Source organism: Nannobrachium achirus (genome assembly GCF_963921795.1).
Source record: "Nannobrachium achirus genome assembly, chromosome: 18".
In the NCBI taxonomy this organism is placed as follows: domain Eukaryota; kingdom Metazoa; phylum Chordata; class Actinopteri; order Myctophiformes; family Myctophidae; genus Nannobrachium; species Nannobrachium achirus.
In genome coordinates, this window is record NC_137825.1 from 16,112,126 (window position 1) to 16,256,304 (window position 144,179).

The following is a 144,179-nucleotide window of genomic DNA, read 5'->3' on the forward strand; positions in this document are numbered from 1 at the left end:
TTCCCTATTGATTCCCACTCCCATTGATTCCCTATGATTCCCATTCCCATTGATTCCCTATTGATTCTCTATCATTTCTAGCTTTGTCTTGCCTTGCTTACGTAATCCTTTCGTCATTTCCCAACAATTCTAATCTTTATAAGCTATTGCTCGGCATAACGGTCACACTTGTAATATTGTGTTGCTTAAGTATAACTATTTTGATTCTATTCTTAAGTATTTTCAAATACAGGAGAGGAGCGGGAGAGACAAGGAGAAGGCAGGGGCGGTATGCTACTGTTCAAGTTGAACCAGAATCATCTGTGGCTAGCTTGTTTGATAGCCATTGCATTAGCACACCAATGTTATGGACCATCTCAAGACTCACTCAGCCAAGACGGTGGAGAGGACTCAGAGGAGGGCATCTTTGACGAGAAAAACAAGACAGACATGCTGTATCAAGTGGAGGGCAGTTCCAATAGCTCCTTCATCTTTGACAAGAGAAACAATACAGGCAAGCTGTTTCCAGAGGAGGGAAGTTCCAACAGCACAAGAGCAAACAAGGCAGGCATGCTTTTTACAGGCCCCCTGAAAGGTGAATTGTTTCCGTCCGGTGTTAAGCTTGAGTGGGTTCCTTTCAAAGGTTCACTTCCCAGAGGTGCAGTGTCCTTTAAAGGGACCAGTGGAACTGAATTTGTCTGTAAAAGTTATTGCGAGTCGGGGAAGTACGTCCAACGGTGGGGTGATTTTTGCACCATTGCTTGGAAAGGATGGGGGATGAAGGCCCACCAGTTTGAGGTTTTGGTCAATAAAGACCAGTACGAGACCCTGGAGTGGACTTGGGGTTCATATGGGTGGGTGCCTCCCCACTCTGTGAAGACCTGTGCTCACAGAGAGGACATGTATGTGGGAAGTTATCATGTCTGGTCAGCCTCAGGCCTTGATCTTTGGCTTGGTAAGGTTGTTACTTGGGCCAAGAGCATTTATTTCACCGACTTAGAAAATAAAGAGAGGTATTATAATGAATATCATGTTCTTACGATTAAGTTGGATGTTGTTAGTGAACATATATCTCATGTGAAGTATCGAATTGATGCGGCAAAGATCGTCGAAACCCCACCAGAGCACATGCGAATTTCTAGGGTGACGAATAATGGATGCCGCAATGTGTTAAAGACTGTCACCCTCTCGAAGACCGAGACGGTGGAAAACACCTGGGACACAGGCTTCTCTGTCGAGTCCAAGGTATTCACCAGCATTACTGCCAAAATTCCCTACATTAAGCAAGGGACATTTGAGTTCACACTGCAGTCGAAATATGAGTTAAACGAAGGTAGTACCACCGTGGATACCCTGAGCCACTCTGCAGCTGTGCAAATCACGGTCCCACCAAAACACACCTGTGTTGTGCTCCTACAGGAGCGTAAGCTAAAATCGTCCGTACCGTTCACTGCGCATCTCGTTCGGACCTACAGCAATGGGCAAACCAGGGAGACCACCATTGAAGGTATTTTCCATGGACTGCAAATTGGGGAGGTTGAATCAGTGGTCGAACGCTGTGAACCTGTCTTCGACTCGAAGCCCTGCCCGATGATGTCTGGCACCATGACAAACTATGGCCAATGAATGTTTTTCAATGGATTCAGAATCATGAATAGCCCCTAGTTTGACCCCTCACATGCTAATTAAAGAAGATATTTTTTTCTTTTTTTTAGGCCAATAAAAAAAACTATACCAAATATGCCATGACTACCATGATTCATTGTTACGTTTAACTTGCCAATCATAAAGTGACATGTCTATTTTCCTATGTCTATAGGCCTACCGTACTATATTTGTTAAATTAATATACATTGTATTCAGAGAAGAAAATGAGAAGGGAAGGAAACAAAGAGAAACCTGATTATTGTACCACTGTACTGTATTATTATTTTGTATGCTGATTGACTTAATATACAGTAAGAGAAAACGGACATTACACTGGTGTGGACTCTTTTCTTGTGTGGGAGTGATCTTTTTGGGAAACTGTATTTATTATTGTCTTAATTACATGGGGAAAAATACCCATCAAATGGCCCTTCTATGCAGAAAAATACCATGGGAGAATTGTGTAAAAATCACACAGTGCAAGTTTTGATTTTATTCATGCCCTTTTTGACCATAAATCACAGATGTGTCCAGTGGTTATACCGATTTGTACCTGCTGTGTTAGAGCTAGCTAACACATACATCGAATGCATAAAAGCAGTCACCTAGGATCACAGGTAAACCAAGAACCAATCATCAGTCTAACAGTATTAACTAACTAACAATACAGAACTAATCTAAACTATAATGGTGCAATTGGAAATTGCAAGTGTGGTTGCCTATTTATTCTGGATAGCCAAATTGTCATGTGAAGCTTGATTAATCCTCAAGCTAGCACCACACCCCCATTACACTCAATGGACTTACTCTATAATGGTGATGTCGCCGAGAATGCTGCTTCCTGATTGGCTAAAAGTTTATCCAGGAAATGAAGAGGTAAGCTGGGCTAGAACTATAATGTATTGCATACAGTCAGCAACCACATTAATAAGGAAAATCATAGTTTCAGCCCTAATATGGTCAACTCATAGTGATGTTATGATGACAAGACACACTCTTCAAGAAAGATTATAAAAGAGTCTCACTGAATATCTACAGTGATATTAATCATTACCTATTGTGGAGAGCTCTTACTAATCCAGATAGATTTCATACAGCCCATTGAAATTAAGCGACTCCTTTGATTAGACGTAGAATCCAGTCGCCGTGCCCGCTCGCAATGCGTTGGGGAAGACCACACCATCGCATGCTCTGCGTTTCACTCGCCAGTCTCCTTTTGCGCCTGATGATGTTTGGCCTTGTGGCCTCGGGAGTAGAACGTCCCATGGACCGCCCCGTGGACCGCCCCGTGGACCACGATGGAGATAATGGGTTGGAGACGCCCCACTGGACGATGAAGAACTGGTTGGCAGAAGCTAATGCCAGCCAAGGTGGAGAGGAGAGCGGCTCCACGCTGTCTCCTGGGCCGTTCCCTTACATCATTGACGAGGCAAACAAATGCCCGACGGGCAGAGCGGCGCCGTTCTTGGTGTTGCTGGTAACCGTCGAGGCTCATAATGTGCACCGTCGAGACGCCATACGACGGACGTGGGCAAACGAGAACCAGGAGGGAGTCCTGAGGTTGTTCCTGCTGGGGGTGAAGCCGGGCGAGCAAGGGCGCCTGGAGCAGAACATCCTGGAGTCGGAGAGCCTGGAGCACCAAGACATTATTCAGCAGGACTTTGTCGACAGCTACTACAACCTCACCCTGAAAACCATGATGGGTCTTAACTGGGTGGCCACACGTTGCCCGCGGGCCAGCTTCGCTATGAAGGTCGACAGCGACGTCTTCGTCAACACGAAGTACCTCGTCCACAAGCTGCTCAGACTGAAGCCCGGGGTGAAGGACTACTTCACAGGCTTAATCAAAAGGGGCGAGGGGCCGATCCGGAACAAAAACAACAAGTGGTACATGTCCGAAGAGGAGTACCCGGGTCACATGTACCCCACCTACGCCGGAGGGCCCGGTTACGTGTTCTCCGGAGACCTGGCTGCAAAGATCTACGGCACCTCTCTGAGCACTCCACGCTTACACCTCGAGGACGTGTACGTGGCCGTGTGCCTGGACAAACTGCGGGTGGAGCTCACAACACCCCTGCCAAACGAGTTCAACCCGGACCCAGTTCCCTGGTCACGACACAGCTACAGCCGCCTGGTCACCAGCCACCAGGTTTCCCCTGTTGACATGCTGGAGTTCTGGAGCCGTCTGCAGCACTAAGGTAGACCTGGCTGGGAGGAAGACAGCCCTGAGGCCGAAGGGGCTGAGATCATTCTCATAGGACTTACAGTCCCATTAAGAGTGTTGTGAACAGGCGTTTGACAGAAAGAGCCCCAAGTAACAGGATATTTTGCATGACTGCGGAGGGAAAGGCATGGCAGGCATGGCTGTTTCCAGTCAAGGTCGGCTGTAGAGGATTCCCTGCCCAATCAGTGTGGAGGATGCTCACAGCCATTGGGATGACCAGGAGGGAGAGAAGGACAGAAGCTTGAAGGAGAGGCGTAGCGGCAGAAAGAGCCTCTTGTTGGTTATGGAGCAGGAGAGAACTTGAGAGGGGAGTTAAGGAAGCCAGGAGGAGGACTTAGACACCACTGCCGAGTCGTGCCGACCCATCATCGGGAGGGTGTTGCGCTTTGTGTAGGGCTTGTGGTGTGTGCCCTGTCCGTCCATGACGGGACCCGTCTGTGGAGGGGCTGTGAAGGCGCCAGTGGGTAGAAGGCCCGAGGAGAACGACAGAAAACATCATGCCATGCCATGCCATCGGGGAAACGAGCCAAAACCACACAGAAACACTGAAGGAAACGTCATGAAATGTCCAGCACTACAGAGGTGCACCAGAGAGGGGGTCAGCAGCCGCGCTGGACCGACGGCGGCGGTGGTGCAGTTTCTTCATGAGGCCCGACCAGTGTGAAAGAGGGGAAGCCACTCAACGTAGCAGAGGGGCCAAGTCACGACTTGTCCCTCTCCAAGCCTTAAGTACCCCTCTTGTCACTTGATGTGGTATTGGATGTTTTTAGCCTTTTTATTTCGTTTTTGTCTAGCTGCACAGCCCCACTTACCTGCAAACTGACATTTTACACATTGGCATTTTATGCCTTGAGCAAAGTGGGGTTGCAGGAAGGTGCCGTTAGGGGCTGGGTTCTCCAAATAATCTTCCCTCATAATATGAGGTTGTGGTATAAAAGAGTTTGAGAACCCCTGCAGTAAAGTATCAATAATGCCACCTCCCCTCCTGGCCAGGGCATGTTGCAGTGGGATTGTGTTGGATGGCATGCAGGCAGGACCAGACTGAGCTCTCTGGGCCCTGCTGAGCCCTGTCATCTCCTGTCCGACTGCAGCTGCAGCTCATGGACACACATCACAGGATTTACTGGGGATCCAACAGAAAGCCACGTCTTCACTTGACAACAAAAGATTGGGGAGAGGATACATGGCAAAAGTACAAAGTGTATTTATTAAAGATAGGCCTAGGACATTAACTAAATAATGTTTCGAAACAACTGAACTCAACATAATGCCAAAAGGATCCTATGAAGTGTGGAGTCAGTGATCAGTGGTGTAAAGGTGGATGTGTGGAACATGGTGTAGTGCAAGGTGTTGGATGGAAAGTAAAGCTAGAACTAACTAAACATAACAGAACAGAACATCAGGCAACAGGGCTGTTGGAGACAGGTCAGCCTCCTCTGGAATCTGGATCTCTCCCTCAGAATTACATGGGCTGGCTTCTTATAGACTCCTGGAGACGCCGGTCCCAGGTGCTCTCCAATGAGCCATTAGACCAATGAGCCAATAAGGCCCCACCCTGCTCACCTATAGGAAGACAGTTAGCAAGGCAACGAGCCCTAATGACCCAGACTTAATGTGTGGGGCATCACACCAGCTGTCATCTCAACAATGCTCTCCCTCTCTCTCTCTCTCCTTTCTGTGGCAGAATAAGCAAACCGGGTCCATGAAAACAAGACAAAAAGAAGTGCCACAGCACTTGAGCACTATAAACGTACAACAGGGTTCCCACACATTTTTACCAATTAATTTCCAAAACTTTTCCAGAATATTTAACCAAATTTCAAGGACTATATAACAATAATTCAGCTCAATAACAGGTTGCTTACTCCTATGCGCAACAGGTAGTGTATGCCAGTGGTTCTATGCGCAACAGGTAGTGTATGCCAGTGGTTCTATGCGCAACAGGTAGTGTATGCCAGTGGTTCTATGCACAACAGGTAGTGTATGCCAGTGGTTCTATGCACAACAGGTAGTGTATGCCAGTGGTTCTCAACCTTTTCAGGCCGTGGCCCCCGAAAGAATCATATTTTAACTGGGGACCCCACCACCCTGGCGAGGCGTCGTGAGCATGTAGATCTGCTATTTTCACAATTTCTGACTAATATTTGACAATTTGGCCCATGTTTAATTTGTCATTTCAGAGGTATTAACAAAATCAATACCCAAAGACAATGCATAGCTATTTTTCCAGGACCTTCCAGGACCCTTGATAAATTCCAAAACTTTTCCAGTAGGCCTACTGGAAAAATATTTTTCTAATTTCAAAATATTTCCAGGAATTTCATGACCGTGGGAACCCTGGTACAAGCATTGGATATTTGCGTTGCGATGTGACAAGTCACACGTGAGCTTGTAGATCTAAAAAAAGAAGAAAAAAAATACATTTTTAATTGTATAATTTTATTTTAACAACAGAAATCTGGTACGGGCACATATTTTCAGAAGCGTGCTCCCACTGGTTTAAACAACATATGAAACAAGCCCAAATAAGCAACTATTACTTTGGAATCAAGCCCAATTGAAGACCACAACTAGAAAAATATTGTTCCTTCGAAACAATTGTGGGCTCGCTTCAAGCCAGAAAACAATGGCTATAAAAGTACAAAATGTCAAGATCGCAGGCAGTGCTCTCTTTGACGTTACTGACGTCAAAGATTGGTCCATTTTGTTCCAAAAATGTGTTGTGCAAAAGTTGACCCGCTGGTGGCGCTATAACAGGCCAATGTAAGAAGGGTGGTATCTGTTCCTTGACCTATTGGGAATGTGCTTGTAAGATTTCACGCACATTGCAGGCTGTGTTCATGATTTGAGGTGTTTTTGGCTTTGGCCACTTTATCGCTGCTTGCAGCTATATTCATTATTATTATTATTGTTTTGTGTGTGTGCACTTCATAGGCATATTAGATAAAGGTCCTTAGATTGTGTGTAGAATGTTTCATGCAAATTGCAAAAAAAAATCCTAACGGGTTTAAGCGTTTCACAAACTGCTCAAAATGATATAGCGCCCCCCTTTGACCAATTGGGGTAAGATTGGTTTTAGTGATATTTGGACTAACACTCTACATCTTTGCCAAATGCCATGAACATGTTACTTTGCATGTATGATTTAGAGGCAGAAGAATAATTTGCATAAAACTGCAATATTCATTGAATTTATTTAAAAAAGCATGTTTCAATTTTAAAGAAATCCGATCTGACAGATCTTTAGATATCGGTCCAAAGTTCACGTAAAAAAAGTTTTGTGCACGTGGAGCGAAAATTCCAGAATAAAAGCGGGTTTACGCGTTTTACAAACTGCTCAAAATGGCGGAAAATTGAAGGGCGGAGCTTACTTAACAACGACACAGATGTCTTCCGCTTGAGTCAAAGCACGCGTGTAACAAGTTGCATGTCTTCAAACGAAACGAGTCATGACTTATGCCCATTTGAAGTTTGAATTTTCAAACGCTTCGTATAGCGCCCCCCTTTGGCCGATTGGAATAAAATTGGTTTCAGTGATACTTTGACTAACCCTCCACATCTTTGCCAAATGCCATGAACGTGTAACTTTGCATGTATGATTTAGAGGCCGAAGAATAATTTGCATAAAACCGCAATATTGATTGAATTATTAAAAAATTATATTTCACTTTAAAAGAAATCCGCCGAGACTAGTTTGACCGTATTGGTCCAAAGTTCATGTGAAAAAAGTTTTGTGCGCGTAACGCAAAAATCCCAGGAGGAGATAGATTTTTACTGTTTTTTATATAATTCAAAATTATGGGGGATCTAAAGGTCAGAGGTCAAAAGTCAGAGTGTAAAAGTTGTTCGGCATGAGGAGACGCATACGTGTATACAGGTTTCATGACTGTACGTATAACAGAGCATGAGCTCTATCTGTTCAAAGTTCGCACTTTCGAAGGCTTCCTACAGCGCCACCATTTGGCCGATTGCTGTAAAAAATAATAGCACACTTCGCCACTGTAAGCTGAACACATTGATGTTTTTATTTTCATTTTCTGTCTAAGTATGTAGGAGTAGAAAGGAACCGAAGTTTTGAGGAGAACTTGATATGACGGTTAGATATTGTCACTAGAAAAATATTGTTCCTTCGAAACAATTGTGGGCTCGCTTCAAGCCAGAAAACAATGGCTATAAAAGCACAAAATGTCAAGATCGCAGGCAGTGCTCTCTTTGACGTTACTGACGTCAAAGATTGGTCCATTTTGTTCCAAAAATGTGTTGTGCAAAAGTTGACCCGCTGGTGGCGCTATAACAGGCCAATGTAAGAAGGGTGGTATCTGCTCCTTAACCTATTGGGAATGTGCTTGCAAGATTTCACGCACATTGCAGGCTGTGTTCATGATTTGAGGTGTTTTTGGCTTTGGCCACTTTATCGCTGCTTGCAGCTATATTCATTATTATTATTATTTTTTTGTGTGTGCACTTTAGATAAAGGTCCTTAGATTGTGTGTAGAATGTTTCATGCAAATTGCAAAAATAAATCCTAACGGGTTTAAGCGTTTCACAAACTGCTCAAAATGATATAGCGCCCCCCTTTGGCCAATTGGGGTAAGATTGGTTTTAGTGATATTTGGACTAACACTCTACATCTTTGCCAAATGCCATGAACATGTTACTTTGCATGTATGATTTAGAGGCAGAAGAATAATTTGCATAAAACTGCAATATTCATTGAATTTATTTTAAAAAGCATGTTTCAATTTTAAAGAAATCCGATCTGACAGATCTTTAGATATCGGTCCAAAGTTCACGTAAAAAAAGTTTTGTGCACGTGGAGTGAAAATTCCAGAATAAAAGCGAGTTTACGCGTTTTACAAACTGCTCAATATGGCGGAAAATCGGGGGGCGGAGCTTACTTAACAACGACACAGATGTATTCCGCTCGAGTCAAAGCACGCGTGTAACAAGTTGCATGTCTTCAAACGAAACGAGTCATGACTTATGCCCGTTTGAAGTTTGAATTTTCAAACGCTTCGCATAGCGCCCCCCTTTGGCCGATTGGAATAAAATTGGTTTCAGTGATACTTTGACTAACCCTCCACATCTTTGCCAAATGCCATGAACGTGTAACTTTGCATGTATGATTTAGAGGCCGAAGAATAATTTGCATAAAACCGCAACATTGATTGAATTATTAATAAAATATATTTCACTTTAAAAGAAATCCGCCGAGACTAGTTTGACCGTATTGGTCCAAAGTTCATGTGAAAAAAGTTTCATGCGCGTATCGCAAAGATCCCAGGAGGAGATAGATTTTTACTGTTTTTCATATAATTCCAAATTCTGAGGGATCTAAAGGTCAGAGGTCAAAAGTCAGAGCATAAAAATTGTTCGGCATGAGGAGACGCATACGTGTATACAGGTTTCATGGCTGTACGTATAACAGAGCATGAGCTATACCTGTTCAAAGTTCGCACTTTCGAAAGCTTCCTACAGCGCCACCATTTGGCCGATTGCTGTAAAAAGTAATAGCACACGTCGCCACAGTAAGCTGAACACATTGATGTTTTTATTTTCATTTTCTCACTAAGTATGTAGGAGTAGAAAGGAACCGAAGTTTTGAGGAGAACTTGATATGACGGTTAGATATTGTCACTAGAAAAATATTGTTCCTTCGAAACAATTGTGGGCTCGCTTCAAGCCGGAAAACAATGGCTATAAAAGTACAAAATGTCAAGATCGCAGGCAGTGCTCTCTTTGACGTTACTCACGTCAAAGATTGGTCCATTTTGTTCCAAAAATGTGTTGTGCAAAAGTTGACCCGCTGGTGGCGCTATAACAGGCCAATGTGAGAAGGGTGGTATCTGCTCCTTGACCTATTGGGAATGTGCTTGCAAGATTTCACGCACATTGCAGGCTGTGTTCATGATTTGAGGTGTTTTTGGCTTTGGCCACTTTATCGCTGCTTGCAGCTATATTATTTATTATTTTTTTTTTTGTGTGTGTGCACTTCATAGGCATATTAGATAAAGGTCCTTAGATTGTGTGTAGAATGTTTCATGCAAATTGCAAAAATAAATCCTAACGGGTTTAAGCGTTTCACAAACTGCTCAAAATGATATAGCGCCCCCCTTTGGCCAATTGGGGTAAGATTGGTTTTAGTGATATTTGGACTAACACTCTACATCTTTGCCAAATGCCATGAACATGTTACTTTGCAGGTATGATTTAGAGGCAGAAGAATAATTTGCATAAAACTGCAATATACATTGAATTTATTTTAAAAAGCATGTTTCAATTTTAAAGAAAAACGATCTGACAGATCTTTAGATATCGGTCCAAAGTTCACGTAAAAAAAGTTTTGTGCACGTGGAGTGAAAATTCCAGAATAAAAGCGGGTTTACGCGTTTTACAAACTGCTCAATATGGCGGAAAATCGGGGGGCGGAGCTTACTTAACAACGACACAGATGTCTTCCGCTCGAGTCAAAGCACGCGTGTAACAAGTTGCATGTCTTCAAACGAAACGAGTCATGACTTATGCCCGTTTGAAGTTTGAATTTTCAAACGCTTCGTATAGCGCCCCCCTTTGGCCGATTGGAATAAAATTGGTTTCAGTGATACTTTGACTAACCCTCCACATCTTTGCCAAATGCCATGAACGTGTAACTTTGCATGTATGATTTAGAGGCCGAAGAATAATTTGCATAAAACCGCAACATTGATTGAATTATTAATACAATATATTTCACTTTAAAAGAAATACGCAGAGACTAGTTTGACCGTATTGGTCCAAAGTTCATGTGAAAAAAGTTTCATGCGCGTATCGCAAAGATCCCAGGAGGAGATAGATTTTTACTGTTTTTCATATAATTCCAAATTCTGAGGGATCTAAAGATCAGATGTCAAAAGTCAGAGCGTAAAAATTGTTCGGCATGAGGAGACGCATACGTGTATACAGGTTTCATGGCTGTACGTATAACAGAGCATGAGCTATACCTGTTCAAAGTTCGCACTTTCGAAGGCTTCCTACAGCGCCACCATTTGGCCGATTGCTGTAAAAAGTAATAGCACACGTCGCCACAGTAAGCTGAACACATTGATGTTTTTATTTTCATTTTCTCACTAAGTATGTAGGAGTAGAAAGGAACCGAAGTTTTGAGGAGAACTTGATATGACGGTTAGATATTGTCACTAGAAAAATATTGTTCCTTCGAAACAATTGTGGGCTCGCTTCAAGCCAGAAAACAATGGCTATAAAAGCACAAAATGTCAAGATCGCAGGCAGTGCTCTCTTTGACGTTACTGACGTCAAAGATTGGTCCATTTTGTTCCAAAAATGTGTTGTGCAAAAGTTGACCCGCTGGTGGCGCTATAACAGGCCAATGTGAGAAGGTTGGTATCTGTTCCTTGACCTATTGGGAATGTGCTTGCAAGATTTCACGCACATCCCAGGCCGTGTTCATGATTTGAGGTGTTTTTGGCTTTGGACACTTTATCGCTGCTTGCAGCTATATTTATTATTATTATTTTATAATTTTTTTGTGTGCACTTCATAGGCATGTTAGATAAAGGTCCTTAGATTGCGTGTAGAATGTTTCATGCAAATTGCAAAAAAAATCCTAGAATAAAAACGGGTTTAAGCGTTTTACAAACTGCTCAAAATTATATAGCGCCCCCCTTTGGCCATTTGGGGTAAGATTGGTTTCAGTGATATTTGAACTAACCCTCTACACTATTTTGTCATGAAAATGTGACTTTGCTTGTATGTTTTAGAGGCAGAAGAATAATTTGCATAAAAATGCAATATTGTTTGAATTATTTAAAAAAGCATGTTTCAATGTTAAAGAAATCCGATCTGACAGATCTTTAGATATCGGTCCAAAGTTCACGTAAAAAAAGTTTTGTGCACGTGACGCGAAAATTCCAGAATAAAAGCGGGTTTACGCGTTTTACAAACTGCTCAAAGTGGCGGAAAATCGAAGGGCGGAGCTTACTTAACAACGACACAGATGTCTTCCGCTTGAGTCAAAGCACGCGTGTAACAAGTTGCATGTCTTCAAACGAAACGAGTCATGACTTATGCCCGTTTGAAGTTTGAATTTTCAAACGCTTCGTATAGCGCCCCCCTTTGGCCGATTGGAATAAAATTGGTTTCAGTGATACTTTGACTAACCCTCCACATCTTTGCCAAATGCCATGAACGTGTAACTTTGCATGTATGATTTAGAGGCAGAAGAATAATTTGCATAAAACCGCAATATTGATAGAATTTTTAAAAAATTATATTTCACTTTAAAAGAAATCCGCCGAGATTAGTTTGACCGTATTGGTCCAAAGTTCATGTGAAAAAAGTTTTGTGCACTTGACGCGAAAATCCCAGGAGGAGATAGATTTTTACTGTTTTTCATATAATTCCGAATTGTGGGAGACCTAAAGGTCAGAGGTCAAAAGTTAGAGGGTAAAAGTTGTTCGGCATGAGGAGACGCATAAGTGTATACAGGTTTCATGGCTGTATGTATAACACAGCATGAGCTATACCTGTTCAAAGATCGCACTTTCGAAGGCTTCCTACAGCGCCACCATTTGGCCGATTGCTATAAAAAATAATAGCGCACTTCGCCACTGTAAACTGAACACATTGATGTTTTTATTTTCATTTTCTCACTAAGTATGTAGGAGTAGAAAGGAACCGAAGTTCCCGTCTACTGTCTGACTGACTGATAGATAAATAATGACAATATCTAAAGTGTGCTCGCCTTATAGGCGAGCCCACAACTAGAAAAATATTGTTCCTTCGAAACAATTGTGGGCTCGCTTCAAGCCGGAAAACAATGGCTATAAAAGTACAAAATGTCAAGATCGCAGACAGTGCTCTCTTTGACATTACTGACGTCAATGATTGGTCCATTTTGTTCCAAAAATGTGTTGTGCAAAAGTTGACCCGCTGGTGGCGCTATAACAGGCCAATGTAAGAAGGGTGGTATCTGTTCCTTGACCTATTGGGAATGTGCTTGCAAGATTTCACGCACATTGCAGGCTGTGTTCATGATTTGAGGTGTTTTTGGCTTTGGCCACTTTATCGCTGCTTGCAGCTATATTCATTATTATAATTTTTTTGTGTGTGTGCACTTCATAGGCATATTAGATAAAGGTCCTTAGATTGTGTGTAGAATGTTTCATGCAAATTGCAAAAAAAAAAATCCTAACGGGTTTAAGCGTTTCACAAACTGCTCAAAATGATATAGCGCCCCCCTTTGGCCAATTGGGGTAAGATTGGTTTTAGTGATATTTGGACTAACACTCTACATCTTTGCCAAATGCCATGAACATGTTACTTTGCATGTATGATTTAGAGGCAGAAGAATAATTTGCATAAAACTGCAATATTCATTGAATTTATTTAAAAAAGCATGTTTCAATTTTAAAGAAATCCGATCTGACAGATCTTTAGATATCGGTCCAAAGTTCACGTAAAAAAAGTTTTGTGCACGTGGAGCGAAAATTCCAGAATAAAAGCGGGTTTACGCGTTTTACAAACTGCTCAATATGGCGGAAAATCGAAGGGCGGAGCTTACTTAACAACGACACAGATGTCTTCCGCTCGAGTCAAAGCACGCGTGTAACAAGTTGCATGTCTTCAAACAAAACGAGTCATGACTTATGCCCGTTTGAAGTTTGAATTTTCAAACGCTTCGTATAGCGCCCCCCTTTGGCCGATTGGAATAAAATTGGTTTCAGTGATACTTTGACTAACCCTCCACATCTTTGCCAAATGCCATGAACGTGTAACTTTGCATGTATGATTTAGAGGCCGAAGAATAATTTGCATAAAACCGCAATATTGATTGAATCATTAAAAAATTATATTTCACTTTAAAAGAAATCCGCCGAGACTAGTTTGACCGTATTGGTCCAAAGTTCATGTGAAAAAAGTTTTGTGCGCGTAACGCAAAAATCCCAGGAGGAGATAGATTTTTACTGTTTTTTATATAATTCAAAATTCTGGGGGATCTAAAGGTCAGAGGTCAAAAGTCAGAGCGTAAAAGTTGTTCGGCATGAGGAGACGCATACGTGTATACAGGTTTCATGACTGTACGTATAACAGAGCATGAGCTCTATCTGTTCAAAGTTCGCACTTTCGAAGGCTTCCTACAGCGCCACCATTTGGCCGATTGCTGTAAAAAATAATAGCACACTTCGCCACTGTAAGCTGAACACATTGATGTTTTTATTTTCATTTTCTGTCTAAGTATGTAGGAGTAGAAAGGAACCGAAGTTTTGAGGAGAACTTGATATGACGGTTAGATATTGTCACTAGAAAAATATTGTTCCTTCGAAACAATTGTGGGCTCGCTTCAAGCCAGAAAACAATGGCTATAAAAGCACAAAATGTCAAGATCGCAGGCAGTGCTCTCTTTGACGTTACTGACGTCAAAGATTGGTCCATTTTGTTCCAAAAATGTGTTGTGCAAAAGTTGACCCGCTGGTGGCGCTATAACAGGCCAATGTGAGAAGGTTGGTATCTGTTCCTTGACCTATTGGGAATGTGCTTGCAAGATTTCACGCACATCCCAGGCTGTGTTCATGATTTGAGGTGTTTTTGGCTTTGGACACTTTATCGCTGCTTGCAGCTATATTTATTATTATTATTTTATAATTTTTTTGTGTGCACTTCATAGGCATGTTAGATAAAGGTCCTTAGATTGCGTGTAGAATGTTTCATGCAAATTGCAAAAAAAATCCTAGAATAAAAACGGGTTTAAGCGTTTTACAAACTGCTCAAAATTATATAGCGCCCCCCTTTGGCCATTTGGGGTAAGATTGGTTTCAGTGATATTTGAACTAACCCTCTACACTATTTTGTCATGAAAATGTGACTTTGCTTGTATGTTTTAGAGGCAGAAGAATAATTTGCATAAAAATGCAATATTGTTTGAATTATTTAAAAAAGCATGTTTCAATGTTAAAGAAATCCGATCTGACAGATCTTTAGATATCGGTCCAAAGTTCACGTAAAAAAAGTTTTGTGCACGTGACGCGAAAATTCCAGAATAAAAGCGGGTTTACGCGTTTTACAAACTGCTCAAAGTGGCGGAAAATCGAAGGGCGGAGCTTACTTAACAACGACACAGATGTCTTCCGCTTGAGTCAAAGCACGCGTGTAACAAGTTGCATGTCTTCAAACGAAACGAGTCATGACTTATGCCCGTTTGAAGTTTGAATTTTCAGACGCTTCGTATAGCGCCCCCCTTTGGCCGATTGGAATAAAATTGGTTTCAGTGATACCTTGACTAACCCTCCACATCTTTGCCAAATGCCATGAACGTGTAACTTTGCATGTATGATTTAGAGGCCGAAGAATAATTTGCATAAAACTGCAATATTTATTGAATTATTAAAAAATTATATTTCACTTTAAAAGAAATCCGCCGAGATTAGTTTGACCGTATTGGTCCAAAGTTCATGTGAAAAAAGTTTTGTGCGCGTATCGAAAAAAACCCAGGAGGAGATAGATTTTTACTGTTTTTCATATAATTCCGAATTGTGGGAGACCTAAAGGTCAGAGGTCAAAAGTTAGAGGGTAAAAGTTGTTCGGCATGAGGAGAGGCATAAGTGTATACAGGTTTCATGGCTGTAACTCAAACACAGCATGAGCTATACCTGTTCAAAGTTCGCACTTTCGAAGGCTTCCTGCAGCGCCACCATTTGGCCGATTGCTGTAAAAAGTAATAGCACACGTCGCCACAGTAAGCTGAACACATTGATGTTTTTATTTTCATTTTCTCACTAAGTATGTAGGAGTAGAAAGGAACCGAAGTTTTTTGATACTTGCACTGACTGCCTGCCTAGTATAGAAATAATGACAATATCTAAAGTGTGCTCGCCTTATAGGCGAGCCCACAAAGATTGGTCCATTTTGTTCCAAAAATGTGTTGTGCAAAAGTTGACCCGCTGGTGGCGCTATAACAGGCCAATTTGAGAAGGTTGGTATCTGTTCCTTGACCTATTGGGAATGTGCTTGCAAGATTTCACGCACATCCCAGGCTGTGTTCATGATTTGAGGTGTTTTTGGCTTTGGACACTTTATCGCTGCTTGCAGCTATATTTATTATTATTATTTTATATTTTTTTTGTGTGCACTTCATAGGCATTTTAGATAAAGGTCCTTAGATTGCGTGTAGAATGTTTCATGCAAATTGCAAAAAAAAATCCTAGAATAAAAACGGGTTTAAGCGTTTTACAAACTGCTCAAAATTATATAGCGCCCCCCTTTGGCCATTTGGGGTAAGATTGGTTTCAGTGATATTTGAACTAACCCTCTACACTATTTTGTCATGAAAATGTGACTTTGCATGTAAGTTTTAGAGGCAGAAGAATAATTTGCATAAAAATGCAATATTGTTTGAATTATTTAAAAAAGCATGTTTCAATGTTAAAGAAATCCGATCTGACAGATCTTTAGATATCGGTCCAAAGTTCACGTAAAAAAAGTTTTGTGCACGTGACGCGAAATTCCAGAATAAAAGCGGGTTTACGCGTTTTGCAAACTGCTCAAAATGGCGGAAAATCAAAGGGCGGAGCTTACTTAACAACGACACAGATGTCTTCCGCTTGAGTCAAAGCAAGCGTGTAACAAGTTGCATGTCTTCAAACGAAACGAGGCATGACTTATGCCCGTTTAAAGTTTGAATTTTCAAACGCTTTGTGTAGCGCCCCCCTTTGGCCGATTGGAATAAAATTGGTTTCAGTGATACTTTGACTAACCCTCTACATCTTTGCCAAATGCCATGAATGTGTAACTTTGCATGTATGATTTAGAGGCCGAAGAATAATTTGCATAAAACCGCAATATGGATTGAATTATTAAAAAAATATATTTCACTTTAAAAGAAATCCGCCGAGACTAGTTTGACCGTATTGGTCCAAAGTTCATGTGAAAAAAGTTTTGTGAGCGTAACGCGAAAATCCCAGGAGGAGATAGATTTTTACTGTTTTTCATATAATTCCAAATTGTGGGAGATCTAAAGGTCAAAGGTCAAAAGTCAGAGCGTAAAAGTTGTTCGGTATGAGCAGACGCATACGTGTATACAGGTTTCATGGCTGTACGTATATCAGAGCATGAGCTATACCTGTTCAAAGTTCGCACTTTCGAAGGCTTCCTACAGCGCCACCATTTGGCCGATTGCTGTAAAAAATAATAGCACACTTCGCCACTGTAAGCTGAACACATTGATGTTTTTATTTTCATTTTCTGTCTAAGTATGTAGGAGTAGAAAGGAACCGAAGTTTTGAGGAGAACTTGATATGACGGTTAGATATTGTCACTAGAAAAATATTGTTCCTTCGAAACAATTGTGGGCTCGCTTCAAGCCAGAAAACAATGGCTATAAAAGCACAAAATGTCAAGATCGCAGGCAGTGCTCTCTTTGACGTTACTGACGTCAAAGATTGGTCCATTTTGTTCCAAAAATGTGTTGTGCAAAAGTTGACCCGCTGGTGGCGCTATAACAGGCCAATGTGAGAAGGTTGGTATCTGTTCCTTGACCTATTGGGAATGTGCTTGCAAGATTTCACGCACATCCCAGGCTGTGTTCATGATTTGAGGTGTTTTTGGCTTTGGACACTTTATCGCTGCTTGCAGCTATATTTATTATTATTATTTTATAATTTTTTTGTGTGCACTTCATAGGCATGTTAGATAAAGGTCCTTAGATTGCGTGTAGAATGTTTCATGCAAATTGCAAAAAAAATCCTAGAATAAAAACGGGTTTAAGCGTTTTACAAACTGCTCAAAATTATATAGCGCCCCCCTTTGGCCATTTGGGGTAAGATTGGTTTCAGTGATATTTGAACTAACCCTCTACACTATTTTGTCTTGAAAATGTGACCTTGCTTGTATGTTTTAGAGGCAGAAGAATAATTTGCATAAAACTGCAATATTGTTTGAATTATTTAAAAAAGCATGTTTCAATGTTAAAGAAATCCGATCTGACAGATCTTTAGATATCGGTCCAAAGTTCACGTAAAAAAAGTTTTGTGCACGTGACGCGAAAATTCCAGAATAAAAGCGGGTTTACGCGTTTTACAAACTGCTCAAAGTGGCGGAAAATCGAAGGGCGGAGCTTACTTAACAACGACACAGATGTCTTCCGCTCGAGTCAAAGCACGCGTGTAACAAGTTGCGTGTCTTCAAACGAAACGAGTCATGACTTATGCCCGTTTGAAGTTTGAATTTTCAAACGCTTCGTATAGCGCCCCCCTTTGGCCGATTGGAATAAAATCGGTTTCAGTGATACTTTGACTAACCCTCCACATCTTTGCCAAATGCCATGAACGTGTAACTTTGCATGTATGATTTAGAGGGCGAAGAATAATTTGCATAAAACCGCAATATTGATTGAATTATTAAAAAATGATATTTCACTTTAAAAGAAATCCACCGAGATAAATCTGACCGTATTGGTCCAAAGTTCATGTGAAAAAAGTTTTGTGCGCGTAACAAAAAAAACCCAGGAGGAGATAGATTTTTACTGTTTTTCATATAATTCCGAATTGTGGGAGACCTAAAGGTCAGAGGTCAAAAGTTAGAGGGTAAAAGTTGTTCGGCATGAGGAGACGCATAAGTGTATACAGGTTTCATGGCTGTATGTATAACACAGCATGAGCTATACCTGTTCAAAGTTCGCACTTTCGAAGGCTTCCTACAGCGCCACCATTTGGCCGATTGCTGTAAAAAGTAATAGCACACTTCGCCACTGTAAACTGAACACATTGATGTTTTTATTTTCATTTTCTCACTAAGTATGTAGGAGTAGAAAGGAACCGAAGTTTTTTGATACTTGATATGCCTGCCTGATAGATAAATAAATAAATAAATAATGACAATATCTAAAGTGTGCTCGCCTTATAGGCGAGCCCACAACTAGAAAAATATTGTTCCTTCGAAACAATTGTGGGCTCGCTTCAAGCCGGAAAACAATGGCTATAAAAGCACAAAATGTCAAGATCGCAGGCAGTGCTCTCTTTGACGTTACTGACGTCAAAGATTGGTCCATTTTGTTCCAAAAATTTGTTGTGCAAAAGTTGACCCGCTGGTGGCGCTATAACAGGCCAATGTGAGAAGGTTGGTATCTGTTCCTTGACCTATTGGGAATGTGCTTGCAAGATTTCACGCACATCCCAGGCTGTGTTCATGATTTGAGGTGTTTTTGGCTTTGGACACTTTATCGCTGCTTGCAGCTATATTTATTATTATTATTTTATAATTTTTTGTGTGCACTTCATAGGCATGTTAGATAAAGGTCCTTAGATTGCGTGTAGAATGTTTCATGCAAATTGCAAAAAAAATCCTAGAATAAAAACGGGTTTAAGCGTTTTACAAACTGCTCAAAATTATATAGCGCCCCCCTTTGGCCATTTGGGGTAAGATTGGTTTCAGTGATATTTGAACTAACCCTCTACACTATTTTGTCATGAAAATGTGACTTTGCTTGTATGTTTTAGAGGCAGAAGAATAATTTGCATAAAAATGCAATATTGTTTGAATTATTTAAAAAAGCATGTTTCAATGTTAAAGAAATCCGATCTGACAGATCTTTAGATATCGGTCCAAAGTTCACGTAAAAAAATGTTTTGTGCACGTGACGCGAAAATTCCAGAATAAAAGCGGGTTTACGCGTTTTACAAACTGCTCAAAGTGGCGGAAAATCGAAGGGCGGAGCTTACTTAACAACGACACAGATGTCTTCCGCTTGAGTCAAAGCACGCGTGTAACAAGTTGCATGTCTTCAAACGAAACGAGTCATGACTTATGCCCGTTTGAAGTTTGAATTTTCAAACGCTTCGTATAGCGCCCCCCTTTGGCCGATTGGAATAAAATTGGTTTCAGTGATACTTTGACTAACCCTCCACATCTTTGCCAAATGCCATGAACGTGTAACTTTGCATGCATGATTTAGAGGCAGAAGAATAATTTGCATAAAACCGCAATATTTATTGAATTATTAAAAAATGATATTTCACTTTAAAAGAAATCCGCCGAGATAAATCTGACCGTATTGGTCCAAAGTTCATGTGAAAAAAGTTTCGTGCGCGTATCGAAAAAAACCCAGGAGGAGATAGATTTTTACTGTTTTTCATATAATTCCGAATTGTGGGAGACCTAAAGGTCAGAGGTCAAAAGTTAGAGGGTAAAAGTTGTTCGGCATGAGGAGACGCATAAGTGTATACAGGTTTCATGGCTGTACCTCAAACACAGCATGAGCTATACCTGTTCAAAGATCGCACTTTCGAAGGCTTCCTACAGCGCCACCATTTGGCCGATTGCTATATAAAATAATAGCACACTTCGCCACTGTAAACTGAACACATTGATGTTTTTATTTTCATTTTCTCACTAAGTATGTAGGAGTAGAAAGGAACCGAAGTTTTTTGATACTTGATATGACTGCCTGCCTGATAGATAAATAAATAAATAATGACAATATCTAAAGTGTGCTCGCCTTATAGGCGAGCCCACAACTAGAAAAATATTGTTCCTTCGAAACAATTGTGGGCTCGCTTCAAGCCAGAAAACAATGGCTATAAAAGCACAAAATGTCAAGATCGCAGGCAGTGCTCTCTTTGACGTTACTGACGTCAAAGATTGGTCCATTTTGTTCCAAATATGTGTTATGCAAAAGTTGACCCGCTGGTGGCGCTATAACAGGCCAATGTGAGAAGGTTGGTATCTGTTCTTTGACCTATTGGGAATGTGCTTGCAAGATTTCACGCACATCCCAGGCTGTGTTCATGATTTGAGGTGTTTTTGGCTTTGGACACTTTATCGCTGCTTGCAGCTATATTTATTATTATTATTTTATAATTTTTTTGTGTGCACTTCATAGGCATGTTAGATAAAGGTCCTTAGATTGCGTGTAGAATGTTTCATGCAAATTGCAAAAAAAATCCTAGAATAAAAACGGGTTTAAGCGTTTTACAAACTGCTCAAAATTATATAGCGCCTCCCTTTGGCCATTTGGGGTAAGATTGGTTTCAGTGATATTTGAACTAACCCTCTACACTATTTTGTCATGAAAATGTGACTTTGCATGTATGTTTTAGAGGCAGAAGAATAATTTGCATAAAAATGCAATATTGTTTGAATTATTTAAAAAAGCATGTTTCAATGTTAAAGAAATCCGATCTGACAGATCTTTAGATATTGGTCCAAAGTTCACGTAAAAAAAGTTTTGTGCACGTGACGCGAAAATTCCAGAATAAAAGCGGGTTTACGCGTTTTACAAACTGCTCAATATGGCGGAAAATCGAAGGGCGGAGCTTACTTAACAACGACACAGATGTCTTCCGCTCGAGTCAAAGCACGCGTGTAACAAGTTGCATGTCTTCAAACAAAACGAGTCATGACTTATGCCCGTTTGAAGTTTGAATTTTCAAACGCTTCGTATAGCGCCCCCCTTTGGCCGATTGGAATAAAATTGGTTTCAGTGATACTTTGACTAACCCTCCACATCTTTGCCAAATGCCATGAACGTGTAACTTTGCATGTATGATTTAGAGGCCGAAGAATAATTTGCATAAAACCGCAATATTGATAGAATTATTAAAAAATTATATTTCACTTTAAAAGAAATCCGCCGAGATTAGTTTGACCGTATTGGTCCAAAGTTCATGTGAAAAAGGTTTTGTGCGCGTATCGAAAAAAACCCAGGAGGAGATAGATTTTTACTGTTTTTCATATAATTCCGAATTGTGGGAGACCTAAAGGTCAGAGGTCAAAAGTTAGAGGGTAAAAGTTGTTCGCCATGAGGAGACGCATAAGTGTATACAGGTTTCATGGCTGTACGTATAACACAGCATGAGCTATACCTGTTCAAAGATCGCACTTTCGAAGGCTTCCTACAGCGCCACCATTTGGCCGATTGCTGTATAAAGTAATAGCACACGTCGCCACAGTAAGCTGAACACATTGATGTTTTTATTTTCATTTTCTCATTAAGTATGTAGGAGTTGAAAGGTGCCAAAGTTTTGAGGAAAACTTGATATAGTATATAAATAAATAAATAAATAAATAATGACAATATCTAAAGTGTGCTCGCCTTTAGGCGAGCCCACAACTAGAAAAATATTGTTCCTTCGAAACAATTGTGGGCTCGCTTCAAGCCGGAAAACAATGGCTATAAAAGCACAAAATGTCAAGATCGCAGGCAGTGCTCTCTTTGACGTTACTGACGTCAAAGATTGGTCCATTTTGTTCCAAAAATGTGTTGTGCAAAAGTTGACCCGCTGGTGGCGCTATAACAGGCCAATGTGAGAAGGTTGGTATCTGTTCCTTGACCTATTGGGAATGTGCTTGCAAGATTTCACGCACATCCCAGGCTGTGTTCATGATTTGAGGTGTTTTTGGCTTTGGACACTTTATCGCTGCTTGCAGCTATATTTATTATTATTATTTTATAATTTTTTGTGTGCACTTCATAGGCATGTTAGATAAAGGTCCTTAGATTGCGTGTAGAATGTTTCATGCAAATTGCAAAAAAAATCCTAGAATAAAAACGGGTTTAAGCGTTTTACAAACTGCTCAAAATTATATAGCGCCCCCCTTTGGCCATTTGGGGTAAGATTGGTTTCAGTGATATTTGAACTAACCCTCTACACTATTTTGTCATGAAAATGTGACTTTGCTTGTATGTTTTAGAGGCAGAAGAATAATTTGCATAAAAATGCAATATTGTTTGAATTATTTAAAAAAGCATGTTTCAATGTTAAAGAAATCCGATCTGACAGATCTTTAGATATCGGTCCAAAGTTCATGTAAAAAAATGTTTTGTGCACGTGACGCGAAAATTCCAGAATAAAAGCGGGTTTACGCGTTTTACAAACTGCTCAAAGTGGCGGAAAATCGAAGGGCGGAGCTTACTTAACAACGACACAGATGTCTTCCGCTTGAGTCAAAGCACGCGTGTAACAAGTTGCATGTCTTCAAACGAAACGAGTCATGACTTATGCCCGTTTGAAGTTTGAATTTTCAAACGCTTCGTATAGCGCCCCCCTTTGGCCGATTGGAATAAAATTGGTTTCAGTGATACTTTGACTAACCCTCCACATCTTTGCCAAATGCCATGAACGTGTAACTTTGCATGCATGATTTAGAGGCAGAAGAATAATTTGCATAAAACCGCAATATTTATTGAATTATTAAAAAATTATATTTCACTTTAAAAGAAATCCGCCGAGATAAATCTGACCGTATTGGTCCAAAGTTCATGTGAAAAAAGTTTCGTGCGCGTATCGAAAAAAACCCAGGAGGAGATAGATTTTTACTGTTTTTCATATAATTCCGAATTGTGGGAGACCTAAAGGTCAGAGGTCAAAAGTTAGAGGGTAAAAGTTGTTCGGCATGAGGAGACGCATAAGTGTATACAGGTTTCATGGCTGTATGTATAACACAGCATGAGCTATACCTGTTCAAAGATCGCACTTTCGAAGGCTTCCTACAGCGCCACCATTTGGCCGATTGCTATAAAAAATAATAGCACACTTCGCCACTGTAAACTGAACACATTGATGTTTTTATTTTCATTTTCTCACTAAGTATGTAGGAGTAGAAAGGAACCGAAGTTTTGAGGAGAACTTGATATAGTATATAAATAAATAAATAAATAAATAATGACAATATCTAAAGTGTGCTCGCCTTATAGGCGAGCCCACAACTACCAACATTTACAAGCAACTTTGACCCAAGAAAATGAGAAGGGAAGGAAACAAAGAGAAACCTGATTATTGTACCACCACTGTATATTATTATTATTTTGTGTGCTGATTGACTTAATATACAGTAAGAGAAAACGGACATTACACTGGTGTGGACTCTTTTCTTGTGTGGGAGTGATCTTTTTGGGAAACTGTATTTATTATTGTCTTAATTACATGGGAAAAATACCCATCAAATGGCCCTTCTACGCAGAGAAATACCATGGGAGAATTGTGTAAAAATCACACAGTGCAAGTTTTGATTTTATTCATGCCCTTTTTGACCATAAATCACAGATGTGTCCAGTGGTTATACCGATTTGTACCTGCTGTGTTAGAGCTAGCTAACACATACATCGAATGCATAAAAGCAGTCATCTAGGATCACAGGTAAACCAAGAACCAATCATCAATCTAACAGTATTAACTAACCAACAATACAGAACTAATCTAAACTATAATGGTGCAATTGGAAATTGCAAGTGTGGTTGCCTATTTATTCTGGATAGCCAAATTGTCATGTGAAGCTTGATTAATCCTCAAGCTAGCACCACACCCCCATTACACTCAATGGACTTACTCTATAATGGTGATGTCGCCGAGAATGCTGCTTCCTGATTGGCTAAAAGTTTATCCAGGAAATGAAGAGGTAAGCTGGGCTAGAACTATAATGTATTGCATACAGTCAGCAACCACATTAATAAGGAAAATCATAGTTTCAGCCCTAATATGGTCAACTCATAGTGATGTTATGATGACAAGACACACTCTTCAAGAAAGATTATAAAAGAGTCTCACTGAATATCTACAGTGATATTAATCATTACCTATTGTGGAGAGCTCTTACTAATCCAGATAGATTTCATACAGCCCATTGAAATTAAGCGACTCCTTTGATTAGACGTAGAATCCAGTCGCCGTGCCCGCTCGCAATGCGTTGGGGAAGACCACACCATCATGCTCGCCAGTCTCCTCTTGCGCCTGATGATGTTCGGCCTTGTGGCCTCAGGAGTAGAACGTCCGATGAAGAACTGGTTGGCAGAAGCTAATGCCAGCCAAGGTGGAGAGGAGAGCGGCTCCACGCTGTCTCCTGGGCCGTTCCCTTACATCATTGACGAGGCAAACAAATGCCCGGCGGGGAGAGCGGCACCGTTCTTGGTGTTGCTGGTAACCGTCGAGGCTCATAATGTGGACCGTCGAGATGCCATACGACGGACGTGGGCAAACGAGAACCAGGAGGGAGTCCTGAGGTTGTTCCTGCTGGGGGTGAAGCCGGGCGAGCAAGGACGCCTGGAGCAGAACATCCTGGAGTCAGAGAGCCTCGAGCACCAAGACATTATTCAGCAGGACTTTGTCGACAGCTACAACAACCTCACCCTGAAAACCATGATGGGTCTTAACTGGGTGGCCACACGTTGCCCGCGGGCCAGCTTCGCTATGAAGGTCGACAGCGACGTCTTCGTCAACACCAAATACCTCGTCCACAAGCTGCTCAGACTGAAGCCCGGGGTGAAGGACTACTTCACAGGCTTCATCAAAAGGGGCGAGGGGCCGATCCGGTACAAAAACTACAAGTGGTACGTGTCCGAAGAGGAGTACCCGGGTCACACGTACCCCACCTACGCCGGAGGAGGCGGTTACGTGTTCTCCGGAGATCTGGCTGCGAAGATCTACGGCACCTCTCTGAGCACTCCACGCTTCCGCTTCGAGGACGTGTACGTGGGCATGTGCCTGGACAAGCTGGGGATAGAGCCCACACCGCCCCTGCCAAACGAGTTCAACGCGTACCCAGTTCCCTGGTCACGACACAGGTACAGCCGCCTGGTCACCAGCCACTTGGTTTCCCCTGACGACATGCTGGAGTTCTGGAGCCGTCTGCAGCACTAAGGTAGAACTGGCTGGGAGGAAGACAGCCCTGAGGCCATGTTTGTTTACAACAAGCTCAACTCTGAACTCTCAGCCCAGGAGAGAACACTGGGAAATCCCGTTTTGTATCGCGTGACTCCCCGACGAACAATAAAACACAAAAATGCTCTTAGCCAAAGAAAATAGATGTAACTATGTCGACAAAGTCTGCAGAGTGATGTATGGTGTAGCCTCTTGTCTGCCTCAACAGGTAACAGGCTGTGGGGGGAGGGAGGTGGAGCTGTGAGAGCAGCAGGCGGCCAGCAGCAGCAGCTCGTGAACGCGCGTTTCCCAACGGGAACGGGATTTCCCAGTGTTTCTCTCCTGGGCTGAGAGTTCAGAGTTGAGCTTGTTGTAAACAAACATGGCGGCGACCAGGAGCTGATGTAGCTCGGATATGCTAACTACAGTATGAGGGACTGAGACCAAGCGAGAAAAGTGAATTTTGAGCGAGAATAATAACCGGATTACGGGTTGACCCAAAAGGTGCCGTTTTGGAGCCGTGGGGTGCAGGGGAGAAAATCGAAAAATGAACAAAATGCTGCTTTGGGTAAAACAACACCTGGATCAGCCCAGAGCCTTCCTGGATCATCATTTCAAAGGTAGGAAAGTCGTTTTTGACCGAAACTCCCCTTTAACACACAAGTGACTAACAGGTCATTTTGACCGATTTTGAGATCGCAAAGTGCAATAACTCTCCCCGTGAAGGTCTCAGAAATGTCCCCTTCCATGACTTTTCCTAAATACTCAAGACATTCACACCTTTTGCGCTCCATTTGAGAGGTCAATTGAAATGCTAATTCTCATTTGGAAGACAATAGAACACCCGCTGGCAGCAGGGGAGGAGGTGTTGCTCTCCTGGGCCAAAAGGGAGAGAATTTACCTGTCAATTTGACTGATAAATGCAGTCAAGAGTGGAAGTGATTTTTTTTTCAGTCACCCGAGTGTTAAGAACCCCTCTTGTCACTTGATGTGGTATTGGATGTTTTTAGCCTTTTTATTTCGTTTTTGTCTAGCTGCACAGCCCCACTTACCTGCAAACTGACATTTTACACATTGGCATTTTATGCCTTGAGTTAAGCCAGTAGTTTTAATTGACCACCAACTCTCACCTGGCCTTTATTTGTAACAAATAATGCATGATATGTATTTTAAATGTTTTTGTATTTTAAACGTTAATACCTTGTGTGCAGTGGATTTTATATGCTGTGTTCAGTTAGTAGGCCATTTGTGGATGGTGAATTGATTATTATTGTTTCTGGCCCTAAGGAGACCCTTGACTGGCTTGTGAAATAAAGTATACTCTGTCTGACTGGAATTATTCCATAGTAGGCTATAGCAACTTAGCAAGTTAGCCCCAACAGAGGCTAAAAATCGCCTAATTCTCCCGTCATTGTTCATTCTCTCTCCTGTTCAAACAGGGCTTATTGAAGATGAAAGAAAGTCTACATATTACATAACAAACACCAGTAGGCCTACCTGTTCTGTTTAACTTTATCTGCGGTTTCAGCATGGCTTCCATTATTCTGTGTCCATCCTCCTTTGACAAAGATGAACTGCTTTTAGAAACCATCTTCTCTCTTGCTTGAAAAAGCCTAAACAGCTCAAGTTCTGTCCATGTGGACAATCCACATTTGAGGACCTGAGTTACCAGCTGGGATCTGAATCTCCTCAACATTTTATCCAGTGAAGCAGTAAAGTAATGACTTGACAAATGATCTGCAAACTATTGCACCTTGTCCTTGAGTTGACTTGACCAACACCTCCGACCTTGTCCTTGAGTTGACTTGACCAACACCTCCGACTGAGACCCACACACTGTTGGAAATAAACCAAAAATAAACTAGGCGGCTTCTTTGTCAGCAGCAGGCAGTCCAGGCCTTTGACTTGGTTAATTAGAGCTAATAAGACACACCTGTGGCTGCAGTGGTGCAAAAAGTACTAAATGTCTTTACTTGAGTAAAGGTATCAGTATCACTACTGCAATGTAGGCCTGCAGTGCTGTCTGTTGAACAAATGTTACTTGAGTAATCAAGGCATCAAGCACCAGTACTCATTATGCAGAATGAGTACCTAAAGTACATTTATATTTAAATACAGTACTTGAGTAAATGTAATGCGTTTCCACCAGATGCAGCTGTGTTATCCAGTTAGTCTCCCTGGACCCCTAATAACTCCCTGTAACTTCCCTTGTGGTTAGACTGCCCTCGTGTGGAACAAAATGACACTACAGTAATATGACAAGTGAACCCAACTAAAGAGCACTTGTCTGTAATAATTATTTTCTTATTTTCTCCTTTATCAACTATTATATATGCAAGCCTTTTAATATTGGACGTGTATATGGCACGCTCTAAATAAAAATAACTAGAAAGATGCAATTGGAAATTCCTGGGGACCTTGGGGAAACGAGACCTTCTTTTAGTCAGGTTCACTATGTTTAATAAAGGTTTATTCGTTGGATTTTTTTGGAGATTTGTAAAACTATACATTTTTGGAATCTTCAGAGCATGGGGAATCCAAAAATCTTTGTTTGCATTTGCACAGACACCTGCAAAGCCGCCATTTTGGACGTTCAAAATGGCTGACATAAAATACATAATTTGTGCTATCTTGGCTTCTAGACAACCTAGAAACATAACTAAACATGCCAATCCTATGTTTTCTGGGTCAAGGAATTGAATGAATGAATGAATGATGGATGTAAAATGTTCTGGACCCCCACCCCCTTTATGGGGGTTATCTATTTTGGGACCTCCCAGAACAGTACGCCAGCCAGTTAATGTCCGATTTTCATAATATTGGAGTTGTTTTGTAGGTTTTAAAACATCCTGAGTTCATTTATTAGACTTTTAAAGCATCCAGAATAACCTTTATGACTTTTGGTTGGGGTCTTTCCTCACCTGGGACCCCATAGACAGTCCCCTGAGCCTATGTCAGTAATGGCTCTGCTCCTGCTCCAGAACAATGTTAAATTAGATCATAATTGAAGCATAAAAGTTGTTGTAGCTGGGCTCTGAAAACAAAAATGAGTAGTAGCAAATACCAGGGGTCTTCCACAGGGGATCCGGGACCCCTGCTGGGTCCTCAGAGTTACTACAGGGGGCCCGCCAAATCTTGATGGGATCTTTTTTCTTTTCACATTTGAAACTGAAATTTTGAATGTTTTTATGTATCCTGGGATTATTGCGACCATAGGTCGCAGTTTGCGATCATAGGTTGCAGTTTACTATCAGAACCGTCACATCTTGACCGTATCTGTCTATCTGTCTGTCTGGACGGGTAGCGCTTTTTTGTTGATTGACTCTCACACTTTGACATCCCGCTCACTGTGATGTCAGGGGAACCAAATCCCCTTTATGCCCATATATGGAGATCCCTGTGATGCCAGGGGATCCAATTCCCTTTTATGGACAACTAGGTAGTCATCCGGCAACAGCTCACAGCTGTGAACCCAGGAGGAGTTCAGATTGACAATCAGGTTCACAGGAGGGGAGGGCGTGAGCAAAGTGTGGTAGAACAGGGGAAGGGCAAGGGCCAGACCCAGAATTTGACATAATGAAGGTATTGCAACTTCTCACTTTGAGAGTGCAGAACAACGTATCCATTTATTGCACTGCACTCACACTGACAACACACACACACACACACACACACACACACACACACACACACACACACACACACACACACACACACACACACACACCTCTGTTATTGTCACCCCAAAACCCTCACCCTATCCTCTTAAAGAGCCCATGGTCAATTATGCCCAAAGAGATTCACTACAATACTGTACATGTCCTCCCTAATTGTGTTGACAGTCTCCACCTTAGCATTTGCAGGGAGGAGTGCAACCTGCTTTGCAGCCAAATTTGATGGGCTCAAGTACTGCCTTTGGAGCAGGGAGGGCAAGACACCTGACTAGAACATACCCTCCACTCTCTAAATGCCATCTATTTTCTTCGATTGATCGAAGCTTGGGGCAATTTGTCAGGTATGACAAAGTAGGCATCATAATACGATACCTTCATCAAGGGACATGATTTTGTGGAAGTGCACACACATGAAGAGGCTGATATCCTGATTCCTCATCAAGTCCTTGCCCCTGCAGCTTATGGTGCTTTGCAAGACATATGTGTTTGGTCACCCGACACCGATGTCCTCCTCCGATGGAAATAGATATATTCAAGCAAGCTCAAGTTATTGGATGTCACAAATGACAAGGGTTCCTTGGCCTACACAATTTTTCTCATGCTGGCAGTTGGAATCTCCAAAAAGACATGGGTCAATGCCTACTTGAAGCCAGATGATGATGACCAAGTCATTAACCACTTCATTGACCCTTCATTGAATAAAGCTCCTTTGAATTGAATTGAATTGTGTGTGTTGGAGTTGTTGTTGTGTGTGTGTGTGTGTGTGTGTGTGTGTGTGTGTGTGTGTGTGTGTGTGTGTGTGTGTGTGTGTGTGTGTGTGTGTGTGTGTTGTGTTGTGTTGTGTTGTGTTGTCAGTGTGAGTGCAGTGCAATAAATTGACACGTTAGTCTGCACACCCAAAGTGAGAAGTTGCAATACCTTAATCCCTGCAGTAACACCTGTCAACCATAACTGTCTAACACAACATTTTTATAAATAATACTGAGAATACTAATAAATCATCGAAGTACAATACATATACTCAGGATATATAAAAACATAAAGTTTCAAATGTAAAAAAGAAGATCCTTTCCCATCAAGATTTGGTGGGCCCCCTGTAGTAACTCTGAGGACCCCTCAGGGGTCCCGGACCCCCTGAGGAAGACCCCTGGTATTTTGCTTAATCATTTTTGTTTTCAGAGCCCAGCTACAACAACTTTTATGCTTCAATTATGATCTAATTTAACATTGTTCTGGAGCAGGAGCAGAGCCTGCAGATAGGCTCAGGGGTCTGTCTAGGGGGTCCCAGGTGAGGAAAGACAACCAAAAGTCAGAACAGTTATTCTGGCTGCTTTAACAGTCTAATGAATGAACTCAGGATGTTTTAAAACCTACAAAACTCTAATTTTATGAAAATCAGACATTAATTGGTTGGCGTACTGTTCTGGGAGGTCCCAAAATAGATAACCCCCAGAAAGGGGATGGGGGTCCGGAACATTTTACAGCCATCATTTACTCAGTCGATTCCTTGACCCAGAAAACATAGGATTGGCATGTTTAATTAGGTTTCTAGGTTGTCTAGAAGCCAAGATAGCGCAAATTATGTATTTTATGTCGGACATTTTGAACGTCCAAAATGGCGGCTTTGCATGTGTCTGTGCAAATGCAAACAAAGATTTTTGGATTCCCCATAATCTGAAGATTCCAAAAATGTATAGTTTTACTAATCTCCCAAAAAATCCAACAAAAATACATAGTGGACCTGACTATTTGGGGAAAACCAGGAAACACAATGGAAAGCAGATATCTGTCGTATAAAAATGCTTTTTTTTATCAAACAATCCGGGAGCGGCATGTAATTCTGGTTGAACGGCATTATTTCTGACCGAAATGAGACATGGGTAAGCACTTTATTTTTGAAATCTGACGTTTGTAGCTCAAACTGTTGCTCTTTGTCCACCTTGCTAGAAGCCAGGTTGAGGTGGAAACATGACGGTCATGTTTTATCAACAAACGTCTCTTCCGGTGTCCCAGCTCCGTCGCTAATGTGTTTCCGTCGCTCGCGATGCTCAGAATGAGAAACGTTCCGGGTTTTCGTCACCGAGGAGTTGAAAGCAAAAAGCAAGGAAGTGTCCAGGTTGGTTTATTTAAAGTGACAGCTAGTGGATTGATCAATGAATCTGAACTCCTAGTCGTGCCAGTTAGCTTGTATTTAACCCGCAAGATGTACTATACGTTACTCTCACGTTTTCTATGGAGCGGTTTGGCAGAAACGTTAAACTGGCGACAAGCAATGCTAGCCAGGATTCGCTAACTAGCTTAGCTGCTTTGGTTGTTGCTTGCTGGTGCTGATGATGATGATGATGGGTGGTGGTGAGTCAGTCAGTCAACAAGAGAGTCGTTCTCAAAATGGGGTCCGGGGACCCCCAGGTGTCCTTAATTGAGGGAGTTCCTGGGGGTCCACAGCTAAATCATAGACAGGAAGCAAATGAAACCTTATGGGTCTGTAACTCAGAGAGTGTACAAATGGACCCTATTTGTGCACTCTGAGTTTAATTATCATTGCTTTTACAATATAAATTGGGATCCCAGAGATAGAAATGCCATTTAATGGGGGTCAATGCATGTCAAACTGGGGGTTGAGAATCACTTCTAGAGCTGTACAAATCTTCTCTTATGGGGGTCCCTGGTATATCTTTTCAAAAGAGGGTCCGCAGGCTAATAATTGTCAATTTGGGGGTCTGTGACATGAAAAAGTTTGAGAACCAATGGACTAAGTAAATACTCTGATCTGGGTTTGATTTTCCAAGCTTCATCTGTGTTATGTGTATGGGTAGATACTGATTGCTACCTTCCTCACATGACTCTGGTCTGGGCTGATGATTTGATCTGAATGGACGTGAGGATTCATTAGCTGGAAGGAATCTATTCTCAGCACAGCAAGTGCTCCAGACAGTTGCCTCACAAAGTTAGTAACACAGTCACATGTAAATGTAATCCACATTGACGTCACTGTTAGAGCTGTCAGCCTAATTTATTCATTTAATCTTAATACATTTCTAGGATTGGTGTTAGCAGCCAGCAGTGGCCAATGTACAGAGAAGTGAAGGCAGGATGAGTCTAGTTTACTAGGCTACCAGAGAAGAGCTATTGGTTGGATTCCTTTCATTCAAGGTTAATGTTTATTATGACAGAAGATAGGGTGGCTATATTTAAGCAAAATAAACTCATTGTATAGTATAAATACAATTGCTGTTGTTATACTGTAACTGTGATGTTATGTGCAGAAGACGCAGATTTAAATAATAAACTGCTTGTGACCTGATTTTATTTAGGCCTCTGAACACTTAACATGAAATATTGTGAATAATTTTCATCTGCCTAATACAGATGATTTGGAAACCTTAATATTTAAAAAATAGCTGATCTACAAGCTCGCAATGCGAGTCATGAGCTTGTATATCGTCTTTGGGAAGTGTAGGAGCCAGAATGACTTAAATGTAAGGTCTGGTGTTTTATTATTGACATGAATAGATGCACCTTTGATCGTCAGCTTGGGCACTGCGATGGTGGTGGGCGTGGGCACCGGAGCTGGGGCACTGCCACGTTAATTACCTGGGCACCAGTAGTTTGGGAATTTGGACGGAGAGGGGGTGAGCGTGGGAGCGATAATTTCTGTTGACCGCATCAAACGCAAACAAATAACATCAATGGTAGTATAATAGTGTGCTGGGAACTGTTATATTTTCTGTTTTGTGGAGAATTAAATGGTCAAAGGCTGTGACTGCTGTGGACCTGGATTATTCATACAAGTGTCTACACCCATGTTTAGCTCCTCGCGGCTCTTTTTGAATAGCCTACAGCCGCAAAATAGGAAGTACGACTAAGTATATTGGGACTTCTGGATACGTATGAATCGCCCAATACTGATATCATATGGCTGATATATTCATTGTGCATCCTATATCAAAGTCTGTTCTCCTTTGTTTGTTGGTCTCATAGATGGGGATGGTGCACCGGTCACAGGGATAGTGCACCCCCAGGATCACCCAGAGAGAATGCTACTTTCCACCACCGCAAGGAACAGCCGGACACAGAGCGCCTCTATGACTCGCAGCCCAGCCAGCCGCCGGGTGTCCAGAAGACCAGAGAGAAGATGTGCGACGCCTACGTTGACTGTGCGAGCAGATAGCAGTCGAAGAAAGTAGCAAACAGCCACGACAGTGTCATTTACATTTCAGGAACTCGCCCAATTATTACTATATATCCTTGTGGGGGGGAAAAGGAAAAATAAATGAATTTCCTGTCAGCCATTGTGACTTTTGAGAACCTCCATGAGGTGCGGAGGTTGTGCCACTGGGGTCCGGTGATAGCTCTGTCTGTCATCGCTGTGTGTTCCACCATGGCCATCCTGGACTCCATCATATGGTACTGGCCCCTGGACACCACGGGAGGAAGCATTAACTTCATCATGCTCATCAACTGGTCCGTCCTCATCCTCTATAACTACTTCAATGCCATGTTCGTCGGACCCGGGTACATCCCTCTAGGATGGACACCAGTAAGTACCGAGGCAGAAAGAGATAACCTTTTGTTAGCATTTTTTTTTTTTTATTATAACAGGGGTTTTCAAAGTGGGTGACGGGACAGCAGTCCAGGGGTGCCGCGAGATCATTCGATAATATTTGGAATTTATATGGACACTTGAAACAAATATTTAGTATCATTTTAAACTTGAAGTACAAAGTTATTTTCAGTCAGTTCTAACCAAAATGGCTATTATCTCAACGTTTTCCTCACAACATAATCACTAAAATATCGTCATTGTGGGGCAGAAACCTTGTATCTCCAACTACTCCAAATTTCAAATGTGAACGTCTTTTGGTAAATCATACAAGACTGTCGCACAAAACTAGTGAAAACAGCCAATCTACAAGCACATCGCAAGGCGTTGTGTGCTTGTAGATCGGCTGTTTTCACTAGTTTAGTACATTTTATAGATGATAAAACAAAACGAACAGTTTTGGACATACAAGGTTTCCACCCGACAACGGTGCTGAAAAAAAAAATATATATATTTATGGGGTGCCCTGAGACAAAAAAGTTTGGGAACCCCTGATTATACCACTGTTTCCCAAATAGCGGGTTGGGACACATTTGTGGGTAACGGACACATTTTTATTGGTCATGACTTTGGGAACCGCTGAGTTATACTACAACCGAAAATAGCTGACAAAACATTGTGAGCATGTACATCTGCTGGAGAAAAACACATCTTTGAATCTTGAATCATAGGATGCTTGTCAAAAAGGACCTTTTGTTTTTCAAGGCATTTGACTTTCTTTTCTTTGGCTCAACAGAAGAACCAAACAAGAATTACAGGCATTTGACTTTCTTTTCTTTGGCTCAACAGGAGAACCAACAAGAATTACAATACCTCCAGTTCTGCAGAGTGTGCCAAGGCTACAAGGCTCCCAGGTCCCACCACTGTCGCAAGTGTAACAGGTAGCCTAACACTGTTGGGGCCAGGTTCATTTTGACGAAATTCAACACCATTCACCACTTTCCTACCACTGCCTCACGTTGTCAACGAATGCTAATTAGTTGGTGTATGAGAAGAATGAAGAAAATAAGCACTTATCAGTATGGAAACGACGTTTCTCTTTTTAATTTAACTGCCGTACAGAGCAAATAGAAGCAGAAAATCATGGGCCGGTGGGGGAAAAACATAGATATCCAAGAGTAGTCAGAGCGTTTCAGGCAAAAATCGTGCACTTTATGATAGAAGCATGACATTTGGCACACAGTTAAATCCTAACTTTACAGATACATGTTATAAGTGTAGTGAACATAAAGGTACCCTATTCCATTGCTTGTGGGAATGTGGGAAAGTTAAATCATTCTGGAGATCGGTGGTGCGGTATATATCTCAAATCACGTCAGTGATAGTTCCTCTCTGTCCTAAATTATGTATACTCAGTATTTACCCACTAACCTGTGCACTAAAAAATAAAGAAAAGATAATGATTGATATCTGCCTACTTGAGGCCAGACGCTCAATCGCATAATGTTGGAAGAATGTCAATGCCCCCACGATTGGATTTTGGTTGAGGAATTTATCTTCCAGTCTAGCATACGAGAAACTAACATATGTAATTAAGAAACCTGCTGCATTCTATAAGATCTGGGAGAGGTTTTTAGATTTCATGCATAATGGAAACATTGAAGAAGCTGTGGAATAATAGTTCAAAAGAGCAGTTGTAGGGTAGGGAAGTTGGAACTGTAGTAGAGATATTGTACATTGTATTTCATTTTATTTAATTTGTATTTGCCTTTTTATTTTAGTTGGTATTTATTTCTATTGTTTTTATTGTATGTTTCTGTAATTTGTTATTCCTTTAAATCATGTTGATTTTGTACTGCCATGAGTGTGTTTGGGATGGGGGGGGGGGGGGGGGAAGACATCTATATTTGTACAATTTATTTCTCAATGTGAAAATCAAAAGAAAAAAAGAACATGCCATATGGAATATGTTTGGCTATAGGGCCATCGCAGATTTGTCTTGGGAAACTTGTGGGAGCCAATCAAAGTTGGGCTCTCATAGACTACTATACAGTACAATACTACAAAAAAATATATATGCTTTAAGTAGCATATAAGGGGTCAAACTAGGTGTTTTTCGGGATTCTGAATCCAATGCAAGCATTAGTTTTGCATGAAAAAACATTCCTTTCCGAGAAACAGCCGCCAAAAACTGTGAAAAGTGATGACTCATCACTAAACCATAGTTTTATGGGGTCCGTTTTTAGCCCAAGGAATGTTTTTCCTGCAAAACAAATGCTTGCATTGGAATCAAAATCCCGAAAAACACCTAGTTTGACCCCTCAAATGCTACTTAAAGGTGATACACCATGAAATGTCACTTTTCCTATTTTAAAACCTTTTTTTGGGGTCCCACTAGCACCTTCTATCCTCACAAAGTCCCATTTCTGACCGTTGTGTCTTTCTCTGGTTTTGGGAAGGCGGAGGTTAAAAGCATCCCACGGGTTCTCAAAACAGGCTGTCCAGATTTGCTGCCGTCGCTGATGTCAGCGACGGCCGTTTTTGAAGAAAAACATTTTTTTTTTTTTTTTTTTTTTCAAACATTTTTTTTGATTGGCTCCCACAAGTTTCCCAAAACAAATCTGCGATGGCCCTATAGCCAAAATGTTCCTTATGGCATGTTCTGTGTGCCAGATTTCATGCTTCTATCATAAAGTGCACGATTCCACCCTATTCCTGCCCGAAACGCCTGGACTAGAGCAGATTTTAACTGCATTAACCCTGGTGTCCCTATTTTGGGTACGTTAAAGAAAACATAAATCGTCTCTAGTTGGAGTGTCAGTCTCACAGTTAGTGGTTAATGCTTATAATAAACAGCGCATTCCTTCCCTTTCTCCTGTCCTCCAGGTGTGTGATGAAGATGGACCATCACTGTCCCTGGATCAACAACTGCTGCGGTCACCAGAACCACGCCTACTTCACCAGCTTCCTGCTGCTGGCTCCGCTGGGCTGCTCCCACGCTGCTTTCATCTTCATCATGACCATGTACACTCAGCTCTATGAGAGGGTCAGTACATCATCTTCATCATGACCATGTACACTCAGCTCTATGAGAGGGTCAGTACATCATCTTCATCATGACCATGTACACTCAGCTCTATGAGAGGGTCAGTACATCATCTTCATCATGACCATGTACACTCAGCTCTATGAGAGGGTCAGTATGGAGTAGGGCATTCACGAATAGTGATTTTTAGTATTCGAATTATTCGACCTCAATGTATTCGAATAGTCGAATATTCGACAGGACTGTCCAAACTGTCAAATATTAAGTAAGCAAGAGGCGAACATTGTGAAAATAGCCGATCTACATGCTCACAACGGGCGTTGTGAGCATGTAGATCTGCTATTTTCACAACATTTATCTGCGGAACCGAGTCACATTACATGTAATAACTACAATTCCAAGTGCTTGTCAGGGTGGGGGTCCCCAGTTCAAATATGTTTATTTTGGGGGTCACAGCCTAAAAAGGTTTGAGAACCCCTGGTATAGAGCATTAACAAATTCATCCACCAGGGGCATTAACAACTCATTCTTATGACTTCCTATCTCGCCAAGCTTTATACTATATATATTTTTAAGAGAAAAAATAAAAAAATAAATAAATAAGCGAATAGTCGACTTCGGTGAAAAACTTTGAATAGTGACTTTGATATTAGAATATTTGGTGAATGCCCTAGTATGGCATTTCCCAAGTTTCCCAAGCACTGGGTCGGGATCCATCTGTGGGTTGCCGACACATTTTCAAAAAACATTCCCCAAAAAGCTAAGATTTTCATTAACAAATGAAATTTAAATCGAAGAAATTTCATAAATTAGACAACAAATGTAATAAATTTACTCTTTTGATGCCTTTCCCGAACTACTTTGGGAGTTAATAGCACATTGTATGGTACCTTTTCACTAGTTCGGATAAAGGTCTAATCTCTCTTTTGGGTCACGGGCTAAAAAGGTTTGGGAACCACTGGTATAGATGCCACGCTGACAAACACACATGCACACATATCACACATGAATTGAAATCTGTATATATTGATATTCTATACTGTTATTGTTTTTGTGACACTGTTGCTTTGTCCAGTTGTTTAATGAACCACAATGAATGGAAGCAAGCCACTGGCTTTTTGTGTCATCCATTAGGCACGCTTTTAACTCAATGTACTGCCTATACCTTTCAGGAATCGTCAAAGTATTCAATCAATCACAGAATATAGGGCATAGCGGTGGCGGCGCGGCGCAGCCATTTTCTGCTTCCATCGATCCAGATCCCGTTCATTTTTCCCATGGAGATTTAAAAAAAATATTTATATCATCAATTGTTTTAAACCTAGACTCAAGCCATCCTGGATCCTGGTGATTCATCATGACCATAAAACATTGTATTCTGTGGAAAGAAAAATAAAATAGAACTGCATAACAAAGGGTATTTATTAAATATAGCATACAGTATCATATAAATAATATTTATTTCACCTTTTCTCATAGAATCAAGAGTTTTATGGTCATGAATCAAAAATGAATGGGGTCTGGAAAGAAGGAACCAGAAAATGTCCGCTACTGCTGTGCCTTTGAGAGACAGAGCCTGTGTTCACCTGGCTCCTTTCAGGACGGTGTCTTGATGTGCAACAGTTGTGACTTTGGAGAGTTCAAAGTCAAAGGGCTAAATGATTTTGCACTTGTCACTCTGGATAAGCCTCCATGAAAATGAATGGTTATGTGCCCTGGCTGTCATTTGAATCTGTACTTGTGAACGGAGTGGACTAATTTACAGCTAGTGGTATGCTAGCCGTAAGCTAGGCCATGCAGTCACCCGTTGCCATTGTTGTTAAAGAGAAATACTTATAATGGTACTCTATCTAATCCTTTCAGACTTTTGAAGAAGGTTTTTCAGAATATAAAGGTTTTGTGTCCATTTCCTTAAATGACCTATTTAAATACCGTAATAACTTGTGATTTCTTTATGTTTGGTCATTGTGGATAATGCTCTTCTAGGTGGCTTGCAAGCTTTTGTCGAGGTACAGTTTATTGCCCCACTGGAGTTGTTGTGACGGTTGTTTGAAATTTAATGTTGGATGTGCAAAGCCATTTGTGTGATGATGTGTGAAATACTGCATGGATGCTTGACCAGACACTAATAATAACAACATTGTGCATATGTTAAGTATGAGCAAAGTCTGAAATTAGATGAATTGTCTGTGTCGGCCCTGATAAACCGATCATACTGTTAGTCTTAACATTAAATCTAGTGTGGTTTTCTGAGATTGGATGTTTTGAAGTGTTCTGAGATTTGTATAATGTGTACAACTTTGTAGAGTCGTACCTATGTATTAATATTTTGCTACAAAATGCTTCATCTTAAATCAACAGTGTTTTTATTGTACCAAATCTAATCATGGCTTAGTCCTGATTGTAAACCGACTGTACAAACGGCTTGATTTGCTTCCACCCAGATCTCCTTTGGCTGGAGCACTGTGAAGATAGACATGAGTGCTGTGCGACGCTTCCAGCCCCTCATGCCATTCAGTGTACCCGCCTTCGCTGCCACGCTCTTTGCCTTAGGCTTGGCACTGGGTACCACCATCGCCGTTGGCATGCTGTTCTTCATACAGGTAAGCCTCTTAAGCTGTGGGCACTGTGGAGCCTGTGATATTAATAAAATATGTTTACTCCATAGCCAAATGACGTCATGATGACATTATGATAACGTCCTCCGGTGACTCCAGTGACGTTCAGAACTAGGCCAGATCACAGCCCATATGGGGATGATCATTACCAACACGTCATTTGGACTTTTTTGTTTGACAGGATTATTGTTATTTTTTGTAATGTTAGTTGAAATATGTAAGGTTATATTCTGGGACATATCTGACTAGTTATATTTATCTGGCCTCGATCGGACCCTCTCTGATTAATCCAGGATGTCCGTTTTCGTGGGCATGATTTATGTTGGTTGAAATCAGGTGATATTCTAGGCCAGATCTGACTAGTGATGGTTTGACCTGATCTGGCCCCAATCGAGACGTCACTGATTGGTCCCGGTCTTGACCGTGCTTGCTGGGTATACTTTGCAGAGGAAAAGCAATTCATTGGTAAAATAGAATGGATTCAAAAACGTGTTTTTGTATTTATTTATTTTTTAGGAGAAATTATTTTAAGGTTTTTAATCGGACTCTCCTCCACAGATGAAAGTCATAATTCGTAACAAGACCTCGATCGAAGCCTGGATTGAGGAAAAGGTGAGCATAAATTATGTCTGTGTTGAGTTTGTTCCCTATGAGAACCTGCTGAACCACACAGACACATAGCCGCTTAATCCCTGTATTCATAGTTGACTGGAGTCCCCCAGGGTCTCTATATTAAGCCTCCTGCTTTTACACCAAATCTCTTTGGCCAAAGCTCACAATGTTGTGAGCTTTTAGATCAGTGGTTCTCAACCTTTTCGGGACGCGATCCCCAAAATATTTTAACTGGGGACCCCCAGTCTGCCTCCAGTATTTGACAATTTGGCCAATGTTTAATTTGTCATTTTAGAGGTATATTAAAAAGTCCTTAAATTATCACTTTAGAAATGTACATATACCCTTTGTTGTTTTTTTTTTTTTTTTTTTTTTTTTTTTTTACTGTTGAGTGAGAAAACAATGTTACAAATTAAGCTAATCATCTGGGGACCCCCCCAAAAAATAATTTCAAATATAATATAGTTCAAATATAATTATATCAGGGGGGTTGTGGCCTTGAAGAGGTTGAGAACCACTGTGTTATGTAATAATAGTGTATCAGCTCTATAACAGCACGCATGACATTTCACACTGGATCACACCCTTTTGCTTTCCTCCTTTTTCATAAATCCTCTTTCTTTGCCCTCCTCCCCCTCTTTGTTCCTCCCTCCTCTCATCATGCCCCCTCCGTCTGTCCCTTCTGTCCACTCATCACCTGGTCCCTTTGTCCCCGGCAGGCCAAAGATAGAATCCAGTACTACCAAACAGGGGAGGAGTTTATGTTCCCCTACGACCTGGGCGGCCGCTGGGAGAACATCAAGCAGGTCTTCACCTGGTCGGGGACGCCCCGAGGGGACGGCACCACGTGGCCCGTCCATCCCAAGTGTCACCAGCACACCTTAACCGTAGGTGGACTCAGGGGCGTCACAAGGGCTAGGAAAGTGGGACTGAGTTACCAGGGCCCAAGGTGGTGGAGGGGCCCTAGTAACTTTAACTATTGAAAAATAGCAGATATACAAGCTCACAGCGCGGCACCGAGTGCCGCGCTGCGAGCTTGTAGATCTGCTATTTTTGTAAAAGTCGTGAAAATGTGCGCAAATCTTTGAATATATATGTAATTTTTAAGTGAACATTTGTAACTCAAATTTTGCTTCTGGGGGGTCCCTGGAACTAAATATTTTGAGATCGGGGTCCGTGGCCAAATACATATCATCTTGGGGGTCCTTGACATAGGGTTCTTGCACAAATTTTCACGATTTTTCAAAAATAGCAGATATACAAGCTCGCAGCTGTGAGCTTGTTTATCTGCTATTTTTCAATAGTTAACATTCACGGGGGGCCCGCAGTGAATCCTTGTACCCAGGGCCCAGAATTTGGTGTGACGCCCCTGGGTGGACTTCTGTCTGTGTGGCCCGGGTTAGGATCTGGAGCAGGGATGGGACGATATGAACGCTTCATGTCATTATTATTGTGACCAAAGAAATTGTGATTTGATGTTATGATATTGTGAGCTTTTAGACCGGCTATTTTTTGGCAAAGAGATTTGGTAGAGATTGAAAAAAAAGACTGTATTAAATACATTATTTCCAGGTCAGTTTTACCAATTATAAAGGGTTTAAATGGCACCGGATATGCAGCTCGACAAATAAAAGGTAAATTGATCCCTATTTTTCAATAGTTACATCACAAAGTAATGTGTAATAAATAATGCCCAGTCTAAATGGGTTAAATCCCTATGAAAAACATTCATGGGGGGCCCGCAGTGAATCCTTGTACCCAGGGCCCAGAATTTGGTGCTACACCCCTGATTAATAGCACCCGTCCCCGTCCTGCTTTATGAATGCACACTGTGCTGTTTCTTTCCATGGGTGTGTCTCAAACCAGGCCATAGTTCAGTAGATAGTGAACTGCCACAGGAGGCAGGCCTGTCCACCAGTAAAGTCTGCCTAATTATCTTGACACGCTCTGTAATGTATACAACAACTGCAAGTATTGCTTCTGCTCCAAGGTAATGCTGACCAGTCTTTAAAACTCTGTTCACTGTTCATGTTGTTTCTCTGCTCCCAACAGATTGAGCAGCTGAAGCAGAAAGCTGACAAGCGAGTTAGAAGTGTAAGTACCTGCTGTGTTTGGACTGTACCACACGAGGGCAGTGCTGAGCCACAAGACATCAGCCAAGCACATTGGGGCTGTTAAGTATGACATCATTTTGTAGGCAGAGGAGAATTTCTGCCCCCAGTTTCCGTGAATCTTTTTACTATTTTTACTATTTACACATTTTTCTTCTCTTTGTTGTTGAAAGGAAAGTGTTAGAATTATACTTTAGTCGTTATTTTTGTCTCGGATCTGTTGAAAATAGCGAGGGACAGAAAATGCTCTGGGGGCAGATTCTCCTCTGCCTACAAAATGATGTCACGGCTTAAAGAGTTGAGTTCAGTGGAAGTGTGGGACTCTTATAGAGTTAATTGTGTATTTTGATAATACTTTTATATAGACCCCGTTTAATTCAGCAGCCTAAGAACATGTACTGTGTATTATAGTTCCTTATAACTAACTGCATTTTAATATAATTTCACTGCTTCACATTTGTAAGGAACGGTCATAAAATGTCAGCTTTTTTTTTCTCCTTTTCTTTAACCCATTTAGAACGGGCACACGTTTTGTGTATCATTATTTTATGCTTTAACAATTGAAAAATAGCAGATAAGCTCACAGCGCGGCACCGAGTGCCGCGCTGCGAGCTTGTAGATCTGCTATTTTTGAAAAATCGTGGAAATTTGAATTTTGACACGATTCTATAAGTGTCTTTTGAATCCTTCTAAGGTTTTTTGAAAAACCTATGTTTCTATGTCAGCAATCTGGCCAGCCATCGTCAAAGAAAAGGTCCTTTTCACTTCAATGGATCTCAGTTAATCTGTTCTCGAGAGACTACTATGTCAGTGGTTCTCAAACCTTTTCATGTGAAGGACCCCCAAAATGACATTTATTTGGCCACGGACCCCCATCTCAAAATATTTAGTTCCAGGGACCCCCCCAGAAGCAAAATTTGAGTTACAAACGTTTGCTTTGAAAATACATTATATTCAAAGATTTGCACACATTTTCACGACTTTTTCAAAAATAGCAGATCTACAAGCAGTCAATAATTCTAGGCCTAAATGGGTTAAATCATGCAATCCTAGAGCAGTAGAATAAGCAGGCGTTTGTTGTTTGGACTCCACCATACAGCAGGTCCAGTACCGGGCGGTGGAGGACTACAACGGAGCCTGCTGTCCCATCAGTAAGGGTCTCCACACGTTCTTCAGGACCCCCTGCACCGAGGAGCCCAGGATCCCACTCAACAAGGGGGACACCATCCTGGCCACACGAGGAACCAAGTAAGTCCACCGGAGAACGAATGCAGGCGGTGTGTCGTTATACTCTCTATTGCAAGGGGTCTTCAGCGTTCCTCAGGCCAAGGACCCCCTAGCTGAGAGAGAAATGAAGCAGGGAGGGACCCCCACTCAACCTTTTTTTAGATTACATGGATAGCTTTGTAGACTTGTCATCAGAATCATTTGACATTTACAGTGGATTTTCGCTAAAAACTCCAGGGCAAAAATCCACTCGTCCGAGACAGTTTGCCCTCCTGGCCCCCAAGTTGTGGAATAAACTCCCTGTCGCACTTAGAACAACGGACTCACTCGCTAGCTTTCGCCGTGGACTGAAGACTCACCTCTTCAGACTCCACCTAAACCCTTAGCACTACAGAAAATCAATGACCATACATGAAGATAGTTAGCATTTGTTTTTAGTTTTTTTTAGAACTTTGATTATATTGTGTTTTTTTCTAGATAGATATCCATTTGCACTTGTTATATTGCTGTTGATGTACTGACATATTATCTTGTGATGTTTTGTATCTGCTTATTGTAAGTCGCTTTGGATTAAAAGCGTCTGCTAAATGCCTAAACTGTAAACTGTAAACTGTAATCATTTGACATTTAACCATACAATCCAATCACTCAAAGATTTGGCGGCCCCCCTGTAGTAACTTTGAGGACCCCCTAGGTTTCCCGGACCCCCTGTTGAAGAAATTATGAATTAAAAACGTTTTGGAGGAATGAAGACATGCATGTACGGGATGATTGTAAAAAATGTATTGAGAGTTAAAGGTCTAGAATATTTATTCCCCCTCCCAGTGTTGTAACTGTAAAGTAACTAAGTACTAAGTTTACTCAAGTATTGTACCATTATGAGGTGGTTTTACTTTACTGGAGTATTTCCTGTTTTTAGTACTTCTACTTCACTACATCTCAGAGGCAAATATTATACTTTTACTCCTCGACAATTATTTGAGAACTTGATTTACTAGTTACTTTGTAAGTTTTGATTATAATTACAAACATTACCCACTTCAAGCCGATCTACAAGCTAACAATATGTCGCCATGTGACGCATTGAGCTTGTAGATCTGTTATTTTCAAAAGATTTGTATACATTATGTTTTATAATGAGTTCTTTCTACTTTTTGTACTTTGGTACACATTTTGATACCAATTACTTTTACTCAAGTAAATTCTGAATTCCATTCTTCTACATTGCAGTATTGATACTTTACTTTAGTAAAAAATGTGAGCACTTTTTCCACCACTGCCCCCTCCTCTCCTGGAGTGATGCTAATTGCTGCTTCTCTCCTCTGCAGATGGTGGATGTATGGAGATAAGGTTTTGGCTGATGATCAAACTACAGGTACAAACTGAATGATAGGACTATCAAATGAGAACATAATTCAGATATCCAGGGGGAAAACTAATATTAATATTTGAATTCCTGATTATATTGTGCAGATTTTAAACAATTGATAACTGGTGGTAATATCCGTTTATAGCGGAGCCAAAAGAGCAAAACAAAACCTTGAATTTGAAAAAAAACGTTTTCATGAAAGATCATGAATGTTTGGATTGGAGTTGCTTGCAGGAATTTGTGTTTGTGTAACTATTAAAATCTTAAACGTATCCCAAACTCTATATCGTCGTTGTCGGGTGGAAACCTTGTACCTCCCAAGTTTCAAATGTGTACGTTCTTTTGCAAAGTAAAGCCCTGCTTCATCATACAAGGCTGTCGCACAAAAGTAGTGAAAACAGCGGATCGGCTGTTTTCACTAGTTTAAATCATTTTTAAAATGATAAATGCAAAACGAACGGTTTTGGACATACAAGGTTTCCACCCGACAACGACGATATGTGGAGTGTGTGGCTATTGAATTGAATTTGACCTGAAACTGCAAGGTACTGAACATGCTTGAGACATGGCTGGACGTGACTTGTCTTCTCTCTGTTCTGGCCCTCAGCTGGGGAGCGGATCAGGGGATGGTTCCCAAGGAGATGTGTGGAGAAGTGCCATTACGACACAGCTGCCAATGAACTAACCGTTACCACCAGCGACAAGAAAATAAATTAATAGATTTCAGACAGGCTTCACGTGGGGACCCAGGGGAGTTAAACCAAACAAAACCATTACCTTATAGAGTGACGTCTGCACCAGAAGTTGACCTCTCCAAAAGCTGTCCTGCATTCAACCTCACTCCTTCTGCGTTTACCTTCAATGTGTGACTATTCACTGCAGAAGTCCTCATGCAACGCAACTTGACATTTCAACTCGCGTGATGCTGGTTATCATAACATTAACCATCTCGATCGAGTGGCTTATTGTCCGTATCGGCTTAGCAACGAGGGTGTCTATCCCCTTTACAATCTCACCTGGGAGATGGATAGCTGAGGCGGAGCGCCCATACCTGCTGTACCATCCGCTCTCAGCACTCAACCAACATTAGTTAACCCATAAAGGGCTTTGCACACAGACACGTTTTTTTTAGAGATGTGACCGAATATTCGGCACCGAATATTTTCGGCCGAATAGTGCCAAAAAAACGCATATTCGGTTTCGGTTCGGTTTGATTTTACAGCCGAATAATTATTACCGAATAGTACCGAATACCAAATACCGAATACTGAATACCGAATACTACCGAATACTACCGAATAATGTATAGGATATTCAAATATATATAGCCTAAATATATATATATATATATATATATATTTTTTTTTTTTATAACAATAATTACATTGATATTTCTTTATGATGCAATAATTCAACTATATGGAATGTTAATATTTTGAGACATAATTTGTCTTTTATTACAAATTTACTACACAATAGTAAATACATAATTCTACACAAAAATAAATATGTTATGTGTGCATTCAAAAGTGAGAAATAAATGTTTTATGGAACCATATGGTGATTATTATTAAGTTAGGTTTTGCCATAATCATGTCTTTTGCCATAATCAGGTAGGTTTTGCCATAATCATGTCTTTTGCCATAATCAGGTAGCTTTACAACAAAGGTACAGCAATGGTGCAAAAATTTGTAATACAAAATAAATTATATACATGTATTATTCGGCTATTCGGTTTTCGGCCAAATGTTTCCAATATTCGGTATTCGGTTTCGGCCAAGAATTTTGCTTTCGGCACATCCCTAGTTTTTTTCTCTATGACCTCATGTACACCGGCTCCGAATTTGCCATGCAGCAGATGGCTGCGGCAGTGCGTTTTTTTCCCCCCGATCGAACCCAGTTCGATTTGTGCGTCTTGTCGCATGCGGTAAAAACTCATCACTCATTTTATGACTCCTTTTTGGATCCGCAGCGCGGATTCCGCACAGCATTGCACACCAAATCCAATGCGTTTCAATCATGCAGCAAACGGAAGAAAAACGCAATTGTTGAAAATCGCGCCTGTGTGCAAAGCCCTTAAGCCGTGCCGGTCAAATGCAGAGTTGGCGGGGCCCAGGATTGAGCCCAGAACCTTACGATTCCAAAGGTGAGCGCTCTCATGGATTAAAGTCCTCAGTCGCCACGACTGATTTCAGTCATTTGGATTCCCTATTCTGTAGACGGCAGCATGTCTTCGATGAAAGCATGTTGCACAGTGAAAATAGAATAGATCTACAAGCTCTCGATGCGTGGGACTCATTGAGAGCTTTTAGACGGGCTGTTTTCTTTCACGCAGTTCCACAAATCTCACATTAGGAAAGGTTTATCAGTCGTAGGGCTGTCACAATTATTACATGATCGTCTAATGACAATTATTTGAGGTAATCGCAATTATTTTGCCTAATCATCATAATCGTTTCCATGTTGAGAAATGTTAATATGGTTTCAAACACTTTAAAGAAGTAATGGATATCGCGACGCATTGTGAGCTTGTAGATCGGCTATTTCCACCATCAATCAAAGTATAAAATTCAGTCAGTCATTTCTTTGTATATTTAAGTTATGTGTCATATCTGCCATGTGCAACTTCAAAGCCTAATAGCCAAGCAGAAACGTGATTGTCAACGACAACAAAACAATTAAATCGTTAATCGCAATTATTTGAGTGACAATTAATAGTCATGTAAAATGTCATAATCGTGACAGCCCTAATCAGTCGTGAGATTTTGTTTTGCTTTAATCCATGCGCTCTACCGACCTACCTACCTTCCCGAACACATGTTAACCAGCTCACTGCTTTATAAGACAGAATAAGTGTACTGTATGGCACAACCTGTGATCTGGTTCCACCAGGCAAAGCCTTGTCTAGCACTACTGATGCCTATAATAACCCTACTGATGTCTTGGTTTGGTTTTCACTCCCCTGATGACAAGTGAAACCCCAGCAAAGAGTCTTAATTCCTATAGGAGCTTTTTATGTGACTTAATTTTTATTGGATGACTTTTTACTTGAATGCGTTGTTTTTACTTGTGTTGATGTCCATTTTGCTGATTATTATGCAATGCCTCTGCCCAACGATCGCCATGGGGCTTCGTCATGCAAACTCTTTGTACAGCACAAAGACAATAACACTTGGTTTTTCTTTTTTGTTATTTTTGTAAAAACAGAATGTCGCCCTCAAATGATAAAGATTAAAAAAACTATCCTATCATAAGCACTGTTTGATTGATTTAACAATCGGGATGGACAATTAAGGTTTTTAGAATTAACCCATTCAGGCCTAGAATTATTGAATGCTTTAACATAGTGAAAAATAGCAGATATACAAGCTCACAGCCGCGCTGCAAGCTTGTAGATCTACTATTTTTGAAAAAGTTGTGAAAATGTGTGCAAATCTTTGAATATATGCATTTTCAAAGCGAACGTTTGTAACTCAAACTTTGCTTCTGTGTTAGCCTTACATTAAGCCTCTCCTGTAGTAGCTTCCGCTTTGATGACATAGACGTCATCAAAGCGGAAGCTACTACAGGTGAGGCTTAATGTAAGGCTATTTCTGGGTGGTCCCTGGAACTAGATATTTTGAGATGTGGGTCCGTGGCCAAATAAATATCATTTTGGGGGCCCTTCACATGAAAAGGTTTGAGAACCACTGACATAGTAGTCTCTCAAGAACAGACTAACTGAGCTCCAGTTAAGTGAAAATGACCTTTTCTTTGACGATGGCTGGCCAGATTGCTGACATAGGGTTTTTTCCAAAAATCTTAGGATTCAAAAGACACTTATAGAATTGGGTCAAAATTCAAATTTTCACGATTTTTCAAAAATAGCAGATCTACAAGCTCGCAGCGCACTGTGAGCTTGTATATCTGCTATTTTTTTTATATTTAAAGCATAAAATATTAAGTCATAATGTGTTCAGGCCTAAATGGGTTAATGATTTTAGTGCCTTGTACCTTCCATTCATTAGTGTGGTTGCCCAACAGGGCAACACATTAGTCCTGGGGAAACTTTATTTATTCTTCTAGATAAACTTTATTTGTGAATGGGTTTTTACCTTGATTGGGAATCAATGGGAGTGGTGCTAGCTGGAGTATTGGTCGAGCTTCACATGACCGTTAGCTTGCTGCAGAATATAGTCATGTCAGCAACCACACTTGCAATTTCCAATTGCACCTTTTAAGTTAAACATTCAAGTTATTACCAGAATATATTTGCACTACATCATATCAAAGTAATTTTACCTGTAATTTGATCCCGCAATGTCCAGTCATAGCACTTGAGCTGAAAGCAGCGATGGGCTTGGAGAAGGTTGAAGAAAGTGAGTGCCAGCTCAATGAAGCCGTTCTTGAAGGGTCCATTTTTACACTCTGATGTAACCACTTGAATAAACCCCGGCATTCCTATTTTGAGCCATTATAGACAGAAGAAAAAATTATAAAATATTGACAATATACAATCTCACATAGCGTATGTGTTATTATGAGCTTGTAGATTGGCTACCCTATATCTGAAATGGAAATGAGGAAAAAGTGGCTTAAGTGGATACATTAATGGCTAAGCTGCATTTCTCTACATAACAATAACACCTTCTATTGACCATTGTTGGTATATAGGCTAGCATGTGAATAAAGCCTGAAAACTAGTAACATGGAGTTTGGGGTTAACATCTACCTTATGAAAAACAGTCTGCTGAAAAACAGAAAACATAACTGTTACATACAAAATGTAATGATAATTTAGGCCATACTTAACTATAGTCCTGCATTATGACTCTTGGCTAGTGCTATACATCAGGAATTACACATTTTAGACCTTAGAAGCTTTTCAGTCTTACTAGAACGTGGCCATACTAAGACAAAGAATTCGATTATCCACTGGCATGGCACAAGAACCCTCACTCATTCACGCAAATTTTCAAAGAAACCACTCCATTGAAAGTACAATATTTATTTCATTGGCCTGCTTGCAGTGAGTGTGCACAATAGATTTGGTGTTGAAATAGCCCCAGGGACACACACATACACACACAATGCTGGCCAGGCTTGGAATTGAAACCTGGGACAACTGGGGACTGATTCTCCATTCAGATATGCTGCCCGAAACTGCCCAAGAAACCAGAAGATCAGATGTCAGTGTATGAAAGTAATGCAAACTATAAAGGTGCAATTCTGGGAAATTGCAAGTGTGGTTGCACCTACGCGAGTCGCGAGGAATCCACTGAGAACTAGCATAGCTCACAAGTACTATCAGCGCTGTCTGTATCGAGTCGACAGTACAAAGGCAAGGCCATTTGCCAATTCTTGGTGACATCACAACCAACAAGTGCGACCTTGTATAAATTACAAGGCGTACGTTTAAACTATAGTACAGGTGTACAGGTCTCAGTACTCAACAAGTTTGAACTCATCTGCATTTGGCACCAATGAGCCAATGAGGAATCAGCCTTTTTCGGTGGCATCTGTTTGCCCATTCACTTACATACAGAGAGCACCGAACAGCACCGATCACAGTACTTGCGCGCTACAGTATGTTGGGGCACAAGTAGTGAAGTAGGCCACAAGGCGCAAGTTGGCACTTCGACAGAGTGCAGTCTAGTTATTATATAGCCTATATACTAGTAAGACACCTGAGGGTGGAATGCGATCTCATGGTGATGACAATTCTTGACCATCTGGCCAACCACAGCGTTTCTCTGACGATTCTAGTTGTTGTCATTCTGGGGGGAGTTTGTTCATGTTTTTGTGAGGGTATCAACCCTAGGAGACACGGGGAGAACATGCAAACTCCACACAGAAAGGCCCTATCGCTCACACCCTAGGTTGGGTTGGCGATAGGGCCTTTCTGTGTGGAGTTTGCCTAAACATGGAGATGTGGTACAGAAGGACTCATATATGGGCATAAAAAGTATGTCATGTGACATCACTTCCTGTACAGACAGTCAGACAGACAGCCATTGACTCCAACCTAACAATGGCTACTGTCTATGACGGTAGTTCCATATGACATATTGGACTAGACTATCTCCATATATAGTGTTATCCACATCTCCATGTTAGGACTCATATATGGGCATAAAAAGTGTCATGTCATGTGACATCACTTCCTGTACAGACAGTCAGCCATTGACTCCGGATTAACAATGGCTACTGTCTATGACGGTAGTCCCATATGACATATTGGACTAGACTATCTCCATATATAGTGTTATCCACATCTCCATGTTTAGGCCAAACAGATTCGCTCCATTTCTCCATGTATAGGTCCAAATGCCTAACGTTGAGCTTGACAACGAAACGTTCTTAACACAGCCGCCCCCATATTTACTTTAGAAAATGTGTTAAATTCTAAGTACGTTTCGAGTACCGGTTTGATACATCGACTTAAAGTTGGATCCAGGCCTAATAACTTTATCTGGCCGCCCCGTTGCCACCTCCTTGTTACATTTTCTTTTCTCCAGGTGGATGGACATTCTTTCATGGACATCCTTTCATAGGTGATCTAAGTCCAGCCGCCCGTATCAGCCATTGACTCCGGCCTAACAATGGCTACTTTCTATGACGGTAGTCCCATATGACATGATGGACTGGACTATCTCCATATATAGTGTTATCCACATTTCGTGTAGCCGCCCTGTACAGGAAGTGATGTCACAACTCGCTGACATCACACTGACATCACAGAGGTTACGGAAGGACACTCAAGCGACACGGTTCTTCAGAGTATATGCGACCTTCGGTCGCAATTATATATGTCATGTGAAGCATGACAACAGTGTGTGCAGCATGACCAAAAGCTTTCTGTTGTGCAAAGGTTAACAAAAAGCAGAATTCACTTTGCTGGCAAAGGATTCTCTGACCTAGAACAATAGGTGTTGTCTATAGCAACCACACTATCTAGGAAGGTGTGTGTGCCCAGTGGAAAGTACATCTCTGGTATTGCTCCAGACTGGCCATAGCCTGGAGGGATAGCCTATTTGATGTCATGTTGATGACAACAGTCTTGCCCGAATATGGAGGGTCGTAAGAATGTTGGGGAACTTAACAAAAAGGGAAATGTGAGAGTTCTAACCAGAAGAGTCAATTAACAAAATGGAAAGAATTCTGTTTCCAACAAATAATAAAGCAGGGAAACATAATGCCAAGCTTGACTAACGCAAGGCAAACAAAAATAATAAACCAAATAGCTGTTGAGGACGGAAGAGACAAGTAATACAAGCTGTAATACAAGACAATGAGCATTAATTGTGTAGGGTGGATCTTTATACTCTTGGGGACACTGGCCAGGAGCCTGCAATCCCCTGTTTGCCCATCAACCTCCAGCCAGGAATCAGTACATACTGACACCCACACCCTGGCAAAGGCTGGAAGGCCATCACTTTAATTAATGACTATTCACACTAAAAGAAATATTAGCAAATGCTAAAAGTATTCTGGGATTTAATCCCTTGGCCTATACGTAGTGGAAGCATGCATGCAAACTACTCTTGTGCAAGTCTTAATATTTATGGTTCAACTTTATTTGTCAGCAATACCAATCAAGACATTATTATTAAAACTAAAATTATTAAATGTGATCTTTGTTAAAAACTAAAGTGCATAAATAAGCAACATTTATATCTAAACTACCTATGTCATGCACCTACCTGAGGTGCATGACATATTGATGGTATTTTCCCTATCAGCATACAGCTGTTAAACCTTATCGTCATCATCATGATGAGCAGATCCTCAGACTGTTTCTCCCCTCGGTGCTGTGGATACGCTGGTGTCTATTCAGAACGCCCAGCTGGCTGAAACTTTTCTCGCACCGCTTACACTGGTACGGTTTTTCTCCGGTGTGCAGACGCTGGTGCGACTTCAGAGTGCCCAGCTGACTGAACCTCTTGTCACATTGTGTGCAATGAAAGGGTCTCTCCCCGGTGTGCAGGCGCTGGTGCGTCCTCAGGACGCCCAGCTGACTGAACCTCCTGTCACACTGCTTACAGTGGAAAGGTCGGTCTCCCGTGTGGAGCTGCTGGTGTCTCTTCAGACTGTCGTGCCGGCTGAAACTCTTGTCGCACTGTTTGCAGTCGAAGGGCTTCTCCCCCGTGTGCAGACGCTGGTGCTTCTTCAGGTGGACTGACTGGCTGAAGCCCTTGTCGCACTCGTCGCAGTGGAAAGGTTTGTTTCCCGTGTGGACGCACTGGTGTCTGTTCAGGTTGCTCAGCTTGCTGAAGCTCTTGTCGCACTGGTTACAGCAGAAGGGTTTCGCCCCGGCGAGGAGGACGCACTGGTGTTTCTCCAGGTGGCTGAAACTCTTGTCGCACTGTTTGCAGATCTGGGCCTTCTTTCCCGTGTAAGTCAGCTGAGTTAGAGTCTTGTTAAAGGGCAGACTGTAAGACCTCGGATCGTCCGTGTCTCCTTGTTGTTTCTGGCTGGCTACGGAGAATGTGAGTTGCTGCTGACAGGGGGTTGGGACCGGTCCGCTCCTCAGAATTTGGCAGTAGAGGTCGTCTGTCTTCAGTCCCTCATAGGGACCGAAGTGGGTCCCAACAGGGAGCTCAGTGTATCCATAGTAAAACACTCCTAAACCTGTATCTGGAACGTGTGACTGTCTAATCTCAAATCTCGGCGGCAGAGTCTTATTGGCTCTGTGCTCCGGTACTTCCTGTTCTGTGTAATCAATTCGGGGTAGTTTCCGGAGCGTTCTGTCACTCGGGAACACTGCTAGAGTCTCTATATGACCACGAGACAGATGAAGAGTCCACTCCTCATCGTCCTTCCCCTCCTGCACCTCCTCCTCACCTGGACTAGGTAATGAGACCTTCCCCTGACCAGTCTCCCTTGACCTGTCCATCGACATGAAATCTGGAGCCACAGATTTCAGACCTATGGAGAGCTTAAATAAATGGTTCTTCATGATATTCAGATATCGTATCTTCACAGTGTTGGCCAGCTGGTTCCACTCTGTAGCGGAAAAACAATTCCTGAGCTCTTCAAAGACATCATTTTCCTCTAAATAACTCATGTTAACGTGTTTGCACTGTTTTCTTGTCTCTTTCGCCTCATATAAGAATGTCTATCTATCTGTTTAACTACGCAACTACACTTCTCTCTCTCTAGGTGATGTTGCTAGTAAAAAACACCATAAATAGGCTGATTTGGTCTAATGGTCACACATAATACAAACTGTTACCTTAGATGCTTAACAGTACCGATTAGTGCAGGCGTGCTTTCAGTTCATCCAGGACTAACTAACGTTAAGTGGAATAAATACCATTAATGGACAGCGATTGGTACATCTGTGCCCATCTGTTTTATTATCCACTGAAATAAAAAGAGAAGTGAGCGGTGTAAACACTGCACACACACATGCATATCTCCTTGTATGGGCCGTTCTGTCCTTGACTTCAGTTACTTTGTGTAATTCTCAAAAAAAAAAAAATTAAGCATTTTGGATGAATTAATCCAACCTAAACTGGTGGAGAGAAGTTTGTAGGTCTGTAACGCCCAGTATTCGAACCCAGGTCTCCCGCACAGAAAGCCACCATTTTAACCACTTGACTAAAGCCATAATAACCCTGTAATTAATCTGGGGAAGATATTAGAGTTTTTGGGTCATCGGTCTGAAGTTGTGAGCCACTCTGCTACAGGTGCATGAACATTGCACAATGTAAGATGTGCGTTCTGCAGCAGACCAGAGCTCCTTCACATGCTGGAATACAAGCTGTGTAAGTGATCTGATCTGTTTTACTCACAGATCATTTCCAATGCTTCCTCTGCACAGACTGTATGACGGAAGCGTTTGTCTGATGTTGGTGAGTGCTTGGAAAAACAGGTGAAAACAACCGTGTCCGTGATGACAGTAACATTATGAGTATGATGAGCATGGATCCGTACTAGTACACACAAAGTGAAATGTACAGTAGGAGCGGTTCACACCGCTCAAAAAATTAAAATAATGAACCAGGGCAGACTATAGACCAACTTTTGACATAATGTGTCCCTTGTGCAACCACAGCTTTACAAACAGATATAACATTCTTCACCATATTGCATAAGACTACGTATAGGCCAAGGGATTAAATCCCAGAATACTTTTAGCATTTGCTAATATTTTTTTAGTGTGAATATATATAGTAATTAATTAAAGTGATGGCCTTACAGCCTTTGCCAGGGCGTGGGTGTGTCTGCTTTACCTTGCAGTGCGTGCTGATTCCTGGCTGGAGGCTGATGGGCAAACAGGGGATTGATTGCAGGCTCCTGGCCAGTGTCCCCAAGAGTATAAAGATCCATACTACACAATGCTCATTGTCTTCCATCCTCAACAGCTATTTGGTTTATAAAAAAAATCTAACCTCGTTTCGAAGTGAAGCAGTGAACTTTTATTCTATGTGTTCTAGAGCTATGAAATCTGTGTTCTAGATACATTCTGTGTTCTAGATCTATACCTTCTATGTGCTTTGGTTCTATATTTTAATTAATTCTGAATGAATGAATGATTTTATCTGGAGGGCCAAATTGTCATGTGAAGCTTGACCAATCCTCAATTCTGCATGCACGGGACATGTTCATTCTGGACTGGAATGACCATATATGCATAGGCGATTCTAGCCTCTTCCAGCGGGGGGTGCACGACCTCTATTAACGACGTTCGCGTGCGCGCTTAAATTGCGGATATTAGCGGTTTTGTAATGTTGTTTTAGCGGATTTCTGCAGTTAATAGAGGATTTCTGCAGTTAACAGGTGCTTCTTTTTCTAGACACCATGAGCATGTCTAGTATAGGATTTATTTACTTATTTTGCAGACAGAGGCAGCAAAGCCAAACATCAAGTTAATCATCATTCATCAAGCAATCAAGCAGTCATTTACAGTGTCAAATAAGCATTTCACAAAAACAAATAGTAGACACATCCTTATTACACAATGAACTGCAGCCTCCGGGTTTTGACACTTGCAAACCTTTCAATTATTTTCTGCACTTTAATTTCGTGTATTTTCTCAATCTGTAAAATGCCTATATCTGACACTCTTTTATCAGTCATGGTTGTCCGTAAATACGTTTTTAGTTGTCTCAAAGTAGAGAAACTGCGCTCAGCTGAAGCACTCGTAACTGGTATGGTGAGGTACAGTGTGTAGACGTGTTTTAATGTACCAAATGAATCAGAATTATGCATTCCCTTCTCTTGAAAAAAAGCAAGTTTCTTTTCAAACAGTGTCGTGTCCTCCATTTCTTTTTTTTTGCGCACATTCTCTTCCCTGTACATGGAAGTCATTACAGAGATTTCAGCTTTCAGAACATCTGCATCAAGAGTGTATGTTTGACATACGTCTGTCACACTTTTTTCTGAAGGGCTATCTGAGGTTACAACATCAGCAAGACACTGGAGGATATGAAAATCGTTTTCAGAAAAGCGCCCCTCAAGCTGTTGTATGAGTGTGTCCAGTGTTCTATACAGAATATCACATCGGTAATAATCCGCTGCTGTGTTCGGTTCTACACGGCGGCAGAACCATTTTGGGCTTAATATAATAGGGTTTATAAAAGCATGATCTGACTGTCTTAGTCTTACCTTGGGCTGGTCAGGAGGAAATGGTTCAGTCACGCACAGTGAGACAAGAGTCCTGGCTGATAGAGCCTGAGGTCTGTGTTTTGTAGAGGAAAGTCAGGTACAAAATGATCCTCTCCATGATGTGATGTTTCAGGGCAAGCAGCTATATTATAATATCTACCGGTAGTCACGTCCATAGTAGTGAAGAGCTCGAACTCCATGCTTTATTTTTAACAGATGTTGTTTTCAATTTCAATACTGGCGTGTGGATATGACATCACATCAGGAGGGGAGGGGGGGGCTGCCTGGAGCTGCCAGCCTCTATCACTACCACTAGGGGGTGTTGTTGTATTCGGTCTGAGTGGATGTAAAGTTACATTACAAAAAAATAAAAAATAAAAATGGCCGCCTGGCAGCCAGGGGTTGCACGTGCACCCTAGGACACCCCTTAAAATCGCCTATGCATATATGGACGGCTTTCACCGCTTCAAAAATAAAACATGCATGCATGTTTATTCAGATATTTGCTGTAGTTTAGGTATTTGTATGACATCATTACTAAAGTTCTGAATGGTAGGCTACTTAATTAAGTCCCTAATTTAGTCATCCAAAACTGCCTCAAGTTTCAAAGATCTTGTGAGTTGCCTCATTGTCTAGAGGTTTGAACTTTCTCAAGACCAGTGTAACAGTAGCCCTATGAGGTCAGGTGGAGGTATATGTTTTCACAATCTGTGGCTTTTCAAAGAGCTCAGAGCTCATCACAATCAGCGATGGCGGGGGTGGTTTTGAACAACGACAGTTTTCCAACCTCCACCATCCACCCTGTAGATCAGGGGTGGGCAACTTTGATGATGGCGTGGGCCACTATATTTCCACCTTCACTCCAGAGGGCCACATTGCATATTGCTACGTTGTACTTTGTCATTCTAGTATTGCATACAATAGAAGCAAAAATAGCAGATCTACAAGCTCAAAACGCATCACGCTGCGATGCGTTTTGAGCTTGTAGATCGGCTATTTTTGCTTCTTTTGAATTTGGGTTAGGGTTAGGGTTTTATATTTAGTGATATACTCATGTTAACTTCATGAACCTAAATACAAATACATTGGACATAAAAAAAATACATTTTAATACTACTATACTAGTTATTAAGCTACTAATAATATAGACTTACAGAATTAAAGCAGGTCATGTTTGGAATTGTAACAGCTGAAATATAATAATATATCAGTATTCCGGTATTAACCTGCGGGCCGCATTAACTGAAGGTGGGGGCCGCCAGTTGCCCATGTATGCTGCAGTTGAAAGTCTCAACTTGTATCAGTCTATGTACTGTAGGAGCAACCTGGATGTCACACCCTGGCCGCTCCACAAAGTAAAACAAAAAAAATGTAATCAAATCAGGCAGAGCTGAATTAGTTTTGTTCCTGCATAATGTCTATTTTCTTACCTCAAATGTGTTCTTTTAAAAAAATGATATAGTCATACTGTTAACATACTTTAAAATAGGAGTTTGTAACGCTCCATCCACCATGTTTTGTTTCTTTTAAGGGTAGCTCCGCACTATAGCATAATGAATCATGCCTTTGTGTGGAACTGTGTCTGTGATTAACAGGTGCCCGTCATCATATTATTGTTTGAAATTAGTTAGTACCTGCCCATTAAGATTACGAATTTTAGGGACCTTTGATACATTTAAATTATTATACACCATTTCTTTATTCGTTTTTTGTCAACTATACTTGTATGTGTTATGACCGTGGTTATGCTATAAATAATTTGTAACATTTGTAAAAATGTTTTTTTCATTTTAGCTGGTCTTTAAAATAGTCATACTGCTGATGAGACCCGATGAGAACTTGCAGTTTCTCCTCTCAGTTTTCTCCTTGCAGTTTCTCCTGTAAATATGACATTTACAGCTCTTCTGGCTTTAGTAAAGGCAGAATCAGTAACCCAGGGGGACAGAGATGGAGAGAGGGAGGCATAGAGAAGGAGGGAGGGAGACTGTTTTATTTTCCCACACTCTCACATGCATACTTACATGGCATGCCACATCAATATCAATACAAGAATTATGGGCATCATTAACACTTTTTTTGCTCTGCAAGTATATAGGGTGCAGATTTATCCAATGAACGACAGAAACAAGGCAATGTTGTTTTTTGTAATTATTATTAATATACTGTAAATCATGCCGTTTGCCTATTTTTACAGATACTGTATACATACTGCAGATATATACAAAACAATAAAAAATAAAATAGCATGATCAGAAAAGAAAACAATCAACGGTTTTCTTCATAGAGATTATTTTCATAAAATAATGTCTAATTCTCGCAAGCAGTTCTCGACAGCTGTTCCGGTCCTCTGCATCTTCCTCCGTCACTCTTTTTCTGCCACTTTTCATCGTGAATTATGCCCTATCCTGCCTGTACTCTGTTCACCTCTCGACACTAGTTGACCCCAAATATTTTAACTACTTTACCTCTGCTACTCCTTTTACATCCTCACCATTCCACGTCCCTCCACCTCACACACACACACACATATTCTGTCTTACTCCTGCACTTTCATTCCTCGTCTCTTCAGTGCAGACCTCCACCTTTCCGTACCTCTCCTCAACCTGGTCCCTCTTCTCACAACATATCACAATGTCTTGCCGCGTCTTCCATTACTAATGTGAACGAGAAAGGGTTCAGACCCGATCCTATCACATACCTTGCCACACTGGCCTCATACATATCCTGCACCACACTGACACACTACTCCTGACCTCCTCGTACAATACCATATCTTCCTATCCTTCATATGAGCTTGCTAAGAAATGTTGCCTCTGCATTATGGAACCTGCAGGTCAATATTAATATCAAAATCGTGTGCTTTGAATAGGTCTTCTGAGAGATCACTGGTTGCGTTTGGAGCATGTTTGCCTTTCTGGATAGCCTGTTGTCCCTTTAAGTTTTTGTCCTGTCCTTCTGACCCTAAACCATATGTCTGGTTCAGGTGATCGAGCATAGCTGCATGAACTGAAGGGTCTCTGGCGTTAGACACCATGGTGGGCTTGCATGGTCTTCGGATGAAAGGATCTATTTGTTGGTTTTTGGCGTTGTGTGCTTCAGTAACTACAGCCTTTTCTGGCAACGCATTGTTCCAATTTCTGTTCCGCCTATTGATACAGCTGACAGAAATGCTTTTGGTGGTCCTCTGCCGTTCGAGTGCATCAGCTCTTTCCTCCAGCTTGTTCAGTTCCTCCTGGATCCCCTTTGCTCTATCGCTGTCTCCTCTGTCTTCTGCTTTGGCCTTTTCTGTGAGGAGCTGAGTTTTCTTCTTGGCATAATTGACTGTGGAGCTTTCCCGGAATCTCCCCTTCTCCTTCACAATATGTTCTATGTCTTTGTTGTTCAATGCATAGCACTCAGCCTCTTTGATAGACTGCTCCTTTTTTGTGATATGGTAAAGAGTCGGGAGTTGCTTCCTGGCAGCCTCTTTCCACTTCATAAACTCGTGTTCTGTGAACTCCTGATTTGACACATACTCGAGTCTGAAGACACGCACGTCGGTTCCATACCTTAGTTGTAAGCCCTTGTTTGTTCTCGTTGATCCAAGCTGGTAAACTTTAGATGTCTCTTGCACGTCCACGATCTCAGCAATCCTGTAAGCTGGTTTACTACTGCTGCTCCCGATGCCTATCCTAACGAAGCACCCAGTTACAGTCTTGGCAAAGAAGGGCGTGTGGCACCATTGTTCTAGCCTGTATCTGGGCAGGAGGATTCTGTTGAGTTCATCTGGTTGTGATACTGGTTGAGACCTCGGAGTCTCCTCCTTATCATTATCATAGGACGAAGAAGAGCTGGAACGACGGCGACTCCTTCTAGATAATCTGTGATCCTCTTCTTCGTCAGAATACACCTCGCTGGTTTTCAGGGGCTCACCCTTAGCCAGCAGTTCAGCAGTTCTGTTTTTCCTATTATCTCGCTCAGCTTTTAGTTCTTCCATGGCCTGGGACTTCTTGTCAGGCCTTTCGTCAGATTTGGATCGTCTCGCCGCGTGGTGTCTCTCCATGACGACCGCCTGTGTGTCTTGGGCCCAAGATATCCTCCTCTTTTCTTTCCCTTCTTCATCCTTCTGCTTTGTCTTCTTCTTTGTCTTGTCAGCCTTCGACCCGGTTTCCATTTTCTTCTCCGTCGTCTGCTCCAGCCGAGCTCTGTCCTCCTCGTCTCCATATCCGTCATCACTGTAACCTCCCTGGAACACATCCTGAGAGGAGTTGGATCCGTTGCTGCTCCCAGAGTCTGACACCTTGCCCTCCTCCACTACAGAGCTCTTAGCTGGACTGTCTCCATCGGAGCCACCAGACGCTGCTGCTGTATTCACTTTGTTCTTTGTGTTCTTATCCAGCCCTTTGCGTTGCTTAGCCTTCCTCTTCCTCTTCCCTTTGGTGCCATTGATGGTCCACTCTGCACTCTCATCTGCCGTCTCATAGTCTGCAGTAGCAGCATGCGTAGTTACTGACTCTTCCTGTTCACCTGGGTCAACTCTCTTCCTCTTTGCCAATGAAAGAAGCGCCTGATCTAGGTTACTGTCGCCAGCACCGTCTCTGTCGGAGTCAGAGTCCACACAATGAGCCATGATGATTAGCTTGAGCAAGTTGTTCTGTCTTCGTGGTTCCCTGTCTGTGGTCTTTAGATGAAGTGTACACGGAGTCATGAATACATCATCTTCAACACCTTATATGCTGATCTGATGCGATGTCACACGCAACACAAACTGTTACCTGGATACAGTCTGCATTTACAGGAGGGCCCAGAATATGTCACATATGTTTGCTCCATAGGAGGAAAACCAAAATAAACTGTTCACCCCCATGTTGAATAGTTGTTATTGTGCATTTCTGTACGTTAAGTAAACTTAAAACGAACGCAATTCAACTTTTAGATTATACCTGCAATAGTACCCTATATATAATAAAATTCCCTATTTGGCCAGCGGACCACCGCCCGCCATTATGCCTAAGCCGACGTCAGCAAGGGGAGAAGACGACAGCCAGCCCCATGGCCTCCCCTAAGTAACAAGAAATCTTGTGAAATAAAATGTTGTCAACCAATCATCAAGGATGATGATACACGAAAGAAGAAGAAGATGACTCAGATACAACCATGAACAAGCCTGATATGTCCAGGATATATTATAGGGCCTGTCACTATGACTCAGCCATAACCAGGGATCTCCATATATGGGCATAAAAGGGAAAAGGACTGACAGATCAGAGATCTCCATATATGGGCATATATCCATAAATGGAGATATTTATATATGTCTGTCCTTGTCCATTTTATGCTGTGATATGGAGATCCATGATGTCATCAGTATATGCCCATATATGGGCATGCTGATATGCCCATATAAGGAGATGTCAGTAGTAGTAGTGACTATTGGTGAGAACAGTGGGCACCAGTGGGGTCGAGTCAGCGGTTCGGTGTACCTGAACATTCTACACCTTTCTTAAATTCATACGTGTTTTAGGGATTACATTTTAGGGATTAAACAATACACTAAATGTGCCCGCCTACAGGCGCCCTATATGGAAATTGGTGTTCAGGTTTTGCGCAAAAATGTGAAAATAGAAACATTTACCAAGTGGGCTGTATACATTCAGTTTTGTTGGTGAACCCCAACTTTTAACCTTGAGTTTGACTGAGAAAATAATTTAGGATTTATTTTTAATCCTTTCCATTGTAGGCTATGTATTCTATACAAAACAGTCTTTAACAGTTTCATCCCCATAGAGTGCTGTTATGAAGAGTTTTGAAAACATTCACTTATTTTGAGTGCTATGAATATGATTGAGAAATGTTTGGATGATGATAGAACTACCATTGTGGCATAAAACATGACCAACATTGACCACTAGGTGTCAGTAGAATGCCTGCAGAGACAGATTGTGGGTTGAAGAAGGGAAGCCAAAAGCTTGTGTTTAATATTCTGAATCTGGCTTTGAAGGGTGGAAGAACAAAACACTTACCTCATGTCCAATTGCTTGTATTGTATTCAAAAGCTGTTGTGGGATTTGGATGGGATCCAATATTGTTGCACTGGCTGTAAATAAGCCATATTGATGAAATTACAAAACCGTCTCTGTAGAGAATGGAGAGCTAGAATATAGTTTTGTCATATACATGTACTACAGAAAGACTAGCAAGAGAAGTGGAAAAAGGAGAACAAAGTTTAGGGACGTCTAGTCTAAGTTTAGACGTCTAAACAACTTTCAAATCTATACCTCTGGTAGACCAACATATTATAAAGGAAAACCAAACATTCTTTATTTAAGAATAAACTAAATGCGTAGACTGGATAGGCTTTACAACACCAGTAAATATGAGTCAGTGTGTAGGTGTTGCATGCAGGGTATAAGAGTGCAACATGACTGTTGTAAAGTGTAAAGCAAAAAGACAAACAACCTATGCAAAATGGCCTGTGGAGGTGAGAGACAGTACACAGTAGGCCTACTGAGAGAAAGAAGATACACACCAGGCCTAGGACCAGGTGTGCTCCATTCTCCCTGACGATCCCTCCAGCTCCACCCAGGCCCAGGGACATGCTGGGCCCCTGATTCAGCCCGGGAAAAAGAGTTGGAGAGGCCCTCATTGCACGCTATAGAGAGAGATCTCTCTCTATAGCGCTGCTGCTACTCAAAGATTTGTGACAAAGTGACAAGGCTAATTACATGAGTTATATTTCGTCGTTGTCGGGTGGAAACCTTGTATGTCCAAAACCGTTTGTTTTGTATTTACCATTTTAAAAATGATTTAAATTAGTGAAAACAGCCGATCTACAAAGGCGTTGTGTGCTTGTAGATCTGCTGTTTTCACTACTTTTGTGCGACAGCCTTATATGGCTGAAGCAGGGCTTTGCAATTCGAAACTTGGAGATACAAGGTTTCTGCCCGACGGTGACGATTTACTTTGTAAGCCCCCAAAATGGAACGAAGGCCGACATTTTAATTTTTTTTTTTTCCCAATGGCCGGCCTGGAGCAGCCGGGAATGAACCGGCCGTTGGGGAGTTGTCTTGCTTTTCCCAATGGCCAGCACGTCCCTGCCCAGGCCCAAGCAGCATGAGCCAAATGGCAGGATGAGAGCGGATCCTCCTCACACCATCCATTTTCAGCAGGCACACATACTGTATATCAAAGGGGGCTTGAGCCCCTGCCCTTTTCTGCAAAAAGTGCCCTCTCCAGACCGCGAATGAAGTTTTTACTATATGGTGAAAGAAATGCAAATGAACCTATGTCCATGTGCCATAACCTGAAGGCAGTATTCAAGAGAATTGCCTTGTCCAATCTCTCCTCACATGCACCTACAGTGAATCTGTATGTTGCCTGGTGAAACAGCGCAATAATTAACCACTTAGAAACACATCAAATAGTGAAAACAGCGGATCTACAAGCTCACGCATCATGAGGTTAAACTACTATGCGGTAACATAGAACAGTGGTGGGTCGGGAGTCGGGACCCTCAGGGGGGTCCACAAATTATTTTGGGGAGTCCCCAGATGATTAACTTAATGTGCAACATTGTTTTCTCACTCAACAGTAAACAAACCAACATAAAGTTTAAGTGTATAGAGTATCTGCACATTTCTAAAGTGACAATTTGAGGATTTTTCTTTTTTTTTTTAATGTTTTTTATCCAACAGTTTTGCAACCCATTTTTTTTTCACCCGGTGACTACCTAACCTGTAGTCCTGGTTTCCGCTCTCCCCCTGCCGCGCCAGGGGACATTGGGGAGCACCCGGCTGGCTAGGGGGAGGTAGTATAGAAACCAGGACTACTGCATGTTTTTGTGTGAGGGCCTATGCCCAAGGAGACACGGGGAGAACATGCAAACTCACCACAGATGAGGACTTTTTAATAACAAATCAAACATTGGCCAAATTGTCAAATATTAGAAGCAGAAATTGTGAAATAGCCAATCTACATGCTCACAACGCCTTTTTGGAGCTGTGTGGAACACAAGCTCCCTATACGTGGCCGTGTGTGTGGCCGTGTCTGTGTGTCTGTCTGTCTGTCTGTCTGTCTGTCTGTAGCCTACAGGACCTTTTGTGACCACACGAGGGCGCTGTTGTTCAGGCCAGGCCAGACACCCACACACACACACACACACACACACACACACACACACACACACACACACACACACACACACACACACACACACACACACACACACACACACACACACACACACACACACAGCTCCACTTCGAACAGAGGTTCGATTTTTCACAATAGAACCATGTTATACAAAATGTAATGCCTCAACTCTTAGTGCTCGTCAGGGTGGGGGGTCCCCAGTTAAAATATGATTATTTGTGGGGTCGCAGCCTGAAAAGGTTGATAGCCTAACCACTGTCATAGAAGTACAACATTGTTTAAACCCTTAGACACAAATACACACAAACAGAATAACCCTGGTAATATAGTCCTTTTATTAGCAATTAACATAAAATATAGCTTATATAGTAAATACATGAATAACGTGTACATGATTAACTAGAGAACCCCCCCACCCCAGTCCTTGTCATGCATAATATTCCACATGCATAACGCTAAATCCCTCTATGATCAACAAATTACAAAAACACTTTATATCATTTCAAAGCAATACATTGTGCTTCCCGATGGTTGTTGTTTGTTGTGTGATGTGATTTGTTTAGTCTGGTGGGTCGTGGCTGGCGCCTTGTATTCTCAGTGGCTGCCTGCAATAAAGTGTCTTCTTAACTTGAGCTGGTTCACACTTTCTTTGGTTTTAATGTACTAAAGCTCCACAGAAGTGCCGTTTGCAAAGCGGAGCATCCGCGCACTTCATGATGGCCAGGCGCCATTGAATCCGCCCCCATAGAAAGCCCTTTTACAAGAATGCATCTGTTCCGTGTATCTGTTCAAGCATGCATGAACCAAGAGTGTCACTATTATTTGAGTGTGATCATTTGAAAAAGTATTGTATAGTGTCAAGTATTGATTGGCTTTACAATAAAACCTTTCAACTTTGGTTGAAACTTTCAACAAAAGCCAATAATTCAGAGCAAGTAACACTTTTTATTTTAAACAAAGGTTTCACAGAAAGATGATGTGATTGATTGATTGATTGATTGATTACAAAAGCTAGAGAGAGTGATTGATTGATTCATTGATTGATTGATTGATTGATTGATTGATTGATTGATGTGCCACTCAGCTTTGAAAGCAGACTTGTCTGCCTCACTACACTGATATCTGAAGCATTTATGTGACGCTGATTCACAATGATAAACAGGTTAGGGGTTCAGCCTAAACCCTAGCTCTGGTACAGAGCGTCAGCTGCACTGACACTCTGACAGGCAGCTGACTAAAAGACTAGACCAGGATTTCTGTACCCCTATGAGGGCTCAACTTCAGTCAAAATAAACTAAACTACTTTGCTACTCACCTAACCAAAGGTAGTTTTACGTTGTTGAAAGTATATTCTTCGCAATGGGAAACCTCTCAGCACCCCACACACTATATAAAATACATTATTTTCGTCATGAAATAAAACGCATCCAACTCGACCGCCGCTTATTTCCGTGTTGTGTCTGTGGTGGCTACTGGGTGGCTCGAGGTGGGTTCATTTTATTTCATGACAAAAACAATGTATTTTACAGAGTGGGTGGGGTGCTGAGAGGTTTCCCACCGCAGAGAATAGACTTTCAATAACGCAAAACTACCTTTGGTTAGGTGAGTAGCAAAGTAGTTTAGTTTATTTTGACTGAAGTTGAGCCCTCGTAGGGGTAGAAAAATCCTGGTCTAGTCTTTTATTCAGACGGCTGTCAGAGCATCAGTGCAGCTGACGCTCTGGACCAGAGCTACCTAAACTCTAGCCCTTGCTCACGAGCACCTTACACCACCACCAATAACAACAACAACAACATACATGGCTGGTTGAATGATGGGTGTGTTGCACGTCATCAAACGTGAGAACTTTCTGTCTGTCACAGAACAATCTCTGCAACCACTTGTACAAAAGCTATACGACACAGAAGATACACGCACTGTAGCCTGCTGGGAAACCTCATGTCTTTCCTACACACACACGCACGCACGCACGCACGCACGCACGCACGCACGCACACACACACACACACTCGCGTGCACTAGGGCATTCACGAATAGTGATTTTTAGTATTCGAAATTATTCGACCTCAAAGTATTCGAATAGTCGAATATTCGACAGGACTGGCCAAACTTTCAAATATTAAGTAAGCAAGAGGTGAACATTGTGAAAATAGCCGATCTACATGCTCACAACGCCTCGCGTTGCGAGGCGTTGTGAGCATGTAGATCTGCTATTTTCACAATATTTATCTGCGGAACCGAGTCACATTAAATGTAATACCTACAATTCCAACTAAGTGCTTGTCAGGGTGGGGGTGCCCAGTTCAAATATGTTTATGTTGGGGGTTACAGCCTAAAAAGGTTTGAGAACCCCTGGTAAAGAGCGTTAAAAAGAGCATCCACCCAGGGGCAACTCACCAGGGTTTATAAACTATAGATTCTAAGCGAATATTCGACTTCGGTGAACAACGTCGAATAGTGACTTTGATATTCGAATATTCGAATATTTGGTGAATGCCCTAGCGTGCACACACACACACACACACACACACACACACACACACACACACACGCGCACGCACGCACGCACGCGCGCGCGCGCACACACACACAGCCTGGAAACCAGACGAATCTGCCATTGCAAAAAACGAATTGCCCTCTGCAGATTTGGTCTGGCCCCGCTCAGTTATTCAAATATTTCATAGTGAGGAACCAACCAGGGCTCCAGTATGCAAATATTAGGGCGGGCTTATCACCTTCTGCGCTATTCTGATTGGTTATGGTATTGGAGATAATCTGTGCTCTATACTTATTTATTATGGTCTCACGACTAATATGACTTATTATAATGGAATAACATCATGCGTTGACCACATGCAGTCCAGGACCCACTTGCCCTGAGCCACGCTATTCCTGGAGCCCCCAAATTCACACTGGGTCAAAGTAACTGCCAAGTACACGGGGTCACTGGCAGAACATTCACTGGGCCTGTAATATCAAGATCAAGGAATTACACTGTCATTGGAGACGATGTGTAAGACAAGACACTTAGAAGGAAAGGTTAGGAACAATATTTGTTGGTTGCTATAGGGCAAAAGGGCGGAGCCAACCACTATATATGATTGTTCTTAGCTAACATCGCAGTTCCGGGACATCTTTGCTTTTGCATGGCGATCAATAAAGAACCGTGATTGAACCCTCGTCTTTAAGACTGGTCTTTGCATGGTTTACGAATCCACAACAGTAGGTCTAACCAATAGAGTCCGTTTGAATCTTTTTGTAACCGCCCTTGGGAAAAACAAATAACACTGAGAAAAACCAGACTACCGTAATATCCACGCAGTGATATTATTGTCTGGATGTGCAAGGCTAACACACACACGCGCACACGCGCGCACGCACGCGCGCACGCACGCACGCACGCACGCACGCACGCACACACACACACACACACACACACACACACACACACACACACACACACACACACACACACACACACACACACACACACACACACACACACACACACACACACACACACACACACACACACACACACAACATGCATGTAATGGTTTTGTCACACACCATCGTCAACACAATTGTTTAAGATAAAAAAAAACATCTTCCCCTCGTTCCATGAGTATCGTTCATTATGTCATTCCTCTTCCTTCCCTCCCTCTCTCTCCTTCGTCTCGTCTTCGTCTCCATGGCGACGACACTTGAGGAGGCCGCGGTGGCAGGACGGTCCTTTTGGTTTGACCTTTGACCTCGACCGGGCTCTCGTCGGGCTGCTATCGTCGGCCGCGTCTGAGGAGAAGGGAATTTCAACGTCAGAGGTTCAGCTGACCACCATGTGCCTGTCCAGGTGCATATAAAGTAGAATTATGTCTGTTAATTTAACACCAAGAAGTGTACCAGCCTTGGGAACTCAGGCGTTTCATTCAAAAGAAAGAAAAGTCTGGGTAAGCAGCCCCCCACGGAACTGTGGTTCCTGGGCGAAACACCTGGGAAAGAGGGAGTCCCGGGAGTGATCCTTGTATTGTCCATTTCCTTAAAGGACCAGGTCACCTCTGGGACAACCAGATCTTATTTTATTGTTGTGTGGGACACGATCAACACAATCCTGAATAATATTTTGTGTTCAATCTGTGTTTTTAGATATGTTAGTATTTCAGCATGCTACAACTGGTCATATGATGCATTTTGCATCACATGACCAGTTGTAGCATGCTGAAATCGGCTGAAATACTAGAATATCTAAAAACACAGATTGAACACAAAAAATAACTCAGGATTGTGTTGATTGTGTCCCACACAACAATAAAATAAGATCTGGTTGTCCCAGAGGTGACCTGGTCCTTTAACACATGGCTGCCATTGTTTTGAAAATTATATGTGCTGTAGAGTGCCACCATTCAATGGTAAACAAACCAACATAAGTGTATGCAGGGTATCTGCACATTTTATAAAGTGACAATTTAAGGACTTTCAATACCGTTTTAATACCAAACTGGTCAAACTGTCAATATAAGTAAGCAATAGGCGAACATTGTGAAAATAGCTGATCTACCTGCTCACAACGCCTCGCACTGCGAGGCGTTGTGAGCATGTAGATATGCAATTTTCACAATACTTATCTGTGGAATCGAGTCACATTAAATGCAATACCTACAATTCCAAGTGCTTGTCAGGGTGGGGGTCCCCAGTTCATAAATGAACTATTTTTGAAAATGTGTGAAAATACGTGAACATTTTTCAACATGGAAACGATTAGACGATTAATTTCGATTGGACGATTATGTAATAATGGTGACAGGCCTATGTGTGTGTGTGTGTGTGCTCAGTCTTTGTGCAGCACCCACCAACAGCTGTAGGCATACGGTGGCTCTCCTCTCTCTCCTCCTCCTCCTGCTCCTCCTCCTCATCAGAAGACAGCTCCTCCTTGTCCACAGAACCACAGGAACTCATGCCCAGCGCCTGCAGGTGGTTCTGCGCCATCATCTGCACGGCTGTCCAGAAAAATACACAAGATCAGAGACAGTAGTGATTAATTGTTAATGGTGCTGCAAGTGATGAGTGAAAACAAGAGGCAGGTAGCTCTACAGTACCGGTATATACTGTATTCCCATGGCAATGGTTGTGTTTGTTCAATGACAGGGGACTCCCTTGTCTTTCCAGCTAAATACTAGAAAATATTAGCCTGACACTCAGCCTGAATTGACATTTCGTTTCACTCCATTATCGCCAAAATAAAAGTGTAAAGGGGTGTGGCTAGCCATTCAGGGTCTGGAACTAGGTTAAGAAAATATGTTTTCAGGTTCAGGTTACCAATTTCATCCAAGACGTTACTGAGCACTCAGTATAGCAACGGAATAATAATCAGAATATAACTTTTGTTTCAACCAAAAATATAACTACCGTACTTACAACACCTTAACCTCTAATCTTTTAGGTAATATTCAAGGATTTCTATGACCAAGATTTGTGAGACCATCATCCCATCCCAGAACTCTAATCGTCTTAATTCCAATCATCAAATAACGGTTATACTACCAAGGTATTGAACAGTATACCATGGTATATCCAATATGTGCAGAATGTATATACAGGACCTGTGTAGTATAACCCTTGCAGTATTATTGCTATGTATATATCTAACTCTGCAATACTTGCCCTACACACTTCAAACACTGCTTACACTGCTCCTGCTGCCAAGATTCAACACATTGTCAGCTTGTACAGTAGATCTGCATTTTCTTCCTATAAGAACACACCTTAATAGGTTTAGAGTGGTTCAAATATAGGTTTTAAGGTATAAAATGTGCCTCTGTATTGGAAAATGAGTGCAAACCTACTCATAGCTTTTTGTATAGTTGTATGTCGCAATGATTGTCACATAATCCCAAGACACACCTGGACTAGTGAGAAAAAAGGAAGTCTGCACGCTGTTCATCAGCTCGAAGGGGAACATTTATTAATGACAACTTCCCTTTCTTCTCTCCAGTGTACGTATGGTTTTCCAGCACCTGAACAAACAAATGTAGTTTTGGATGTGCATGCTTCACTTTGGACTCAGGGACGTGCTGGCCATTGGGACAAGCGGGACAACGAACCGAACGACCGGTTCATTCCAGGCCGGTCCAGGCCGGCCATTAGGAAAAAATTAAAAATAAAATGTCAACCTGCGTTCCATTTTGGGGGCTGGGCGGCCAACAAAGTAAATTGTCACTGTCGGGCAGAAACCTCGTATCTCCAAGTTTCAAATGTGTACATTTTTTCACAAAGCAAAGCCCTGCTTCATCATACAAGACTATCGCACAAAAGTAGTGAAAACAGCAGATCTACAAGCACACAACGCCTCGCACCGCGAGGCGTTGTGTGCTTGTAGATCGGCTGTTTTCACTAGTTTAAATCATTTTTTAAATGAATAAATACAAAACAAACGGTTTTGGACATAGAAGGTTTCCACCCGACAACAACGAAATATAGGCCTAACTCATGTAATTGGCCCACTGGCTTGTCACTTGTCATGATCTGAAATGGCAAAACTTTAGCAGCGCTATAGAGAGAGATCTCTCTCTCTCTATAGCGAGCAATGAGGGCCTCTCCAACTCTTTTTCCCGGGCTGAATCAGGGGCCCAGCATGTCCCTGTTTGGACTATACGCCTGGACTAGTCTCACGGCATAACAGTGTGCCTCGGCACACCGTTACGTTTGGGAACCACTGTAACACCTCGTTCCAAAGTGGATTTGGAAGGGAACTCTTGCACAGACACAAGTGGTCCAGTCAACAGGCAGCTGCTTATCTAATTGGTCAGAAAAGTTAAGTCATTTCCTTCCACGTAACAACCCCCGTCATCATCAACACCTCCCCCTCTTGCTGTGCTGACTCACTCTGGAACACTTTCTTATATGCACCAACACACTCACACCCACACACGCCCACATGCACGCACGCAGTCAAGCATGCACGAGCCCTCACACACACAAATAAGCGTGTGCACAAACACAGATACACGAGCACGCACGCTCCCTACTGCTACAAGGTCACTCTATCCTCTGCTAGGGGAGCAGTAAGTGCACTTTGCATAAGCATGTGTTGAAAATGTTCTGTCCAGAGCTACTTAGAATAAGTGTAGTGGTAGCAGGGATGCTACACTGCAGACTACCACAGGCATCTCTCTCTGTTACATGACATCTCCCTGAGCTTATATTCCAAGATCACCAATGTTACTTTACCACACATAAGAACATGGCGGTGCCCACATGATAAAAATGGTCAAAGCATCCTTCCTGTGACCATATAGGGGGTGGGGTGGCAGTGGCTCAGGGGTAGATTGGCCGGTAGAGCCGGAGAGTTCGATCCCGGGCTCCCCCAGAGTTAGTATCGAAGTGTTCTTGAGCAAGACTCTGAACCCTGATGTGCAGGTTGGTGCCTTGCATGGTTTCCACAATCTAAAGCATATACTTGTGTGTGACGCTGTAGTACGATCACGTCGTAGGGCATTGATTAACTGGCATCGCTGTACTGCAGTGGTTCTCAAACCTTTTCATGTCAAGGACCATTGACTTTGAGCTTGTATTTTGCAGGGGACCCCCTGGTACCCCTCAAGTACCCCTGGGGGTCTCCGGTCCCCACTTTGAGAACCTTGCTGTACAATAAACTGGCACGGCACGGTTGGGCCCTAAATGTCACGGGTCCCCAACGCAACTGTGTTGCCAGGCTGCGTCACGGTAGTTACGCCAATGATCTCTCTTCTCTTTATGGTCCAGAGACGCAGAAACAAGATTAAGAAATTAAAGCTAGGCTGTTTTACCATAATGACGAGGATATGCTTACCGTTTGTTTGTATTTGTATGTATGTACCGTTATGTATGTATGTACCGGTATATGTGCTGTACCGGTATGTGCGTAACTACAGTATTCTGCAGCTGTGTGTGCTCATTCTATAATCCAGGATGATCCAGCATAAACTCGCAGCTGTCTCTGGCCCTAATCTCAGCGCATGCCCACACACACACACACACACACACACACACACACACACACACACACACACACACACACACACACACACACACACACACACACACACACACACACACACACACACACACACACACACACACACACACACACACGCACACACACGCCTCTCTCTGCAGAATTTTTTGGATTTACATAGTCCAAATGGAATTTGCTTCTTACAGCCACAACAGAATATGATCTCTCAAACACTGTCATTTCCGGTGTTAGACACACACATACACACACACACACACACACACACACACACACACACACACACACACACGTACACACGTACACACACACACACACACTCCACACAACCCCAAACGCTGCAGGTCGTACAGCCACATCCGAATGTTATCTCACAAATACTAGTCATTTCCTGCCGCCTGTTACATAATAAGAATTAAAAAAAACATGCACTTTTACAAGCTCACAACTTGTTGTCTCTTGTCAGTGTGTGACAGGACAGCAGCATGCAACTCAGGCATAACTATAATCCCATACCTTAAACCTGAATCTTTTAACCATTCAACACTTTCTCTTGTGAGGACTGGGACAATTATTGTCCCCACGGTCTATTGTTGTGGGGACATTTGTCCCTCAAAAGTATAGTAATACAAGTAGAGCTGTCGCGATTATGACATTTTACATGACGATTAATTGTCACTCAAACAATTGCGATTAACGATTTAATTGTGTCTCTGTCCTTGACAATTACATTCCTGTTTGGCGTGTAGGCTTTGAAGTTGCACATGGCAGATATGACACATAACCAAAATATGCAAAGAAATTACTGACATATTTGACAACTTGGTACTTGAAAAAGATCATTGATAGTGGAAATAGCAGATCTACAAGCTCACAACGCGTCGCATTGCGATGCGTTGTGCTTGTAGTTCAATATTTTTGAAAATGTTTGAAAATATGAACATTTTTCAACGATTATGACGATTATGACAAAATAATTGCGATTGGACGATTAAGTAATAATTGTGACAGCCCTAAATACAAGTACACACACACACACACACACACACTCACGCAGACACACGCTCTCAAGCAGGCACACATACGCACGCGCGCACATACTGTACGCGCGAGCGCGCGCACACACACACACACACACACACACACACACACACACACACACACACACACACACACACACACACACACACACACACACACACACACACACACACACACACACACACACACACACACACACACACACACACACACACACACTCACACTCGAGGTGTAAATTACCTTTAAGTGAAGGTGGCTGATACACTGACATGTTGACTAGCTTGGCCGCCAAAGATTCACTTTCTCCCAAAACCCACTGTGAAAGAAAGACAACAATAGAAAGACAGCAGTGTGACTGAAGAAGTTCAAATAACACTGAAAGCTTGCATTACATTTGGGATACTTGCACATAGTTCTGATTGCAGTTGTAAGAAATTGTACTGTAAGTTTCTCTGCTAAATTCCTAAATTGTAAACTGAATAAACGATCCCATCAAACTATTCATTTGGTGATGCCTCATTCATCCAGGTTGATGCTGAAGATTTGAGGATGCTATGATTCTCATTCTGAGTGACATGGAAAAGATCATAAATGACTACATGAGATTAGATGGTAGAACCTCTATTAATTCAACACCGTACTCCATGAGAGTCAACAATACCAACACACCTTAAAGCACTGGTTCCCAAGCGCATGGGTCACAGACACATTTTTATGGGTTTCTTCATTTTTGGTTTCCTACATTTTGTTTTTAATTATTGTTATTTCAAAAACATTACCAAAAATTAAAAAGGTGGGGCGTCCGGTGGCCTACTGGTCAAGGCGCATACCACATAGGCACCGCCACATAGGCATGGTTGCCGCGGCGTCGCCGGTTCGATTCCCGATCCGGACGACCTTTGCCGCATGTCACTCCCCATCTCTCTCTCTCTCCCCATTTCCTGTCAGTCTACTGTATACTAGGGCTGTCCTCGACTCGGGATTTTTGAAGTCGATTCGAGTCGAGGGGTTCATTCCGACGCGTCGACGAATCGTTTTATAGTCTACTTTGTGTAAAAAAAAAAAAGAAAATCCAAAAAAAAGTGTTGCTTTAAACGTCCACATCAACATAACACAATAATACATTAAGATGAATTGAATACACTGTGTTTTCGGTGATATCGGTGCGCGAGCACAAACGTTATCTGCATAGCAATGTACAACACCGTTAAAACAAATAAAACATCTCCGCTGTTCAACTCTGCCCCGTCTCGGTGCACTGCCGTGCAGTAGAGATGAGACATTCGCGAACGATTCCGCTCTCTTGAACGGCTCTTTTAAATGAACGATGGGATCCAGTCCGCAGTCGCGGGACACCATTCACTGACAGAGTAATGAGTCGGTGTCGAGAACGGATTCATTTCAGAAACGGATCATAAAAAGCGGGAGGCACAGCTCCCGCTAGAGCCAGCAGTCAGTGTGGACATGTCATGGACGCAAACACAGCGAAACAAACATCATCATGGATTACTTACAACACTGGAACAATTCAGAAGCACTTTAATTAGAAAATGTAACTAGTAGCCTACACTTGTGTATGTTAATTTGACTTTAGTAGATTGTTTAATTACTTCGTGGACGTGCGTTTGTGCTGTGGCAGGTTATTTAATATGGGATTTTGACAGCGTGCTTCTCCTCTTAACAGAACACTGTCCCGGCTCCGAATGTTTTAACGATGCGGCGGTTCTGGCCGTTCCGTCTCACTTTCACCCCTACGCTAGTATAGTGCGTGCGAGACAATAAATGACTGTTCGCCAATTGCTACATCTCTCAATTGGAAGTACATGACACCAGTCCAGCAGTGCACTGCAGTAGTAGGCTAACTGGTGATATAAAAAAATATATATTTTCGACTCCTCGACTCAAACAATTGGCGTCGATTCCCGGGGCTTAAAGCGGCGCGTCGATTCGTCGATCTTTAGAGGACAGGCCTACTGTATACTATCAATAAAAGCCAATATAATAATAATAATTAAAAAGGTTTTTTATGATTAAAAAAAGCAATTTTACTAAGTAATTTAATTAATAAATATACTAGAAATAATTAAAACATAATAATAAACAAATGTTTAAGAAGAAGTGAAAATAGACGATTGACAAGCTCACAGCGTGGTGCGAAGCGACTAGTTGTGAGCATGTAGATCTGCTCTTTTCACTAGTTTAGGTCCTGGGCTAATTTCTCTTTTGGGTCACAGGCTAAAGAGTTTGGGAACCGCTGGTCTACTGAATGACAGACTGCCATTAGTGTTTATGTGTAAACCCCCTTTGTTGTGTGGGTTAACCACTTAAACCAGGGCTTGGTGGACCACTGGTGGTCCGTGAAGGAATTGCACGTGGTCCCTGATCATGCATTAGAAGCACAGGAAAGTGAAGACTGTCTTCATTTGTATTAAATGATGTTGAAGATGTTCCACTATAGTTGAGAAACAGCTTGTGCTAAATGACCTGGTGACTTATGATGTTGTCATTTACTTGGAAGTTGGGAGTGAAGAAATTCCACAGAAAAGGCCCAAGGGGTGTTTGAATCTCAAGAAGGGGAAGTGTAGCAGATTTGCTGATTGAGTCATCATTATCAGGAAATTGTTGTTAGTCTTAAACCCTATACTTCGTTGACTGAGTTCCCCCATGGGTCAGTATTTGGTCCCCTCCTTTTTTCCTTCTAAACCAAATTGCTTCACTAAAAATAGCCTAGTATCTACACAAGCTCTGCTAAGCTCGCCTGTTCTCACCAAAGCTTCTTCTACAGTATTATGACATGCCCAAAATGGTGAGGCTATAGGGTAAGAACAACAACAACTTGCCTTGCCTTGCCTTAAGCAGGACTCGTACCGTAAATAAAGCTGAAACGTTAGGCCTGGTTTTAAGGGCCCTGGGCTGATAGAGGCCCTTGAAGCGTCCATGGTTTTCTTGTTTAACAAACATCATTCAATGTGCTTTTGTCCTGGGGCGCAAACAGCTAATCTCAGCTGGACCGACTGATGTAAACTGAACCGAGAGCTGAATATAAGAAATGGTGTAACCCCCTGGTTCTCAAAGTGGGGTCCCGGGAGATGAGGAACAGCTTAAACACTATCATGTTTTGGCTATTTTCAAAAACATTTTGACAAATCATCTCTTATGGGAGTCCCTGGCACAAAATCCTTTCAAATGGGGGTCCACAGACAAGTACAATGTTAGAGAACCACTCTCCGCTTTGGTCCTGGCTGTGTGAGTTGTGTCGTACCTGCTGAGGGTCTTCATCAGGGGAAGGAGGGTCTGTCAGCCTGAACAATGTGGCTGGCGTCGGTCTCCTCCGCCGAATCTAAGAGAAGAGAGAGAAAGATACAGTCAGCGTCATCTATGGCAGGGGTCTTCAACGTTTTCAGGCCAGGAACCCCTTAGTTGAGAGATGAAGCAGGGACCCCCACAACCTTTTCAGAGATTCCATATAGTTTCATTGTTTGACAGCACGATCATCAGTGTATTTTGGATTCATGTCAATTTGTGTTTTCAGATATTTAACCACTTGAACCGTCATAACTTAATAAATGTGACCTTTCACTCTGTACTTAGTCTGCTCTTTTTCCCCTCTACACCAAATCTCTTTGCCGAAAATAGCCGATCTACAAGCTCGTTGTGAGCTTGTAGATCTGCTATTTTTGGCTACAGGTCTCACAATATGTACACGAGGGTTCAAGTTGTTAATATAAAAAAGGATTGGAAGATTTGGAGGACCCCCTTTAGTAACTCTGAGGACCACCTAGGGGTCCCGGACCCCCTGTTGAAGACCCCTGATCTATGCTTTTCACTATTACACTACAATGTGTGTTTGTATCTGAGAGCCAGAGAGAGAGACGGACGGACAGACAGACAGACAAATAGATAGAGAGTTTGTCATTTCTTAAGACAATAGTTTGACCTCCTCCGCACCTCGACTTGACTTATCAAAAGTGAACAAAGTGTGGCCAGATGCACAGAACGTGTACACTATGAAGAAGGTAAAATAATAACACACCGTACACAGCAGGTACTGGAATCCAGCCATGCCCTGCGTACAAACCCTGAGAACAATCTGATGGGGACTGGCAGCATGTCCCATGAGTCTGGGTGTCCTCTATCTTGTTCCTATATCTAATGCCTTGTGATTTACTGAGGACCTCTAAGCCTGATGACAGCTCTGCATCTGAGAAAAGCCACGTCGTTAATATTTACTGTCCAGATTGGTCCCAAATGGGGATTACAGTACATCGCATCCAAAATAACCTCCTGGTGTACCGCGGGTGACACCAGCGTGGACACAACTGAATTACAGTACTCTTCTTTTATACTGCATGGTTACTGTTTTATTAATCCTTTTAGGCCTAGAATTGTTGAATGCTTTAACCAGTGAAAAATAGCAGATATACAAGCTCACAGCGCGGCACCGAGTGCCGCGCTGCGAGCTTGTAGATCTGCTATTTTTGAAAAAGTTGTGAAAATGTGTGCAAATCTTTGAAAATATGTATTTTCAAAGCGAACGTTTGTAACTCAAATTTTGCTTCTGGGGGGGGGGGGGGGGGGGTCCCTGGAACTAGATATTTTGAGATGGAGGTCCGTGGCCAAATAAATATCAGTTTGGGGGTCCTTTACATGAAAACATTTGAGAAACACTGACATAGTAGTCTCTCAAGAACAGACTAACTGAGCTCCATTTAAGTGAAAAGGACATTTTCTTTGACGATGGCTGGCCAGATTTCTGACATAGACACATTGTTTTTTTTTTTAAATCTTAGAAGGATTCAAAAGACACTTAGAATCGGGTCAAAATTCTAATTTTCACGATTTTTCAAAAATAGCAGATCTACAAGCTCGCAGCGCGGCACTCGGTGCCGCGCTGTGAGCTTGTATATCTGCTATTTTTCATACACAGTACTGTGTACCCGTTCTGATAATCCTTTTGATCAAAGATCATATCAACATGGGGTATGTACGCATGATGTGCACTACTGCTGTGCACTACTGCTGTGCACTACTGTACTCACACAGTACAGCTTAGGCCTTGTAAATGGCAATACAAATGCTATACTCCAGTGTCTTCGAACATTAGCAACATAAACAACCCCTTACAGCAACACAACACAGCAAATACAATTGTTAAGATGCATATTATTTAGTGTTAAAGGTATATTCAGTGATTGTATTTCATTCAAATAAAAATATAATTGGTACATTTTCTATTCATTCTCCTCACTAGAATGTGTGCTGACCATATAAGGACTTCCACCTTGGCCTGTGTTGCGAGCATAGCTAGATTCGGTTTTCAGAGGTGGCCAGCCAGTCCTCGACCAATCAGGGTAGAGTATGGCCGTAGTTATGTTATGATGTTTAGTTATGATGGTCAAAATAAAAGTTTTGAGAACCACAGTCGCTCTGAATTAAGAATGTCTGCTAAATGCCTAGATTGTAAACTACTGAACTCATAAAATGCCACAGTCTCGTAGTATCATACATATCCTGCAGCTGGAGACGTAGGCCTACCGATATTCAGTGATTGGGTCTAATGATCAAAACGAGTGTTATAATGGTATAAAAAATCTATAAAAAACTAAACATTTCCACGCTGTAAGGCCAGTAAGGGACAAGATGACCCCCGGCCACTTTATTATCACTGAATACACCTTTAAGTCAAGAGCTCAAATCGATCAACTCAACTAGAATGAGATTCCTACGTTACCATCTATTATATTTAGAGGTATGGCTATCCATTTGTCACATTTGGATCACTCATTGTAATGTTATGAGGAAGGTTTGTGCGTGCTTGTTGTTTATTGTTTATTTGGATCCCCATTAGCTACTGTCTTAGCAGCTGCTACTCTTCCTGGGGTCCACAGGAAAAAAAAACAATTACAAAACATTTATACGTATTACAGTACAAAATAAGTAACAGTTAAAAATGTTAAAATACAACCAAAATATAAAACTAAATAATAATTATGGTAAATCATTGCAGAAGTACATCTTAATATCTCAACAACCCAAAAGAATACAAAAAATACCAAAAATACAAACAAATTCAAATACAAATACATTATACTATATAGAAACATTGCGCATTGTCGTGTTAGCCGTGATCAAAGGCAAATTCCATTCGATATTTCTTTAATTTCTTTTTAAAATCAAATTTACTTTTTGCCTGTATAATTTGTGATGGAAGACTATGCAGCTCGTTCATAGCTCTATACATTACTGTGTGTTGCATGGAATTACATTTTGAGATGGGAAGCGTGAAAAGACCTTTTGATGCATGTCTGGTGTTAAAGCTGTGTGTACATCAGAACTAAACTCCAGCCGGAACTCTAGATGAAGTAATGCCTCTGACTGAATGATAGCAGGGAGATATGAAGTCTGTCCTCCACAAAAAGGCCATCCCGAAGTGAGATGCATTCGTTTGACGTTTGTTCTTTTTGGACAGCTCAGAGTAATACATGCAGCTCAATTTTGGACCGTGTGTCTGGAACGTGTGTCTGTCTATTATCATTCTGCTCATGCAGTGCACACACACACACACACACACACACACACACACACACACACACACACACACACACGGGGCGTCAATTGGGTATGGCAGGGGTATGCAGCTGACCCAGGGGGGAAATAAAAGTTACTTTTAAATTTAAATCCATGAATGTCTCTTTGTGTATCTGTGATGGTTATTATGTTGTTAAATTACAGTGAAATAACTACAAATGCAAAATTTTACAAAATGGTCATTTTAACGTATAAGTATATTATATTCTCCACACTTTTATTCTCTCCATCTTGACAAAATGGTAAATTCCCAGGTTCTGTAGGTCAGCTGCACATGTGCAATTCATGTGTTCAATTTTAGCTGCACTTGAACAACAATTCCAGGCTGCCATATCCAGCCCAAGAAACCGTAGAAACCTGTGTAAAAAACTGACAAAACTCGTTTTTTTCAGACATTTTGAAAATAGCCGATCTGCTATTTTCACAATAGAACCGTGTTGTAGGACTCCCATCTTTGCCATACCCTAGCTTTTGCTGAACTGACGCCACTGCTGACACACGCTCGCATGCACTGCATGTGCAGAATGATAATACATTACAGTTTCCACTGGTTCCTCTGGTGTTTTGTGCCAACGGCCAGAATGTAGAGCAGAGGGTGGCAGGCAGGGTGGCAGCATTGTGACTGCTGCAGCCTGCTGCCCATTCTCAGTCTGACGTAGGCAAGGCATGCAGGGCAATTCACCCAAATAATGAAACCAACCCACTTATAACTCTATTTCTTATAATTTTTATCCCACAATTTTGTAACCCATTTTTTCACCCAGTGCCAATTGCCTATGTAATCCTGGGCTCTGCTCTCCCTTTGCCAACCTGGGGAGGCAACGGACTGACCTCATGCTTCCTTCTATGCATGAGGAGTCCAAGTTGCTTCTTTTCACCTGACAGTGGAGATTTCCCTGGTTTGGACGTAGCGCGTGGAAGGAACACGTTATTCCAACCAGTTCCTTTCCACAGGCGCCCCGGCTGGCCAGGGGGAGGCATTATTGAGACCAGGATTACGTGCATGTTTTTGTGAGGGTATCAACCCTAGGAGACACGGGGAGAACATGCAACTCCACACAGAAAGGCCCTATCGTTGTGAGCTTGTAGATCGGCTATTTTTGGCAAACAGGTTTGGTCTAGAGGGGAAAAAGAGCAGACTAAATACAGATTGATAGGTCATGTTTATTAAGTATTGACGGTTAAATATCTGAAAAAACACAAATTGACATGAATCCAAAATACACTGATGATTGTGCTGTCAGACGATGAAACTATATGGAATCTATGAAAAGGTTGTGGGGGTCCCTGCTTCATCTCTCTCTCAACTAAGGGGTCCTTGGCCTGAAAACGTTGAAGACCCCTGCATTACAGTTTCCACTGGTTCCTCTGGTGTCTGTGCCAACAGCCAGAATGCAAAGCAGAGGGTGGCAGCATTGTGACTGCTGCAGCCTGCTGCCCATTCTCAGTCTGAAGTAAGCATGCAGGGCAATTCACCCAAATAATGAAACCAACCAATAACCCACTTATATAACCCTAGCCTATAAAATAACCAAGAAGCAAATTGTCGATTATCCAAGAAAAAAAGCTATCTTCTAAGTTCTATCTATCTACTACAGTATCTATCTATCTATCTATCTATCTATCTATCTATCTATCTATAACACGGAGGGGTTCCTACATCAAGTGAACAGACAACCTCATCTCCACGGCAACCACATTCACTACCTACTGTAAGTACTGTAGTGCTGTAGTCAAAATACACATGTAAAGGTTTACCCTTATGGGAGTTAAATTGATGCTTTGTTTGAGATCAGGATTAAGCGAGACTGCTCACAGTCTCTTGCATAGATACAGTACTACTACAGTATACTTTTTTTAAGAAAAGAAAAGAAAAGAAAAGAAAAGAAAAGAAAAGAAATTTGAGGACAACACACACAACCTCCAAAACCAATATAACCTAATGCCCTCAGGCCGTCGATATAGGGCCTTGTAATAAAAAAATCACACCCGTGTGAAGTGGAGCTGTGTGTGTGTGTGTGTGTGTGTGTGTGTGTGTGTGTGTGTGTGTGTGTGTGTGTGTGTGTGTGTGTGTACCGATTTGTGTGACATTTGAAGAAAATATGTAGGAAAAGGAGCAAAAAGTGTGTTTTGGAGAAAATTCAAGATGGCGGAAAATCTATCATGGCGCAAATGGGCGTGGCCTATATGGGGAGATGCGTCATGACCCAAGGAATCCAGGGAAAAAATATTTTTAATTTTCCGACCTACGGTTCAAGAGTTACAGGCCAAAACGTAAAGTGGGGTGTTATGGCGCCACCATGCGGCCAAATGACACAATTATTTTTTATTTAATCCTTGAAACCATTATGAACCTCCTCTCCAAGTCTTGAAACTCTAGCCCCTATGGTTTGCGAGAGACAAATAATTGAATGTGAGTTTTTGCGATTGCCATTATAAGTCAATGGGGAAAATTAATTCACTAATAAATTAATATCAATTAAACTATTGAACCTTTCTCTTAGCAAGTTACTAGCCCACTATTCCCGAGTAAGCCGGTCGATTTGACATATGGCGCGAGTGTGTGGTGGCAAAACTGTGGGACTAGTAGCGTGCCGAAGTCAGGCTACATACAGACACACACACACACAGACAGACACACAGACAGACAGACCCACAAAGCTACGTATAGGGAGCCTGTGTTTCACACAGCTCCAAAAATAGCTTCGTGCCCACCTCCATCCGACTGCTTAACACCTAGGTCTGGTGAAGTGTGCCTGGACAAAGTTCCCGAAAGGAAAAGAAAGTTCTTTGAATTGATTGAATTGATTAGATTACAACAAAGTCCATTGCGGTCCTCTACTATAAATAATAAAATCAAATTACAAAACAAAACATTACATAAACTGTACATCTTAGATTTAAGCCCTACAGATAGTCTGAAGATGTTATGCAAGCTATAGCAGTTATGCTGTATGGTCTGGGGATCAACCATCACATCAGCTCCCTCAAGCTCTAAAGATAGTTTCCTGGGTCTTTAGAATGATTGTATTATCATTGCAGGTGCTCTTTGTTTGGCCTACACAAGGTTGCATGCAACTCTCTCCGCTATTACTCACTGCGAGTCCCTCTGGATGGGAGCATAGACTAAACACTCTAATCGCAGTAGTTGCTACTAAGAGAATCCCTGAGCGTGCATGACGCCAGGGGCGTCACAAGGGGGAGAAAAGTGGGACTGGGTTACTAGGGCCCAAGGTGGATAGGAGGGGCCTTAATTATTTTATACCTTAGTTATTGAAAAATCACACCCGTGTGAAGTGGAGCTGTGTGTGTGTGTGTGTGTGTGTGTGTGTGTGTGTGTGTGTGTGTGTGTGTGTGTGTGTGTGTGTGTGTGTGTGGATCATGTGTACCGATTTTTGTGACATTTGAAGAAAATATGTAGGAAAAGGAGCAAAAAGTGTGTTTTGGAGAAAATTCAAGATGGCGGAAAATCTATCATGGCGCAAATGGGCGTGGCCTATATGGGGAGATGCGTCATGACCCAAGGAATCCAGGGAAAAAATATTTTTAATTTTCCGACCTACGGTTCAAGAGTTACAGGCCAAAACGTAAAGTGGGGTGTTATGGCGCCACCATGCGGCCAAATGACACAATTATTTTTTATTTAATCCTTGAAATCATTATGAACCTCCTCTCCAAGTCTTGAAACTCTAGCCCCTATGGTTTGCGAGAGACAAATAATTGAATGTGAGTTTTTGCGATTCCCATTATAAGTCAATGGGGAAAATTAATTCACTAATAAATTAATATCAATTAAACTATTGAACCTTTCTCTTAGCAAGTTACTAGCCGACTATTCCCGAGTAAGCCGGTCGATTTGACATATGGCGCGAGTGTGTGGTGGCAAAACTGTGGGACTAGTAGCGTGCCGAAGTTTAGGAAGTTCAGGCTACATACAGACACACAGACAGACAGACACACAGACAGACAGACAGACCCACACGGCCACGTATAGGGAGCCTGTGCTTCACACAGCTCCAAAAATAGCAGATATACACAGCTCGCAGCACTGCACTGAGTGCCGCGCTGCAATCTTGTAGATCTGCTTGCTATTTTTGAAAAGTCGTAAAAATGCGTGCAAATCTTTGAATATATCATCAAATGTTGCTTCTATGGGGGTCCCTGGAACTATATTTTGAGATGGTGGTCCGTGGCCAAATACATATCATTCGGAGGGCCCTTCACATGAAAAAGTTTGAGCACCACTGACATACAGTAGAAACATAGGTTTTTCAAAAAACCTTAGAAGGATTTGAAATATGCAAAGACTTGCACAAATGTTCACGATTAAATTAGATCTACAAGCTCGCAGTGTGGCACTCGGTGCCGCTCTGTATATACAGAATTTATTGCGACACCACCCCTGCATGACGCTAACCGCCTCAACTCACATCATACGGAACAGAAACTTCTTTGGCTAACAGGGTGGTTTCAGTATGGAATCAGATCAGTCTAAAAAAGAATACACAAGTTATTCAGAGGCACTTTTGTCACAGCAATGTTGTCAATCTAGATCAGTGGTTCTCAACCTGTGGGTCGGGACCAATGTTCCCTCTAAGCTGCGCGCATGCGCGCCCGCGCACAACTCAGGACGCTGTCGCGCACGACAAATCTTTGTAGCGCACGGCAGATTAACACCAATAGATTTGTGAAACGCAGCAGTTGATTATTTTGTGTACAGACTCTGTCTGCCTGCATATGCTTAACATAGGCAACGCTAGGTGTCTCTCTCTCTCTCTCTCTCTCTCTCTCTCTCTCTCTCTCGGCTGCCTCCCCCCCCTCGCCAAATTCTCTCGCTCTCGCTCTGTCTCCGTCTTGACTGGATTCTCGCTCGCCTCCCCCCCTCCTCTCTCTCTATCTCTCTCTCTCTCACACACACACACATGCACGCAGGCACGTGTGGTAAACAGAGACTTCTTCGGACTAAATTGTTTTATTGCCGTCATAAAACCTTCTCAGTTACATCTTCTATGTGTTCATTAACGTTAGCAACAGCGTGGCTGTAGGGCAGGCTACCAAAACAAAACAAACGCATGTGCTTTGCTTCGCGTATCAGAAGCTAAGAGGACCATGGTTGGTAATGTGCAGTTTCATAAAGAAATCCCCCGCCTGTGCACAGCAGAGATTAGACCTACAGTACACACTATACTCCTCCATCCAGCATCCAGGTATGAACTATATAAACTGCAATGTTTCTCTGGAGCTGAGAGCTTGGCGTCTCACCTTCACGACGAGTTACAGTAACAAAAATAACTCCAGTCCTGTAAAGCATTGGTCCCAAATTGGGTCTGGGGACCCCCGGGGATCTTGAGGTAGTTCCAGGGGTCCCCAGCAAAAGTTAGGAACCAAATGGACCCTTATGTAACTCAGAGTGTACAAATGGAACCCCACAGAGTTAAATTAATTTGTTGATTTTATAAAAAAAAATATAAATTGGGTTAGGGTTAGGGAGAGAGTCCACCTCTCTGTAAGGTTATGGGCTAGCTTAGGTCATATTATATGATTTAATTTTTGGGAAAGCAATCTACAAGGTCAAAAGCCAGTGTTCATTTAAATTGAGTGTGAAATGGTAGGCCTATACCAAATTTTCGCATGCATGCTTACATTGGCACTTTGGCACATACAGTAGGCTACACATAGTGCTTTTGGACTGTATTTTATTCATAAATATAGCTGCAAGCAGCGATAAAGTGGCCAAGGCAGAAAAAGCAGGAAAGCAAAAAGGCATCAAGGGAACGCAAAGAAGACATCAAAGAAAAACTAGAAGCAGTGTTCTTCCGAACAGGACTCCGGCAGGTCAGGTAGGTTTTTTTTGGCCTAGTGGTGACTCTATAATAGGCCAAAGTGAATGTTAACATCAACTCAACCCGATGTGGGGTTTGAACCGACAACCATCCGTATACCAGGCACAGGCACTGACCACTACACTACGGCAGTCACACATAATGGACCTGTCATTTAAAAAAGAAAAAGAAAAGAAAAAAGAAAAATTTTCAAGTAATGTACTTGACGCCTTCTTTCAAAATGATATAGCGCCCCCCTTTGGCCAATTGGGGTAAGATTGGTTTCAGTGATATTTGGACTTACCCTCTACAGTAGTTCATCATGAAAATGTTACTTTGCATGTATGTTTTAGAGGCAGAAGAATAATTTGCATAAAACTTGCAATATTCATTGAATTATTAAAAAAGCATGTTTAAATTTAAAAAAAATCCGATCTGACAGATCTTTAGATATTGGTCCAAAGTTCATGTAAAAAAAGTTCCGTGCACGTGACGCAAAAGTTCCGGAATAAAAGCGAGTTTAAGTGTTTTACAAACTGCTCAAAATGGCAGAAAATCTAAGGACGGAGCGTACTTAACAAAGACACGGATGGCTTCCGCTTGAGTCAAGGCACGCGTGTAACCAAGTTGCATGTCTTTAAACAAAATGAGGCATGACTTATGCCCCTTTAAAGTTTGAGTTTTCAAACGCTTCGTATAGCGCCCCCCTTTGGCCAATTCGAGTAAGATTGCTTTCAGTGATATTTGGACTAACCCTCGACATATTTGCCAAATGCCATGAACGTGTCACTTTGCATGTATGATTTAGAGGCAGAAGAATAATTTGCATAAAACTGCAACATTGAGTGAATTATTAAAAAATAATGTTTCGCTTTAAAAGAAATCCGGCCGCTGTGCGATGACCGCATTGGTCCAAAGTTCATGTAAAAAAAGGTTTTGCGCACGTTACGCGAAAATCCCAGGAGGAGATAGATTTTGACTGTTTTTCATATAATTCAAAATTGTGGGAGAAGTAAAGGTCAGAGGTCAAAAGTCAGAGCATAAAAGTTGTTTGGCATGAGGAGACGCATAAGTGTATACAGGTTTCATTGCTGTACCTGAAACAGGGCATGAGCTACACCAGTTCAAAGTTGGCATTGTTCAAAGGCTTCCTACAGCGCCACCCTTTGGCCGATTGTTGCGAGCTTCGCGTTTTAGCCATTTGGCATAGTCCTCTGCCATACTGCCGAGTTTCGTAAAAAGCGACTGCACGATCTAGCCGCTAGAGAAAAAGTGGCGGAAGAAGGAGATGAAGTCCAATAACAATGAGTGGCCAAGGCATTGCCACTTCGTGGCCTTGGCCACTAATAATGACACTTCTTTAGATGTGTCAATGTCAATATGTCAATGTATTGTTATTTTGACTCATATTTAGGCCCATTGTTTGTATTGTATTTACACAACATGTTGTCATCATGTGTATATACTATATAAGATAGATAGATTTATTATCCCAAGGGGGGAAATCAGTCTGTAGGCCTAATACTGAATAATAATGGATATAAAACCCTTTTTCCCCTGTCTTTTTAAATTTAACTGTCCTATAGTAGCCCACAGTTTATTAGCAGTAGTCGAACCGCTATTACTTATTCTGTAATTAAATTTGAATAAGCCATAACTTGACATGACTTGACGCACTGACGCAGTATACACTCGTGCACTCGACATATTTGCTCATCAGTGCTCAAGTTGTGCTCAGAAGGTTGGAGTGTTTGCTCAGACCGAAAAAAAATTAGAGGGAACATTGGTCGGGACCCCCAGGGGGGTCCCCAAATTATTTTGGGGGGTCCCCAGATGATTACCGTTATGTGCAACGTTGTTTTCTCACTCAACAGTAAACAAACCAACATCAAGTTCAAGTGTATAGATAGAGGGTATCTGCACATTTCTAAAGTGACATTTTAAAGGACTTTTTAATACCTCTAAAATGACAAATTAAACATTGGCCAAATTGTCAAATATTAGAGGCAGAAATTTTGAAAATAGCCGATCTACAACATGGCTGCTATTTTCACAATAGAACTGTGTTATACAAAATGTAAGTCAGAGAGGGGGCATCCCCAGTTAAAATATGATTCTTTTGGGGGTCATGGCCTGAAAAGGTTGAGAAAGATTTGGTTCCCAACATTTTCTGGATCGGGGGCCCACTTGAAAATCTTGACAGCATTGGTGGCCCACCCATCTGTACCACTTCACACGGTGAAGTGGTACAGATGGGTGGGCCGTGGGCGCAGACTGAGCATCATTATTTTTACGATCAATCAGTCGATTGAGCTTGGATCAATGGAACCAACGTTGTATACTTTGGGTTCTCATTTATTGCTATGAAAACTCAAAACGCATAAGAAAATAACACCATGTCATTTTTTTTAAATATATACAGTATATTAAAGTTATATTATCATTAGTGTTTTGCCAGTTATTTAGGGGCTCACTTGCAACACCCTCGGCTGCCTCGCGGCCCACCGATGGGACGTGGGCCACAGCTTGGGAAGCGCTGATCTAGATGGAGGTTATTCCCCAGCGTACCTCTGTGTGATCCTTTTGAACGCAGACTGCAGACGGATTAAAGTCCCACAAGCAAACCATTATCATCAGCGCCGTCAACAACTCAACCGCAATGTGAGAGATGAAAGTAATAACCTCCATCAAAATAGATTGCCTGTGGGGTTTGTGCGAGAACCTGTGAGATCCAACGTTGCCTTTGTTTTTCATTAGATTTGTACCTGGTGGTGTCCTGTTATCCTAGCACCAGGACATTTGGTACCAGGAGGCAGGCACATGCACACAGACATCAAAGGGGGCTAGTAAGTAAAAAGTGCCCCCTCCAGACCATGAATGCAGTTTTTACTATGAGAGAATGAATTGCCTTGCCTCTCCTGAACTTGAATGCAGCATCTTATGTTGAAAGAATTGCCCTTTCCTTGTAGAAATCCATGCAGTACGCCACATTGCCTTTTTTATGCTTAGTTTAGTGTGGTATGAAGTACTGAAAATAGCCAACCTCCATGTCTGCTATTTAGATATTTTCACCAAAAGGCCCTTTTAGGAGTTTCAGCACCTGCCTCTCTAACATTCTCTGCACGTCCCTGCCAGGAGGTACCTACGCAGCACCAATGTTACGTTGTTTTCTTGACACCGTTACTTGACCACTTATCATGTTTGTTTGTTGACTATGTATGGTTCATGCCATTCAATTACTTACTTTGACTTTACAAGTCTCAACAAGAGCAACTGTTACTGTGTAAATTGTACAATGAAACACGGATAGGTTTATTGAGATGCAACACACCTTTTCTCAGTCATGAGGCGACTGAGCCATAGACCAGCTCTGACCTCATAGGAACATGCACTTTTAAACCATCTTACGCCATAGATCGTCTAAAATGGGCCTTGTGTCTGTGAGTCTGAAAGCAAACCTCTCATTTGTGAGGCACAAATCTGGCACTGATTGGATGAGCTTGTCATTGTGAGCGGCCGTCTCGGAACTGTTCCGGGTTCTGTTCAGTCTCCTGCTCCGATGTCAAAGTGACGTTGAGCAAGACACTGACGCAGTGAAGCTCTCAGTGAGCAGGGCACTGCCTTGAATGGTCGCCGTTTTGTCTGTTCCAGAGACATGTAAGAAATAATAAAAAAAAGTAAACTCACTCTTGCAGGGGCGTCAATTGGGTATGGCAGGGGTATGCAGCTGCCATACCCTGGGTCCAGGGGGGGAATTAAAAGTTACTTTTAAATTTAAAACCATGAATGTCTCTTTGTGTATCTGTGATGGTTATTATGTTGTTACATTACAGTAAAATAACTACAAATGCAAAATTTTACAAAATGGTCACTTTAGCAAGTATATTATATTCTCCACACTTTTATTCTCCCCATCTTGACAAAATGGTAAATTCCCAGGTTCTGAAGGTCAGCTGCACAGGTGCAATTCATGTGGCACGTTTACTAACATGCTAAGTTTAGCTGCACTTGAACAACAATTCCAGGCTGCCATATCCAGCCCAAGAAACCGTAGAAACCTGTGTAAAAAAACTGACAAAACTCGTTTTTTTCAGACATTGTGAAAATAGCCGATCTACATGCTCACAACGCCTCGCAGCGCGAGGCGTTGTGAGCATGTAGATCTGCTATTTTCACAATAGAACCGTGTTATACAAAATGTAATGCCTCTTTTCCATGAGGACTCCCATCTTTGCCATACCCTAGCTTTTGCTGAACTGACGCCACTGCACTCTTGCCACTCTGAGTGCGGTTGCCACTCTCGTCAGTGTGAGAATGTGTGTGAGAATGACTAGTAGGGATGGGTATCGTTCACCTTTGAATCCATACGATACCTTTTTCGATACCTGGGAATCGATACGATACCCTTTTCGATACCATTTTCGATACTTTTTATTTAAGTTTAAGTTCAACACGGAAAGAGTGGTGTCCTGCTGCTGCGGTAGAGCAGAGGTAACAAACATTATAGGCTATTGTCGGCTATTTTCCACAGTAACGAGTGTAGCCTACTAAAGCAGTCATTAAACTCTCAGTAGCCCAACTGTTACGGATGCGACCGGCCAGGGGTGCGTTCCGGAGTATCGAAATGAGGTATCGTTTGTTTTTACGTGAACCGATACCCGATAGTATCGGCGTCATGCGATCGATACCATTACAAGTATCGCAGACGATACCCACCCCTAATGACTACTTTACTCACTGTAAAGGGCTTTGGATAAAAAGGCGCTATGGAAATGCATTATTTCATGTTCATTCTTGAACCGAAAGGCCTTGTGATGCACAACTGTATGTACTCGCCTCTCTTTTGACGTTTATTATGGCCATTAAAAAAACTGTATGTGACGTCAATGGAAAGATCTGCCTTACATCATATTTTCTTCTCCTATACAGTCCAGTACACCATCTCCCCGTCACTTCCTCACACAATCGTACGCGGTACAAAGAAAGTATAGAGGGGCGTGAGAAAAAAAAGACCTGCTAGGTTGCAGGGACGTGCTGGGCCCCTGATTCAGCCCGGGAAAAAGAGTTGTAGAGGCCCTCATTGCTACTCAAAGATTTGCCATTTCAGATCATGACAAAGTGACAAGCCAGTGGGCCAATTACATGAGTTATATTTCGTCATTGTCGGGTGGAAACCTTGTACGTCCAAAACCGTTATTTATCATTTTAAAAATTATTTAAACTAGTGAAAACAGCCGATCTACAAGCACACAACGCCTCGCACCGCGAGGCGTTGTGTGCTTGTCGATCTGCTGTTTTCACTACTTTTGAGCAACGGCCTTGTATGATGAAGCAGGGCTTTGCTTTGCGAAAAAAATTACAAATTTGAAACTTGGAGATACAAGGTTTCTGCCCGACAGTGACGATTTACTTTTTTGGCCGCCCAGCCCCCAAAATGGAACGAAGGCCGACATTTTATTTTTAATGTTTTCCTAATGGCCGGCCTGGACCGGCCAGGAATGAACCAGCCAATGGCCAGCACGTCCCTGCTAGGTTGCCTTCCCAGCTCAAGGCAGGATCACATCCACACATGCATCCTGTAGATTCCTGCAGGTTCAATGTCTTCCTGTGTGTGAAGGAGAGAGAGCCATAGCAACGCGAGTTATGCAACTACCTGCAACGGCAAGCTCTCCAACAAACACTTTGCTAACTACACTGTATTTTGTATGAAGCCCATGCCTATAAATGCATTATAAACATACTAAGACATAAATGGCTTATAATCTGCTTTTTCTCACCTCCAGTGTTTTCAGACACATATTTTTCATTGACTGTTAAAGTTTAAACCGATTAATGCACGTCCTGGCTGTCATCATGAGTTGGATAAAGTAAACAAGGTTGCATATCCACTAAATGCAGGACAAACTGATCAAGGCAGGTAAAATAAATAGAGTCCGCACAGTGGTGTGATATGGATTTTAAAAGTGTGGGTCCTCTAAATTCATGACGTCATGCGCGCACGCTGTTTTTATTGTTAAGTGTGTGTTTAGTGTGTGCATATGAGGCGCGCGTGCGTGCAGCAAAATAACTGTGGGCTCGCCGAGCCCACGCGAGCCCATGGCATCTCAGTCCTGAGTCCGCACACTGTTAAGTACAGTAAACTTGCTCTAAATCAAAAGTTTATCAACGTTTCTAACAAATGGTCTTCTTCGTTCAAATGTTAGCAGCATGTTCAGTTTATAGTTATATTAAAGGACCATCTAATAGTTGGGATAACTTTCCATCAATTCACCACAAATAATAACTGTTTTGTTTCCCCCTCTTGGAGCTGACTGTATTCTTTCCCAAATGTGACTCAACAGTCTTACAGGCCACATTGAGGAATGCTGGCTACAGTTGCTACATTGTCAGAAAAAAACCTTTAAAAGAACAAAGAAATATTGATTAAAAACAAAGAAACTCTTGAGTTCTGAATTAAACCATTGTTCATGCTGTAAACAGCAATTGCTGAACACTAAGTTGAAAAAGGCACGTCTAGATTTTAATACGCATAACTTCTTAAGCCTCGATCAGAGTCGGCACCGCGGTGTAGTCTTTTTGAGTCATAAAACTACAACGGTTACGTCATTCCTCGCGGTGAAGAGCTTTCCACCGCGAGTCCCGACACATCTCTCTATTTTTACTTTCAGACAGATAGGCTCTTCACCCCGTTCACTGATTGGTCGATCTAGACCAGTCAGTCACGGTGAATAGGACTCCACCTTGACGGACTATGATGGCCTTCACTTATTTTCTGACTTGAGGTGGAAAGCTTTCCACCTCAAATTTGCGGTGGATAGCTCTTCACCGCAGACTCTGATCGAGGCTTTAGTAGTCCTTAAGCAAGACTCAGTCTGAACCCATAGTTGCTCCCAGTGAGCAGGTTGGTGCATGGTTTCCTCCGCCATGTGAATGTAATACACAATCTCTGTAAAGCGCCTTGGATAAATGCACCATTTATTTATGCTGTGGCAGCATGAAGCTAAATGTAGAGAGGAGCTGTCCAGGCTGGCAAACAGTAACATAAATGAAACACACCCACAACCGATGTTATTTCTTTCAGCATGCGTTTCAGCAACTGTGAGGTGAATATCTGGCAAGAATTCTGAAATGCTTTCAGTTCTCTTTCTATTTTTGTCCTGCGTTATGCTAATATGCCCTTAGTGGACCGCTAGAAGCCGTTCGTGGCTAACAGTGTAGGTGTGAAACGTGTGTGGGCAGCTAATCTCCGTGATGGAGACACTTCATTTGTTTCAGGCAACACACTGTGTGCTTGGCTTCATCACGCATAGACAGTAAAACAAATATGGAGTCTTCATTTAACTCTGAAAGAGTGCAAATAGATCTGCAATGATCTCTTTTTAACACTCTGGATTTCACTAGCGTGCACATCATGTATTTGCACAATGGCTATAATAATACGTTCATTATGTGGGTGTGATTTAGATTCCAATTCCACGGTAAATTATGAGGCAATTAGCCGCGCATTTATATCATATTTTAGAACCTAAAACTAGACTTGGCCTCTCCAAAAGTCATAAGTTGTTGAGAGATTTTTAAGGCTTTCTTTCTTTATTTGCACAGTAAGTTGGGTAGATACAGGGATTTTCATTATTAAGGGGGGAAACTCATTATACTGTGATAACTTGCTGCCAGTCACATTGTAGGCCTAATGTGATATCTGTATGTGACCCCACATCACCCACGAGTAGGAAAAAATATCACGCTTATTGTGACAAAATAAATCGCGATTTACGATATTAAAATCCATTATCCTGGGGCAGAACATTTGCCAGAAAATAGCAGATCGACAAGCTCAGTGAGCTTGTAGATCGGCTATTTTTTTGGCATAGACATTTGATAGAGAGTGAAAAAAGATTGTATCAAGTACGTATATTATATTATTATAGTACCTTTTACAAATTATAAAGGGTTTAAGTTAAGTGGTACCGGATATGCAGCTCGGCAAATAAAAGGTGAATTGATCCCAGTGCATGACGGAGGACGATATCACGATAAATTATAACTTCCACGATACGATTATAGTAATACGATAAACGATAATATAGCTTATCGTCCCATCCCTACCTATGCGAGCTGAGTTTGTGTTAATAAACACAATGTCAGCGTTTGTAGCGGACGCTGGCATCGCACCACGCTCATCAGCGAACGGTAAATTATGAGGCAGAGGAGAGGAGCTCTTCTCAGAATTTCCATGGAATTTCCATTTTCTCCTCAAAAGCTCTATTCTCTAACCATTAGTCATATGAGGACAGGACAATATTTGGATCCAGCTCCCTTTGGAAGTGACTTGTTGTTGGCCGTGTTGCGGTCACGGAGTGTTCTTGGCACGGGCCAAGACAAATGTATACTTCACTTCACAACCCTGCTGTCAACTTACTATATCATTACTGTTGGCCAGAAACCTATTTTTATGTTTTTTCATGCATTAATGTCCTATTTTATACAGTACTTCTTTGTTCGGCATCACGCAAAGGTAGGGGGAAACAGTATAGATCTATATGCTCACAAAGTGGTGCGATGCAACGCATTGTGAGCTTGCCGATCTGCTATTTTCACTATTACCTATAATGACACAATTTGGGACGGTAGGTTGGAATTGCATAAGTCTGTCTGTGGATGTATATAAATAAATATTTAACCAAAACAAAATATTAACAAGAACTTGTGAGTTATGACTAAATAATAACTGGTTCCTTTGGAACACTTTTTTTCCATTTCTTCAAAATGTACGATTTTGAAGGTCTGCCTATAGGGACTTTAGGTCGCAAGTTACTATGAAAACCTCCACCGGCTGTCTGTCCCTCCGTCCCTCCGTCTGTCCATCACGTCACGTCACATCACATCATGTCACGTCACGTCACGTCACGTCACGTCACGCCACGTCACGTCACGTCACGTCACACTTTTGGCCCTGCTATTATCTCCGGCACCGTTGCCCCTGTCCATGCCAAACTTTGCACACACAGTCCTTGGCTGGCATACCACAACCTCCGCCCCTGATTTCTCATATTCCCCTCTTCTAGCGCCACCATGAGGTTGCTTTTTGTAGACAACAATAGATTATTTTATTATATATATATATATTTTTTGTATACAGGATTTGTCTACAGTATCCGCTCCACATTTGTATTACGTCAAATCGTCTTTCCTCGGTTCACGTGGGCTTTGTTGCAGCGTATTTCAGACATGCTGTGTATGTGCTGTCACAGTGGTGCATGTGTCTTCTCATGTGTCTTCTCAATGGTTTCAAATTTGTACGTATTTTCTTTGTAAAGTAAAGCCCTGCTTCATCATATAAGACTGTTGTACAAAGCTAGTGAAAATAGCAGCGAGGCGTTGTGTGCTTGTAGATCTGCTAATTTCACTAGTTTAGATCGTTTTTAAAATGATAAATACAAAACAAACGGTTCTGGACGTACAAGGTTTCCACCCGACAACAACGATTTGCTTATGTCATGTTTGTCAATTTGCGGCGCGCTGGGCTCTCCCTACATTACTCTTGTGAGGTTACAATGAAGAGACTGAAACTGAACTGAACTTGATGAGGTAATTGGATTTATCTCAGGGATAGTGGAATGAAAAACACAACATAAACACATATCCGTTTATCTGGTAAAGTGGGATAAGCACTTTATCTACTAAAGTGTTTATCCTATCTCTCCTATTTACGGGTAAGTGTTTATGACATGTTTTTATTCCCACTAGCGTCAGTCAGGGCTCTCAGGACGCTGTGGTCAGCCGTCCGTCCGTCCGGGCCCATAAGGTGGAGGGACCTTAATTATGTTATACTTTAGCTATTGAAAAATAGCAGATATACAAGCTCCCAGCGCGCTGCAAGCTTGTAGATCTGCTATTTTTGAAAAGTCGTGAAAATGTGTGCAAATCTTTGAATATATATATATTTTTAAGCAAACATTTGTAACTCCGATTTTGCTTCTGGGAGTCCCTGGAACTAAATATTTTGAGATGGGGGTCCGTGGACAAATACATATCATTTTGGGGGTCCTTCACATGAAAAAGTGAAGAAAATCAAGATTTTTCTAAAATAGCAGATCTACAAGCTCGCAGCGCGGCACCGGTGTGGTGTTGGTCTTTTTAAACATGCAGAAACAACAGACTAGACTCGTTTCTAATTGGTTACAATGAATGAATTGTTTCTCCCATTTGCTCACATTGTAAGGTAACATTCATTCCAAGGTTGGTGAAGACGTTTTTCCATTCAACGTGATTATATGAATGAGGTTCGAGGTTCACGCTTCACTTCTAATAAACACTACTTCATGTTCACTGTTGGTCAGTGGCCATGGTATGTGTGGGACAATCAACCCCCGTGCCATGTGGTTACCGGAAAGTAATGCACTCTGCAATAATCAGCCTCCAAATGGTTCAATAATTGCTCTGCTCAGCATTGGTTATTCCATACATCATTGTCATTGTGGATCAACATAATCTGTGACTATTACTGCTGTTTTTCAGGAAATTGCCACATCCATCCTCTTGTCAATTTCATTAGCCCACTCTCAAGATCGACAGTCAGTAACTACAAATTATTTCCAGCACTTTAGAGCTTATAAATAGCAGGTGAAGCGGCCCTCAATGATTTTGAGTGGTAATAGATTTATCTTGTGTGGAAGCAGAAAAAGATGGAAATGTACAGAATATTTCATATTCTAATTAGAAACTTAAAATAGAATAGAATTTGACACAAAGCTGCTGTTTTGTCTGCTGGCAGATGTAATCACAGACATCTTCAAGCTCTGCCTTTTCTAGTCTGTTGTTTCTGCATGTTTAAAAAGACCAACACCACACCGGCCCCCATAAGAAAACAACAGCTCTCCTTCAACCATAGGCTAAAGACGTTTGTTTGGCATGGACTCCACAACGCAACTTCAACAGGTGCACTATTATAGCAAGGCTAGATGAATCACTGCTATTGAGCCAACTACAGATGAAAAATACATGACAGTGAATGGAGCTGAGCTAGACCAGCTCATGAACAAACACACTATTTATGAACGACTAAGACCTTTGTCATATAATCTGTTCAGGAATAAAACATCACAGGTATTTTTTTATAATTACTTGCTTTTCGATGTGCACAGTACATAATTCAATAATACTAATAACAGTAAATAATAATAGTTTCTGCCTCTGAAGTATCGCAAGATTTGGTTGCCACTTGCCAGACAAGAAACGGTGGACAGTGTCACGATACTTGGCACGTTTAGAAACACACTTTGTGCTCTTTAGATACCTCTATAAAATGACACAGTGAAAATCAACACAGCAGAAAAAGAATGTGTGACGTGCCTTCTTTTATTTTCCTGAGCTGAGTATGTTATAAAGGTATCAATTGTTTACTGCCAATATTCCAGGATGACCTCCCACTTGGGTAATGACGCCCCCTGGCGATCATTCAGAGAAACTACTTCAGCTCCCGTACTAACGTAGGTAGGAAGGGCCTGTCACTCAAACCGGAGTGACCCGCCTCCAGGCTATATAAGCCCCCGGAGGCGGAAGTAACATCCTCTTTTCACTCTCTGCGATATCACATTCAGATAAGTTGAAACTCAGCCTTTGTATTATTATTCTTCGCGCATTAGCCTAAAGCGGTGGCATTGGAGTCGCCCACCGGCGAGTGTTGAATTAACCCGTACTTAAGAATACTTATTCTTGTCCCGTCCTAAAACGACGGTTATTTCCTTCTATAACAAAGGATTATTACTGCTTGTTCAGGCCTCCGCCGAAGCAAGCGTGGCATAGCATTAGCCGTTAGCTTGTTAGCTCGTCTGCTATTTGTTAACGTTAGCTACACTGCTTACCGCTTGTTCAGGCCCTGCCCGAATCAAGCGTGGCCTAGCCTTAGCCGTTAGCTTGTTAGCTCGTCTGCTTCTTGTTAACTCTATCTACAGTGCTTCGCCATGGATCCTCTGGCCTTCCTGCCGAGGCAATGTCCAGGCTGTCCAGGACTCATCGACGGACAGGATCTTCACCATCTCTGTGTCGGCTGCATGGGCGTTGCACACGCCTTCTCTGCACTGAGTCCTCAGGGGAGAGCAGGACCCTTCTGTGACTTCTGCGTGGCCTACGACCACGATGTACTGGTACACCGGTTCTACCTAGCCAGGGCAGGCCTCGTTTGATCCGTTTGGCAAACAGCGCGCCATTCCAAGTCAAGATGGCGCCGTGCTACAGGAGACACCGCCTGCCGCGCAACCGACCGCAGCTAGCTCCACTGTCACTGGAGCTGGCGGGTCTGGTGAAGTCGCCGCTAAGAAGGCGACCAAGAAGGCTAACATCCCTCCGGTAGCCTTTTCCCCTTCGGGCGCGGTGCCCAAAAAGAAACGCTCGGATGTGACCGTCGGGGACGTTCCCCTCAACGTTAGCATCACCAAAACAGTCCAGACTTTCAGGCGAGAGTCGGACCTGAGCTCCTGTCAGAGCGAGGGTTCTGGTTCTGAATACTCTGGATACACGGCCGAGGAAGAGGAGGACTCCGTCGAGGACGATGGTTCTCGACTCACGGTCACAGTGAAAGGTAAGGCCCCTGCGGCTCCAGCACGTCAACTGGACGCCGCAGGGAGCTCCCAGTCCTCCTCAGGCACCACTGCCCCTCCACCCGCCAGTCAAGCGGGTGAAGCGGGAGCAGAGGACGTCGATTCTGCAGCAGAAATGCTGGATCATCTCACGGTCTACATGAGAGCTCTTGCCAGAGTTGGAGAGGAGTTGCCACCTCCTCTCCCCTCTGAAGAGGCCGAGGATGATGACGAAATGCCCGGGCAGGAGCCTTCGGTTCCCGCCCCGTATGTCCTCTCCAGGCTGCCGCTGGTGAAAGGATTCACCAAGGCCCTCCATTCCTCATGGAAGACACACAAAGACCCCAGGAAGCTGCCTTTTTCTGTGTTGGATTTGGTTGGCGGTGCGGAGGCAGGCATGTCCACCTGCCCTAACCTGGACCACCTGTTGGCACAATCTTTTCTGGGTTCCGTCAGACCCCAGTACAAGGATGTAGGCACGGCTAAAAACGGGCCGTTTGTCGGCCCCGTCGGCACCAACCCGCCGGGGTTCACTGTCCTGGAGGACAAGCTGCAGTCGGACAGGGCTCGTAACGCCTACCGGTCCGCTGCTCTGGCTGCTAAGGACCTTAATCTTATCCAGCTCTTGCTAGCTTCCACCAAAGACCTGGTCAAAGGTCTGCCCACGGGGGAGCACACTGCGGAGCTAAACACCCTATTCGACATCATGCTGAAGGTCAATTGGCATGCGGTCAAGTGGATGGGCAGGTCCATGGATTATAACCTCCAAGCTGAGAGAGCCCGCTGGCTCGACTATGTCGACCTCGAGCCTAAGAGGGACGTGGGCGAGAAGCCTGTGGGTCCTCGCGGGGAGATGTATAAATCCCTCATCAACATGGAGAACAGTCCCACCACCCTCATGGGCGGCGGTTTGGAGCTGCTGCAGGGCAGAGTCACGTTCTTTAAGGCTGCTAAGGACATTGTCGAGTCCACTACAGTGCCACAGGAAGAACCGCAGCAAGCTAGGAGGGCGTCCCGCTCCTCCCGCGTCAAGGAAAGGGGCCGCTCTGCTTCTTTTAAGAAGCACTCGTCTTCCTCCAGGGGAGCCTCTGCAGCCAGGGCGCCTGACAGGCCCCGCAGCAAGGTTGTGGTTCCCGAGCGCGCTCAGCCGCGCCGCCCGTCCAAGGATGGCAGGCAGCAGTCTTCCTACCGCGGTGGCCGCGGTAGGGGACAGCGCAAATGACACTCGGAAGAGGGGGATTGTGCTGGGGCGGGGGTCCGAGGTGTCTCTCGGTCCCCCTCCCCCCAAACGAGGGCGTTTTTCGGTACCCCGTGTCGGGGAAATGAAAATGTTGAATTGGATGCCTCCTGTGTCGGCAATAAATATGTTGAAAGAGCAAAGTCTGTCTCTGTCCAACTCTCTCGCACTAGCACAGACGACCCCATCGTGCATGCCTCCTGTAGTAATGATGAAGTCCTGTCAGGACTCGATAATCAATCACAGGTGTTATCAGCAACCAGTAATGTTATTGTCAAACAATTATGTGGTTCCTCAAGCGCGCGAGTGGGATATCCCTCGCGTCGACAATATGACTCCTTTATGCATGCCTCCTGTAAGAATGATGGAGTCCCGTCAGGACTCTTTAATCAGTCACAGGTTTTATCAGCAACCAGTAATGTTAACGTCAAACAATTATGTGGTTCCTCATGCGCGCGAGTGGATTTTCCCTCGCGTGAGCGATGCTATGAATTTAACCTTGAGTCAGAAATTCTGTCGGCCTACTATGAGCCCGGGTCAAGGGACAAGCATAAAGGCCTTAAAGCAGGTATTAAACGTAAAAGTTCCTCTCCTGTCAGGAGAGAATGCTTTAGTTGTGGGCGAGTCTGTTTATCAGTCGAATCGCTTTGCTCTTCCTGTCGCTCTATCGAGCGAAAACCGAACGCTTCCGGTTTCACCGGATACGGATTCGCTAGCTCCCCGCTTCCGGTCCGGCCGCAAAAAAGCTCCGCTAGTCAAGCGGTACAATCAGAAGGTGTTCCCGCCTTGCGGCCTATTGAACCCCTGCGCTCCGCATCCGGGTGTTCCGGATACGGATACGCAGGTTCCCCACTTCCGGTCCCGCCGCAAAATAGCTCCGCTAGTCAAGCGGTACAACCAGAAGGTGTTTCCGCCATGCGGCCTATTGAACCCTTGCGCTCCGCATCCGGTCGTTCCGGATACGGATACGCAGGTTCCCCACTTCCGGTCCGGCCGCCAAAAAGCTCCGCCGTCACGGAAGCACAGTGGTGGGGTTTCTCTCGCTCAAAACACGCTAGCACGCTGCGCGCGCCAGTGGAAGTTATGCAACCCGAGCCATTGGGTTTTTCGAACGATAACCAGGGGTTACAGGTTACAGTTCGCAGACATACCCCCGCTTTCGAGCAGGGTTATTCATACCAGGGCACGTGGTTTAAAAGCAAATCTTTTGAGAGAAGAGATCAGCTCCTTGCTAAGCAAGGGTGCTATAGTGGAGCTGGACAGGACCCAATCCCGCATGGGATTTTGGAGCCATTATTTCCTGGTGCCCAAAAAGGGGGAGGGGCTACGTCCCATCCTGGACCTAAAGGCACTAAACGTGTACCTGAAGAAATACGTTTTCAGGATGCTAACTGTACCCACCATGTTACGGTCGGTCAGGCAAGGGGATTTCCACTGTTCAGTGGATCTGAAAGATGCTTATCAGCACGTCCAGATTTATCCCCCACACAGGAAATTCCTACGGTTCGCCTTCGAGGGTCGCCTGTACGAGTACACAGTACTCCCTTTCGGTCTGTCACTGAGCCCGAGGGTTTTCGTGAAAGTGACCGAAGCAGCCATCGCCCCGCTGAGACAGCAGGGCGTCAGGTTGGCGACGTACATCGACGATTGGATGATTTCAGCGAGCTCCGCCCACGAAGTGGCGCGTCACACACAAGTGGTTTTGGCTCACCTGAAGGCCTTAGGTTTCATAGTCAACCACGGCAAGAGCATGCTGACTCCAGCAAGTCGTCTTACATTCATTGGGGTCCTTCTGGACTCATCCGACATGTCGGCCCGTCTCTCAGAGGAGAGGGTGGACAGGTTTCGGGAATGTCTCGACTCCTTTCAAGTGGGCCAGGAGGTCACTTACAGGAGTTGCATGGTACTGACGGGAATGATGGCTTCCGCAGTACATCTGTTGCGTTTGGGCAGGTTTCATATGAGACCTTTTCAAAGATGGATGTTATCCCTCGGGATCCCGCCCTCCTTGAAGTACAAGAAGGTTACGGTTTCCCCTTCCTGCGCGATCGCCCTGTCTCCGTGGCTGGTGGAGGGGTTCCTCACCAGCGGAGTCTCGATTGGCGAGGTGGTTTCCCGCAAGTCGATCACGACAGACGCCAGTCTCAGTGGATGGGGAGCCACTTTCGAGGGGCGCACAGCGCAGGGGCTTTGGCCTCTGGAGATGAGGGGTCGTCACATCAACTATTTGGAGTTGATGGCTATACTCCTGGCGCTCAAGCATTTCGAGCCTTGGATTTTGCATTGTCACGTCCTGGTCAGGACAGACAATACGACGGCCATGTTTTATGTCAACAAACAGGGGGGCCTGTCGTCGTTGCCACTGGACCGTCTGGCTCGAGAATTGACGGTTTGGTGCTTGTCGCGCCTCAAGTCGATCAGGGCCTTACACGTCCCAGGTCTCCTCAACAGCGGAGCAGATCTCCTGTCCAGGGGAGGTTCTCGCTACGAGGATTGGTCTCTCCACCCCAGGGTGGCGAACCAGATTTTTCGCAAGTTCGGTCAGCCAGTGGCGGACCTGTTTGCGTCAGCGGAGAATACGAAGTGTCCGTTGTTCTTCGCGGTGAAGGGCAGTCCTCCCTTGGGGTTGGACGCCTTAGCGCACACGTGGCCGAGAGGTCTACTGTACGCGTTTCCCCCCTTCGACTTAATCCGACCCACTCTGGAGAGAGTCAGGAGGTTCGGTCTGGAGATGCTCCTGGTGGCCCCCTACAAGGGCACGTGGAGATCGGCGATCGCCCCTCTCCTTTGCGAACCGGGTTGGCAGCTGCCTCAGTGCAGGGATCTGTTGAGTCAGGCCAGGGGGGAGATCTTCCACCAAGACCTGCAGGTCCTAGACCTGTGGGTTTGGCACGTGAAAGGTTAAACCTGCTGGCGGCTGGTTTTTCTTCTGAAGTGGTTGCTACCATTCAGAGTGCTAAGGCGCCTTCTACGAGGGCGTCTTATGATGGAAGGTGGAATGCCTTTGAGGACTGGTGTGAGTCGCGTGTTCCACCGGCGGTGGCCCATGTGGCGTCAGCCCAGGAAATTCTGGAATTTATGCAGGACCGCTTGAGAAGTGGTCTTGCATTTTCTACCCTTAGGGGGTATTTGGCGGCTATTAATGCCTGTCACCTGGGGGTGGCGGGCAAGGCACCTTCTAAAGTCCCGGAGGTCATCAAGTTCATGCAAGGAGTTGAACGTTTGAGGCCGGTGACTAGGTCTTTGTTCCCAGTTTGGGATCTGCAGGTGGTTCTAGGGGGCCTATGTCGGGCTCCCTTTGAGCCGCTTGTAGGGATGCCTTTGAAACTTTTGAGTTTCAAGACGGCTCTTTTGCTGGCTTTGGCCACGGCTAAAAGAGTTGGTGACCTGCAAGCTCTCTCGGTGTCTGCGGAGTGCATGCAGTTTATGAACAATGATCTCAAGGTGTTGCTCAAGCCTCATCTTAAGTTTGTTCCTAAGAACATGGTGGTTCCTAAGGAGCCTGTTGTTCTTCTGGCTTTTCATCCTCCTCCGTTTGTCTCGGTGGAGGATGAACGGCTGAATTGCCTTTGTCCTGTCAGGGCATTGAAGGCCTACTGTGACAGGACTGCTGGTTCTAGAGCTTCTTCTCAGCTCTTCGTGGAAATGGGCAATGTTCTTGTCAGAAAGCCGGTGTCTAGACCCACTCTTTCGAGGTGGATCGTGGATGCTATTAGGCTGGCTTACTCTAGTGCGGGTGTGGAAGTGCCGGCGGCACTTAAAGCCCATAGCACTAGAGGTGTGGCTACTTCGTGGGCACTGGCAAAGGGAGTCTCCGTTCAGGAGATTTGTGTTTCGGCGAATTGGTCTTCGCCTTCTACCTTTGCAGCCTACTATCACCTGGATATCGAATCCTCTTCGCTAGCGCATTCGGTTCTGGGTGCAGTTGCCTCCTCTACGTCATAGAGGAGTCGGATCTTCCCCTCCCACAGGTGGGCATGTAGCCACCTGGGGTATTTTGGGGGGACCCTGTGTTTTCCTTATATAGTGTGTCTTACTTATAAGGCGGACTTGTCCTTTTCATTTAGTTGAATGAGGCGGACTTCGGTCTGTCAGGGTCTCTCCTTATTTTCTCATGCCTTCACACCCAGGTCCGGTGGGCCTGGGACCTTCTGGGTGATGGGTCACGCCCGTTTGGGCTGTGCTCACCCGTATGAGGGGTGTGTGGGGGTATGAGAGTAGGTTGTGGCTTAGAGGGGAGTTTAAGAATCCCAAGTGGGAGGTCATCCTGGAATATTGACAGTAAACGGTAGGTTCCGTACGGAACCATTGTTTACTTAGATATGGAAGGATGACCTCCCACGTAATGCCCCTCTGTTTCACTGAATGTGGCAGAGAGTGGTATTAAGAGGATGTTACTTCCGCCTCCGGGGGCTTATATAGCCTGGAGGCGGGTCACTCCGGTTTGAGTGACAGGCCCTTCCTACCTACGTTAGTACGGGAGCTGAAGTAGTTTCTCTGAATGATCGCCAGGGGGCGTCATTACCCAAGTGGGAGGTCATCCTTCCATATCTAAGTAAACAATGGTTCCGTACGGAACCTACCGTTGAGAAGCAGTGTTTGTTCATGAGCAGCTCCACAGACCTCCACTGACTCCAGTGCATTCTACCGAACTTCCGGCTGCAGTTTGGCACCCATGGTGCGACGAATCTGCCGGTTAGAATTGCGAGATAGCGAAAATGACGTTGGTGTCTCTTCCTTCTAAAAGTTCCTTGGAGCCATGCAGGATCTCTTCACTGGGTTTAGAGTCTAAAAAAAGGCAAATTTATACTTTGCAGTATATGACCGTGTCAAACCAAAACCAAAATGGATTCTCATTTCTCAACGAAACGACATGATGAATTACAACTTGTGATGCTAACTTATAATGATTTTGGTTTATTAATCTGTTATTTTTGGTGAGACAAAGTATATAAATTAGGCTCCATGAACAAGAGTCTGAAATCAGGTATTAAGTTGGCAGCTTTCAGCAAAGCCTGAGTCTATAGTCTACACAGTACAGTAGGTGTTTCGTACTTATGGTTCCTTCTCACTGCCAAGAACTGCAAATATACCACTTTGAGGGCATAGGGGTGATTCCTAATGTTTGGAATTTCGCCCTTGAATCCCTAAAAAAGCAAATGAGCCCATGGCTCCGGGCTAGCAGGGGTGCCAAATGGGGTCCAAGGCCCTGCTGGCTGCAAGTCGGTCTGTAAACAACAGATGTGTGAACAAATATTTTCCCATCTAGATTGAATTTTCTTTTTTTACATTCCAGGCATTCTGGCCAAGCAGACAGGGAGAAATAAGAATTCCTGACATGGCAACTTGTTGGGACTTTGGCTCCTCTGGAGAAATTCTGCCCTCAGAGCAGCTGGCCCATTACGGAGATGACGTGGAGGTCATCTTCCAAGAACACATCTGGGGTGCCATGGGGCAGGGAGGGAGGGGTTTCTTCAGCCCCCATTGCACTTCATGGAATTATCATGTCATCTCATTTCTCATGTGTGTCTATATTCTTTACCCTATGGGTCTTCAACAGGGGGTCCGGGACCCCTAGGGGGTCCTCAGTTACTACAGGGGGTCCTCCAAATCTTTAAGTGATAGCAACTTTTTTTTCTTCTTTTTTATATTAACCACTTGAACCCTCGTGTCCATATTCTGAGAACTTTAGTCAAAAATAGCAGAATAGCAGCAAAATAGCAGCTCACAACGCCTCGCGCTGCGAGGCGTTGTGAGCTTGTAGATCGGCTATTTTAGGCAAAGAGGTTTGGTGTAGAGGGGGAAAAGAGCAGACTAAAGTACAGAGTGAAAGTCAAGTTTATTAAGTATTGACGGTTCAAGTTGTTAAACTGAAAACACTAATTGACATGAATCCAAAATACACTGACAATTGTGCTATGAAACTATACAGAATCTATGAAAAGGTTGTGGGGGTCCCTGCTTCATCTCTCTCTCAACCCTAACCCAAGGGGTCCTTGGCCTGAAAACGTTGAAGACCCCTGCTCTACACTATATTCTTTACCCAGCTTCCATTTGGACCCGATATTAAAAAGTATCTCTGACATACACTTTGTAAAATAATTAAGACCATATTTTGGTGCAGTAGAATGTATTTTTGGTCCGAAATAATTTTGGGGTGAACGAGGTCAGTTGATCTCCTTCTGGTGTTATGCCCATGTGTGCGTCACTCATTCTTCAACGTTGTTCAGCCCAAGGACCCCTTAGCTGAGAGAGATGAAGCAGGGACCCCCACTACACATATATATATATATATATATATATATATATATATATATATATATATATATACCAGTAAGCCTCCCTAATCGGGAGATAAGCGACCGTCAGGTCGCAGCGTGATTTTAGGGCAAAATGTGTAGGAGCAGTGTCCAAAAATGTGTTTTGCAAGAATCGGCCTCATGGTGGCGCTAGAAGAGGGCCATGTGAGGAATGAGGGGTGGGGTCTCCGCGTTGCCTTGGCGGACGCATAGGTACCGGCCCCGGCTCTCCCGGACGCTCCTAGCCCGAGTTACGGCATTTTATGTGAGCTGCAGTGGAGGGGGTCCTCCACTGGGGGCGCCACCACTTTGACATCCGTTCTGGAGCACCAGGAGTCGGTGGTCCCCGGGAATTCCCCATGAGCAGCCCCGTTGGGGTGGTCATTTGGTCATTTTTGCACATTTGGTCATTTTTTACATCTGGGGGTCCCCCAGGGACCTGGGGGTCCCTGGAGCTCCGGGGGTCCTTGGAGGTTGTAGTTTGGCAGGCAAGGAGTGTGTGTGCAAAATTTGGCATGGATCGGGGCAACGGTTGCGGAGATATGAGCAGGGCAATAGTGTGACGTGTGAGGTGTGACAGACAGACTGACGGATGGACGGACGGACGGACGGACTGACTGACTGACTGACTCACAGTTTGTGGAGGTTTTGATAGTAAGTGCGACCTGACGGTCGCAATAAAATGATGTTGCAAATTAGACTTTTTCATAGATTTGTTTGTTTACACGAACATTGGCGTGCACGCAAAGTGAATATCCTCCATAGAAACCCATTGATCTTCCATCAAAGAAGCCTCATTACCTCACAGTGATGTGTCAAGGGAACCAACCCATAGACTGTAAAAATGTGTACACACACACAGAGACAAGCTGTGACATTTCTCATGGTAAACTGCGACCTTTGGTCGCAATAAAACAGCTGACCCCCTGTAGTAACTCTGAGGACCCCCTAGGGAGTGGTTTGACAGGTATCTGGGCACTGGTTAAGGGGTTGAGAATAGAAAAGAATATATGTTCAAATGAAACAGCTACAATGGACATGTGCTGTCTGTACTCTGTATGCAAAGAATGTGCTACTAATGTGGATAGGCAAATCCTATCACGCAAATATGGATAGGCAAATTATATTGTTGGTCGGGCAGAAACCTCTTATTGAATGTTTGTTTTTCCTTAAATGAATGCCCTAATTCATCAAAAATAGCAGATCTACAAGCTCATAATGTGTGGTCGTCGTCGTTGTTGTTTTTGCGTCGTTAAATGTGTCTGTGGGTTTTATAAATATTGACTAAATTATAATAATGACTACATTGGGAAATAAATCCTGTTGAATGAAGTATAACGGTTTTGGACATACAAGGTTTCCATGCCGACAGTCACTGGATAGGCAAACGCTAGAGTAGACAACCACACGACTCCTCTGATGCACATAGAGTCACCAGCTGCTGCTTTTCACCTGAAAACACACTGACACACTGAGCAGTTTCACCGCTGAGAGAACTGCTTCTCGCTAGGGGTTTTTCACCAACTACTCAACTTGTTAAGTAGTTGACACTCACACTGCTAGTAGTGGTCAACTAGTCAACTAGTCGTGGGCAATAAAAAAGAAAGAAAAAAAAAGAAAGATCATTTAAAATATTAAATTACGTAGTCACCATTGTACGTTTTCCCTTTATTCCAGTCCAAGGTAAACTGTTGCGCAGGTGCTGTGATCACCAAGGGTCATCAAGGCAAACAATCACAGACATCACCATGGCATTAGTGGGCCACTTCTTCTGAATTTCTTGTTCTATGACTATAAACGACTATCTGCTGGGGAGTGACCGGCTTCCATAAAGTTTGAAATTTAATGTCCTTGCATCTAATGGCTAATGTTCTATAATGTGTGTATGGACTGATCTGGATGTTTTGCCTACATACTGGAGATTACATTTACAGGAAATCAAAGCCTTTTTTAATACAAATATTACAGCGCTCATAACGCAGCAACATGACAAGCTCACAATGGATCTTAATGCGACATGTGAGCCTGTAGATCTTTTGCACTATTTTTCAGGATTCTTTTGGCGAAATTCCATGAATGCCAGGTGTATCCTCTGACTGTGATTTCAAGAGGTATTTTGTCCAAAAGCTGCCTCCTAATTCATAGAAGAGCTGAACTATGCCATGCTGTGCTATGCGGTACAATGCGGTCCTGGTCTGCATTCAATAAAGTTCCCCAAACTATGGTGAAGGTCAGTAACACAGCTTGCTTTGGCTTGGAACAGCAGTATGACAACATTTTGATGATCTTTCTGCATTTCTGCTTTATTTGTGTTGAGTGAGCAAGGACTGAGACTGTGATAGATTGAGCAAAGCATTTTGACAGAGACCAAGGACACCATAGAAATAAATCAATTACATTATTGTGTTTTTATCCTTAATGTTTCTTTCTTTTTTTAGAGAATATGTCTATGCAATGTTTTCCCTTTAAACCTCAATTAAATCAAATGAAATCAAACCAAATAAAGAACAGGAAAGGCGGGAGAGAGCTGCAGAAAGGACTATACAGCCTCATTTATTTGGTACAGTGTGAGCTCTCAGGTGAGCCACATAGTGCTATTATTAAAGTAATTTGAGGCAAACCTCCATTCATTCAGGTAATTTACATTCTGTTGATTCTGGTCAATCATGAGCCCTCTTGACACACACATACCGGTACACACGCACACATGCACACTCGCTCGCGCACACACACACAGGCACGTGCACACATAGACATCAAAGGGGGCTTGAGCCTCTGCCCTTTTATCCGTCTGTAAAAAAGTGCCCTCTCCAGACCATGAATGCAGTTTTTACAATGGCGAAAGAAATGCAAATGCCCTCTTTCCATGCCATATACCTGAAGGCAGCATTCAAGAGAATTGCCTTGTCCAAACTCTCCTGAACTTGAAATGCATCAACACACACACACACACACACACACACACACACACACACACACACACACACACACACACACACACACACACACACACACACACACACACACACACACACACACACACACACACACTACAAACACAAGTATATGCACATGTAGTGAAGATGCCTCATCGGTTTCTGGAGGCCATTAAAAACAGAAACCACTGCTAAAGCCGATCTCAGCTGTGGACAGAGCTCGGCAGACAGCCCAGCCCAGAGAGTCACACACTCTCACCATCAATATATTATAGTCCTAAAGTCCTACAGACCTGCTTATGTAACAAGCTCTGACACCATCTACCCCTGCAGGGCTGCGAAATGCCACAGTCATCTATCTCACCAGTACACAACAACTTAAACACAGAGGTGTCACACTAAATTCTTCAGAATTTAGTTCAAAGTGAATGAATGTTTTTCATAGGGGGAATTGGAAACGCATTATTACACGTTATTATGTGCTTTAACTATATTGAAAAATAGCAGATATACAAGCTCACAGTGTGGCACCGAGTGCCACGCTGCAAGTTTGTAAATTTGCTATGTAAATTTGCTTTCCATGAGAAGGACCCCCAAAATGATATGTATTTGGCCACGGTCGGACCCCCATCTCAAAATATTTAATTCCAGGGACCCCCCAGAAACAACATTTTTTAAAACTCAATTTTTACATATATTCAAAGATTTGCACACATTTTCAAAAATAGCAGATCTACAAGCTTGCAGCGTGGCACGCTCACGCTGTGAGCTTGTATATCTGCCATTTCTCAATAGCTAAAGTATAAAATAATTAAGGCCCCTCCACCTTGGGCCCTAGTAACTCAGTCCCACTCCCCCCCCCCCCCCCCCCCCCTTGTGACACCCCTGCTAATAACTACACAACAAACCAACACAGTATAGTGCTATCGCAGGTCCAAATACACTATACACTGTTCTACTGGGGATTTTCCTATGAATGAGGACATTTAGAGGCCACTTATGGCTCCTTTTTGAAACTTCTATTTGGAGAGTGCGTCTAATGAATTAATGTAATTCCCCGAACACGTTCAGACATTTTTTTTGTATCCTGAAATGAGGGCAGCAGGCAAAAAGAAGAAGAAGATGAAGAAAAACTCGCTTTTTTTCACTGCCAAAAATAGCTTTGAAATAAACAGGGCAGACTGAGTCATTGGGTCACTTTGCCTCACAGGTGAAAAGAGATTGGAGTAAAAGCACTTTGGAAACAGGTTGGCTAGATAGTGTGTGTGCAGACTGCAGAACTGTTGCAGTGGAACACTGAAGCAGTAAGCCTCAAGAGGCGAGTGTTACTGGTTACCTGGTATTTTACACCGGCTGAGAGGCGTAGGGAGACAGACACAAGGCACAGCCTTTTCTAAAACGGTTACAATATGGCAACATGAAAAATCATAGACATGTACCAATTAAAACTGTTCTATTTCACTAATAATACACTATAAGGTCTGCTCTGCAAGAAAGTAGTCCCCAGTAACAAGAAAGTAGTTCCCGGCCAGGCTGCAGAAACAACACAGGTGCAGATAATTGGTGCACTGTGGAACACTGTGGAAAGAAATAACGCACGCACCTGGGTTTGATATAATCTGATTCAAGGTGTGGGTTATAGTCTCATATACCACAGCAACCAGCCAATCAGAATCAAGGAATGGAACTAGCCGTTTTAGAAAAAATAAAGGTAGGTAGGCTATAAAAAGACAAACTTTTCTAAATAACCCTATTCGGTACTGATTTTTTTGTCCTGCTGTGGTTTTGCAAATTCCTGTGAGATGGTAAATGATACATGACTTGTGTGTAAATAAATAGACAATATGACCCCAATTGACCTGATTTGCACTCAAATTGATCGTATTTTTTAACTTTGAGTATATCTTATTATAAAATTGTTTATCCAGAAATTACTACACAGAAAATGTTGAACCTTGTTATTTCTAAATCACCCAACAGAGGGCTCCAAAAACAAGTGCATGGGCTATATAAATCAATGACAGTTTGTTCAAACCAAACTCATTTCGAAATTGAATGGTAGAGTAAAGGTGTTGCCAAACAATGTTTCAGCCCAGTTAAGATTTGGCAGTATATGCCTAAATGTATTCTGAGCATCATAAAACACTGTTAGTTCTTTTTGAATACAGGTGTAATTCAAACAGCTTTCAACTAATAACAATTATGGTGTTGAATACCAGAATCCCTAGATATTTTCTCTTTGTATTATCTCTATAGCTACTACTAGCAATGGCAAAGGGAGTGATAGAGACACATAATAGACAGTAATTAGATGAAATGATCCTGAACATATTGTGTGAATGATGAATGACAAGATGCTCTCTCTCTCTCTCTGTCTCACACACACTCTCTCTCTCTCTCTCTCTCTCTCTCTCTCTCTCTCTCTCTCTCTCTCTCTCCTCTCTCTCTCTCTCTCTCTCTCTCTGTGTGTGTCTCACTCTCTCTCTCTCTCTCTCTCTCTCTCTCACACACACACACACACACACACACACACACACACACACTTCTCAAACGAGTTAGTGCTCTCTCTCATCTCTCTCTCTCTCTCTCTCTCACACACACACACACACACACACACACACACACACACACACACACACTTCTCAGACGAGTGCTGCTCTCTCTCTCTCTCTCTCTCTCTCTCTCTCTCTCTCTCTCTCTCTCTCTCTCTCTCTCTCTCTCTCACCATCTCCACCTGTCGCGGGTCCAGCGGGTCGGCGGTATGCGGAAGGCACGGAGAACTGGATCCGCCTGGAGGTCCTCTCCTCCTGGACCTTGTCTCTCTCCATCACCTCCGTCTCAGCGGGGAGCAGCGGCTCCATGGCTCCTCCAGCCCGCACAGCCAGAGCTCTCTCTCTCTCTCTCTCTCTCTCTCTCTCTCTGCAGCCAAAACGCACAGATGGCTACCGGACGCTCACTCCTTCGGATGGCCGCGGAGGACACAGTTCTATAATATAGTCCAAAAATATCGAAGTAAGCAAATAAAAGGTAATATATGTTGCTGTAACTAAGTAAATGTTAAGCTTGCTGTGAGCAACAGGCTACTAACAGGTGAGCTGGTGTTGCTGGTTCGGTTCTGGCTTTGCTGGTTTCGTGGTGGTCCGTCTGCACCGTCCCGTGAGCCCTGTAGCGGTCCGTGTCCTGACCGCGTCTGTTCCACGTCTGCACGCTTCAGATCTCTCTCTCTCTCTCTCTCTCTCTCTCTCTCTCTCTCTCTCTCTCTCTCTCTCTCTCTCTCTCTCTCTCATCCACCCCTTATTTATGTAGGCTAGCTTGTGTGTGTGTGTGTGTGTGTGTGTGTGTGTGTGTGTGTGTGTGTGTGTGTGCGTGTGTGTGTAACACCTGTCCACTGTACCAAGACATCAGAGACACATACTTCCCACAGATCATAACCACCCAAGGAGAGTTTCAAAATATGACCAATGATGAAAACTCCCATACCTGCTGGGGGAAGTAAAACAATGTGCAAACACAGCAGTATTGTATTGATTGTATTGTATTGTATTGTGTAGGCTACACTTCTGCTTTGGCAATGTAAACGTATGTTTTCTCATGCCAATAAAGCCCTTTGAATTGAATTGAATTGAATTGAAAATTGAATTTGTATTCATTGGACACTTAAAGTTCAACACGAATAAGCTTTATTGATAACCTATAATTGTTTATAGCACACCTTTAATTTAAGGATTAGCACACCAATACTTTGCTATGGATTAGTGTACTGTAATGGCCTTTGGGTTTCTGTTCCAAAGGGTATAGTAGCTAAACGATTTAAGAAATGATTTACTTGAGTTAAAGCATCAATAGCAAGATGTAGACTTATAGGCCTACTCTGTTACAATGGTATTCAAAATCTACTTGAGTAAAAGTGCTAAAGTATATTGGCATCAAAATATTCTTAAAGTAGCCTACTAAAAGTGAAAGTACTCATTATGCTGAAAAAGTCCCCAAGTCCTCAAGTTTTCTAATCTTTAGCATTGTGTTGTGAGCTTGCTTGTAGATCTGCTATTTTCAAATAGCCAAAGTTTAAATAGCAACATTAGCACAATATTATATTGTATATTGTAATTGCAGGCTCCAAAATTTGCCTCTGAGATGTAGTCAAGTAGGGGACTGCCCATAAGTCCGAAGGTTCATTAGTCCGAATTTAGTTATGGTTACTGTGGTTAAGTTTAGGGTTGGGGTTATAGTTAGGCATATAGTATTCTTAACAAATTCGGACTAATGAACCTTCGGACTAATGAACCTTCGGACCAATGCCATGGCACCCAGTGGCGGTGAGTAACTAAGTACATTTACTCAAGTACATTGAAATGAATAAAATACTTTTACTTAAGTACTTGAGTAAATGTACTTAGTTACTTACCGCCACTACACCTGTGCCAGTTAGTTTTACACCAACATGCCCACAATCTACTCCCCTGTGCAAAAATGTGTTGTTGAACCTGCTTCTAAAAGGAGTACTGGGTCAGGTATCACGATAGGCTGCCCCAGAATTGGCCCTCCAATACAGAGGCTCCACATGGCCACACATCTGTGACACCCACAGCACAGGGATGTTGCACCACATTCTGGGCCCTGGGTACAAGGATTCACTGCGGGCCCCCCATGAATGTTCTTCGTGGAGGGGGCTTAGAACGGGGACTGGGAACGCATAATTGAAAAATAGCAGATAGCAGATATACAAGCTCGTAAATCTTGAAAATGTGTGCAAGTCTTTGAATATTTTTGACCCGATTCTATTACTGTCTTCTAAATCCTTCTATGTTTTTTTTTGGTTGAAAAACCCATGTTTCTATGTCAGCGGTGCTCAAACTTTTTCTTGTGAAGGACCCCCATCTCAAAATATTTACTTCCAGGCACCCCCCAGAAGCAAATTTGTGTTACAAATGTTCGCTTAAAATTACATATATTCATAGATTTGCACACATTTTCACAACTTTTCAGAAATAGCAGATCTACAAGCTCACAGTGCGGCACTCGGTGCCAGGGACGTGCAGAGAATGTTAGAGAGGCAGGGGCTGAAATTTCTAAAGGGCCTTTTGGTGAAAATACAGAAAATACTATAGCCGACCTCCAAGCTCACCATAGCAAAAACTGCATTCATGGTCTGGAGAGGGCACTTTTACAGACAGATAAAAGGGCAGGGGCTCAAGCCCCCTTTGATGTCTATGTGTGCACGTGCCTGCTCGGTGCCCTCCACCTGGGCCCTAGTAACTCAGTCTCACTTTTCCCCCCCTTGTGACGCTCCTGCCCACAGCACAGGAGGAGCAAAATACATGACAGAAACGAAAAACATTAAAAACTCACGACTTAGTCACGGGTCTCACAACAATTGATTTTTATATAGGACATGCCCGAACCATCATGACTCCTGAGCATATAGGGAAGGGGTGCTCCATGTATGCACCTTGGTGGCTTCCAAACACGTAAGACAAGAAATAAGTGATAAACTGAACATATCCAATAACAATAGACACATAACATTATCCAGCATAGGGAGACTAGACCAAAATGAGGGAAGTATTCCCACCTGGTGGCAGGTTGTGTTCATGCCTTGTTCAACAGTCTTGATGGTTGCCGCCAGGGTAGAGAAACTGTTCAGAAATGGGTAGCCGCAAATTGCAACACTAGATTTGTTTTTAATCTGATGAATCTAGGGTTGCAATGCCTCATATTGCATACTTCAATGCATCAAAATGTTTTTCTTTTTCTTTTTTGCTATCTGATTGTATTAAACAACGTCAAACTCACCAATATTGTGGCTCTAAGGAACTTGAAGCTTGAAGTATGCTCTTTGTATCTTCAAAGTGTTTGTTTCAGAAAAAAAACACCATAGACATGTTATGAGCTACTCAAGAATTTATTATTTTGGAGTGTTGGAGTTTGGAAGCGCTCGTGGGAAGTCACTCAATGGTCCTGTGTACCACCTGGTTCTAAATGTCACATGATGCAGGAGGCAGTGGGATGTTGCGTTATTGAAGACAAGCGCTTTTAAAGTTCAACACTTGGAAAAAAGTCTGCTCGGATTATATATTTCTTGACAGAAAGTAACCCATAACATGTCTATGGTGGATTTTTCTGAAACAAACACTTTCAAGCTTTCCTTAGAGCCGCAATATTGGTGAGTTTGACGTTGTTTAATACAATCAAATAGCAAAAAAAGAAAAAAAAAACATTTTGATGCATTGAATCCCTATGAGGTGTTGCAACCCTAGATTCATCAGATTTAAAAAAACAATCTAGTGTTGCAATTTGCAGCTAAGACATGGGTACTTGACAGACACTGCATGCGAGCCAAGTGCTACATCAATCTGTGAACTAAATCTAAATCAATAGCTTTTTTCACAAATGTGTTCATAAAAAGGTGTCTACTATCACCTCTGAACTTTGTCAAACCCAACTCCCTTGACATACTTTGTGGGAGCCAATCAAAGTTGGGGGTATCCTGAGGGCCTGGGATTAAAGGGGGAAAAATAAAAGATTGCCAATATGAACGTATGAGGTGTGTAATTAGGGTATTTGTGGGCTGCCGAATCCATTCCAACCATTAGTTATCAGTAAAAATGACTCATTGGCCATAAAATAGGCTACTTTTGTGTGTCCAGGAGACATACTATTGGCAATAAAAAGAACTAGAAAAGAAAATTTCCAAGAAATTTTAAGTGTGCCTGCAGCTCGCTAAGTCTGTGCAACTTTGTGTAGCGGTTGGTGTTAGCATTAGCGTTACATTTTTTAACATTAGCATTTTTTGCATAAGCTTTAACATTATGGTTCTTCATATGACACCACCCACAGCCATTTAGACTAATTAGTGGCGTTTTGGCGCATTTTTGGCTGTTATCACGGGTCGCACTTTAACGACAGTTTTTTGAGAAAAAATTGTTTTGTGAGAAAAAAAAAATTGGAGAAAAAAAAAAGTTTTTTGAGAAAAAAAATGTTTTTGAGAAAAAAAAAAATTGAGAAAAAAAACATTTTTGAGAAAAAAAAATCTTTGAGAAAAAAAATTGAGAAAAAAAAATTTGAGAAAAAAAAATTTTTGAGAAAAAAAAATTTTTTGAGAAAAAAAAATTTTTTGAGAAAAAAAAATTTGAGAAAAAAAAAATTGAGAAAAAAAATTTTGAGAAAAAAAAATCTTTGAGAAAAAAAAAATTTTGAGAAAAAAAAATTGAGAAAAAAAGATTTTTGAGAAAAAAAAATTTTTGAGAAAAAAAAATTTTTGAGAAAAAAAAATCTTTTTGAGAAAAAAAAAATTTTTGAGAAAAAAAAAATTTTGAGAAAAAAAAAATTGAGAAAAAAAAAATGTATGACACCAGCCGCGAGTCTGTACGACAAACGGTTCATGAGTTATAGAGGCACTTCCTGTTTGGCGAAGGACACTTCCTGTTACAGAGGGGGCGGGGCTTAATCAATTACAGCTCATCCCTATTGGCCGGAAAAAGACCAAAGTTGTGTGTGCATTTTAAAGTTTAAATCACGTTGCTAGGCAAAAGTATGGCAGAGTTATGTGGCGCCAAAGTTTCAGGTTTTTTTTCTGAGTCCCCCATTCTAAGCGAATGGGGTTTTTTGGCGTTGTTTTTTGCGAATTACGTCGCAATGGTACCGCGGATCGGAAAGAAAAGTAATAGCACACCATTCCCGGCCGAGCCGCACGTTTTGATGTATATATTGCGGCGGTGGCGTAAATCGTGCGGCACTTATTACGTGCCGAAATTTGCAAGAACATTACCGACTTACTTACTTACTTACTTACTTACTTAAGTATGGCGGATTACAATAAGTGTTCTGTTCTGCTATTGCATAGCAGGCACACTTAAAAATGGTTGGAGTAGGGTTTGAATTCATGAAGACTATTCAAGATCAGGTGGGTAAGCACACATCATGACACACAGGATAACATGGTACAATCTGACAAGGAACACTCAAACACAGGGTTTAAAACATAGGGATTAACAGGACACAGGTGAACTTGAATGACATGATTGGCTAAGCCTTAGCCAATTAGGCCTAAGTTGACAAAAGTTCAGAGGTGATAGTAGACACCTTTATGAACACATTTGTGAAGAAAGCTATTGATTTAGATTTAGTTCCCAGATTGATGTAGCACTCGGCTAACTTTCCCTCACAATATGGCTATGTGGGGTCCAACAGTTACCCAATACCCTCGCAAGGCGGCGGTGGCATGGAGGAAGAGGAGGGTAGTGATAGCGAGATGGAATTAGAACCCGGGCTTGCTAAAGCATTTGATTTGATGATCAGAAAACCGATGTCGGCTATTGATGAGAAGCTGGATCCTCTGGCCAAACCTGTTCTATCTTGACTAGGTACTTGACTAGGTACAGACTCTGTGAGCACAGTCTTGCAATCGAGAAAGGACGTCATAAGCATGCCTGGCTCCCTAGAGAAAACAGACTTTGCACCCACGGCACACAAAATGAAGTGGAAACTGAGCTACACTAACCGCCTGTCCACTGTACCAAGACATCACAGACATATTACTTCCCACAGATCATAACCACCCAAAGAGAGTTTGAAAACATGACCAATGATGACAAACTCCCATACCTGCTGGGTGAAGTAAAACAATGTGCAAACACAGCAGAAAGATTTGTGAGCGGCTGTGATAGGAGAAGGATATCAAATGGAATCCAACCACCTTAAAGGACAACTTTGCTTTTTTTACAACAAGTGTTCATATTTTAGATTGTAATTAGAGAAAAGAAATAATGAGTGTTAAAATGTTTTCATTTACTTCGTTCTATAGTTTAAACACGTTTAGCGTGCTAAAACGTGTGTGTACAAGTGGCTAAATATGTCTTTTTAGACACAATAAGCCTGCAATTTCTATTTACAGTAACCCCAGAAGTCACATCTGCCCATGAAAGATTACGGTGCATCTTGGGAATGGGCTTATTCTGTGTAAAAAGACATAATTTTAGCCACTTGTATGCATGCCTCCAGGCACTGAAATCAAAATAATTAAAATCCTTAAGAAAGGAGTAAATGAAAATATTTTAACTCTCATCTTTTATATTATTTAATTACTATCTAAAATATGAACCCTTGTTGTAAAAAAACAAAGTTGTCCTTTAAAGACCATTGTATATATCCCTGCTCTGCCTGCATGTCACCTTGATGCATGAAAACTGTTAAACTCATTTCACTTGTACATATTTTGTTCTGATTGTATTGTGTACACTTCTGCTTTGGCAATGTAAACGTATGTTTTCTCATGCCAATAAAGCCCTTTGAATAGAATTGTGTGTGTGTGTGTGTGTGTGTGTGTGTGTGTGTAAACTCTGGGTGCTTGCTTACTTTGTCCTGTTCCTGAACTTCCCATAGACACATTTTAGTTATTGTTCAGAACATTCATAAATTATTTAATTCATTACATTTGTTGTCCTGAAATATATTCAAGCGTGAATGTGAAAACTTCACTTGCTGTAGGGTAAGTTTGTGTTCATGCAGCATCACTGGCCAACATTGTATGTCTGTCATTGGCTTCCGTTCCAAGGGATGCTTATCCCATAGCCTGGAGGGATTGATTACTCTGAAATTATCAGGGGGAAAAGACATAGTTCTTATTGAAAAATATGCAGAACATTTGAGAATTGAAGTCCTTAGCCTGGCCCTGCTGACATTATGCACAAGAAATTTGACATGTTTCAGCCTATAGCAGCCTAGACCAGTGGTTCTCAACCTTTTCAGGCTGTGACCCCTCAAAATAATCATATTTGAACCCTGATAGGCACTTGGGTATAAAGTATTTGCCTCTTTCTTCTTCTTTATTATATTATTTGACAATTTGGCCAATGTTTGATCAGATTTTATAGTAGGCTTAGGCCTATAGTTTTTGACGTATTAGGTAGGTACACAAGAGGTACACAAGAGTGTTTAATTTAATTTATCACTTCACTGTCATCTGGAGTCAAGACCACCCTTAAATGTGGGGACCAAGAGGTTGAGAATCGCACTGGCCTAGATGGTAGCGAGACACACACACACACACACACACACACACACACACACACACACACACACACACACACACACACACACACACACACACACACACACACACACACACACACACACACACACACACACACACACACACACACACACAGAAAAGGAATAGGCCTATACAAGCAAACCAACATTTTTATTTGAGTCAATTAGAGTCTAGAGTTAGAGAATTAATAGATATAATCAATAACATGTATACATTACACTGGTATTTGAAGCATTGCTTCAATTTTATTTCACACTTGTGTGAAATAAAACAATGAAAACTATACTACAAATGCAGTATAGTACTAGGCTACAAAGAAATAGAATATAGAATGCATGCACTACCTTTTCATCACCAGCAGATGTCACCCTCGTCCTGCTTGATAAAACTAGGTGAGCTATGAAACATCATCTTTATGTTGACTCAACCACATTTACCGCCTGAATGATAGAGGCTAGAGCACACATGAGAACAACGATAAGTGTAAAATACCAACACCAAACCATATTTAATAGTCTTTCCCCAATGACTTCCCTAGTTTTCTATACATCATCTGATGTAACTGAGAAGGACATTTGGAATTATTTCACTCAACACTATTAAGAATTCCTGAAGTGGCGTTTAGTTATGATCATTTTGATTGGAACACCCCACACTGGCCACAGTAAACGAAACACGCATTATTCTACCAATGTCCCACACCTGCTCTTAACATGTTATATCCTAAGCTAAATAGGCCTATTGCAAATATTAGGCCTACATAAAATACCAAGCTATTCATCACCATGTAACAAAATGAATTACATTACATTTACATTTGACTTTTTTTTAAAGGCATTTAACCTAAGCATCCTATCCAGTGATAGGATATTAACATGATGCTATAAAACAACTACAAGATTATTTCTGTGTATAAAGATCAGAGCTATAGGGTTTTAAGTAAAACATATATTTTTTTAAGAAAGAAAATGTTTACTCTGTACAATTTTAAATAATACTTTTAAGGAATGATGTATCATATGAGTCACATCGTAAATTATCAATTTGAGCTTGAGGGTGCAGGCTGTGTGAGGTTAGGGGCTATAATAGTCGACTTGTCACCTGTGATTCTCTTATTAATATTCACATATTTGTGTCACTGATCATGCATGATTTCATTGATCACCCTCCTTCCCACCAACTAGCGGGCCCCGACTCAAAATGACAGACGCAAGAATGACTTATATAGCTAAGTAGAAATAATTGTGGATGATCATTAAGATTCACAAGCCACAGTGACAGACACATATGGCTTATATACACACAATGTAATATACCATTAAGTAAAATATAAAATCGATGGTTCAGCAATCATTGTTTTCCTCTTATTGTAATATTAGCTGAGTTAATCGAAGCTCAAATGTCGCCCTTCTTGATCATGAAATCTCTCAAAAAATAAAATAAAAATGTATTTGTAGGCCTATACACTGAATGTTTAATTCTTCAAATACACCACAAAGGCCTATCTAGTAGCCCATACATATTAGACTATATTAAACAACTTTTCTCGCCATGCAGTGAATCAGTAGCCTGAGCAGACTCAGATGTCAGAATGTCTGAGTTGTGAATGTGATTCCTAGTGCGTCATGGCCTACAAAATAGCCGATCTACAAGCTCACAAATCTTTACAGGGGTTTTTGTTTTTAAATTCGTCTGGCTATATAGCCTATGACATGCCCATAATAAGTGTTTAATTAAGTTAATATAGCCTACATTATTGTGTGAATGGTATGAGCTATAGTGAGTCCGTTGCTTAATTGGTGACAGAGAGAGGCACCACGTCAGAGGCGTCAATTGGATATGGCAAGCTATGGCAGCTGCCATACCTTGGCTACAGGGGGAAATAATAAACTGTACTTTTCATTGTGCCTTTGCTAAGGTATGGCAACATGACTGGTGTCTTGCACGCGCGCGAGGGCGCGCGTGCAAGACACCAGTCATGTTGCCATACCTTAGCTGTTTCTGAACTGACGCCACTGCACCACGTCCATGCTGGACTGTGATCCCTCCCTTGTGTTTATCATCAGTGTAGGCTTGGACTTGACACTTACAGTGTTAACATGGATTTTAATATGTAGGCCTGGCTGATATAAGCAGACTTGCATTTTTCATCACTGCTGTTGTAGAAAACGCCCCCCTCCCCTTCCCAACCGCCGCCTTGTCCGCATCTTCTGTCTTTTCTCTGCGTCCTGCTGTCTGCATGCGTGCCACCTTTGGCACCGACCCGGGCCGGCGCACGACGCACGCCCCGATGCCAGCTAGCCTGGCGCGGCCACCGCCAAGTCTCAGAGCACGGCGCTCTGCCTCGGCCCAGTTCAATTGACTCGTTTAGGCAATTGCACCCTGATCCTTGTGGCAGGTCCCTTTATTTATTCTCCTTTGTGTCTGAACAGAGATAGCTAGGCCTACAGTATGTGGCCACAGATGTTTTTATCTCAGGATGTGTTGTGTATAGGCAATAGGCCGGTTCCCCCGCGCGTGTCCCATACATGGACCCTTATTCCTTATTCACATGTAACTCAGGGAATATTGGTGCATGATCAATTGCCTCCTATATGAGATTAACCTTTTTATAGAGGCGTTTAACAAGAACGCTTATCTCCTCTCCGCTTTTTGCTGTTCTTCTCTCCCCTTTCCATATTCCATGTTGTCTTTGTGGCGGTGCGGTGACAGATGGCGGGTCTCTCTCCCCCGGGGAGCCAATCTCTCTGTCAATCAGCCGCTCTCATGTGATGGCTCTTGCCAATGACGTGCCAGCCATATGGCCTGGCATCAGAGCTGGTATGTGTAACCCACCCAATCCTCTGCCTCTCTGAGATGCCACACTGGCTCCACGCGTTTGGGTTGGGGATAGCAGCGAACCACACACACACACACGCGCGCGCCCAGGACAGAATAGTAGTGGTAGTGTCCTTGTGAAGAGCTGGTGGTTGAGGATGGCCACCCGGAGAGACGCGATGATGGTGTAAACAACATCACCGATACACCGCCACGGAGGTAGGTTGGATTACATAGCCGACCGCTTTATCCAGCGTTTAGGATTTATCATGCAGCGTAGCCTATTATTATGCTGTTTCTTTGGAAGTCTATAGGCTTAGGCTATTCGGTTCTCGGGTTGTGATGGAAAGATAACCAGCATGCAGTATAACTACAAGACGCAAATGTTGTCTCCCGTTCTCCTCTTGGAATGAGGCTCCGATCAGGATGTGATCAATATGATGGATTTTTGTTTTGATCCAGCCACGGACGGAACTCCGAATCCGGGGTCTCGATCGATCCCCTATAGCCTATCAGCCTATATATGTAACATTTTCTCTAAATTTGAGATTGATCTTGAGTCTGTGACTGTGTCCATATCCTATCATCTCAGGTTTAACGAATAATTGTTACGTCGCCGTTCTCTTCAGGTAGGCAATGATGAAGGTCGAAATATCCTTTTTAGGAATTCCCATAAAATAATTGCTATGTGGAATTATGCATGTTAATGTATACGTGTTAATCGTGTACACTGTACATGTAACGTCTCTGTGTGTGTGTGTGTGTGTGTGAGAGAGAGAGAGAGAGAGAGAGAGAGAGAGAGAGAGAGAGAGAGAGAGAGAGAGAGAGAGAGAGAGAGAGAGAGAGAGAGAGAGAGAACCGTGGGGGTAGAATTCTCCATAGAGGCTAATTGACAAGGTATTGGTTGGCGTTAATTACATTCTGCTTATAAGATTAGAAAAAAAATACACCCTCGCACTCCACATGAACAGCTGAGGTCTGTTGCCTCTATAGCTTTCTATCAAGCTTTTGTGTTTTTGAAAAGGTTTTTACATCGTGTCATTATAGCTGATATGCATCTAATAGCCTAATAATTAATTGATTTTGGGCTATAGAATCATCGGCCAGTTTAATATTTTGTAGCCTATATTTAATCAAAACAGCAAATAAATGATTCATATATGGCTATTTGGGCGAAGCATTTTTTTACGTTTTGGTATTAATTACCCTACAAAGTACAATCGTCGTTTTATTTATTTATTTTCAAAATGGAGAGGGGGGGGGGTGCAGCCATGCGTCACTGAGGAACCCATGCACTATCTCAAAGGGGTTTGTGGAAGGAAAAAAAAGAAAGAAAGAAAGAAAGAAAGAAAACATATACCAAAAAAATGTTAAGTCCCATAAAGAATATATATCTTTATAATCTTCATTTCTGTCTCATTATACTAATTCATGGCACAAGGTTTGGATGGAGATGGACCGTGGTTGTAGGTGTATTGCATTCAGAAGGTGTAGTGGCTGTGTTGGAATGCAGCCAGATTATTAGTTGGGGGGGCCAGAGAGAGAGAGGGAGGCGGGGCGGAGAGGAGAGGCTACCCGCAACCTAATTCGCCCCATGGGGCTTCGCATCGCATGCATGACGCGGGCTGGGGAGCGACCTGCTGCGAGCGCACAGCGACGCCGATGGAGGAGACAAGTCAGCTCATCTCTGGAAATGATGACACCTTGGACATTATTGTCCCCTGATCACAAGATATAACTGGACACTACTCTGTATACCGTTAGCAGTTGGCACAAAGACAACATCGTCCAGCTCAATAGCCTGTTTTTTGGATCGTAAAGCTCATAGCTCTTTGTTTGTTTATTAATACAAAATACTAAATCAAATACAGGAACAGAAAGGAAAGGCCTACTGTCTGCAGGCCTACTGCAATTTGGTTTTATTATGACTGTCTGACTTTATCAGAGACAAAGAGGCGCAATGAGTCAGTCTTTAGTCTAGGGCAGGGGCCTAGTAGTCATGGTTCTCAACCTGTGGGTCGAGAGTCCTTGTGGCCAAATTATTTTGGTGGGTCCCCAGATGATTGATTTCTCACTCAAAACAGTAAACAAACCAACATAGGGCCTACAATTTATAAGTGTAGAGGGCATCTGTGCATTTCTAAAGTGACAATTTAAGGACTTTTTAATACTCAAAATGACACATTAAACATTGGCCAAATTGTCAAATATAAGAGGCGGAAATTGTGAAAATATACACAACGCCTTTTGAGCATGTGCTAGGCCTATTTTCACAATAGAACCGTGTTATACAAAATGTAATGCCTCAACTCTTATAGTGCTCGTGCAGGCCCGTCAGAGTTGGGGGGTCCCCAAGTTAAAATATGATTATTTTGCGGGTCGCGGCCTGAAAAGGTTGAGAACCACTAGCCTAAGTAAATCCTCCAGACCAGAGCATATCGCCCGGTTCTGACAGCCCACCACGGTGGCAGTAAAACAACAATCCACTGAACAGTGTTTGTGTGTGTGATGTGTTTGTTGCAGTATTCCAGCCAGCCGCCATGTTGAGCCGGTTGTTCAGCGAGGTGCTACCGGACGTGCAGCGGCTCGCGGCGGGCTGGGTGGACGACAGCGAGGGCGAGGACTCCAAGGCCACCATGAAGGAGGGGGACGCGGAGCCCGGCTGTCACCACCTGGGCGACGACGAGCTGGACGACACGGAGACGCGTGGCACCATGAGCAGCCGCGCCGAGTCCGAGATGGGCATGGGCGACGAGGATGACGATGAGGACGACCAGGATGAGGACGGGGAGGAGGATGGGGAGGGGGGCGAGGGGGGTCCGGGGGGCGACGGAGGAGGGGGGGACAAGCCCAAGAAGCGCGGGCCCAAGAAGCGCCAGATGACGGCGGCGCGCATGGAGCGCTCCAAGGTGCGCCGGCAGAAGGCCAACGCCCGGGAGCGCACGCGCATGCACGACCTGAACTCGGCGCTCGACAACCTGCGCAAGGTGGTGCCCTGCTACTCCAAGACCCAGAAACTGTCCAAGATCGAGACCCTGCGGCTGGCCAAGAACTACATCTGGGCGCTCGGGGAGATCCTGCGCAACGGCAAGCGTCCCGACGTGGTGTCCTACGTGCAGACCCTCTGTAAGGGTCTGTCGCAGCCCACCACCAACCTGGTGGCCGGCTGCCTGCAGCTCAACACCAGGAACTTCCTGACGGAGCAGTGCGCGGACGGCAGCGCGCGCTTCCACATGCCCAGCTCGCCGTTCTCCGTGCACCCGTACGGCTACCAGTGCTCGCGCCTCGCCTCGCCGCACTACCAGCCCGGCTCCGTCAGCCTGCGGAGCCACGCGTCATACGGCGCCGGCGGCTACGAGGCGGTGTACGGCCCGGCGGGCGGCGCGTCCCCCGACTACAACAGCCCCGACTACGAGGGCCAGCACAGCCCGCCGCCCGGCTGCATGAACGGCGGCCTGCGGCAGCAGGAGTCCCCGGAGACGGACAGGAACTACCACTACTCTATGCACTACTCCGGACTAAGCACGTCGCGGCCCCCGGCGGCCCACGGCCTCCCCTTCGGCGCCTCGGGGGCGCGCGGCGGCGGCGGCGGCGGCCCGCATTCTGAAAACATTCCGCCGTTTCACGACGTGCACTTGCACCACGAACGGGCGCCCGCGTATGACGAACTGAACGCCTTTTTCCACAATTGATTGAACCCACAACACCCATCAATGGGTCTTATAGAACGCAGTGGTTCTCAAACCTTTTCGTGTCAAGGAAAGCCCCCCGAATTGATATGTCTTTGGCCGCGATGTGTGTGTGTTTAAAATGTTTAAAAAAAGAAAATGTTCAAATCTTTAAATAGTAGATACACGCTCAAAACAACAGGCATGATGTGACACAGTATGGGCTTGTAGACCAACTATTTTCAAATAGTATTGGGTTAAAGTGGTTAAACTACCTTTGACGCTATATTAATTTTGCAACCCCCCAAGGACCCCTGGGGGTCTATAAAGAACTCCACTTTGAGGACCACTGACCCTATGACGGACCCTATGACAACACTGTTAATATTCACCTGTTGATCAGGATACGAAGGTTTTTTTTTTAGGCTGAGCTGAAGAGCTGATTGATGATCATCCCTCTGTATTATTGATGTCACCCCTATAGCCTCAATATGTACTTTTCTCAAGGCGTGTCCCCCATCTACTCATTTACAGCCATCCCCCCTGTATGCAGAACTTGAGTGCAATTGACATAAACGGTGTATAGAGGCATACAACATGAAAGTTAACATGTTATGAAACAAAACGACAAAAATAAAAAACTTTATAATTGTCTGACATTGGGTGATACAGGACATCATCTGTTGAATTTTATATAGGGCGTTCACTGTAGATGTCTATATAATTAATAGGCTTTCTAATACTGTGTCACTTATTTTATATGAGCCAAAAACCAGCCCTTATATACATTTAATAAATACTTAGTAAACAGACTAGCGTGTCATTTAAGATTCGCTTAGCGCCAAGCACAGCGAATAGCCTAATTCACGTCATTACGAGCTTTAATGAAAACATTAACACTCCGTCTATAAGGCAATAGGCTACATGGACATGGCAAATCCGTTTAATCCTCGATTAGGGTCGCATGTCGCAATTTAAATTAATATTTTGTGTGCACTCTGAAACGTGAATGTGTGGGCTAGCCTATAAGCCACTTCTTCAGAAAAAAGTAAAACATATTGCAATTAATATAGGGAGCGCTATTTCCTTATGTTTTATTTTGTGTGCAGCTATTTTAATTTAAAGGTGAACAACTATTATAACAGGGTAGAAATATAACTGCACGCAAACCGAATAGACAAATCCATTGTTAACATACACCTGCCATGCCAAGTCTATTTGAGGAAAGTATATAGGCTGCATAGCCAGTTATAGGCCTACTGTGTTATAAAGTATATATAGGCTGCATAGCCAGTTATAGGCCTACTGTGTTATAAAGTATATATAGGCTGCATAGCCAGTTATAGGCCTACTGTGTGGCTATAAGAACACATCTTTCTTGCCCCAGGAGTACAGACCGCATTATTTATGAATGACGTACAAAAGACATTGCTCAGTGAAACATTAAATGCAATACACTGAGTCAAACTACAGGTTGCAGCTGGTCTGTTGATGTGCTTTCATCTACATAAATGAACAATGATTCTATGACCAGAAGAGATAGCATGGGGAAGACGGTTTAATCGGAATACAAAAATAAAATAAAACTAAATCGTTAGAAAGAATTCATCCCGTATATACGTGTACGCCATAATTACGATATGAAAAGAACAAAGGCCTATATATTCTAAATACTATCAGTGAAGGTAAAAGTCGTGCCAATTAAATCCACACACCACAAGAATGAAAAATGAACCAGAAAGGATGAGAAAGCTTAAATATATTTATTCTTTTATGTTTAATTAGCCTTTCACAATTTCGTGGGAGTCCGAGTGAGCAAGCTCTTATGACCCTCATGTTGGCCTCCCGTGCCCTTGTAGGCCTGCCAGTCTAACCTGTTATAGTATATGCTTAATAAATCCATCTTTTCAGCTTTGCTTTTAGAATTTGGTTGAAATGAATAGCCTAGCAAATGATCTACAAAACTGCAATGATGCACAAAATAATAAATAGATAAATACGCCCTAACGCAGTAATATAATAATATTTAGTGGAGATGGCCACGCAAGGTTTTGCAAAATGTTGGCTAATGGACAATTCAACTGACGGCTTTTATTAGTCAAAATGTCTTAATACACCAACCTGCGTTTATAGCCACCACACTCGTTGATTAAGCCATTTGAAATGGATTTGGGATGCATATTATTAAATTAAATTATTTAATTCCAGAAAACGTCAGAATTAAATACTAATAGCCTGACACACTTCCACAACACCTGCAGTGCTTTGATTCAAGTTTTCACAAATCTTTCAGAATATTTAATTAATTCCCCCAAAACAAATGAGACCTTTTTACCGTTTGAATTGTCACACCATATGGCGTATACTCTTTTACTCTGCATCTCTGCTGGAAATACAGTGAAGAAGAGAGAAAGACAGACAGACAGACAGACAGACAGACAGACAGACAGACAGACAGACAGACAGACAGACAGACAGACAGACAGACAGACAGACAGACAGACAGACAGAGTCAGAGGAATATTTCACTGGCTTGATTAAAGCTATAGATGCATCAGCTGCCCGAAACGAAATATTTACCCTCTTTCTGACCAAATGCATGATGTAGCCTAATTATTCCTTATTAAACGTAGCATATGCGGCCTTATAATTCAGGTCAAACTTGAAATACAACAATTTCGGATTTTAATCAGACCAAGTACATTGCATTTCCAAATGTTTTGCATTGTATTTAGCTAATTATAAGTGTAAATTGGGATGATATTTTTTTTTTTATCATCTATATCATGATAACAATAATAATATGAATTCTTATGAGGTGTGTGTGTATTGTACCAAGGGTACCAGGGTGCAGTAGAGAGCAGGGCAGACAGAGATGTTGGACGGACCGCTGCCCTGGTCCCAGATGCTCCTGCTTTTGGGGGGAATCAGAAGCGGGCATCGCAGGGTGGAAGCCCACTGCAGGGTGTCGGACCAAATTCTGGGCCCTGGGTGGGTACTTTAACTATTGAAAAATAGCAGACATACAAGCTCACAGCGCGGCTTGTAGATCTGCTATTTTCGAAAAATCGTGAAAATGTGTGCAAGTCTTTGAATATTCCAAATCCTTTTTTGAAAAACTCATGTTCCTATGTCAGTGGTGCTCAAACCTTTTCATGTCAAGGACCAGCCAAAATGATATGTATTTGGCCACAGACCCCCATCTCAAAATATAGTTCCAGGGACCCCCCAGAAGCAAAATTTGAGTTACAAATGTTTGCTTAAAAGAATACATATATTCAAAGATTTGCACACATTTTCACGACTTAAAAAAAATAGCAGATCTACAAGCTAGCTATATCTGCTATTTTTCAATAACTAAAGTTTAAAATAATTAAGGCCCCTCCACTTAGTTTGGGCCCTAATAACTCCCTCCCCTTGTGACGCCCCTGCGCGGTGGAAGCCGCTCCATCGAACATATCCAGCCACAGATTATAGACATAACTAATGGAGCCAACGTGTCCCAGACTACAACCAAGCATTAATACTGTGAAATGCTTCGTTTATATAATAGTGAATAGGCTTTTGGTTTGGTTTTGTTTCATTGGTTTTCATTTTGAGAATTGAAGGAAGAGGTGCATGGGCAGATGCCATGGTGCAGGTGAGTCAGGGTCTCTCTCTCTCTCTCTCTCTCTCTCTCTCTCTCTCTCTCTCTCTCTCTCTCTCTCTCTCTCTCTCTCTCTCTCCTCTCTCTCTCTCTCTCTCTCTCTCTCTCTCTCTGTTGGGCATTCCCAAACCTGATTATTGATTACCTTATTGGCTGCCAGCTAGCTAGAGGGAAAATAGACTGAATAGCCTGCAGGCCAGCATTTATATAGGTTTTTAGCCTTAGACCCCTTTGAGAAGTAGGCTACATCAGACTAGGCCTTATCTTATAGGCTATCGAACATAACATTACAACATCAATAGGCCTGCCTTTATGCGTTCTCCGAACGTGATACTTCCAGAGCGGCAGACATTTTTTCAAGTATGCATCTCGTCCACAGGTAGCACACGATCGAGGTTTTAATACACCAAATAAAATTATGATAGAAAAAACACTCAGCTTTTTAAATGTATGCATTATAGGCTATTATAGAGACCACTATTTGCAACAAACAAAATTGTTTGACATTTCGGCTTATTAAAAAGGCGTTTTATAGTAGCCAGTCAGTCAGTGAGTGTAGAAAAACAGAAGCACTCTATAGCTAGCCTGCGCTTTGATGGGCCTCCAGGTGAAGGGCATTGGACAATCCACATTTAGGAATGACCTCTCCAAAATAGGCCAACATTCTATTTGTTCTATTCCCAACTCCTCGGATAAAAGTAGAGATCTGTGTGTGTGTGTGTGTGTGTGTGTGTGTGTGTGTGTGTGTGTGTGTGTGTGTGTGTGTGTGTGTGTGTGTGTGTGTGTGTGTGTGGTAGGGGGTGGCAGAGGTTGGCATGGCCCTCTAATGGCTGCCACCCATGCCAAGTCACTAAATGTCTCAGCACCAGCAGTAAAGCTGGGTGGAGGAGAGGGGCTGCTGCCAGCTGCGTCACGTGTCAGCCGTGCAGACCCTGGCCAAAGTGTCTCTACTGGGAGGGACAGTGTTTCTTTCCTAATTCACCGGCATCTGTTCGTTATTCTCAACCGTTAAGAGAGAGAGAGAGGGGGGGAGAGAGAGAGAGAGAGAGAGAGAGAGAGAGAGAGAGAGAGGGAGAGGGAGAGGGAGAGGGAGAGGGAGAGAGAGAGAGAGAGAGAGAGAGAGAGAGAGAGAGAGAGAAGCGCTCCGAACAAAGCCAATGCACTTTTTTCATGGTCATAGCACGACTATATAGCCTAAACTCTTATATGGGCCTATATTCATACAGTTGAGATAAAGACATCATTTTCTGGAATGTTTGAATTAATAATCCCGCTCTTTCTCTGATGTAGCCTATATACACCACATTCTTAATTGGATATTAAGTAATTTAATGAGATGATTGATTATATTTTTGAGCGAATGTTGTTATTTTCATTTTCATATATTATATTATTACTATTACTACTACTATAGCCTACTACAAGGCTACTTACTAGGCCTATAGTGAAAACGTCTGTAAAAATATAGAAATTAATTGTATTTATCATATTCTAAGGTCTGGAATGTCATATCAACACGTGAATTCTTTTAGAGGCTCCTCGAATAATTTAGGAACCGGGTGTGTGAGTTTACAGGCTATAAACACTGGCTTGATTTAAGCTAAAGATACAATTAGTTTAATATAACAAATGTGCATATCTCATTTAACAAAATTCGATTAAAATAGAATTAGTACACGAGGTCTATTTATTTGTTTATTTATTTATTTTTGATTAAAAAAAACAAAAAAACAAGCAATTGGTGTAATTGAATAATCCGAAAAGGTCCGGTTCATCCCCTATAATCGTGCAGCTTGAGCCACTGAACGAGAGAGAGGGTCAGTCAGTGTGAGCTGAGCTCAGGGCAGGCCGGTCTCCATCTGGGCAGCTCTTCACTCCCATTCATCAGATTACTCCAAACATTTATCCGATTAATTATTTTGAAATTAATCTCTCAATTAAAAATTTCAGGAGAATAATCAGCTTCATATAATGCTATAATCGTGTTACAATAAGGGATCGACCCGGAGAGCTGTGTGTGTGTGCAATTAAAAGAAAAGGCGCGATCGAGCGAGCGCCGCCGCGCGTAAACCCATATATGACGCCTTCTCCCGAAGTGCTGAAATATTCAAAATGACAATTTAAATATTAAAATGTGAGACACAACAGACAACATCTCATTCGTTGAGGCTAGAATCACTCATGCAGCGTTTCCTATGGGAGCACAACCCCGCATTGCTGCGCCACGCACACGCACACGCACACACGCACACGCACACACACACACACACACACACACACACACACACACACACACACACACACACACAGTGAGTCAGAGAGGGAAACAATTCAATTAGCCTGTGTGTGTATTTGCAACATATTTTGTCAGTTAAACTGACCATGAGGTGGAAGCTAGCAACACAAAAACCTACTGTATATGCAACACCATGCCACGGGGCAGAGCTTGTATAGATCACCTATATTTTCAAATAGTCGATGTGGGTTATAGTGTTTAAACAGGTTCTGATGCTGTACACATTTTTACATACATGGGGACCCCATGTATAACCTCCTCAAGGACAACATACAACATGGGGGTCCCCGGACCGCACTTTGAGAACACACAATGCTAAATAAAGTGTGGCTGGCTGCCCACGCAGGGCTGGTTTCCTTTCAGTTCCGTCGGTGTGACTGTTTTCACTCTCGAACCCTCCTCTATTCTTCGTCAAAAGGGCCTGAGTTGCACTGCACCTGGTGCCTCCTTTTAATCTCATTGCCAAAAAATAGCAGATCTACAAGCTCACAATGCGCATTGTGGCTATTTTTGGTCGCAGCATTTTCCCTCCCAGAATATGATGCCGTGGGGTTGAAGTGGTTAAAGGAGTAGTTCACACCCAAAATAACTTGTTTTCTATTGATTACTCACACCATGGAGACTTGAGTTCAATAATATTTTTTGTATTTGTCGCATTCCTAAGACAAAAAAATTGCATGGGCCTGGATGGGGACCCAAATACATTTGGGTCATAATCAATGGGGGTAAATTTAGGAAGTACATTTAATCCCATTGATTCTCACACAAATGCATTTGGGTCCCCTTCCAGGGCCTTGTATTTGGGTCCCCATACAGGCCCATGCATTTGGGTCCCAATCCAGAATCAATGGGGGTAAATCTACTATAATACATTTTTTGTCTTAGGAATGCGACAAATACAAAAAAATGTTATTGAACTCAAGTCTCCATGGTGTGACTAATCAATAGAAAAGAAAAGTCATTTTTTGGGGGTGAACTACTCCTTTAAGGCGCCTCTGAAGCAGTGTGCCCACCCTGCCACCCATGCCACCCCGTCCACTGTGCCACACCCAGCACCCTAAAAGGCACACAGTTGGCATGGTGAGGTGCTGAAATTCCCCTGCATCTTTGAACAATGGCGTGCGTGCACGTGTGTGCGTGTGTCTGTGTCTGTGTCTGTGTGTGGGAGAGAACATTGTACAGTGTTGTGAGCATAACATTGCGATTCTGTTGGTCTAAGCTTCCCATACGCCGCCTGCCTTTCCTCTGGCGAAGAAACATACCTGGCAACACACACACTGCGCGCACATGCACACACACAAGCACACACGCTCACATGCACACACACTCACATGCAGCCAGATAGGCACGCTCATAGGCACACAGGCACACAATGCATAAATGTCCACAGATGTTTGTGTGTGTGTGTGTGTGTGTGTGTGTGTGTGTGTGTGTGTGTGTGTGTGTGTGTGTGTGTGTGTGTGTGTGTGTGTGTGTGTGTGTGTGTGTGTGTGTGCGCGCGTGCGTGCGTGAGTATGTGTGTTTTGCATGCATGCGTGTATGTGTGTGTGTGCATGCATATTTACCTGTGACGTGTGTATGTGCTTACACCAAGAAGTGCGCGTATACGGCCTGCAACGTGCATGGCAAGCTATAGAGATTGTTGCTACTCAGCACAGATGGTTGGAGTGATATTTTTTTGGGGGGAGAGGGGGGAGCGGGGGTGCAGAGGGGTGTGAGAGAGCAGAGGAGAGGAGAAGAGAAGAGAAGAGAAGAGAAGAGAAGAGAAGAAGGGACGTGCAGAGAATAATAGAGGCAGGGGCTGACATTTTTTAAAAGGGCCTTTTCACAAAAATACCGAAAATAGCAGACCTCCAAGCTCACAACGCGTCGCAGTGAGCTTGGAGGTCGGCTATACCACACTTAACTTAGCATAATCAATTGTGAGCTTGGAGGTCGGCTATTTTCGGTACTAGATACCACACTTAACTAAGCATAATCAATTCAATACTGCGATTTCTACACAGAGATTGCAATTGTTTCAACATAAGATGCTGCATTCAAGTTCAGGAGAGTTTGGACAAGGCAATTCTCTTGAATGCTGCCTTCAGGTATAAAAGTCTGGGTTTCCGAGGCTAGGTATGGCATGGAAAGGGCACTGGAGAGGGCACTTTTTACAGACAGGTAAATGGGCAAGGGCTCAAGCCCCCTTTGATGTCTATGTGTGCCCGTGCCTGGAGAGAAGAGGAGAGGAGAAAAGAGAAGCAAAGGAAAGAAGAGAGGAGGAGAAAAGGAAAAGAGGAAAGGAGGCGAGTTGAAGTTGTGTGACGCTGCCATGCCACGGTCATGCGGGCAGCAATAATTGGCCTCCATATTGAGGGTTTTTGCGATGCTGCGGGGCGGGCAGACTCCCAGCTGGACCTGTCAGATGGCATTCCATCCAGCTCATTGCCCTCGCTCGCCCCCCCCCCCCCACACTCTCTCTCTCTCCTGGCAGGTCTGTTCTTAAGCTTCCTTCCTTTAGTTGACTCCGCCTCTCGTCCTGCATCTCTAGTGCTTCTTTTTCTTCTTGCTTTTTCTTTTTTTCTTACTTTTGCAAAATAAATTTCATCCCACTCAGGTAAACTTGAGTGGGATATGTCCTTGTCAAACATGAGGACGTGAAACACACACACAAACAAACACAGACACGCATGCACGCACACACTAAGAAATCAACATTTTATGAATCTTTTAACCCTAAAATAAAAAACACAAAAATAAAATCTACGATCTCACACCATGCCTTGTGTGAGCAAGTATATCTGCTATTTCTTTATGACGCGTTGAGGTGCTGTAGGTGTTGTGAGCTTGTACATCTGCTTCCCCCCAGAATATGGATGCTTGGTAGTTGGGTTCAAGTGCGTAACCGTAATATAATATAAAAAACAGTCCATTACAACGAGATGTTCTCTTTTTCTGGAAATAAGGGATGCCTGGTCGGGTTTCCCTTATTTGAGTTTGCAGGTAGTTGGCAAGGGAGAACGCTGATTCAGTCCAAACCAGTTGGATCTTTGTTGTGGGGGATAGTTGCTGAGATGGACCACTGACTGCATAGTAAAATCCTCAGTGTCCATTTAATTCAGAGGGTAGACTGTAACAGATGTGGTTACAATTGTACATTCTCTAATTTCAATTAGCATTGAGCATTTTACTGTGTACCAGTGGAGGTGGGCTGGATGGGAAAAAAACAACAACATCCCACTTACCAGCACAGTAAAATACTGTGATCATTTACTGTCTTAAAGTAAAGTCTGAAAGTATAAAAATTGACCCAAACAAACCCATGTGGGTCCACTTTTACACTCCCGGAGTGAAACGAACACTGACGACTCACGCAGTCTCAATCCAAAATAACTTCATATACTTTCTGTTTAACAAAGAAAAACTGATCTTCTAGTGACCCACATAATTTGGTTTGTCAAAAAAGTTTGCTTGGCTCCCACTGTTTTCAGTGCAAGAACAGGGTAGAAATCAGAAGAAGGCGTTGCACAACTCATAGCCACGGCGCAGTAAACATTTATTAGACACACAGCCAATGTTTTCACCACTGAGGTCTTCTTCAGGGTTTGGCATCATGTGTCCATATGAAGCTCACATTTATAGGAAGGCACACAGGTGAGTTCCATTGGAGGAGGATCACAGCACCCAAGATCAGCCACTCTATTCTTAATAAAAATGTACCTGAGTTACAACAACTGTACTTTGACTGCTTCATTCCATCTACACAAATCTCTTCACCAAAAATATATTAGCTCTCAATGTGAGCTTGTAGATCTGCTATATTCGGTGAATGTTCCCTCCAAAATAATCATGCTGCTGTGAGAGATTACGCTGACAATATGAAAAAATTAACCAGGTACAAAATAATCCATTACACAAAATATATATTAATAATCTGAATAGCCTATACAAAGGTAGGTCCAACAGCGGCACAGTCTATCTAGCATCTACTGTATCAATGATGTGAAATGACTTCATCACAAACACCAGGCAGTGAGGAAGGTTCCTATCTATGGACAGACTCCTGGAAGAATCAATACAAGCCCACACAGTAAATCCTCAATGACAATTTAACTTGGCATGATGACTCCCATTGAGAGAGGGAGAGATGGATGCCTCATGAAAATGTATTATAGTTAGTTGTATATTTAAACTTAATTTATTGTTCATGCTGTTCTGTGGTAGGCTGCATTTACTGTTTTATTTACTTGCAACTCGCGCGCGCACGCACGCACGCACGCACACACGCACACACGCACACACACACACACACACACACACACACACACACACACACACACACACACACACACACACACACACACACACACACACACACGATTGAATGCACGCACACACAGAGGTCAAAGTTGAGAATGGGAAGACTTGGAAGACATCAACCCACCAGGCATGGAGTCACAGTCAGCAGGTGGTCTGGAGTCAAAAGAGAGGTGTGTGTGTGTGTGTGTGTGTGTGTGTGTGTGTGTGTGTGTGTGTGTGTGTGTGTGTGTGTGTGTGTGTGTGTGTGCGTGCGTGCGTGCGTGCGTGCGTGCGTGCGTGCGTGCGTGCGTGCGTGCGTGTGTGTGTGTGTGTGTGCGCGTGTGTGTAGCTGGTTGTGGTGTTTATGTGTTTTGAGAGAGTGGCAGCTGTTCATTAGTCTATTACAACCCCTTGATTCCTCAAAGCCCCCCCTCCCCCCCTCCACTCACACTCACAAAATGGCACGTATTCCCTACCCGAGAAGGGCACACCAAAAATGCAAATGTATGTGTAATATTTGTAGTGGTGGAAAAAGTTTACAATAAACACCCAACCCAACTGCAAATCACTGTAACATAACAGAACAGAACATGGCATAGTTCTGTTATTCCACACTTCCAAAATCACTGAGACTTAATTTGCACCTACAGTATAAGTATCAGATCTACCGGTATCTGTGACTCCATTCAATTGTCAGTCAAACTTCTGAACTGTCACAAAATAAAATGTGAATTGTGATCAGCTGAAAGTAAATAAATAAGCAATCTTTATACAGAACGGATCTAAAAGAACACGCTTCTTTCACTAAAAAAACACAAGTGTCACTGTGTCATTATAGATGACAGCGCTAGCAGTATATCTTTTGATGAATGCAATTCCATTGTGTAACACATTTTTTGTGTCTATGTATGTCCTCATGGTCAAATCACAGTTTGCATATAGGAAGCTCACAGAAAGCCTAGCTTCTGTGGTTTAACCAAAAGTGATAGCATCAATGTATAATATGCTGTACACAGGGGTGTCACAAGGGGGGGGGGGGGGGGGGGGGGGGGCGGGGGGGTAGTGGGACTGAGTTACCAGGGCCCAAGGTGGAGGAGAACCTTAATTATTTTATATTTTAGCTATTGAAAATTAGCATATATACAAGCTCACATGGCGCAGCGCCAAGTGCCGCGCTGCGAGCTTGTAGATCTGCTATTTTTGAAAAGTCGTGAAAATGTGTGCAAATCTTCAAATATTATGTATTTTTTAAGCAAATATTTGTAACTCAAATTTTGCTTTTGGGGGGTTCCCTGGAACTAAATATTTTGAGATGGGGGTCCGTGACCAAATACATATCATTTTGGGGGTCCTTCACATGAAAAAGATTGAGCACCACTGACATAGAAACATAGCTTTTTCAAAAAACCTTAGAAGGATTTGAAATATTCAAGATTTTTCAAAAATAGCATATATACAAGCTCGTAGCTTGTATATCTGCTATATTTTTCAATAGTTAAAGCACAAAATAATTGTGTGGGGGCCCGGAGTGAATCCTTGTACCCAGCCAGGGCCCAGAATTTGGTGCGACGCCCCTGGTGAGAGCATCAATGTATAATATGCTGTGCATCTGGCAGGTGTGAGCAGGGTGTGTGAGAGCATATGGACAGTGTCTAAGGAAGCTTCTGTGTTTCACTGAGCTGTAAATGTAAAGCCTTACATCTGCAGCAGCATGTCTCTACAGACCTGGACACCAACTCACCCGCTGTACTTACCTTGTTGAGTGTTCATTTAACTCTGGGAGTATGCAAGTGGAACCAAAGGGTCCGTTGTTTGCTTCCGGTTGTAGAATGTATCCAGTTGGTAACCGGTAAAATCACCGGAAAGATCGCAGAGATTTTTATTTGTTTTACAGAGAATAAGGTTAGAAATAACTTTAGGATTAGGCATGTAGTGTAAAAGACATTGCACTGGGTTTTTCTGTTAGATTATTGTTATTATTCTCATTATTATGTTTGTGATTATTTACTAATTGATTGATTATCTGGCACCTTGGGCACGCCTCTCCTGGGCCTGGTTGATTGGGAACCAAGGGCATATATAGGCCTAAGTGACGAGGAGAAGGCATGCACGATGCACCTGTGTGGACAAAATGTTTTATAATACCAGCACCACCAGATACCAATCCCAGGAGATGTTCTTTGTAACAATATGCACTGTGGAATCAAGTTAAAGGAGCTATAGTCAACCTTTTCTTGAAAAACAGATGCTAAAATAAAAATTAATTTTTCGGAAATATTTTATAAAACAATAAGCTTCATACATGTGTTTCTATTCAAAAATGACCACAAAAAGCATAACATAATGATAAAATAATCATTTTGGCCATTGTCGGGCCGACACTTTATCATTATTTTACGTTTTTTGTGGTCATTTTTGAATAGAAACACATGTATGAAGCTTATTTTTTTATAAAATATTTTCGAAACATAATTTTTATTTTAGCATCCGTTTTTCAAGAAAAGGTTGACTATAGCTCCTTTAAGTAAAGAATGTAAAACGAAGTTCAACCTGTGGACATTGGGTTATTTATGGCTGCGTACAATTCCAAGTCTTAACCAGGTGTATCAGTGGGTTTTGGAGGAAAGGTTTGGAGCCGACAAAACTAGCACTTACACTGAGGTTAAGATTAGGAATGGGGTTGGGTTTTGGCTCCGTTTTACTGAGGTTAAGGTTAGGAATAAGGTTAGGTTTAACCGTTCAGGCAAAGTTTACAGTGGTATATAAGGATTAAGGATGTCAATGGAAAATAACAAATAAGCCTTGCCTTACCCGAGTTTACTTTTAGTTGACATTGTATCAGTGAACTGTACTGTCATGAAACTGTACCTTTTCTTATCCAAAAATTCTAATAAATACCTCAATCAATCAATCAATCAAAAGGCATAAACCATCAGCCCGGCAGAGTTTCTTTCCGGCGACTCTTCTGGTATTCATTCAGTTACACATGGATACATGAACATTGAAATAACACTGCAATTTCTATTGTGCAGCACATTATGAATATTTGATAATACATCTTATTTTCTGCAGTATATTCTAAAGCAGGGGTTTTCAAACCTTTTCTTTTCTTCTTAACTCATGCAGGGCAATTACACTGTAATCTTAAATCATATTGGAGAAATATCTGTTTCCATTAGAACTGATTGAAAATAACTTTTATACTTGACGTTTAACAACCTGAACCCCAGCATCCATATTCTGGGGGGTTCACCAAAAATCTACAAGCTCACAACATGTCACAACGCGATGTGTTGTGAGCTTGTAGATCTGCTATTTTTGGTGAAGAGAGTTGGCCATGGATGGATAAAGAACTCATCAAGTACAGTGCAAATCAGGTCTGTTTTACTAAGCATCGGGAAGTGATAATGTTGTAGTGATATTGATTGATCCAAATGTTATCAGATTATTCTGCGGCACCACCGGACTGGCATCACGGCACCCACTTTGGGAAACCCTGTTCTAAAGTGTGTGTGTGTGTGTGTGTGTGTGTGTGTGTGTGTGTGTGTGTGTGTGTGTGTGTGTGTGTGTGTGTGTGTGTGTGTGTGTGTGTGTGTGTGTGTGCGCGTGCGCGCGCGCATGCATGTGTGTGTGTACACCTTTTTGCCGTTTGTTCATTAATTCTGAAAAATCGAAAGAGGATGTTATTATTGTAAATTAAGTGTAAAGTGTTTTTTGTAGTTGGCAGCCTGTAGGCCTAACAGATAGCAGGGCTGTCTCTACCACACAGCTATGAGAGTCAATTATGACATTTGACATTGCCACCCTCAGTTACCACCATGCACATTGCACCATACACCTTATCAAATCTACCCTTGTCTCTCCCTTGGCAGCAGGAGGAAATAGCATGCAATTTCTGCTATTACTCCTATCATATTACCCCCTCATCTAGAAAATAACCATCTGCTTACCACTTCACCCCGCAGTTCTGCATCCCTCCACCCCTCCAACTCCCAAGTTCCCAAGCGTGAACCTCCCTTCCTCTCCTAAAACTCAACTCAGTCCAAACTAAGGCAGTCCAGGGGGTGTTTCAAAACATCAATCCACAACTGAGGCTTGACCTCCTCATTCCCAACCTATAGCCATGGCCATTTCACAGACAACTGACATTCAACAACACCGCAGAGCTCAAGACCCTGATGCTAGACAGGATTGTGTAGAGGACTGTTTCCCAAACATTGGGTCGGGAGTCGGGACCCATTTGTGGGTCACAGAAACATGTTTATGGGTCGCTTAGTTTTTAGTTTCCTAGATTATTATTTCAAACATTTTCAATAAACATTTACAAAAAAGCATTTTTTTTTTCATGAATTAAAAACAAAATTCGAAGATTTGTTTAAAGGGGCACCTTAAGAACCTTAAGAAGTCATCTTAAAATATGAGTTAATATTTTTATGATGTCATGATGTGGGAATGTGCAATTAAAAGCCAATCAAATTAATTGACTGTACTTAGACTACTTACTGTACTGGTCAGCTGTTGTTGGGGAGCGAGGGGCAAATTACACTGTGACATGAGTTTCAGACTATTTCAGACCGTTTTCAGAGAGACCACGTGACCTACTGTATCATACTATTATAATTTTGGGGCGTGTCAGCGGGCCTTTAAGTAATTTCATGAAGAAATCAAAGAAAAAAGCAAAGAAATTCCATGAATTAGAAAACAAATGTTTAAGAAGTAGTGAAAATAGCCGATCTACAAGCTCGCAACGTGGCACGAAGCGTTGCATTGTGAGCTTGTAGATCCTCTCTCTTTTGGGTCACAAGCTAAAATGTTTGGGAACGACCGGTGTAGAGGACAGCGATTCAGAAGTCCCTTTCTCCTGTTAAATAAACATGAAGAATATCAAATTAGTATGTCAGGGTGCACAAGCATCTTGGACTGGATGCCTCATGTTTTACTCTGTACGTTTCTCTGTATTTCTGCCATTATTCTTTTACTGAAGTGATGGACGCTTCCGTTTTCTTTTGTAAACTTCTCGCAGCACCACCAGTGTTTCCAGAGGTTGTCAGAGGTTGTGATGGAGGAGGCGACCCATGGGTGGGATTCATTAACATTCAAAGCCCACAGCCAAACTCATCAGTACACTGTGGTAAGCAGCAGCGACACCTGTTAGGACCCCAAGACGCAAGTTAAAGTGATGCTACATGATGTGTCAATTACAGAACCTCGTGTCAGCCAAGATCTTCTTCGCAAAACTATGTGCATATTGAATGTAAAATCAATGGCCAAAGTGCAAAACCTCCTATCTGCAAATTTCATGACTTTTGGATTTCGCTTGAAATGAGGACAAGAGGCTATGCTGCACTTTGTCAGTCTGTCTGCAAGATCGTTCTGACACTCATTTCGTAAAAAATGTCATGTGACTAGAACCCTGATTTTGTTCAATGTCAATAAGTGTCAAAATGTTGAAGCTCAAAACCTCCTATCTGCATTGCCTTGTTGATTGCTAATGATTGCATGGTGTCAGGTGGTGAAACCTTTACCACACCAAGAGGGTGAGTTGATAAAAAATGTTAATGGTAATACCTAACTATTTCTAGGTTAAAACCTCCTATCTGCATGTTGTCGACTACAACATGCAAATAGTAGATAGGATGTTTTGGTGTTGAACACACATTTTCTTTTTCATTTTCCCAACAAAGTGAATTTTTCAGATAGGAGGTTTTGCGTTTTGGCCATCGAAATGTTACTGCACAATACTCATGCGCAGAATGCCACAAAATCAGGAACGCAGTGTCCGGTTATTGGCGTGCAGACTTTTCACGAGTAGGCCAAGGAAGAACCATAATCCAGGTCACCACGAACACGAACAGTTGCACCGTCTGCCCATTTCCCCTGCAGCTTCCTTGTGTCCCGACGACGTCACCCCATGACTGCCACAACCCTGGGGTTGGCAGCCATGTCAAGTTGGCTGCCTGCGAAGAGGCAGCGCTGCTGGAGCTGAAATAGCCTACATATTATACATGTAACTGAATGAAAAGTGCATCCATGCACACTTTCAAATCTGTGCAGGTCAGAAATATATATATCTTTAGCGAGCATTTGGAGATCTCCGTTTGGTCTGAGACCTCCTTTTCAAGTCATGAGGTACATTGTATGAAAGCAGCAGTCTAAGGAGCTGAGATTAGCCTTAAATTATTGATTGACCAAAAAATGCATATCGTCACTGTCAGGCAGAAACCTTCCAAGTTTCAAATTTGTATGTTTTTTTCTTCTCGTAAATTAAAGCCCTATATCATACAAAAGTGTCGCACAAAAGTAGAGAAAATAGCAGATCTACAAGCACACAACGCCACCCAACAACGACAATATACATGAGCCATGATGACCATAATTATGTAGATATCTGTCAAAGTATAAAACCAAACAATAAAGCTTGAGAACGTTTGCAGAATCTGTGTCAATCTGATTGAGTTGTGAGGATAAACATTATGGATGGACAAGTAAAAGACACAGATGGTCAAGAAACACCAGCGCATCAGATCTACATCATTAACAATATATACAACATACAAAAGCAACAATAGAGAAGAGATAAATGCTAATTAAACATCAGGCACATAGTACATATAGAATATATTGTAATTTATTTATAGCTAATCACTCATGTCATAAACTCCTGTCAACATCGCCCCCTCCATGAAGAGCAATCTGCTCTATGCCCTGGAACCTCCGGGAGGAAATGGGGGGTGAATGGATATTAAAGTGACATGCTGCTATGAGATAACTCATATCTGTGAAAGTGTGCATCTGATGGAGTATTGACAAAAGTAGTAGTAGGCTACCAACATAGATTTGTATCACATGGGAAGCTGAACATGTTACAAAGAGAAAGAAAGAAAGAAAGAAAGAAAGAAAGAAAGAAAGAAAGAAAGAAAGAAAGAAAGAAAGAAAGAAAGAAAGAAAGAAAGAAAGAAAGAAAGAAAGCAAGCTTTGCTGTGAATGTGTCCCAGTCCTACTCCTAGATATTTTGTTTTCAAGGTATGGCATCGGGCACAGAATCACATATGAGTATTCTACTTTCTAATGTGATTGCCGATTCCAACGGTAGATACATAGATGTTGTTACCGGTAGAAATGAACTTCTTAATATTTATGCTCCAAATTGGGACAACTACAGGACATTATAGCTAGGCTAGCTAGCCACACTATCAGCCTTTGGCCATACCATCTACGTACATATTAATATTACCTGTATGTACTTGTACTCAATGTAGAGTATATGTGTGAATCTGTCTATATAAAAGCAGATGACTACTACATGAAGAGTGTTAAAGTATGCAGTTAAAAAAACTATTTTCAGAGATTTATTGAACATTGTTCATGTGAAAAGTTTGTACTCACCATCTCAACTTGGTCAAATGAGGCGCAGTGTCACGTTGTGAGGCAGGAGTGTTGGACCCAGGAGCAGAACAGACAGGCAGGAGCAGAGCAGGTCAAATCTGTATTCTGATTTATTCTCTTAAACACACAGGACTTCACAGGACTGGAACACAGCAGCATGACAACACTTTAAGATCTGACAAGGGCAAACAAGGAAGTGAGGGTTTAAATAGACACAAGACTAACACATGATTGGCTAAGGACTAACAGGACACAGGTGGAGAACAATAACTAATCACAGGGAGGTGAGACAAGACAGGTAACAGTAACTAACAGGAAACACCAAGACATCACTAGGCCTATAAGGTACTCCACACAGACAGTACATGACACGCAGACTGTCTCCACAAGACATTCACACAATCACCACTGAACACTCCAGAGTGATTTGTGAGGTTTCATTCACTAACAGCAATTGCGAATGGTAGTTCAAGTGGCCTTTGCTAGATGCAACTGTATGTCTCGTTGGTATGTGGAAAGATGTTATGATTGTACATAAGTAACCATTATACACATTTCCCATCATGCATAATTCTTGGAACTCATAACACAGGCATGAAATGCAGGCTTATCTGTTATGCATCTTTAATCTGTTGATTTTATGATTGTTATTGAAATGTGTACTCAATGATTAGCCACAACTGTCCATCTTACAGTGCAAACAGTCTACCATTTACTAACTGCGAGGCGTTGTGAGCTTGTAGATCGTCTAAGGTGAGGGGAAAAAAGGAGACTAAGTACAGAGTGAAAGGTCAAGTTTATTATTGACAGTTCAAGTGGTTAAATATCTGAAAACACGGATTGACAAGAATAATCCAAAATATACACTGATGATCGTGCTGTCAAACGATGAAACGGTATATGGAATCTATGATTGTGGGGGTCCCTGCTTCATCTCTCTCTCAACTAAGGGGTCCTTGACTCCTTGGCCTGAAAATGTTGAAGACCCCTGGTTTAGATTCTAAACTTGAGGACCATGGACAGTTCTTACCTGTCCAGCTCTACTCAGCACCATGGACAGCTCACAGTTCATGTGGTTCAGGACCATGGACAGAGATCACCTGTCCACTGTACTGGTGGTCAGCACCAA

At 42.6% G+C, this 144,179-nt stretch overlaps 5 protein-coding genes across 6 annotated transcripts; 4 read left to right on the top strand and 1 right to left on the bottom strand.

Moving 5' to 3' along the window:
- Nucleotides 1-2,851: 2,851 nt before the first annotated feature.
- LOC308302915 (beta-1,3-galactosyltransferase 2-like) lies at nucleotides 2,852-3,823 on the top strand (the record flags this gene model as incomplete). The annotated part of the gene is made up of 1 exon (XM_080747233.1): nucleotides 2,852-3,823. The coding sequence occupies one exon, from the start codon at nucleotides 2,852-2,854 to the stop codon at nucleotides 3,821-3,823; it is 972 nt and encodes a 323-aa protein (XP_080603359.1).
- A 20,720-nt stretch (nucleotides 3,824-24,543) lies between these two features.
- On the top strand, nucleotides 24,544-25,473 carry LOC308302916 (beta-1,3-galactosyltransferase 2-like; the record flags this gene model as incomplete). The annotated part of the gene is made up of 1 exon (XM_080747234.1): nucleotides 24,544-25,473. One exon carries the CDS (start codon nucleotides 24,544-24,546, stop codon nucleotides 25,471-25,473), a length of 930 nt encoding a protein of 309 aa, XP_080603360.1.
- A 5,741-nt stretch (nucleotides 25,474-31,214) lies between these two features.
- Nucleotides 31,215-47,884, top strand: zdhhc6 (zDHHC palmitoyltransferase 6). Of its 2 annotated transcripts, none has more exons than XM_080747900.1 (11): nucleotides 31,215-31,263; nucleotides 33,129-33,687; nucleotides 34,540-34,631; nucleotides 36,577-36,736; nucleotides 39,181-39,339; nucleotides 39,913-39,966; nucleotides 40,686-40,853; nucleotides 42,019-42,060; nucleotides 43,177-43,325; nucleotides 44,633-44,679; nucleotides 45,281-47,884. In XM_080747900.1, the coding sequence occupies exons 2-11, from the start codon at nucleotides 33,421-33,423 to the stop codon at nucleotides 45,388-45,390; spliced, it is 1,248 nt and encodes a 415-aa protein (XP_080604026.1). In that variant the 5' UTR covers nucleotides 31,215-31,263; nucleotides 33,129-33,420; the 3' UTR covers nucleotides 45,391-47,884. The 2 variants fall into 2 exon arrangements, with proteins under 2 accessions (XP_080604026.1, XP_080604027.1); XM_080747901.1 differs by having other exon boundaries at nucleotides 43,180-43,325.
- Nucleotides 47,885-59,083: 11,199 nt separating this feature from the next.
- Nucleotides 59,084-60,874, bottom strand: LOC308302917 (RNA polymerase-associated protein RTF1 homolog; the record flags this gene model as incomplete). Its single annotated transcript, XM_080747235.1, has 1 exon — nucleotides 59,084-60,874. One exon carries the CDS (start codon nucleotides 60,872-60,874, stop codon nucleotides 59,084-59,086), a length of 1,791 nt encoding a protein of 596 aa, XP_080603361.1.
- Nucleotides 60,875-124,313: 63,439 nt separating this feature from the next.
- LOC308303295 (neurogenic differentiation factor 2-like) lies at nucleotides 124,314-125,465 on the top strand (the record flags this gene model as incomplete). Its single annotated transcript, XM_080747634.1, has 1 exon — nucleotides 124,314-125,465. The coding sequence occupies one exon, from the start codon at nucleotides 124,314-124,316 to the stop codon at nucleotides 125,463-125,465; it is 1,152 nt and encodes a 383-aa protein (XP_080603760.1).
- Nucleotides 125,466-144,179: the final 18,714 nt, after the last annotated feature.

Coding starts and splice junctions, on each gene's coding strand:
- zdhhc6 (XM_080747900.1), top strand. CDS start 33,421: ATGAATTTCCTGTCAGCCATTGTGACTTTTGAGAACCTCCATGAGGTG. Junction 39,340..39,912: donor GCATGCTGTTCTTCATACAG/GTAAGCCTCTTA, acceptor TCTCCTCCACAG/ATGAAAGTCATAATTCGTAA. Junction 44,680..45,280: donor GGCTGATGATCAAACTACAG/GTACAAACTGAA, acceptor TCTGGCCCTCAG/CTGGGGAGCGGATCAGGGGA.